The sequence below is a fragment of the Argentina silus genome, assembly GCF_951799395.1.
Source record: "Argentina silus genome assembly, chromosome: 13".
Lineage (NCBI taxonomy): Eukaryota > Metazoa > Chordata > Actinopteri > Argentiniformes > Argentinidae > Argentina > Argentina silus.
Genome location: NC_139667.1, coordinates 14,106,838 through 14,250,082, shown reverse-complemented (window position 1 = coordinate 14,250,082; position 143,245 = coordinate 14,106,838). Strand labels below are relative to the sequence as shown.

Here is a 143,245-nt window from a genome sequence, read left to right as displayed (position 1 = left end):
TGGGCGGCGGGTTTAGCAGGTTTGACGGCTGTGCCGTTGACAGGGGTCTTTGCTGGAGTTGTGACCTTGGTCTGGACGTTGACCTTGGCATGGACACTCGTAACAGAGGTCTGACTCTGTACAGGCAGTTTGTGTACAACAGGAACGAGACTACCGACTACGGGGGTGGAGCTCTGCAGGAGCAGCTGGATAGGCGGTTCCCCAGGGTTCCCCTGTAAGAAGTACTGCTGCTGTCCAACCATTGGTGTGATGTGGATGATCTGCGGGCTGCCCACACTCCCATTGGTGGAGACTTTGACCTGAGGTTGACCCACAGACAAGGTCTTCTGCTGAGGTATCGTAATGGTCGTCATGGGTTTCAGCTCCTGCTTGGGCGGCATCTGGACTTGAATGTGGATGGGCTCCGGCTAGAGGAATGTAAACAGACACATTAATGTGGGTTCATATTGGTTAGGCAATAGTGTCTTACATCTGATCATGATGTCACAGGCAGTGGAGGCAGGTGGAGGTAGAAATTGGAGGGGTGACTCATTGTAATGCATGGAATGGAATGAGGAATGGTATCAAGCCAGTCCTCCGATTTCTACTGAGCTTCTAAGCATACAGACTTTGAAAAGGCTTTTGTGATTTTGTGCAACATATGATTTGACAAGTGTGCATATGCCAGCATTCTCCCTCTGCTACTGATAGTCAACAGTGAACTTCCTATTGCTGCTCACACAATCTATTGTTGCCCATCAGTTAAAGTGGCATAGGTTTGTAAAATAATGTTGATTACCACCAGCAATAAGACACTAACTCAAAGATACTATAACTATTTTGTGTTTACCTTTTTCTGGATCAGCCGGGTTCCATTGTGGGACTGCAATGCCACATGTTTGGCGACATTCTTCAGCTGCTGTGATGCATTCTGCACTGTGGTCAGAGGCTGGGGGCTCATGGTCACCACCTCGGAGTGGCTCACAGCTGTGAACAGGCCACTCGCGTCCACCGTGGCCAAAACCTGGTCCTGGGCTTTGACCGTCTGATTCTGTTGGCTTACCTGGACCAGAGACTGCTGCTGAGATTTGGTGACTTGATCTATCACTTGTTGCAGCTCGTTGGCCCCCAGTGTTGCGCTGGGAACGAACTGAGGAGTAGTAGGGAGTGTTTTGATGACTTGGTTATGTTCAAATAAGCGCGCTGCCTCGCTCTCCGTTACTTGGACAATCTGCTGTTTCGCCAACTGCTCCACGAGCTGTTGCTGCTCCTCCGCAGTGAGACCCGAACCCTCGACGAAACTACCATCCGGCTGCACGTAAATTATGGTGGTGGTTGTTGGTGCGAGAGTGTTTACAAATTCGGCATTCATTGTGGAATACTCTGTGGCCGTTGCAATACCTGAGGTCCCAACAATGGACGTTATTATATTCTGATCTTGTTGTTCGTTGCCTTCAATATGGGCAACAATCTGACCGTCCTTATTCACAAATGTGTCCCCTTGTTTGGTGCAGTTTTGGAGGAATTCTGTCAAGCCCTGCGTTGTCACCTCAGTCGCAGTTTCAACGGTTTTGTCGTCACAACCTTGGCTTACCTGGGTTTCAGTTGTTACCATTTCAGAAACACATTGAATTTGAGATACAGTACCGTGATCTCCGACTGTTATTGTACTTGACATATTGCTTTCATCCTCGTTGTCCGCCATTTTCCCTGTTGTAGCTAGTTAGCTGGCTAGCTATTCATGCAGTCCCCGAACCAATCCAATCGATGGATTAGGTACCCTGAATGTCGATCGATTTTTGCGTTCCAATTAGGTTTTTAATACAATATCTGCAACGAATAATTAAATGCACGAATGTTATCGGAAGATTTGTGAAACGGTGCAGTCAAGCGCTACAGAACGTAACGGTTCACGACGTGAGTTTTCCACTAGCTTGCTTCTAGCATGTTTTTTTTCTCAGGCAAGAGTCCAATGACAGCCTTTCCGTTTCCTGTCAACTAGCATTGACCATAGAAGATGTAGCATCTGTTTTGTGATAGAAATAGAAGCCCATTATAAAAACAGATATTTCGTTACAGATATTTAATATGTATTGAAACAGAGAGCCTCGAAGTCTAAATATATATTTTAACGTGTACAGCTATTTACATATATTTACCCCACGGAGGGTAAATATAGTTATATTTCGTACAATGCTATTTAATTTGTAGTCCTAGCAATAATATTTTATATCAATTGATTGTTGATTGCTTATCAATCAACTATCTGCTGCCCGCTGTGCCTTATTTGCAACTTTGATACAATGAATTTAAAAAAATAACTCGCTCGCATTGCCCACATTGCCCAGTAGGGGGCAGAAAAGCATCATTGCTTACGCGAGACAAGGAAGTGAGGTTTGTTGACATACAGAGCTCAAGACGGGAACATCAGCATGAGAACAGATGTTCTCGTAATAATTATAAAAGTGTGCGAACGCGATGTCGCCAGCCATCTCCTTTACACATGTTTATAAATTAACGTCAATGTCTTCTAAGTGATTACAGCATACTTGAGGCATAACCGAATGTAAGTCTATATTTACTGTCTGTACATCAATGCACAACTGTGTTGTCGCTAGCAGCTAGCTAGCTATGTCTGAAACAAGCTTGCTTTGTCGCAACCTAACAGCCTCCCAGCCATAAACAGCTGTTTTCCTAGCTGCTAACCCAGCTAGCGTGCTTGATGATTTAGGTAGCAGGTGTATGAATTTACCAAAAAGAGTTGACACTGCGCTAGCTAGAAATGTGACAAGGCCACTGACTACCCACGTTGTCCGCTAGCTGGACACACTCCTACTAGCTGCATGGCCCTCGATGTTATCTAGTAGTTGAGTCATCAACGTGTGTGTTCTGTGTTGTGGAGTACACAGTTTGTATAATTAGTAGTTATTCAGCTGGTTGTTTGAGCTATCATAATGATGTCAGCCAGGCTCCATCGTTGCTGTTACACCTGACAGGTGGCTGGGCGTGTTCTTCTGGTTGAGACCAACATGGAGGTGTTTTAGGAAATCTGACACAACATAAGCAGAATTACCTTCCTACAATTCTATTTTATACCATTCACAGATGCCTACACTGACTACACTCCATCATAAACTGCTTGCGAAGAGTTTAATATTTTGTGAATAATAGACTGATTACCAAGTAATGTATGTAGCTTTTGCTGTCCAGTGCAGAGCATTGCCTGACTAGCATCCACCCCCCCCCCCCCCCCCTCCATCCCCAGTTATGATGGCGGCCCAGACCCCCTCCCAGTCCAGTCTGAGAGAGTTCTGCCCCCTGTACTACCTGCTCAATGCCATCCCAGCCAAGGTCCAGAAGGGCTTCCGCTCTGTTCTGGTGTACCTGACGGCTCTGGACACCAGTAGTGATTACATCGCTGTGGGCAGCAGCATCGGCATGCTCTACCTCTACTGCCGGCGGGTCAGTCAGATGAATAAGTACAACCTGGAGGTGAGTCATTGTAGCGGAGGGGATTTGGAATCACACTCTTGTGATGAGAGAGGCCTGCCTGAGGATGTCCTCTTGGCCTAATGGTAAACACTTGGGTTACTGCCATGTTGGAGACCCAGGTTTGAACCTTGTCTGTTAATAGATAATGTGATGAGACAGTTTCATGTGTCATTTTGAAATAGTTTTTTGTCATCGTCCTCCAAAGTCTGTTTTGACTACAGTATACTGCTAATCTGTAAACCTTGATCAAAGTGTTTGTTTGTTTGTGTTCCTTAATGTTGTCACCATAAACTCTAATCAAGAACTACTGTTTTTCCAGGGCAAATGTGAGGCAATCACCGCTGTGAAACTGCTCAGCTGTTTTGATGATTTGGTTGCCGTGGGTACAGCGTCTGGACGGGTGGCACTCTTTCAATTGGTGTCCCAACTTCCTGGTAGGAATAAGCAGGTAAGCCAATCAATGAACAATCTGTTGATGCTTCTATCTGATCCCAACCATTGCAATCCCAAATGACTACTTGTAGACTTGCTTGCTTACATAATCGCTCAGGAAAATGAGTGACATACCCTGGGCAGTAGGCATGCACTTTTAGTCGCTATTGCATGGCAGGATCGGATATTACGTGTAAATCACTAAGGTCCAGATTGAAGAGCATTCATTTGTGCCTGACTGACAATTTTCGATTGAAGAACCGAGACGAATATAGAACAAAATGTCCTCCCCTCTGTATGAAATGGAGAAGGTGAAACTAAAGCATTAGTTCATGTAGTTAGTGATTGTTCCTCCAGCAGCATAACACTGTTTGAGGTCTGTCTGTCTCTGTTTTGGTAGCTGAGGCGGTTCGATGTGGTGGGTTTACACAAGAGCACAGTGACAGCGTTGGCTTGGAGTGCCAACGGGATGAAGCTGTTCTCAGGAGACGACAAAGGGAAGGTTGTCTACTCTGCTGTGGACTTGGATCAGGTACAGTAGGACTATACCCAAAGAGCTTGATCTACACATTTCATCTGAGATTATATTACAGGCTGCGAGATTTTATGGATTATGGAGACAATAGGTTAACCCCCTACTCTTTTCTTCTTTGCTTGTGTGTGTGTGTGTGTGTGTGTGTGTGTGTGTGTGTGTGTGTGTGTGTGTGTGTGTGTGTGTGTGTGTGTGTCCATATCCTGTCCTCTCAGGGTGTGTGTAACCCAGTGCTGCTGTTTGAGGAGGCCTCAGCTATCGTCCAGCTGGAGTACAGTCAGAAGGTGCTTCTGATCTCGTCCCACCAGAGGTCTCTGCTCTTCTACACTCAGGAGCAGGCTCTGCAGCAGCTGGGCACCAAGCCAAGGAAGAGGTACAGCTACAGCCTCTTATTCATCTGTTCAAACTGTCTGTTCAGCAACCGTGTCATCAGAGGTCAAATAGTATTATAAATCATTTCAAATTCTTATCTGTGCTTGTTTGTGTTTGCCTGGTGCAGTTGAACCATTGCCAAAAGCAAGGCTAAAGAAAACATTTCAAGTATTTGAAATACTATTTGACACAGGCCTGCCTCTGAACTAGTGTATTCTAAAATACCAGGAAGTATCAGACAGTGTCATTCTGTGGAACATCAATGATGTCATGTCCTCTTCAGATTGTTCTTGCTGCCATGTCCTGTCCTCATAACAGTCTCTTTACAAGCGTGCATATTATTGTTGTGTTATAATGTGTTAACAGTGTAGTAGTAGACTTGTTATAAGCATGTATGACAATAACTTATAATGCTTACATGTTTGTGCCTCATAGAAGGTGTTACTGCTACATCTGAGATCCCCCCTTTGCTCTGTTCTTGTGTGTCAAGCAACGGGAAGTTTGGTGCGTGTTTCCAGCCGGGCCTGTGTAAACAGAGTGACCTGCTGGTCTACGCGGCGCGCCCGGGCCTGAGACTGTGGCGTACGGATGTACGAGGCACGGTGGAGGACACGCGCGTGCTGAAGCCCCTGTTCAGCCAGGAGGTCCCCCAGTTTGAGCTGTTCCCCCGGCCGGGCCCTTCGGGGGGGTACCGCCCACAGGAGAGACAGCTGGGTCTGGTCTGCTGCTTCTTCAGGGAGGGCTGGGTCCTCAGCTGGAACGAGTACAGTGTCTACGTAGTGGACTGTCTCAACCAGGTAATATCACGTCTCATAGTACAGAGCTTATGTAATGTCATGTCTCATAGTACAGAGCTTATGTAATGTCATGTCTCATAGTACAGAGCTTATGTAATGTCATGTCTCATAGTACAGTGTCCATGTCATGTCTCATAGCACAGTGTCTATGTAATGTCATGTCTCATAGTACAGTGTCCATGTAATATCATGTCTCATAGTACAGTGTCTATGTAGTGTCATGTGTCGTAGTACAGTGTTTACGGACTGGACTCACCCAGGTAATGTCTTCTATGATTTCCCTCTGGATAGAGTTTGATCAGAGATCTATTGATCAGAGATCTGTGCTGTATCTGTATTGGGCGACAATAAAGTTTTGTGAATGTGAATGTGAATCGTGTTGTTCCTAGGTGATCGTTGGTGCGTTGGAGAGCTGTGGAGACATCGTCTCGGTGTCCTGCACTGAGAATGAGATCTTCATCCTGAAAGGAGACCGAGACATCGTCCGCATCTCCAATGCTCCCGAGGGCCTGGTGTCCAGCAGTAAGATGTTTATAAAGGCTCTGTGTTCCATTGCATGAATACATTGTCAACATTTGGCACAGCATATCAAACCAGTAGACAGAGGGCGAACAGAGAAACTCACAATACTTTCAAATTTCAATTCAACGTACTTTATTTCCCTCCCTGAGTCTACTCCTATTAGGGTTCCAACGGTGCTTTAAACGCTTCCGGACAGACAGGCACGGAGACATTAAATAGACAAGATGATGAGAGACAATGCTCTCTTCTCTCTGTGCATTTTATAAAGAAGACAACCGTCCATTATTCTTGTTCTTCATGCTGCCTGGTACCTCAGATAAAACCTTCTCTTAACTCATCCCCCTCTTTTCCCCTAGCTTCTGAGCTGTCATTCCGTCTGACCTCACCTCAGACCACACCCACCGTCCTCCCACCAACCGGCTCGGTGGAGATGGCCCAGCCAATCAGGACCATGGCCATCATCGCAGAGGCGGAGCAGGCGGACAGGCTGAGGGAGGGGGAGGAGGAGGGGGAGGAAGGGGAGGTGGATGAGGAGGTTCAGGAGGTGCTGGAGCAGGACCAGTTGGTTGAAGACACCCTAGAGGGGGGGCTGGAGTCTGGAGAGGCTGGGGGGCCTGGGGGTCTGGAGAGGCCTGAGGTGAGAACAATATTGCCTTGGGAGAGGAAATTATTGTTCACTGACTCGTACATTTTACATAAACAAACAAACAAACCAATATCCATCACAGCTGCCCTAACCATCCCCATGTGTTCCCAGACATGTAAAAAATTCCTGAGTTTTTTTTAACATTCACCTTCTATTGATACACCAGTGAATTTGACCTTGCCCCCAAACCAATCACCTGCTTCTCCTGATTGTCTTTGTTGTCACGGTCATATCTATGATCCCCGTGTAGGTTTGTGAGAGGCTGGGCCAGAGAGAGAGCGTTGGCACCTGGGAGTCTCGTAGTCGCAGTAGTTCCATCACGTCCTGGGACAGCGCCCAGGGCACCCTCACCACCACAGAGCAGTCATCCTCAGAGCTGTCGTCCAGCCGCTACAGCGCCCCCTTGGCCCAGGAGGACCTACAGCAGGAGCTGGTGGTCAAGGCCATCAAGGTGAAGAAGAAGGGCAAGCGGAGGAGACATGGTGGGTTTGGATGCAGCTTGACTCACGACAGGGTTGACCCCAACCATGATCCCAACCATACCACGCTGACTCAGTTACACACTGCAGGGTTGAGTTTCATGAACTTCTTTTATGCTTTCTTAGTAAACCTCTCTCTCTTCTCTCTCTCCCCCTCCCTCCCCCTCTCTCTCTCCCTGTAGAGAGTGGTAGTGGTAACCGTGTGTGTGAGCGTAGCAGCTGGTCAGAGAGCATGTACAGCCAGGACGGAGGGGGGTTCAGTGACGGGGGGGGCAGCACCCCCCTGAGCGAGCCCCAGTCGGACCACACCAGCCTCCTCTGCAGCAGCCTGGACCTCCAGAGCAACGACTCCCCAGACCAGGATCGGGAGGGATCCCTCAGCGGAGACTCCCACACCTCCAACCCCCCCACCCTGCTGCACCACAGCCCACCACCCCCCACAGCGACAGCCCCCCTGGGCACCCAGGACCCTCTCCCCCAGCCCCAGGCCTCTGCCCAGCCCACTCCTTCTGCCTGCCCCAGCTCCCTACCCCTCCAAGACATGGAGGTCCAGTCGTACCCAGAGGAGGGGGGCTCTGGTCCGGACGGCCCCAGCGTGGTGGAGGCCCCCACCCCGGACGTGGACCTGCTCCTGGAGTGTAGCTTCTCCTACATGCAGGCCTCCGAGGACCAGGGGGAGCAGGACCCCATGGAGGAGCAGGACGAGGACGACGACTACCTCAGCCCCCTCATCAACCCTCAGGACTCTGACGATGAGGTGCTTTATTCACCCCTACACACACACACACACACACACACACACACACACACACACACACACACACAAAGCCATGCACATGGCACTAGACACAGACAAGCACTCTAAACAAACTGGATTACAGGCTAGTTTCCTGCACCCAGATTAGGCCTAATCCTGCATTTAAAAACATCTTAAGTGGTTTGTTGTAATCTGTAGTCTAGAAAGTAATTTCCTCCTGATGATTTCCTATTCCATTTTATATAATTCTATTCAATACCCTTCTCCTCTCCTCTCCTCTCCTCTCCTCTCCTCTCCTCTCCTCTCCTACCCTGCCCTCCCTTCCCCTTCCCTCCCCTCCCCTCCCCTCCCCTCCGCAGGACTACCCAGAGGACCTGGAGCCTCCTAGCTGCGTTGTGGAGCCCATGCAACAGATGTGTTACCGGGACCAATGTCCCTCCAGTGACGATGAGGACATCTATGCCCCGGGAGTGCCCTCTAGTGCCAGCCTCGGGGACGGCCTAAACGCCCTCCACCTCCAGGGCTCCAACACAGGCCAGCAGGACCAGGACAAGGCCAGGCTCAAATCTGACCAGGTAGAACGGAAGGCAGAGAAAACTAGAACTTTATTGTCCGCAATTAGTTAGTGTCAATTATTCCCATGTCAGCAACGCTGTATGTACTATTATACAATGGGTGGTTTGGAATTCCCATTGTTGTTAGATAACATACACACGGCCATGTCCATTCATAAAATGCCATTGTTTACGTCGTTACCTAGCTGGACAGCGTCCCTAGAAACCAGTTCTGGAACTATCAACCAGCGCTTGGGTAGTTTTGATTGACATGGCAGTCGATACGAGTAGAACTAACAACCAGAGAACGCCTTAAAGTGCGCTTGACAACCAGTGTTGGTGAATGACACAAAATCCATGTTTTAGGAATGAATGTTGCTTTTTAATGCTGGTAACCCGTTGTATAATACACTCGAATCCATGTGTTATGACATGTATCATGGCTGTGACGTGGTCATGTATTATTACTTTAGTGTGATCCCTCTCCCCTCCTGCAGAGTCGCGGATGGGTTACACAGGCTGGCCTGTGGCATCATTGTGTGTGTATGCGTGCGTGCGTGCGTGCAGTCTCTGGTCTGACCCCTCTCTCCTCCCGTAGCTGGCTGAGTCGTGGATGGGCTACACAGGGCCGGGCTGTGGCATCCTGAGCCTGGTGGTCACAGACAGGTACATCTGGTGTCTGGACTTCAAAGGAGGCCTGTACTGCTCCGCCCTGCCTGATGGAGGCCTCAGCTGGCAGAGGTTTGAGGACAACGTCCAGCAGGTGGCGCTGTCGCCCTCAGGTGAGAAATTTGATTTTGACTTGGCTCAATTCAGTTGAGTTCAATTTTAATTCAATGTGACTTAATCAATCCCCTTAGCGGCATTTAAGAAGACTTTTTTCAGAGCACATTCACACAATGGCATGAATACGTGTTCACGTACCATGCATGCAACAAGTGTGTTTAGATAGTGGAAATCAACCAAGGGGAGTGGTGGCCAAGCCTTTTTCATTTGCTGGTATAGAGTTTGGCCCAACACCTGAGTGTAACGTGCTGTGCGTTTGACAATGTTACTGTGTAGATAGTGACACTGAGGTGTGCTTCCAGGGTCTCTGCTGTGGAAGGTGGAGCAGAAGACTATGACAGCGTACGCATGTGGTAAAGTCACCATCAAAGGTAAACGCCACTGGTACAAGGCTCTGGACGAGACCGCCTTTGTGGCGCTTAGTGATGACACGGCATGGATCATCCGTACCAACGGAGACCTCTACCTGCAGACAGGTGAGCTGGGACACACACACACACACACACACACACACACACACACACACACACACACACACACCACAGGGTCGCAGGTGGAAAACCTCATAGATTTCTGATCATGTCTTAGCTCTTCTTAGCAACATGTACCACTTGGTGTTGGCGTGTTTATCCTTCTGAGAGGAGATGTATGTCATGCCTTCAGCAGCAGGGGGCCTCAGGGTATTGGCTCGTAGTCTTCTGTCTCTGACACTTGATGTTGACAACGTCTCAACCTCCTCTCACAACAAACCCTCTCAGTCGATCAGTCTGTGATACAACCATCGGCCACTAGATGGTGCTGCTGATGTTGCCCTAGACATGTTGTTGTCAGAAGCCTTGAATCAGTTAGAACTTTGCACAACTTGTAGGTTTATGATTATGCAATAGAAGGAACTGTGTTTTGAGTTGTACTGAGTCATCGCCTTTGTATTAGGACAGATTGAAGCCTGCTGTGTCCAAAAAATATGAACAAAACAGTCTTACGGTGAACACCGTTGGTGGTTGTGTAAGAATGTGTTGTGTCGAGTTACATAACATAAGATCGCGAAGCAGCATGATTAGGAGCAGCTGGTTTGGCAACTAGAGCCAACACACAAAAAACACACACACACACACACACACACACACACACACACATACACACACATATTGTGTTCACACACATACACACACAGAAAACAGTGCATCCTGATGCCTGATTGTAGCTGGAGACTTTAACCAGGCTAACCTGACAAGACTCCTACCTTGGTATCATCAACACATCTCCTGTCCCATGCGTGGCAATAACATTCTAGACCATTTCTACACCCCATGTCGGAGTAGTTACAAAGAACAATAGTTCAACGCTGGAGTGAGCAATCAGACTCTACGCTCCAGGGTTGTTTTGACTCAGGGAATATGTTCAGGGACGCCGTAGATAACAGACATGATTTCACCGACTCTGTCACAGGCTTCATCAGGAAATGTATCGACGACGTTCTTCCCACTGTCACGGTACGGACATTCCCCAACCAAAAACCATGGATTAACGGGGACATCCGTGCTTTGCTAAGAGTGTTTAACTACGGGGATCTGAATGGATACAGGAAATCCAGATCCGACCTTCGCAAAGCCTTTCGAGACACCAAGAGGAATGACAGGGACAACATAGAATCATAATACCGAGGCTCTGACGTCAGAGGTATGTGGCGTGGATTACAAACAAAGCTTGTCAAAATCCGAAAATCAGCCGGCCCAGGCGGCAACCCTGGACGTGTCCTCAGAGCATGCTCTGACCAACTGGCAGGTGTATTCACTGATATATTCAACCTCTCCTTGTCCCAGTCAGTAATCCCCACCTGTTTTAAGGAGACCGCAATCGTTCCAGTGCCCAAAAAGACCAAGGTAACCTGCCTTAATGACTATAGCTCTGTTGCACTCATGTCTGTCATCGTGAAGCGCTTTGAGAGGTTGGTTAAGTCCCACATTAACTCCTTTCTACCTGCAACACTACACCCCTTCCAATTTGCACATCGTCCTAACAGATCCACTGATGACACCATTGGTGGTGTTCACATCACTAAGTGACAGTGATCAAAACGACACGTCTACAGGTGCACCATTGAGAGTGTCCTGTCCGGCTGTATCACCATAACGCCCGGCAGAGAGCGGTGAAAACGGCCGAGTTCATCACGGGCCGTGAGCTCCCAGCCCTCCAGGATATCTACTCCGAAAGATGCAAGAGGAAGGCCGGGAAGATCACCAAGGACAGCAGCCCATCCCAGTCTCATGCTCAGTTTTCTCTGTTGTTACCATCTGGGAAACGGTAACACACACACACACACACACACACACACACAGTGACACTCTTCATTGACATCGCACATTGAACTTTTTACACCCTCTCCTACTGCACAAACGAAACTCCTGCTGCTTTATAACACCTTATGTTATTGTTTTTATGATCTAAGGAACTGTGTTTTGAGTTGTCGCCTTTGTATGAGGACAGATTGAAGCCTGTGTAATGTGTCCAAAACAACATTAACAAACCAGTGTTAAGGTCAACACCATTGGTGGTTGTGTAAGAATGTGTTGTGTAGACTGTGTTGACGCGAAGTAGCATGACTAGGAGCAGCTGCTTTGACAACCAGAGCCAACACACTCAGACACACACATATGGTGAACTAATATGCCTTAGTTTCTTCAGAAAAACTCTCAGAAATGAAAGTGAAAACTAGAACTGGGTGGACATAGCTTTTGTTTTCCTCTCAGACATTTGAGGTGTGTCCTATTCAGCTTGCTTGGTGATTCAGCTTGCTTGGTGATTCAGCTTGCTTGGTGATTCAGCTTGCTTGGTGCACCGGGTGTGTGTGGTTTCCAGGGCTGGGTGTAATCCATAGGTTTCATATCCTGGGCAGCTTGATTCAGAGATGTTGTGGTTGCAGTGAGAACTATTCCCTCTCGAGACAGATGAGACATAAAACATTAGGGATGAGCACACACACACACACACACACACACACACACACACACACACACACACACACACACTGGCTGAGTGTGTGGCACTCAGTTCATTTGACTGAGACATGTAAAACATGGTGGGATCGGTTCTTCCGTCACCTGCCTGTGGCTGTGTGGTGGGGACATTAGGCTTGTACTGTTGCATTGGCATGACAGAGTCAGATTTGCATACAGACAGACTCTCTCTTTCTCTCTCTCCCCCATGGTTGTGTTGTGGTCGTGTGCAGGGTTGAGTGTGGACCGGCCGTGTGCGCGGTCGGTGAAGGTGGACTGCCCGTGCCCCATGTCCCAGATAGCTGCGCGGGGCGGGGTGGTCTGGGCTCTCAGTGAACAGAGGGCCGTGTTCTACAGAGAAGGCCTCAGCAGCTTCTGCTCTGAGGGAGAGATGTGGAAGAACGACAAAGTCAGGTAGGACACTAACAGTCTGATCATCAGTGATGATGATTGTGTGTGTGTGTGTGTGTGTGTGTGTGTGTGTGTGTCTGTTTGTGTGTCTGTGTGTGTGTGTGTGTGTGTCCATAGTGAGTGCCAGGGTCTGGAGCCCATGTGTATAGCCCTGATGATGATGATGATGAAGGTGTGTGTGTGTGTTTGTTTGTTTGTTTGTTTGTGTGTGTCCCCTGTAGTGAGTGCCAGGGTCTGGAGCCCATGTGTATCGCCCTGGGAGAGAACAGCACAGCCTGGGCTCTGGACACCTCTGGCAGCCTGTGGTTCAGGACCGGGGTCACCACCAAGAAGCCCCAGGGGGACGATGACCACTGGTGGCAGGTAATACCCCCCCCCCCACACACACACACCTTCTCTTCTCCTTCTCACTTAAACTACTACTAAATTATCACTAAAGTGCTTTGTTTTATTGTTGGTATTTGCATCCATTGTTTGCATCTCCCTACTTGATATTCACATGTTATTTGTTAGGTAAACCAGTTGAATTCCACATGAATTCCAGAGTTAACCCCACCTCTGCATCCACATCCAGCCACAGAAGTTCAAATTTGTGTCATAAAGGGCCCATCTATCTGTCTACCACACCTGTCCAAACGCTGCCCTCTCCCCTCTCTAGTGTGTATGCCAGACAGGCGAGGCTGGTGGAGGTAGAAATCGGAGGACGGGCTCATTGTAATACATGGAATGGTATTTACCTCCACCAGCCTCTGCTGATGCCAGACCATATAAGGCTCTACCTAATGCCCTCCCCCCTTTCTCTCTTCCCCAGGTGAGTATAACAGACTACGTGGTGTTCGACCAGGGCAGTCTGTTCCAGACGCTGATCCAGGCGACCCAGAATGTGGCGAGCGCCACCAAGGCGCCCGTGGAGCGCGTGGCAGAGTGCCTCCGCGTGGCCTTCCTCTCCCAGCAGTCCCAGTGCCAGCCCAGCCTGGTCAGCGCCAACGCCAGGGGCATCTGGATCGCCTCGGGGAGGAACGACCTCCACGTCGCCAAGGGAAGCCTCATAGGTAACTAGCTAACCTCTCGCTAAACTAACCTTGTATGATTTCTGTTTGATTCTAAATTGTCCTCTAATCCCGGAGTGTGTGTGTGTGTGTGTGTGTGTGTGTGTGTGTGTGTGTGTGTGTGTGTGTGTGTGTGTGTGTGTGTGTGTGTGTGTGTGTGTGTGTGTGTGTGTGTGTGTGTGTGTGTGTGTGATGGATCCTCCAGGTACCTTCTGGCAGAATGTGGTGCCAAGAGGAACAGTCTCTGCCACCAGGTGGGCGTTCGTCTTCTCCTCGGCTGTGCCCAGTAAAGAAGGTAACTAAACACAGACACACACACACACACATACACACACACACACTGCTCTACCCTATGTGAAGAAGTGGTCTCTAATGTGTGTGTGTGTGTACCCCCTGCCTCCCCACAGGGACCTTCCTGTGGTTGGGCCAGAGCAGGAAGGACCTGTTCTGTGTGTGGGATCAGGACGGTCAGCTCCGCCCCACCACGGTCCAGCTGCCTGCAGAGTTGGAGATGATGCAACTCTCTGCCTGCCGCGACGCCCTCTGGGGGCTGGACAACCACGGCCGTGTCCACATCCGCACCCTCTCCCCCACCTGCCCCATGGGAATGCACTGGACACGCCTCGACCTCAGCCAGCTCGGTACGTTAGCAAGGGCGCCCTAACCCTCAGATAGGGCACCATGTTTGCACCCTAACCCTCAGATGGGGCGCCATCTTTGCACCCTAACCCTCAGATGGGGCGCCATCTTTGCACCCTAACCCACACTAGGATGCCATCTTTGTACCCTCCCCTCATAGGTATGCCCTGGTAGATGACCCACTGTAGCGTGGCTGATTTGGTTGCTTCCAATGGTTGATTGCAGTAGTTGTGTTGCAGGCAGTATGACAACACTTGATTGAATGAAATATATGTTGTCTGTAGATATGAATGGAAGCCTTCGTGACGGTATTCCATCCACTCTTCATCCCTGGTACTGCCACGTCCAGTACATTCTTATTGACGGGCTCAGTCGAATGTCACCTGCCCCCCCTCCCGGGTGTCAGGTTCATGTTGCACGTTGATTTCCTTGGTGTCCTCATTGGCTCGGGTATCAGCAGCAGCATGTCCCCACAGGCCTGGTAGTATGCTGTCCTGATGTCCCCACTGACAGAGGCTGGCTCTCTACATTATCCATCCATCTATCCATCCATCTATCCATCCATCTATCCATCCCTCTATCAATCTATCTAGTTCCACCCCTCAGGAATGCAAAAACGATAAACCACCTCTCTCAAGCAGCACCTCTGCAGTAGAAAGGCAACCTGGGCAGAAGTTACGAAATAAACGAATGCCGTTGCTATAGTGACAGAGGGGACGTATATAATTATAAGGAGTCAGTCAGTTGGCTACTGACCAATAAAGGGGCCAGGGGTCTCGGGTGACACTCCTCGAGTTCTATTTTATTCATATTAATAGATGGCATTGCACTTACATAACACTTGTTTTGTAATGTGGTCTGGGAGCTAGGTGTCAAGGTTCAGCACAGGGGGGGGGCAGAGCAGAGTAGAGCTGCAGATCCTGTCATGTGTGTCAAGGCCAGGAGAGGCTGGTGGAGACAGACAGACAGACAGACAGACATCGGAGGACAGGCTCATTGTAATGCAGGGAATGGATGGAATGAGGAATGGTATCAAACACCGTCATTCCATTCCATGGATTACAATGAGCTCGTCCTCCGATTTCTACCTTAACCAGCCTCCCCTGGTCAAGGGTAGCTATTGCTACAATGACAGGAACAGTTGGATACATGCCATGACTTCAGGACTGTCATGACCGTGTGTGCACTATTCCTCAGCATGCTAGATAGGGAGTATGTATGAAGAATGAAGCCTAACTATAAATAGCACTGGAAAACTCTAAAACTGGAAAAAAAACTGTACTTATTGGATGTGCACTTATCAGGAGTCGAATGTCCGCGGCTACTCAGTGTCAGCTGAGTTGCCCTTTTGTCTGCTTGAGTTTACCTTTGTGCTGTTGATATGGCCTTTAAACTCCTCCATCTGTTTGTACACCATCTGCAGAGAGCTGAAATGTCTAATGTGTTGTAATAATGCTGACCATCATTTTCTTGGTAAAGGACCATGAAAGTATCTCATCGTATGGCAGGAAACCTGTTGACAGTGACATCAATGTTTGTTATGCAGTTTGAGGTTGTGTGTGTGTGTGTGTGTGTGTGTGTGTGTGTGTGTCTGTGTGTGTGTGTGTGTGTCTGTGTGTGTGTGTGTGTGTGTGTGTGTGTGTGTGTGTGTTGCTGGAAGTGGGGATGTAAATAGCCAGTCATATGATAAGAGCAGCTGTGTCCGTAATGGGCACGATGTGCATAATGGTGTAACCTGATCTGGGGGGGTGTAGGGCACGGAGGGGGTGGGGGGGGTGGATGGGGGGGTTACAGACACATATTTTTAGCCCCTCTCAGTATCACCACCACATGATGGTGTACCCAGGTTAAATCCTGCACTGCATGGGGACACAGTGTTTTTATCACCTCCCATAGTTCATCATAGGTCAGGAAGGAACCGTGCCAAGTTATGGCTTATTCTGAAATTATATAAGCAGGTTAGCGTCTCATAAAGGAGACATGCATCCGATGAACACTGTTATTAATTACGTAAGATCAGTCCTGCTATGATAACTCATGTTATTGACCAATGGCGTACAGTATATTCATGGTACACATTTTTTATTGTGTAATAACATGACTGTTATTGCGTTCCAGTTAAAGGAGAAGTCCTCTGGTGCAGAGGTAGGCCGTGTTTCAGAACCTTTAATCTGGATCAGAATGATACAGATCATTTTGTGCTATCCAGGATCAGAGCAAGCTGGCTGATTTCCCCTTTTCCTACTCAACATCTGCCAGATAGATCTGATCCTGGATAGCGAAAAAATAATCTGGATAATTTACGATCCCGATTAAAAGTTTTAAAATACTCCTGATGGACTCATGTTTGCACTTAAATCAGGGCTATTCAGTTAATTACTGCCATTGATTGGCCAGTGAGTCCACTCCCCTGGCATCCCAGGTCTGAACCAATCCCTGAGGAGAAGAAAGAAAACCAGCAGTGTTGTGGTCCTCCAGGACCTTTATTAGAGAGGGAGAGAGAATGGTGTTTCACAGGAGGTCCTCAGGGAAGAGAGAAATAAAGCCAGCAGTGTTTCCTCTCCTCCAGGACTGTACTAGGAATAGGCTTGTCCTAGATCTCCACCACCACCGCCGCCACTCTTGGAGCTAGGTGTCATGGTTTAGCACAGGGGGAGAGCAGAGCGGAGTAGAGCTGCAGATCCTGTGCTGTGTGTCAAGGGCAGGGGAGGCCCGTTGAGGTAGAAATCAGAGGACGGGCTCGTTGTTATGCATGGCATGGGCTGAGGAATGGTATCAAACAGATTTCTATCTCCACCAGCCTCCACTGGACCGCTGTGGAATGAGAGGCCCTGGGTCTGAAGGAATGTCTCTGACCCGCGGTTGGTATAAACATGTCTGTGACCATAAACAGGGGTCTGACCACTGGCATATATAGACATACACAGTAGAACTGTGTACATGGTTCTGGGTCTGGGTGTGACCCAGTGCTGGTCAGACAGTCATGTCCATTGTGATTGATCTGACCATCAACATACACATGTCTGACCATAGACATATATCTGACATATATATGTATCTATATACAGTATTTGACCCTGGGTCTGAACATACTGTAGACATATATGTGAGATATATACATGTCTGTATACAGTGTGTGACCCTGGGTCTGAACATACTGTAGACATATATGTGAGATATATACGTCTGTATACAGTGTGTGACCCTGGGTCTGAACATAGACATGGACAGTGTTTGGGTTTGACAGGGCCTGAGAGAGAGCACAACTCCTTGTCATCCACAGCCTGAGAAGACTTCAAATACAGTAAATATGGTTCAAGAAGCCTCATTTTTTCCAGACTTATCGACTGCCTCCGATGGACACAACAGTATTGAAATAAACTGATTTATCAGAAAAGCAGGTAAATTCTGTCGAGTTACGCCGTATATGCAGAAAGATATGAAGACATGTTTAATCTCTTCCTTAGAACAGGCCATGTATTAGTTACCTAAAATGTTGTCCAGATCATAGATAATTTACTGTATATAGAGGTCTATATCGGTACTGAGTTGGAATTTGGAATTTTGGAATTCACCAAGCAGCAATGTCCTGTAGCAGGGTACTACTGCTGAAATGTCTCTGTTGTATACATTATCATTACCCAGACAGGCTGATGTATGTTATTAGCTGAGGTTAGGCCTGTCAGAGATGGGCCCGTACACACACACACACACACACACACACACACACACACACACACACCTTTAGTACTGCATATCAGGACCCTTAATCACATGTTGATAACAACAGGACTAGAGACCAATACTTCACCCCTGGACAGGACTGACCAATAACCCTGTAGACAAGAAAAAGCAACGCTGTGCATTAGCCTACAGGTCGTTGTCCTCCCTCTGTAGACACTAGCCTACCTCAGGAACCGATTCAGCTATAGCCTAGATTTGATGCCTTTGGGAAATACAGCGTAGGCCTGATGTTCAATAAGGTCTTGGTCTGATAACAAAGTCATAGCCTGGTTTCTAGGCCCTTCATTCCAGATTGACAGAGGCTACTGTGTCAGGCTCCTTCGTCAGATAACACATTGACATCATGAACACTCCTCTTGTTATGAGTGATGTGCTTTTCCTCATCAGGTTCAGATTAAAGGCAACGAGCCCCTGGGGGAGAGAGGAACACCGGGGTTGTTATGACAAACCTACCAGCCCTCTTAGGACTTGGTGATGTCATCATTCACTCTCTTTCAAGATTCCACGCTCTGTTCTAATTTTACCATTTGGTAATTGGGTAATCTGTAGATGGCCATGCTATAGAGGACAGAATTGGCTGTGTTGTCAGAGAACTTGTGAGCTGATCTTTTTTGCTAGTTATCTTTGATGGATGGTTAGGGTTAAGGTTAGCCAACGTAGTCTCAGGGTTAAGGTTACGGTGAGGGTTAAGGTTAGGGTTTAGATTTAAATCACATTTGTGAGACCCAGACATACTAACCTTTCCAGCATGGCTATATAGTGTGCGCCACCTCTACAGTGTCATGTCTGTGCATGTGTGCTCGAAACTGGTCTGTAAGGGAACCAACCCTCTATGTGAGGTTGTTTACACCAAGTATGTAGGTTAAGAGAAGAGTCCCCAGGCCTCGGGCGGTGCTGTCTTGCGAGGGTAGTAGTCTAGGATGTTACTGGGGTAGAACCAGTACCAAGGGTAGTCTAGGATGTTACTGGGGTAGAACCAGTACCAAGGGTAGTCTAGGGCAGTACTGGGGTAGAACCAGTACCAAGGGTAGTCTAGGGCGTTACTGGGGTAGAACCAGTACCAAGGGTAGTCTAGGGCGTTACTGGGGTAGAACCAGTAATGGCGCGACCTCCACGTCCAGCAGCAGGACAGTGACAGGACAGGAATGTCCTCCTCCTCATGTTGACATCTCCAGCCCTGCAACGTACGTAGCACGTCCTCTCTGAAGGACTGCTGGTATCAAAGATAGCACTTTAGGACTGACTAAGTGTGTGTGAGAACCGTCTGAGGTCAGCAACAGCTTCAGACGGGGTGTTGTAGTGATGCTCAAACACAAGAGCCTGCTGGTTCTCTCTATTCTCCCTGATGGTTAATTGATTTATCAATGTCACCGATTGGCCAATAGTCTTTGATCAAAGGGTTAGAATGAGAATCATCAATACTATTGGCCTTGGTGGTCAGATTAGATTCAGATTATACTCCCAGGTCACACTGTGGGGTTAGCGTGGACACACACATCAGCAGAGGTCGTCAGTGGCAGCCTGCCTGGTTTGGAGGTCGTCCATGTTTGTGTAGAGGTCAGTCAGTCCAATAACGAGAATGTGTAATCTGACAGAGATTATGCTAGTTGAGTGGTGACATAATAGTGTGTGTGTGTGTGTGTGTGTGTGTGTGTGTGTGTGTGTGTGTGTGTGTGTGTGTGTGTGTGTGTGTGTGTGTGTGTGTGTGTGTGTGTGTGTGTGTGTGTGTGTGTGTGTGTTAATGTTGGTGGGCTCTCCTCTATTCCAGGCCAGGTGAGGCTGGTGGGTTTCTCGTGCGGCAGCCAGAACGTGTGGGCCTGTGACAGCTACGGCATGGTGTACTTCAGGGTGGGCACCCAGCCCCTCAACCCCAGCATGATGCTGCCCGCATGGATCTGTATCGAACCCCCTGAACAGGTACATACAGCTACGCCTGCATAAAACCCCCTGCTACACCACTGTGATCAGGGGGATACACTCATTTTGCCTGTGATCACACAAACATCACCATTCTGTCCGCATTGATACATTGGAAAATAAGAATTTACTATGGACAGATATCGATGATAAAGTAAACATTAAATTAGACCAGTAAAATACTCCATTCTCTGCCAGGCCATCCGAATGATACTGTAGTTCAGGGGAGGCTGGTGGAGGTAGAAATGGGAGGACGGGCTCATTGTAAGGCATGGAATGGACTGAGGAGAGGTATCAAACACGTGCCTCCCATGTTGTTAGTTGTTGTGTTGACCGGGTGCTGTCCGTGTGTCCCTCCAGCCTGCAGGAGTGCATCTAGTGAGCATCCACACCAGTCCCAACGACCGCATGCTGTGGGCCCTGGACAACCGAGCAAACGTTCACGTCAGGACTGGGATCTCTGAGGAGATGCCTGTAGGCACTGACTGGGAACACATACCAGGTACACAGATCTGTTTGTTTCTCTTTCTCTCTTTCTGACTGGGAACACAAACCAGGTACACAGATCTGTTTGTCTCTCTTTCTCTCTTTCTGACTGGGAACACAAACCAGGTACACAGATCTGTTTCTCTTTCTTTCTCTCGTTCTGACTGGGAACACATACCAGGTACACAGCTTTGTTTGTCTTTCTCTCTTTTCTTTCTTTCTTTCTTTCTTTCTTTCTTTCGTTCTGACTGGGAACATACCAGGTACACAGCTTTGTTTGTCTTTCTCTCTTTCTTTCTTTCTTTCTTTCTTTCTTTCTGACTGGGAACACATGCCAGGTACACATATCTACTTTTCTTTCTTTTTTTCTGTCTTTCCTTCCTTCTTTCTTTCTTTTGGAGTGGGAACACATATAAGACAGCTCCAATAACCTCTGTCCTCCACCCTCGTCTCCTGCTGATGATGAGGAAACATCCTCAAAATGAGAAAACCTTTGTCCTATTACTAGCATTTGTATCAGTCAGCAGGGATGTAGTATCGCCTGATTAATTTCTGCTTTTCCTACGTCATCCTCTATTCATAGAGGGATTGTGTGTGTGTGTGTGTGTGTGTGTGTGCTTGTGTGTGTGGGGTGTGTGTTGTCTTCATGGCCCTAACCCTGATCTGTGTGTGTGTGTGTGTGTGTGTGTGTGTGTGTGTGTGTGTGTGTGTGTGTGTGTGTGTGTGTGTGTGTGTGTGTGTGTGTGTGTGTGTGTGTGGGTGTGTGTTGTCTTCATGGCCCTAACCCTGATCTCTGTGTGTGTGTGTTGTCTTCATGGCCCTAATCCTGACCATTGTGTGTGTTCCTATATCCAGGTCTGCATGCCAGCCAGCTGGTGCTGAGTGTGCGTACGGTGTGGGTACGTTGTCCCAACGGTGAGGTCGCACGTCGTTACGGCATCACAGACAAGAACCCTGCAGGAGACTACTGGAAGAAGATCCCTGGCCTGGTCAACTGGCTGACTGGTGAGAGACCTGCTGGACCCTGAGTCCCTAATCACCTCTGTCTGTCTGTGTCTGTGTCTGTGTCTGTGTCTGTGTCTGTGTCTGTGTATGTGTGTGTCTGGAGCTTTTTTTTGGAGCTAACTTTTTTGCTGACATAGAACTAGAAGTGTTGGTTATGGCAGCCATGAAAGCTGATTTCTAGGCCTCTGTACTGGGAAACTGCACTGCCATAGACCCTAGTTTACTTCCTTATGAAATACACACACACACACAGAAGACACCTGTCAATACAATACATTAGCAGTACAGACATACAGTATCACATTTCCGCAAGAGGATTACCTGATCATAGTGTTCTCTCCCAACTACTGTAGGTGTGCTTGATACAGCTCAGCCTTGGCTAATGGAATCAATGGAAAAGTTCCAAAAGGGCAAACCCCGCCTGTCTGGCATCCTTAGTAAGCTAAATCAAGCGTACCTCAAGTCAATGACAGAAAATACATGCTATTTATACCCAGGTCTGACTGGAACACGTTGTAGATGCTGTAGACATAGAATTCACTGGCCATTCTATTTCTGTGGTGAATGCTTCCCTACACTAGAACACTGTGTGCCAATCTCTAGTGTTACTCAGTCTGGTGCTAGACCAGGGAAGCAACAGCGTAACACACAAGCACACACACACACAAAGTCACACACACACACACACAAACACAAAGTCACACATACACACAAAAAGTATTGTTATTATTAACCACAGTATGCTGGCTCCTTCTGCTATCACGTATCCTGACTGACAATCAAAACATGTTCTGTACAGTTCAGTTCAGTTTAATATAACGTCCATTAATCTAGGTATTGTTTGTGCTGGCTGGGTTAAGGTCAGAGCTAATGAACCCAGGCGTGGAACACAGAGTCAGGACAAGAATATGGGTGTCCCCATTAACCCTGACGCTGGCCTGACGCCTCAAACATTCCCCTTTCGCTCCTCCTGAATGTTTGAATAATTGAAAGAAAACTTGAACTCTACTTGTTTGAGTGCGGAGCAGTTGTGATGGTCGGTTGTTGTCTCTGTTGTGTCTGTGTTCAGTTTAGTACAGAGGGTGATTTAGGGGCTTTGCAACCTACGGGGCTGACCCGAACCATACTGTGCTGGCTTGGATATTTTCTTTTCACATGGTCCTTTCCAGCACTGTTTCAGTATCTCTGGTGGATGCATAACCAGGCCACCGCAGTACAGCTCAGCTCGGCTCGGCTCTGTAGTGTGAATAAGGGTATAGAGCGTCCTTCAACCATCCCTGTGGCCTTGTGTTTCTGACTGTCTCTCTATCGTGCCCCACAGTGACGCCCCTGGACGAGCTGTGGGCTGTGTGTGTGTCGGGCGGTCTCACCCACCGCCTCACCAAGACCCTGGTCCACAACGCTGCCAATCCCCACGCCAACACGGGCTCCCTCAGCGGCGAGGACCTGGAGGACGAGTGGGAGGTCATCTAAATACACCATGTCACTTCCCCTCCCCCCACTTCCAAGTGAAACTACTTCCTGTATTATTACTGTTATTCACTTTAATGAAATTGACCCTTTTGTTTTTTTTTGTTGTTAGTGGGCACTTTACTCATGTCTTTATAAAGTTGTAACCTGATGTACTGTACATACTGTAATCTAGGTTGGAGCTAGTATAGCGGATGGCTAAGTTATAGCATCGCGCAGTGACGTCATCGCCCCCCCCGTCCCCCCGGGCCCAGTACTGCCTCGGCTTGTCTGGGTCAGCGGTACTTACGGACGGTGCTTTGAAGAGAGCGTTGAGATGGACTGCTTTAGTTCTACTGGTTCTGTTCTATATGAACCAGTACTGGGTGTACAGAACCTGTGTTGCCAGCGGAAGGTTACTGGGTGTACAGCAGGGGAGGCTGGTGGAGGTAGAAATCGGAGGTCGGGCTCATTGTAATGCATGGAAAGGAATGAGGAATGGTATCAAACTACCTCCACCAGCCTCCCCTGGTGTACAGAGCCTGTGTGGCCAGCCGAGGGTAACAGGGTGTGAGGGAACAGAACAGGGTGTGTGTCTGTGTCAGACTGTTTCTCTGTTGAATCATCATTACTGGACCATTGTTGATATCCAGCCAGTGTTTACTCTCCGCCTCACCTCCTCAACCAACCCCTCCCCTCCTCAACCAACCCCTCCCCTCCTCAACCAACCCCTCAACTCCTCAACCAACCCCTCACCTCAACCCCCTCACCTCAGCCAACGCCTCCCCTCCTTAACCAATCCCTTACCTCCTCAACCAATCCCTCCCCTCCACAACCAATCCCTGTGGAATTTAAATGAGCTTATTTATAATTTTGTATTGTTTGATGTTGTGTAATTCTAGGGAAGTGATTTGTTTTATTTATTTAATTTTAGCTAGTGAGTTTGCACCTTAGTATTTCTGTCTGAGAGGATAACTCCACCAGCCAACACCACTGTTTCAACTTCCTTTTATGTTTTTAGTTGTTTTTTTAAATTTCCGTAGCTAGCATCGTCTTAAAAGGGACACGCCACTGATTATGTTATAAACACAGTGATATGCACTGTAGGATATATCCCACAACACTTCAACTAAAAGATGCTTTAAGAGGTAATAGACAGACAAAACCTCCAAGCTTGTATAGGAGACTCAGCCAGTCAAACCTCTAGTTCAGATTCACTTCAGTTTTAATGCCACATTATATGAAATCATCATGTCCTGTCATTGAGTTATTTGATGTAATCTAAAGGGAACTAGAATGAAAGGACAGGACACACAAGATACATGAAGTCTTTTTAATGTAGATAGTAATACATGTGTAAGACGGGTGTAACATACACAGTAGGTGTACCACATGTCAGTTAACACGGCTGTAACATGTGAATGTAAGTATTGTGAGTGGAGAAGTTGACCGCGACCATGATCATAGCCGTGTGTAAAGCATTGCCTCACATCAGATTCGGTGGAGGCTCCGAGCTCCACGTAGGAATAACGCCACCTGTCACAAGACAATGAGAGTAGAGACCACCCTTGTCTCTCTGTGGTGGTGCTGTACCGTGCACTGATTCAATCAGGGGAGGCTGGCGGAGGTAGAAATCAGAGGACGGGCTCATTGTAAATGAATGGAATGGAAAGAGGAATGGTATCATATATTCCATTCCATGCATTACAATGAGCCTGTCCTCCACCAAGTAGATTTCTACCTCCACCAGCCTCCACTGGATTCAATGATGCTTCCTTTTTTACTGTGGAGTCATGTGTGCTAAGGAAGGGACTCACAGCTCTGCCCTGTAGGGGTTGGAGCTGGTAGATTTCTAACATGAGCGTTTTCTAACAACCAGAAAGGAGAACCGGCAAACTAATACCGCTCTTAATTCACAAACATACAAGAGAATAATGTGTTAAAGTTGGAACAGACAAGTCTTTTTATCAAATACTGTAAAAAGGGAACTAATCAGAAATGGAAACTCAACTTTCATCGACAACAGTACATCTCTGCTTTGTGAAGACGTGTTTGTGAACGTTACTTACGTGTCTTAAGTAGTCCAGAGCTGACCATATTTACCATGCTGACAAACGTTAGAACTCAACCAGGGTTCCACATTAAGCCTCCATGATATCATGTTATTGCTGCTCTATACTCTACAGGGAAGGCTGGTGGAGGTAGACATCGGAGGACGGGCTCATTGTATTGCATGGAACGGAATGGGGAATGGTATCAAACACACCGTTGTCTGTCTCCACCAGCCTCACCTGCTGTGCTCAGCTCCTGGCCTTCTGAACACCAGTCCCCCGGGGGGAGATGTATTATTGGCTCTTCCCAACGTGGGTGTGTCTCGAGGGAAGGCTCTCAAGAACCAATGAGGGCAAGTCTGGGTAGAATTCTATTATTGTTGACTGTAAGCAGGAAATCACCTGTTGTTTACGTTGATGGCATTTAGCTGAGTCGACCATTGAATAAGTGACTTGGTACTGAGGTACACTAGAGTACCCTGGCTGGGACTGGGGCTCAGTAGCCCTCTTGTTTATCTATAGGCCTATTTTATGGGATGCACAATGCTATGTTAAATCCACTGGTTAAATGCTGAATGCTGTTGTAATAATTCCATGCCTTTCCTCAGTATGAACTTCCTTAATAAAGATGTTTACAGAACAGTTAGTCTGTCTGATGATGTGACCTCTTTAGAGCCCTGCTTGGCTAATGCTGCTACTGCATGACCCCCTTAGGGGATAGTTCACCCAATTTGCCACACCAGTTAAGATGGCTGCTTACCATTCAAGCAGGCTATGGACCAGGAGAGAGTGTAAACCCCAGTCCTCCTCAGAGCAGGCTGTGGACCAGGAGAGAGTGTAAACCCCAGTCCAGATTTGTTTCCTTAAGTCACTGCCAGAAACTGCTGACTCGAGCATAAACACAGTTGCCCTGACATCCAAACCATCTCTGGGCACACCACAACTTAACAGCAAGTTTGCATGCACAGTCACACTTAACAGAAGACCAGCATAGATTATGCTTTATATTCAATAGTGTTTATTTACATCACAAACATGATCAACACTGTTCAAGTCACTCATTCACTAAAAAAAATCCATTCTAAAGTGCATTGGTTTTAAACAAAAACCTGTTGAGGTCTTTTCACTATTTACATTAGGTGTAATGTACATGTTCTCAAACTATTCACACAAGCCTTTGTTCAATCTAGGAGTCCTGAGATTATATATCAACCATGAAACTGGTGCAACCTGAAGTCAAGTGTTTTTCCAACCAGAACCTTCTGAGGTACTTGTTGTTTCACTATTTACAGTTACATGTTTATACATTGTATACATTTCTCCAGCTATTCACATATTTGCCAAAACACGCCTTTATTCATTCCGTCAAAGAGTCCTGAGTTTATCAACCATGAAACAGAGTTTATCAATTTTGGTACTGGTGAAGCCTGAAGTCCAGCGGTTTGAGGAAGTCGGGTAGTGAGTCCAGCTGTTCCCCGGGTATAGACTGGGTCAACGTCTGCATGGCCTGGACAAACAGGGAGGGTGGGGACAGTCCTGAGAGCCAATGGAAGGCCTGCTCCCCGATTAGGCTCTGCCACAGCTCAGCATTGTCTTTCAACTGTCTCTTCTTCGCGAAATCAACCTTGGGCATGAACAGGATGAGATAACCCAGACAGACGTGCTTCCTTCGCATGTCAGGCTCGCCCTGACATATTTGATTGAGCAGGCAGTCCAGGGGAGTGTTACCAATGTGGTCAGTAACATAAGGACACGCGCCGTGCCCTAGCAACAGGATCAAACACTCGGGGCGCACCAGGTCGCACGCCAGATGCAGCGCGGCTTTTCCTCCTTCCATGTGAACGCATCCGCGGCTGTTCAGATAGCTGTGGCGCGCACTCTCTGAGAAGTCTTTCACTGAGTCCATGATCATTTTGAGGATACTTACGCGGTTGTAGCGGACAGCGACGGAGAGGTGTGGTGTTGTTGACGCTTGGCAACAGCAGAAACTTCTGCTGGGCATCTCCAGCGCGCCGACGGAGAATCTGTTGAGCAGGTAGCGGGCGTATTGTTGATGGTCGTGCACCAGCGCGTAGAGCAGAGCCTCCGACGGGGAAAAGGCGCACGCCCGCCCGTCGTCCTCCCAGTGAAACACCTCCATAGTTCGCATGTCCTCCAGCACCCATACGGGCAGCAGGTCCCTGACTGCTTGGTAAAAAGCAAAGGACGTTTTTTGGCATTGTTTCTCGGATTTATACTCCGCCTGACTGTCAAACACTTCCACGTTCAGAGGCATTGTCACCCCGTTCAGCCAATCCTTCTTATTCTTGAATCAAGTCCTTCTTGCCAGATATCAACACCTCTGTGTCAGGTCTGTGTTTACATCAAGACAGTAAACAGGGAGTTAGAGGAGAAACTGTGCACTAGACAGTACAGCTTAGAAAGGTTGTATAACACAAAGCAAAAAGTTTTCTCAGGAAAAATGACAATATTGCAGCAGACGACAACTGTTAGGAGTCTTCTGTATGTTGTCAGAGTCGATGTTTCCACCAGTCGAGGTTCTCTGTCTTGTTCCTTATTGTGTTCCTTCAAACCCCCGCTACAAACTCCATCGGCGGTTTAAATACCCCAGCGGTGGCCATGGACTGTGGAACTCCCTCCGCGACCGCCCTCTTTGGTCGCCCTCTTTGCGTCACCAGATATCCCCATTGGCTGATGACGCTTCCAAGGTGAGATCGAATGTGACATCACCAGTACAAAGTGCCCTTAACTTTTCCATATTTGTTGAGTGCGCAATGTGAGCAATTTGTTTGCCCGAAGACGCCGCGCGCTATCGCCCCTATCGAGTGTCTCCCCCACTGCATACAGTACATTCAGAACAAGCCGGTGTAGAGGACGCATGTTTAGTTGGTTGTGGGTCGCATGTTATGTAATTCGCGTCTGGCGCATCGAGAGCGTCCTTGCCAAAAAACCTCACTGCGTAAATGACACTAAAGATTACGCATATCTCCCAACTGTTTCATGAATTCAAGGAATTCGTCTTAAATCTCGTTTAATCGTGTTGTTTCATCAAGGACTTAAGCCTATCAAGCGCAATATAAGACCATATAAAAAACATTGTATAAGCCATCATGCTACCACCACCAATAACATTATAATAATAAGAGATACTGTAGGTCTACAACGTTTGTGAGCGTCTTTTAACGCATGACATATTTTGACATAAATTACTTGCTAATGAGTTCATGCAAAAGTTAAATGGATTGATGTGATACAAAGTATCTTATGATCTGAGAGAGAGAGAGAGAGAGAGAGAGAGAGAGAGAGAGAGAGAGAAAGAAAGAGAGAGAGACTTCAGAATCAAGCATCGTTAGGTGGTAGATCACGCCATCTGTCTGGTGAATGCACGTCATTACATGTCATTAATAACCTTGAATAGACCGACAGAACAGCCTACTGCCATGTAAAGGACTGGAGCAACATTGTGTTTAGTCCATACATCTGCATATGTTTATTTAGATAAGACAATGGGCGTTAAGTGTACATTTAAACCACAATTGTGCCAAAATGACATACAGATTCATGTCAGCATTATCGAGAGATGGACATGGTCAGTGGCCTATCACGAAGACCAACAGACAGAGGTGGTCTCTGATATCTTGTGTTTCAAGGCTGTGAGCGAGACTTTGGGCATCCCTGGCACCATTAGCCTTCAAGGCAAGTTCTTTATGACTCACATGAAGAAATGGATGATGAAATCCATGACAACATCAGTGTGTCTCTAGGGTGATCAGAACAGAACAGAACAAAACAGAACACAACACACCACAGCACAGAGCAGATAGGATATAATTCAATATATTAGCTTTCTTTTCCAGGCATATTTCAGCTGTGGTATTCAGACTCAAAGCAACGATTAATCAATCAAATTTGATTAGCTGTTTACAAGAACAGTTTACACAAAGTGCAGTGCTGCTCTCTAGATCTAAGAGGTCAGAGTTCAATGGAGATGCATTGTTGAGGCCCATAAAGGAATAAATAAAGTAAGTCAAGGACCAGAGAGGTAAAAAGATCTTCATGAACACATAGATGCATAAATATTAGGGGACATCTTCTTCATTAACTTAATCTTATTGGCTGCAGTGACTTTCTAATTCTGGATGGTTTATCAAATCCTACTTCTGCATCCTCAGATCCCTCTATAGCCAGATTCCCCTCCTACCTCTGTCTCCCTCTCCCACCTGTTTCATAATTCATATAGTACCCCCTCTTTCAGACACAGCCCCACAGACACTAGACACTCATCGATCTTCACACACCAGGTTGTGCCCCATGGGCGATTGAGCCCCCAGACTCTGGAAATTCATTCTCGAATGATCCGTTTGACAATTGGGGAATGAGACCCTTATTTTCAGAGTTTTGTTCTTCAGCCAATCAATATGTTGTTCGTATGTAAATGGATGACCCCTCCTCTGGTCATAACTCTCATTAGAAGACTCATCTGATAGAAGAAAGGTGCTCTACACCTACGACCTACTGTAGCCTGCAGGTAGAAAACAGGTAGAAAAGAAAGGTAAGAAATGCTTGCAACACATAGCCTACATATTTGTGAGTGTGTGTTTGTGTTGGGGGGGGGGGGGGGTTATGTCATTATGTTGTAATTAATCATGCAAAATGGTCAATCAATCTAAGTGTCAAAATCCATCATTCTTTATTTGCAGAAAATAAAGACCCACCAATGACAATTTATTTAACTGAATACACTTACACTTAAATAAAACTCATGTTCTTGCAATACCCCTTTATGAGAATAACTCTTGGTTTTTCCATATATTTGAGGTGTTGCCTAGTCTGTTCATTAGCTAGGGAGGCCTCTTCAGGACAAGCCTTGAAATACAGAGTTCCATCTGATGCAGGCACTTCACATCAAGACCCCGTGGAGTGTCAACCAGACATCGACCCACCTGGCAAGATTACCGACTCTGCCCCGGAACGCGATTAATGAACTCAAGTAGCTCGTTAACTATTCAGAAGAATATCGTCGTCAAATGGTTGTGATATAGGCTCGTAGCGATGCTCATGTATTTCATAAATCAAGCTTGCTAGCTGATTGCTACCGCAACTTTTATCCAAGTAGCAGCAGCGAGCCATCAAGCATCCCTCCTCGCTAACTTGTCTTTCTTGGGCATTTGCGATAGATATTCAAAGAATCACACATTAGATGTTTAGTCATCCGTAATAATATTCGAGTCGGGTATTTATTCTACTTTTACGACAGAGCTAGACATCTTTGTTGAGATAGCTAGGTAGCTAATTGCATAGTTCATCAGTTTTCCATCACTGCTTCGTGTAGCGAGCTTAGCTAGCTAACCTGCTAACGTTACTTTGTTCGCTGGGCTAGCCAACTAGCCGCAGCTAGCAAGGTGCTGCTGACATCACCAGCCAGCCAGCAGCAGTGCTAGCCAGCTTACCAACATCGGAGTAGTTTTGTTGCACTCTCTCCGTTCTCAAAATGCCTGCGATGTTAGAGAAAAGCGGTTCGGAAATGACGGGGAAGAGAAGGGGAAGAAATTCAGTCAATAATCCTAATAAAAGTTTTGCTACAAATGGAAATAGCAACAATTCATGGGAGGAAGGAAGTTCGGGCACTTCCAGTGATGATGAGCATGGTAGGTCAACATTACGGTAGTAGCCTCGGTCACCCTAAACTAGTTCTTACTCTGTTTCACAGATTAATAATGCTAATCGTGTGTTTATTATGTTCGTGTAGGTGGTGGGGGAATGCGAGTTGGTACTCAATATCAAGCCATTGTACCGGATTATGATCCTGGTAAGTATTTTGAGTTTTTATTTAGCCGTAAAGATAGAACAGGTTACAAGACGTGGTAGCCTCGAACACCCGTGGTCGCCGATTCCACGAGTTCAGTGTAAACTGTCGATTGATGCATCTTTTGATTAATTTAAATTCCTTTCCGATTACAGCTTCATCATTGTTTTGAGTTTGATATCTGTCAAATACGTATCCACTTTATGATTTATATATTATTGTATTTTTAAAATGTCTCATTAAAAAGTAGATTTTTGTTGATGAATGAATGGTTTATTAATATCATAATTATACTTACATTTCATGCAAATTGTAATTAAGTATGAACATATGTTCTTCCTACTAGATGAAGCTTGCCATTTGTAATTTTGGATTAACTTTAACTTGCACCTGGCTTCATTTATATTAAACTTCTAAAATTTCGGCCATACTCCTCCCGTCACCCAAAATATTTTAAGACCACTGGTCCTTGCCACTGATCTTAATGCCAAATATGACCATACAGCATGCCTTTCTATAGTGTGTATGTACAAACCCCTCTCTTTAACTCAGCCCTTTACTTTCCAGCTTGTCCTCCAACTCCCCTTTATCCCCAACGGTGCCACAAAGTCTGCTAGACTACTCTCATCATTCTAAATGTTTTCAGATTGTTGAAACCACTGCTCCTGACCACTGGTCTGGCTTCCATAATGGTCCTTATGACCATGTATGTATGTGTAGATGTATGTCTATGGTCTCTACCTGATGGTATGGATGGAGGGTTCTGTGTCTATGGTCTATACCTGATGGGATGGATGGATGGATGGATGGATGGATGTGTGGGTATGGTCTATACCTGATTGGATGGATGCATGTGTGTATTGTCTATACCTGATGACTATGGATGGATGAATGGATGGATGTCTGTCTATGGTCTATACCTGATGATCCGTGCTCCTCTGACAGATGTAGCAAAGGGTGCCCAGGAGAGGGACAACCTGGGCATGTTGGTGTGGATCCCTAGCCAGACTCTGGCAGAAACCAAATGTAAGAGAAATATCTGCTATTTTCATCATACTATGCAATATATAGACCCTACTCCATTCTTTTCAAAGTTGGCTCATTGCAATGCATGGAATGAAGAATGGTATCAAGCGTGTACATTCCATTCCGTGCATTACAATGAGTCCGTCCTCTGATTTCTACCTCCACCAGCCTCCCCTGGTACAAAGTGTGGAGCACTAGTTTTACCCCCCCCCCCCCCCCCCCCATATCAAGACTTCTAAAGCTGTTTCTCCTCTCACTGATGGTAGCCATTTTGCTCATGTGTTACAGTGGATGAGTACATTGTCATCGCCAAAGAGAAGCATGGCTACAACATGGAGCAGGTAATGTCATTATGTTGTATTATGATGTCATTGACCTGGGATCTGCTTGATACTGTAAACATGCATCCTGATCCCCTCCCTATCCTGAAGAGGTCACTGATCTGACATGGCTTGATGAGTCAAAGTGGAAGCAATGAAGTCAAAAGGCTTGCTTTGAGCCGTCCGAATCATGTGATCAGTGATTACATAATAGAAGAGGGTTTTGAAGAGGAGCTGCATGAAATAAATAACTTATGTATGTTCGTCGAATAGGCGTGACACTCGGTAAAAAAAAAAACACAGGATTTGTTTTCAATTCAGGGATTACGGAAGGAATAATTACATCAAGGAAAGAAGGATGTATTTGAGTATTAGAGCAGGACCCAGGCCTTTAGGTGTTGTCTGTGTTCAGGCACTGGGCATGCTGTTCTGGCACAAACACAACATAGAGAAGTCCCTGGCGGACCTGCCCAACTTCACGCCCTTCCCCGATGAGTGGACGGTGGAGGACAAGGTGCTGTTTGAACAGGGCTTCAGCTTCCACGGCAAGACCTTCCACCGCATACAGCAGATGGTGAGCGTTTACATCACACACACACACACACACACAAAGAGGGGTTCACCTCATACACACATACATTGATTCAACAGATATCATTTTCTTCTGCTTAATTAGATATTTTCCCACCCATCAGCCTCTATACTTAATTGAAATTGACCTGCAAACCAGTATCTTCATTGTCCTGTTGTGTTTATCACGTCCCTGATGCTAGTGAAGGATGTGAGCTCACTGTCATGTCAAACCTCTGATTCAGGGAACTGATAGAACACAGGGAACAGGTAGTGTTTTACTGGTCATTGATGAGTTGTCCTCCTCCCTGCAGCTGCCAGACAAGTCCATTGCCAGCCTGGTCCGGTTCTACTACTCCTGGAAGAAGACACGCAGCAAAACCAGCGTGATGGACCGCCATGCACGGAAGCAGAAGAGGGAACGAGAGGAGAGGTGAAGTGTTGTCTTTTTAAAGCAAGAAGATGATTCCGTTTTTCTGGAATCTAATACATTCTCCCTGCTGGGTAGCCCTCAACCACCCCAGATCCAAAAGTGATTCCAAGATAACCAGAATGATGTTTCTATGTTTCAAACATGTGCTCCTGTGTGTCTGTAGTGAGGATGAGGCAGAAGAGAACCCTGCGGCCACACCCAGTGACGTAGAGTACCAACCAAATAAGGAGGAGAAGAAGGAGGTACGTTCATATTAAATACCATCGATATCAGGGGAGGCTGGTGGAGGTAGAAATCGGAGGACGGGCTCATTGTAATGCATGGAATGGCATCAAACACGTGACCTAATCCATGCATTACAATGAGCCCACCAGGGGAGGCTGGTGGAGGTAGATGGAATGGAATGAGGAATGTGTTTGATACCGTCCCATGCATTACAATGAGCCCATCCTCCGATTTCTACCTCCACCAGCCTCCCCTGGTTCATACGTGATGGCCTGTTAATAATGATGGAGTTCTCTGTTTCAGTTGGGCGCCAGTGCGGAGAAGCAGGAACCAAAGCCAGTGGCTGTCCAGAAGGTAACAGACTCACCTGCTTCTGATCTCCATCATTTCTCTCTCAACATAAACACCCTGGTTTCATAATCATTTCTCTTCCCTGGCTTTTGACTGTTTGAATCTGGCCATTTCTAACACAAGACACACACACACACACACACCCACCCCATGTCTAGCCAATCCCATTATTCTACAGTCATATGTCCACTAGGGGATGCTAGCGGAGGTAGAAATTGGAGGACGGCCTCCGTGATGCAATTGTGATGCATGGAACGGTATCAAAACACATTCCTCATTCCCTTCCATATTACATTACAGAGTCCGTTCTCCACTTTCTACCTCCACTAGCCTCCCCTGATGTGCACACATGTATTTGTCTGATATTGAATGTCAAACTGCTCTACTTGTGTTCCAGTTGATGAACCATTTCCCATGGCTCATCATTCTAGAGTTCTACCACTGGGCCCAGAACAGACAGAATGTTGACCAGAACCAGATACATTGTTAGAATGCATAATCAGCTCTGACAATAGCATTTTTGAGTGCTGATGTACTGTAAAAAAAACACAAAAAAACATTGCATCACCTAAACAATCCATCCACTTTTTTTCTTGAAGTGGAAGTGATGCTGCCCATGTGATCAATGAGGAAGGAAGGAAGGGTCCATCTCATAGAAAGGGTCCATCCCTAGAAAGGGGTCATTTGTATGGGTGATGAAATGTATACTACACCCACCTGCTCTTTGCATTCTAAGAACTGTTGCCACCATTCTAACCTCTGTGTGTGTCCAGCCGACAGGCGTGGTGGAGAAGGTGGCCCACGTCAAGAAGGAGCTGCCTGTCCTCCCAGGGAAGAACCTCCACCGGGCCAAGAAGAAGCCCCCCAAAGGGATGCACCTGAGCCAGGGGGACGTGGCAGCCATGTCCACTAGCACCCCTACAGCTGTGGGGGTGTTACGACAGATGGACGTGGAGCTGGTCGCCATCAAACGACAGGTTCGTTTTCTTTTTATTCTGCCTTCTTTTTTCTTCACCTTTCTCCTGAAGTGTCCACCTGTGTACTCCCTTACCTGGAGTGTAATAGGAATGGATTGGTGTAACACTAGAGTTTATACATGGAGCCATTCTATGCCTTTAAATCTACATGGGGAAGTGTAATTCTTCCTTATTCTAGCATTGTGACTGCCAACGGTCCCTGGTCCTAGCATAGATTTCTTTTTCTTATGATGACTGATGGATAGATGATTCACTTACTTAGACAAATGTGTTTGTTGTAAGTCGCTTTGGATACAGGCGTCCGCTAGATGTCTCAAATGTAAATGGTGAAGGGTGAATAAATTGAGTGCTCTCTTACATTGATGCTGTCTATAACATCATGATGTGTACTCTCCTCCAGGAGGATTGTGCTGCTGTTGTGTGCATGCTCTGAGTCCGAGTCAGGCTGCAGCCCAGTCATGAGTCTGAGTAAAGCCTTAAATATGAGTTCCCTATCCACACTAGCATACTACAAAGAATGCGGATATAGGAAGTGTGGATATGAGAACACAGCTCTAGAGGTAGAAATCAGAGGACGGGCATGGAATGCGTGGAACACGTATTTGATACCATTCCTCATTTCATTCCGTCCATTACAATGAGCCCGTCCTCAGATGTTCTACCTCCACCAAACCCTTTCCTGGAACAGTCATGTTTACTGATGATTGTCTCCCTCCTAGATCCAGAGCATCAAACAGAACAACAGCTCCCTGAAGGATCAGCTGGACTCTGGAGTGGAGAACTTCAGAGTACCTGAGGTAAGGCTAGAGGGGAGGACTCATAACAACACCCCTGTTACAATCGTTCTCCCTTTAGAATTAGTGTAACTATTCATTCTTTTTGTATAACTAAACATGGAAGGCACCCGAAAAGCCTTGAATGATCTTGTTGTTATCTGATGATGGTGTTCTGTTGATTGGATGTAAGGATTGATATCCAATGATAACATGACGTCTGTTCTCTCAGGTGACCCAGAAGTTTAACACTCGCTGGACCACAGAGGAGCAACTGCTAGCAGTACAAGGTAACTAACTAACTAACTAACTAAGAACAACTACATGGGGAAAGAGTGTAGCGGAGGTGGGAATGAGGAAAAGGGAATGAGGAATCGCTTTTGATACCATTCCTCATTCCGTACCACGCATTGCAATGAGCCCGTCCTCGACCAACCTTCCTTGATTTGGAATCACACCCTCGTAGCCCTGCCTGAGACATGGAAACTCAAGTGTGGCCCATGGACCTTGAGATGCTGGTGTCTTCCAACAGGGGAGAACCAGGTTCGAACTCTGCCCATCACAAGAGCAGGGATAGGATGATACTGTACTAACAAACTCAGGGCTGTGTTTCATGTTAATATTGGTTGGTTGATTATTTTGATTGTCCTGCGTCATTGCTGGTGCCAAGTCCATATGGGTTGATGGACACTAAAGAGAGTGAATTGACAAAAAAGGTTTATAGTTGGAGATTTCAGTTTAAGACTTTTCTAATTTGTTTATTTCTTACTGCAGGGGCACATTCAAATCCAAATGTGTTTGATTGACAACCTAATCATTTGATAACCCAATCCTGTTCCAGCCATTAGAAAATATGGGCGGGACTTCCAGGCGATCTCGGACGTGATTGGCAACAAGTCTGTGGTGCAGGTGAAGAACTTCTTCGTTAACTACCGACGTCGCTTCAACCTGGACGAAGTTCTGCAGGAGTGGGAGGCGGAACACGGGATGGAGGGAGGAGTGAAGGGAGGAGAGGAGGAGAAGATGGATGTTTCTCCATCACCTGAGGAGGGTGGAGCTACTACCCCAGTGCCTCCAGAGGACCAAAAGGAGGTCTAGAAACTATCTTTATTTTATGGTTTCATCATAACATTCAGTTCAAGTAACTATATGTATCCCTAAGAGGCACTTATTGAATCCTTGCTATACATACTTTAACTGAAACCATATGCAAACTTTGCATGATGTAAATGTTTCCAGTTTCACCTCCTATCTGAATTATCCATCTCAGAGTACTTATTCACTCTCTCTTAGAAATCCACTGATGGATACGAGTGATTCTAGGCTTTGATGTGCGGTTTGAGAAGCATCATATCTTACTGTAGTAACGACCGCCCTTTTTGTTGACAGGAATCATCACCGGTGGAGTTACAACAACAACCCCTGGCATCTTGAGTTGTCGGCCATCTTGGATTATTGTGTTTAAGCAACAGGACCCCCCTCCCCCCACCCCCCTCTCGATTTGACTACTGTTGTGAAGGGACACTGAGTCAGCACAGGTTCAGCTTCCTTTGAAGCTGTCTCCTCCTGAAGGTCATTCCTGTTACCCCCCCCCCCCCCACAACCCAAGGACGTCTGCAGCAATGGCCACCAAATACAGACAGCACCAACCTCCAGTCTTCTGAAACCAGACAGTCTAACAACCAGGACTATCAGCAGCACTTTACCCCATCACTGTCACCTTGGTCAGAACAATCTTCTGGATCAACGGAACTGCTTTTCTTTTCTGTTTCGGCCCACTCCACCCTACTCGCTGTCAACATTACAAACGTTCTCTTTTACCCAGCCCACTGTGTTCATTTGAGTCATTTCAGACCTCTCTTTGTTCTCAACAAATGCTTCTCTCCCTTCTCCAAAACTCACCCCTCTCTACCTCCCAAAGACTCCCAAAGTTCTCCCCCACAAAACACTTGTCCTCCGAACCATCTTCTACCCCCCCCCCCCCCCCCCCCCTTAACTCCACCTCTAAGTATTCTCCTCTCCATCTCACCTTGGATCAACATTGGGTGCAAACACTACCTTCTCTCCTGCTTCTTCAGCCCCTCCCCCCCTCTCCACCCCACATGAAATAGTTCTCTTTTTGAATTGTTGTGCCTCTAGTCACAGTCAATGCCAAGAGTGGTTGGTCACCTTACTGAAAACTCTAGAATGCTACAGTATCATAAATGAAGCCATGTAATCTTGGCGTTGAATTGAAACAGCACAATATGTCTCAGTGCTGTACAGATATGAAATCCACATTTGACGTTAAGTTTATTTTAACTGGTGCTTCCATTGACATAATAAAATGGTTTGTGCATTATATAATGTTGGGCACTAAGTAAGTAAGTGTATAAATCTGCTCAAAGAATAAGATAATAGTATTATACAATATGTATTTATTGGATCATATTTATAATACATTAATTGATTTGATCTTGATAATGAACAGGATATAAATTAAAGGTTAAATGGACACAAGCAGATAACCTTGAATATTATGTAAAATATATGATTTGAAGCTGTTCTACATGTTATGCAAAAGACAACATATTTGACGTGAGCGATGTTTTGAACCCTTTGAGGTTTACTAGATAGAGGATGCAGAAAATTCAGGTCAATACGATGATGTTTAGATGTTCAACTGTCAGAGTTGAGTTGAAAGAACACTTTTGAGATGTTCCTGTCACACTTTACATAAGTGTTTAACAGACCTGGGTAAAAACAGTATTTGAAAAATCGTTCCAAATACCTAGCGTTTGCTTGAGTCTGCCTAGAGTGTCAGATGGGCGGGAATTGCACTTTTGGGACGATTTAATTGGTTCTATTGCACCAGACAAACTCAATCAAGCACAGATAAGAATTTGAGATGACAAATACTATTTGAACCCAAGTCTGCTTTGTGTTACTGTATAATTAATCTCTTTACTGTTCCATACCTGTAGGTATAGGTTAGTGGAGGCTGGTGGAGGTAGAAATCGGAGGACGGGCTGATTGTAATGCATGGAACGGAGGAGGAATGGTATCAAACACACTTGTTTGACACCATTCCTGACTCCATTCCATGCATTACAATGAGCCTGGCCTCCTATGTCTACCTCCACCAGTCTCCCCTGGTAGGGTTAGAGCAATGACCATAGTTCTAACAGTAAAGCAATGAGAGTAAATGAACAGTATAATATAAACACTGTCATGTCGAGATTCACAGAAGTTCCTTATGTAGATGAGCGAGAGGGGCTTTAGTTGTGCTATTATGTTTTACAGATTTTTACATTTTAATTTAAACCTTTTGGGGCTGTTTCCTGGACACAGATTGAGCCTAGTCCTTCACTAAATCTCACTTTTAATGGAGATGTTTAGTCTAGGACCAGACTTAATCTAGGTCTGTGAAACCAGCCCAGTTTGTGAGGTGTTTTTAATTTGCTGTCGAACCCTGTCCCTCCTTCCACTGCGACCTGCCTATCCCCTGTTTTTACTGTACTGGTACCATGGTTTCAATTTCAGCATACTGTTTGGAAAACTTTTTTATATATTTGTGAAGAAACAATGTGTGTGTGTGTGAGAGAGAGAGAGTGAAGTTTGTGTGAGTGTGTATATTTTATTGCTGTCATTTTAGCATTATTATGTATCCAATTTGATCTTCATTAATTAACCATACAATAAATTTGAAGGATTTATAGGGACATTTAAGTGCATTGTCTGGATTATTTGTCCTCAATCAAATGGTCTTTTCTTTCTCGACAGTTCACTTAATTTCCAGCTGTTTTAGCTACTTTCAATATGTCTGGTTAAAACTATTATTGCTTTCCTTTTGATATTGATACTGCTACAGGATGTGGAGGCAGAAATTGGAGGACGGGGTCATTGTAATACATGTAATGGAATAAGGTATGGTATCTTTCATAGCCTCTTGACTTTGGCTGGTATTGCACCTACTTTGGTTCCCTCTCTCCTGATTATAGTCTACCAGTAGCCTACAAAATGATCACCCTCAAATATGGTTGAGACAGTAAGTGAACTGTTGTCTCCATTCATTCATTCATTCATTCATTCACCCTATGCCAGTAATGTGTTTTAGCAAGAGGGACATTCTTGCATTATGTGAAGTGATGAGCAGACAGTATATGGTGATGATTGGCAATACAGTAGGAGTCAAGGGGTCACCACTGCCTTATGTACAAGAGGAAATGACTCAACTCTAAATTTAGAACGTGCACATTCCGATGAGTCGTTTACAGAATATGCGAAATGTTCAAGACATCGGATTTCCTAATCGAGTGCATTCTGTACATCTGTTCCCGGAGCAATGCAGTTCCTATGTCATGACTAATTTCGCTGAAACAAGGGTTCACGGTAACACTGCCTACTAGCGGACCGACGCATTACGCATGCACTTCTGGCCTACTCTGACTGACTGGAGTCCTTTTTCATGACGGGGATTTCCTCAGGAAGTGAGAACGAAGGGGGCTTTCCAGCGGAGGCACTCAGACATCAACAGCAGCAACAACCACCAGCCGCGGCTCTTTTTTTTTGCCTTATTCCCCTTAGGATTTTTCTTAAATTTCCTCTCTTATTTTTTCGAATTGGACAATGTCCGCTACGGAGGACAAGGCTTTAGCTGCCTGTTTTCAATCAAGAGGAGTTTGCTCGGTTTCTGTGTAATGCTACGTTACGTTCTTGAACGTGCCATTCACCGAAGCTCCATTTGAAACACCGAAGCTCCTTAGAGAACAGCGTTGCATTGGACAACGTTACCGCGCTGATTCATGTAAGTATTACTGCTAGCTAGCGGATTGTATCGTCCATTTTACTACTGTTACATTGTAGGAACATAATGGATCTGTAAGGCAGAGGGCAACATGTTGAGAAGCCAACCAGCTCAGCCAGGGCATGTGTGTGTGTGTGTGTGTGTGTGTGTGTGTGTGTGTGTGTGTGTGTGTGTGTGTGTGTGTGTGTGTGTGTGTGTGTGTGGGAAGAGAGAGAGAGAGACAGGCTCCGAATTGGGCAAGCAAGGTATGAGGTAATTTAAAAAATCCATTGTGGTGCACTGAACAGACTGCGAGACGAGACAGCCATCGTAAACCGTTGTGAAAATATTCAATAAAGCCAATCTAAGGATGATTCTAGATGCACCTAGCACCTCCTTGTCTTGTCACATTACATGATCTTTGCATTGATGCTTGGTATTACTCCAATGCATGTACAATACATTGATAATGACATACATGTATGAACATGTATTGCATCTTTACTCTGTGCCGACTTCAGTGCATGCTCCATATGGAATGTAATGGACATTTGCATACATGCATGCACTGTTATCATATTTCTATTCTAAGTTGACCAGGTGAACAGACATCTACCTGTCAAAAGGTGCATCTGGTGTCATCCCTAGCTACCAAATACAGTAGAGCTGATTGAACATGTGAAAGTTTCTCAGATTGTATTTCATTACCTAAAGCTGGAGTCATTTCAGTAATTTTGACCTTTTGGTTTGGCCCTGCTAGTGAGCGATATTAGTCATTCAACCTAACTGTTGTAATCATGCCGTCTAAGTAAACCTGCATGCAAAATAGTCTTGAAACATGAAAAGATGGCAAATGGCCAATCGTCAGCTCTAACACAGCCCAGTACTGTTTCATTTTTGATTGGTCTGGCCTTTACAGGAGATTCACAATGTTACTTCTTTGACTGATCATATTTGAATAGAATCATCATCCGTTCTCGGAAACAGTCACCTGTTACTGAATGTGTCGTTTCTCTCACTTCACACACACACACACACACACACACACACACACACGTTATTGTATCTTACATTCTCTCTAGTCTGAGTTGTTAACCACAGCACAGAGAACACAGGGATTTTTTCATTGCTTAGTGGAAAACCAACTATATCAGTTCAATACTGTTGAGTGGGGTTGATGCATGAACCCAGACTGCTTGAATGTCAGGTAAGCAAGAGGAAGGTCAGTCAGTGAATTCCCCTAAGTTGAATTGTTTCATTTTTGTTTTGTGATGTCATGCTGCTCTGGCAACACAAAGGGAGTCTTGGCCTACATCCCTATGGTGGATAGACTGACCTCTGGGCCACCAGTAGGGGGTTTCAGGATTAGAGGAAGAAAGAAAGATGAGCTGGGAACGTAAGAGAGACTGCATCAATACCTGATATGGTAGATCTCACCTGCTTTCCCTCTCGTTTGTGCGCTAGGCCTCGCCTGTGGGAAGGCAGGCCTCGTAGGTGAAGGACCAGCCGTAGACATAAGCCTATAAAATATTATCTTAAAAACTGTTGTTCTTTCTGTTTTAAAGCAAGCATGTTCTTAAAGGGGAAATACCCCTTTATACATATGTTATGCGTCTTAGCAGAAACTCATTTCCCATCGAAGATGATAGACTTGACTAATCTTACCAGCTCAAAATCACCGAAACAGTCAAACACTCACAATATGTGTGCAAAGTGATTTCGAGAATAGCCTGCCAAGGTAAATTTCAGAGGGCAAGGTGTGTGTGTGTGTGTGTGTGTGTGTGTGTGTGTGTGTGTGTGTGTGTGTGTGTGTGTGTGTGTGTGTGTGTGTGTGTGTGTGTGTGTGTGTGTGTGTGTGTGTGTGTGTGTGTGTGTGTGTGTGTGTGTGTGTGTGTGTGTGTGTGTGTGTGTGTGTGTGTGTGTGCGCGCACATGCGTGTGTGATTATTGTGCGTGTGTGTAGTCAGGGATGAGGCAGCAAGTGGAAAAGCCCCTTGCATATCCCAGGAAGTCCCTTGTCAACCACAGGAACTGGTCAGCCAATAGCTGATCCACACACTCATAAAGTGTAAGGAAGGAGAGACTCACGTTGGCTGAACGTTGGATGGTTTAGGGCAGACGTGTAGATTTTTAACATTTATTTATTTATTTTTACATTTAAGTCATTTATCAGACGCTTTTATCCAAAGCGACTTACAATAAGTACATTTGTATAAGTAAATGAATCAACGACACATCAGTCAAGTAAGTGACGCCTTTGATTAGAACTGCCATCAGCAGTCACAGTGCTAGAAGAAAACTGTTTATTTTTCGTTTTTTTTCAGGTAATGTACAGGGGGGGTTGTTAGGGGGTGGAGAGGTCTGAGGAGGAGAAGCCCATGTGTAGCCTAAAGACAGAGGTCTTTAGTCTATGGCAGAAGAGAGGTAGTGACTCTGCCATCCTGACAGTGGTGGGAAGCTCAGTCCAGAGAAGAGCCACTGGTTTTCTGAACGATCCAGTTTCTACAGGAGACCTGGGGTGACCCGGGGTGAATTATTGCCTTCTTTACACTTATTTGAAGCTTGCAACTCAAGGAAGCATTTCATTGCACTGTTTACTTTGATTTGATTTGATTTGATTTGAATGGGAGTTTCTGAGCTTTATGGCCATATGTATCACAGTTGATATCCAGCTTATAGAAACAGTTCTTTCTCCGATTTTTAAGTTCTCATTCATATAGTGGACATAAATTAACCTTAAACCCCAACTCACACTACAATGCTGAGCTGAACCGGGCTGACTTGGTTACACATCCAACATAGTTGCTTAGACAGTGTCCGGGAAGGGAAATATCAGAGGCAGCACAGTATGGTTGGAGTTGGGCCTGTAGTGTGTAAAGCCCCTCAGAGTCCAGTAGGCTAGCCAGGCCCAGCCCCAGTCCCCATGTTGGGCCTTTAGGGTGTAAAGCACCTGAGAGTCCAGTAGGCTACATGTTGTCTTATTATGGGATGGTGATTAGCAACAGTACTGTCTGATTGGTCTGGCTTCAACAGCCAATGAAATACTGTGTTCTACAGCCCTCTCAGAACATGAATCATTATAAAATTGGACCTCTAGACCCCCTCCATTCACCTTAGGATGTGCTGATTCCAACCCTGGCTCCTTGCCCAGAGCTATACCCCATCCCAACGCTAACCTCAGCTCTAGTGCCAACCCCAGCTCCAGCCCTAGCCCTAGCCCCCAGGTTGGGCCTGTAGTGTGTAAACCCTAAGTCCAGTAAGCTAGTCAGCTCCAGTCCCAGCTCCAGTCCCAATCCTGCCCCTCAGCTCCAGCCTGGGCTGCCCACTCAGAGAGGAGATAAAATTAGCCAGAGTTAGCTATGCTTGTTATGAAGGGGTTTCCCAAGCCTGGCCTGGCCTCAGAGGCTAGAGCTGTGGATGTGGCAATGAATGCTCCGTATTAACAGACACACACACACACACACACAGCCACACACACACACACACACACACACACACACACACACACTCATGCATTCTCTCGTTCTCTCGCTATCTCTCTCTCTCTCTCTCTCTCTCTCTCTCTCTCTCTCTAGCTGAAACATTCCTGTAACATAAGATGATTGTATCATTTTATGAAATGTCAGATTGTCCTGTGTGTCACAATGTTGGTGACACCAGGGATGTCTAGGATGGTCTAGACTAAAAAATAGGCCTATTCACACTGGTGCAACTGCAACCGGTGGATGATGGTTTATTGAATATGTCAATGTTCGTGTATCAGTGTTCTTGTGTTTTACTTACCGTTTATCATCTTGTCTGTTCAAACAAATTAACAGAACTCTAACCCTGCCTGTCTTCCTCATGGATACATCTTAACAGCTCTGTGTGTGTGTGTGTGTGTGTGTGTGTGTGTGTGTTGCTCTGTGTGTGTGTGTGTGTGTGTGTGTGTGTTCCCCAGGTCATGTCAGCAGGGCGGAGCGCGGACGGGCGGGAGCTGCAGATCCCCCTCCAGCAGGTGGCTCCCTCCTTGGCAGCTCTCTCCCTGGCACAGCGCCCCTGGCCCAGCGACCCCGACGCTGGCTTCCTGCCCGTGCACGGAGGCTTCAGGGACCACTTCCTGTTGACCCCTGAACCCAAGTACTGCTGCGAGGCGTGTCGCCTGGTTCTGTGTAACCCCCGGCAGACGGAGTGTGGACACCGCTTCTGTGAGAGCTGCATCTCGGACCTGCTCAGGTGGGGACTGGGGAGGGGGATGCTTAGTTTCAGGATGATGACAAGGGTGTGAGTGTGTGTGCGCTTGAGTGTGTGTGCGCTTGAGTGTGTGTGCGCTTGAGTGTGTGTGTGTGTGTGTGTGTGTGTGTGTGTGTGTGTGTGTGTGTGTGTATGTCTGTACTGTGTACTTTGTGTGAGGAAATGTCCCTGAGGAAAGGAGATGTTTGTCTTGTAAGATTGTGATGATTGATTGTGACTGATTGCAACGCATGACTGTGTTGATGAATGACAGGATTGGATGACGATGATGTTGATGATTCAGTCATGATGACATGGTTGGCATAGGTGCGTGTACAAGAGAACTGATAAAACTTTTTCTAAAAAAATGTTTTATTGATTTCCTACGTTTTCTCTTCCAGTAAAGCCAACCCATCATGCCCAGCAGATCTGGAGCCGCTGTTCAAAGACAAGGTGAGAGAACACGGACGTACATATGATTATGTCCATATATACAGTCTCCTCCAATATAAAGATTGTTTCAAAAATGATCTCAGTGCTTTTTCTCATGGTGAGCGTGAGTGTGTGTGTTAGGTCTTATCATGATGAACATGGTGTGTGGGTGTGTGCTTGTGCTAGGTCTTCTCATGGTGAACATGACTGTCCCTGGTGTGTGTGTGTGTGTGTGTGTGTCTGTCTTAGGTTTTCTCATGGTGAACATGTTGTCCTCCTGTGTGTGTGTGTGTGTGTGTGTGTGTGTGTGTGTGTGTGTGTGTGTGTGTGTGTGTGTGTGTGTGTGTGTGTGTGTGTGTGTGCGTACGCGTGCTAGGTCTTCTCATGGTGAACATGACTGTCCCTTGTGCGTGTGTGTGTGTGTCTTAGATTTTCTCATGGTGAACATGTTGTCCTGTGTGTGTGTGTGTGTTAGGTCTTCTCATGGTGAACATGTTGTCCTCCTGTGTTGGGGTGTGTGTGTGTGTGTGTGTGTGTGTGTTAGGTCTTCAGAGACGTGTGCTGTCACAGAGAGATCATGTCTCTGAGAGTCTACTGCAGGAGTGAGAAGAATGGCTGCAAGGAGCAGATGAGTCTACAGCAGGTCATGGTGAGACTCAGCTACCTCTGTGTACTGGCAGTATGTATACCCTAGTCCATCTTACCATAGTCAGGCAGAGGCTCTGTTCTGGTCATGGTGAGGCTCTGAGAGAAAATACATCCAACATCCCCTCTGCATACAGAGCTATTCAATTTAATAAACTTTGACTTATCCCTGAGGGGCCATTATTTCATGATGATTTGGCAAATGATTTCTCCCAAATGATGCTTTTTGTCAACATGGTTGAATATTTCCCACTCTTAGTTGTTTGGAATACCATCCGAATGCCAGCACATTGATAGTTATTATTCACCACTACTGAAGACTACTTTCTCTGGATTGTAGTACAGAACTACATCATGTACAGTACTATTATTAAAGCAACTCTCCTCTTCCTTCCCCAGGAACACCTGAACCAGTGTCCATATTTTGAGGTTCCGTGTCCGCTGGGAAAGTGCAAGGAGAAGATGATGCGTAAAGACATTCCGGACCATTTGAGCTGGAAGTGTAAACACAGGGAGACCACCTGTGAATTCTGCATGCACAAGATGGCTTTGACTGAACTACAGGTGAGCTACCTGGGGCTCAGTCTACACCCTGGCTCTCAGTCTGCACCCTGGGGGAAGTCTACACCCTGGGGCGGTCTCCCAAACCCATAAAAGAACATCCTCTCTTCATCCTCTGGAACAATATGATAGATTTACTGCATATTGGTTTAAGGTTCCAGTAACTGCACTTGCTCTCCAGCACCATCTTCTTCTCTGTATTTGACAGCTGCTGTTTTCTGTTTCAGAAACACAAAGAGACGGTGTGTCCAGCGGTTCCCGTGGCCTGCCCAAATCACTGTACCTCCCCTTCTATCCTGAGGAGTGAGGTAGGAGTCGTCTTCAGGGGAGGCTGCTGGAGGTAGAAATCGGAGGAGGGGCTCCGTAATGCATGCAATGGAATGGATTGAGGACTGGTCAATCCTCATTCCGTTCCATGCATTAAATGAGCCCGTCCTCCGCTTTCTACCTCCAGCAGCCTCCCCTGCTACAGGTATATAGCTCATAGTCGGAGATAGCAGGAGTTTTAGGATGTGCTCATGTTTTAGTGACACCTTAAAGGTCCAGTGTGTAACAATCAAGCTTTCTAAAAAGCTTCCTAATGGTTGTAATAACTATGTTTAATCGGTAGAGATCAGGGAATGAGATCCCTTGAGAGAAATAATATACTTATGAATGCTGTTTTGGTCCGTAAAAAAACCCTTTATAAAAAGAAACATGTTGTTACTGCCGGGGGTGTTCTAGGGGTGTTCCCTTTCTGTCTCTGGTGGCTGCGATGTGTATGCAGAAGCGCGCATGCAGAAACACAACAGATAATATTCGACACTGCCATGTCCATTTCGGGGGGGGGGCGGGTGGGTGGTGGGGGGGGGGGTGCACTTTGTGTTTCTGCATGCACGCTCGATTCGAAGAGGCAGCCACCATGGTTACACTTGTCATTCCTGGTAGATATACAAGTTGTACTCCAGTGGCTGCCCACAACGCTGCTACATTGTAATGCATGGTAGTAGTAACTGCTATATGACTGAAAATGAATCCATCGTGTTGTGTCCTCTCAGCTGTCGAGTCATCAACACGACTGTCCCAAGGCTCAGGTCACCTGCTCCTTCTTCCGCTTCGGCTGCACCTTCAAGGTCAGCCTTCTATGTTTCTGTGGTTGTTTGAATCTTAAAGGTCCAGTATGTAGCATTCAAGGTCCAGTATGTCCCATTAAAGGTCCAGAATGTTGAGGGAAGTGTTGTTGTCATTAGAAAGTGCCATGTGACCTCGTACAGAGCGACAGTGGTGCTAGATTTGGGAGAACATTCTGGTTACTATGCTCTGGTACAGTATGTTACTGATATGGTTTATTATGGGATGTTGCTGATGCTGGATGGGTTGTTGTAGGGTCTGAACCAGGACATGAGGGACCATGAGTCCAGCTTCGCCTCAGAACACCTCCGACTGATGGCTGCCCGGAATACTGCTCTGGAGGCTAAGGTAACCATGATGATGATGATGATGGTGGTGGTGATGGCCAAAGTGATAGTCAGCACTACTCTGTCCCAATAATGATGATGATGATGAAGTCCATAGTGACACATAATCAGCAGTACTCAGTCCTAATAATCACTTTGTGTCAAACATACCTTGGATATAACGATAGCATTGAGAGTATGTGATCAGAACTTCCGAAAACTATATTACCATGCAACAATGGTTGTTACAGTATGAATGTGTCTTGGTGTTACTGTACATACAATAGTACGACAGATTGACTGATACAATGGGGATAGTTCACCATACCCACATTACACAACAACACACACATTCAGCTCTGATGGTTGTGTGGTGATTGAGAGAGCTAATGCGGTTTGTTTGCATCCAGTAGAACTTCTCTTTTCCTAGAGTATGTGTAGAATATGGCTGTGCCCTGCCTGCCGTACCTGTTTAGACGGTGTTGAAGCACACCGTTCAGTATGCGCCCTTACATGTAACCCAGCAGCATGGTCTGTCAATCACTACAGCTATGTGGGGAAGTACCTAAAAGAAGCATGAGAAAGTAAACATGAAACTGAATACTAAGATTCCTGCTAGGGTGTCTAGGTTGTGTAACACATCAACACACACATTCTTTGTCTTATGTTAGAGGAACCAGTGTAGCATAGGAAAGAAACCACCTGCCTTCCCTGACGACAATGCATAAACATTTTTACTGACTCTTCACCCTAAGGCCTTTTTGTGTGTAAAAATTCACTCACAGGAACATGCATGCACAACACAACAAACAAAAATGACAAACTGAAGGTCAATAGGAAGATGATTTTCTCAAATGTAGACTGTGTCTATGTTTTAATATTATTCTTATGTAATATTATAGATGGTCCTAAACAAACAATCTGGGTGCAGGCTTCAAAGGGTTAAAAATAAAACTGGCCGTTGTAACAGTTTAAAAGTAACAGCTTTATAACAGGTGTAATAACAGACGTAGTAACAGCAGTGCTTATGTTTGGTCAGCAGGTGGAGGATGTGAAAGGGGTTATAACAGGTGTACTAACAGCAGTGCTTGTGTTTCTCTACCCCAGGTGGAGGATGTGAAAGGGGAGCTCCAGGAGCGCTACAAGGTCCTCCCTGGCCTCAGCAGCCGTCTGTCTGAGCTGGAGGCCCAGAACGAGGACATCAGGGAGAAGAACCGCCAGCTGGAGCAGAAACTCACCACAATGCAGGTACCAACATGACCTCATAATGTAGTTATAACAGTGTTATAACAGCCCTAGTACAGTAATAACAGCCACCATGCTGGTAACTTGGAACTGGAGTGCTGTAGGACCTCACAGTGAACACATGGGCTGGGCTGCATCTCCAGATTAGACTCCTCTCCTTGTCTCCTTTCCTTCGTTCTCCCTACCTCCTTTTCTTCATTTGGACTGATAGTGGAGAGCTGGACAGGCGAGAGCAACATTGGTACTGTTGGCACCCTCAATATAGCTCTCAACTAGCCTGTGGTTTCAGCTGTCAACAAGCCTGTGGTTTAAGCTCAGTGCAGAGAGAGGAGAGGAGAAGAAGCAACTATGGAAAGAAAGCCAATTATACATAGTTGTGTGTGTGTGTGTGTGTGTGTGTGTGTGTGTGTGTGTGTGTGTGTGTGTGTTCTCGTCCTTCCAGAAGCTGATGAGCTCCCACTCTGAGAAGCTGTTAGAGGTGGAGCTAGAGCTGAGGTCTCTGAGAGCGCTACGAGACGAGGTGGAGGCGCTCCGAGGCACGGTGGAGAACATCCGCTCACGAGTCGTCACGCTGGAGGGAGGCCGCGGCGGGGCCAACTCAGGCACACACACACTAGGTCAGTCACCCTGGATGCTCACACACACACACACACACACACACACTAGGTCAGTCACCCTGGATGCTCTCACACACACACGCACACGCACACCTCTTGGAAATGCTGGTAATCTTTAGCTCCTTACTGTCACTATAACCAGTATATAAAATGGCTTTAGGTGTTGCTGGGGATGAGGGAAGTTAGGTATTGGGCCAATTTGGTTTGTCTAAAACTATGAGTGAATCAGAAAGTGGATGGGCCAGGCAGTTTATTGGATATTGGAGTCTAATGTGATGTGGTTTAATATGCTGGTGACCTGGACCCAGATTAAGCCTAGTCCTGGACTAATGGCCATTTTTAAATGGAGATTCTCCATTGAAGTTGCCTCATGGAGACTTGGTGTGATCTTGGCCCTGGAAACCAGCCCCACTAGAAGCAGTGGTTTCAGAGTGGTCAATCCATCCAGTATTCTCCCTCAAGGGTCCTATCTGGTGAAATAAAGGTCAAATACATATTCTCCTGGTTTTTCTGTCCTTCTCTCTGTCTGTAGGTTCTCTTGAGACTCAGCTCTCACGCCATGACGACATGCTGAGCGTCCACGAGATCCGGCTGGCCGACATGGACCTGCGCTTCCAGGTCCTAGAGACCGCCAGCTTCAACGGGACCCTCATCTGGAAGATCCGCGACTACAAGCGCAGGAAACAGGAAGCGGTAGTCGCCAAGACCCTGTCTCTCTACAGCCAGCCCTTCTACACGGGCTACTTCGGCTACAAGATGTGCGCCCGCGTCTACCTGAACGGGGACGGCATGGGTAAAGGCACCCACCTGTCTCTGTTCTTTGTGGTGATGCGGGGCGAGTATGATGCTCTGCTGCCCTGGCCCTTTAAGCAGAAGGTGACCCTGATGTTGATGGACCAGGGTCCGGCCAGGAAGCATCTGGGGGACGCCTTCAAGCCGGACCCGAACAGCAGCAGCTTCAGACGGCCCATAGCAGAGATGAACATCGCCTCTGGTTGCCCGCTGTTCGTGGCCCAGACCGTACTGGAGAACGGGACGTACATCAAGGACGATACCATCTTCATTAAGGTGACGGTAGACACGTCAGACCTCCCCGACCCCTGATAGCCGCCCACAGTGGTACGGTCCAGTCTAACAAGATGTAGCAGTTTCTACCAGAGGGAGGGAACGAACGCCTGAGAGAGAGAGAGAGAGAGAGAGAGAGAGAGAGAGAGAGAGAGAGAGAGAGAGAGAGAGAGAGAGAGAGAGAGAGAGAGAGAGAGAGAGAGAGAGAGAGAGAGAGAGAGAGAGAGAGAGAGAGAGAGAGAGAGAGAGAGAGAGAGAGAGAGAGAGAGAGAGAGAGAGAGAGAGAGAGAGAGAGAGAGAGAGAGAGAGAGAGAGAGGGGTGGATGAAGAAGGAGAGAAAAGAAAAGGTTGTGGAAAGGAAGCAGACTGAGCTTGCAGGTGTGGATGGCTGGCCCTCTGACGGATCCAGAGTGGACGGCTGCTATTGGTTGCTGGATCTAAATGGCTGCTATTGGCCGGTGGATCTAAACCTGAGCTTCTGTGTCTGTGTTGGTCACCACAGTGATGAGAGAAAGGTTGTCAAGTCACCGGTGGCAAACAGGCTGAACGTTGAAGAGAGTCAGTGGGTACGGAGGATTCAATCTCCAGACTGCCAATAAGGACTGAAAGGCCCCTACAAGGGTCACAACTTTGGCAACGGAGAATGGAACATTCTAGCCTAGTTAGCATGATGTCCCCATCAATAAACTACATGGCCGCAGTGTGTGTGTGTGTGTGTGTGTAGCAATCTACCAAAACTAAAGATGTTATAGAATGGCGTTGATAAACATATTAGACATTAATATCAGCCTCTAAGGAGAGCTCCAGACTTATCTTATCTAAAGAAGAAGAAGTCTGACAGGACCTGTTTGATATTATTGAGCTACAATATGTGGTTGATAATGTATGTTGTATTTGCGTTGCTGGTGAGTCATGGTGGCCGTGTTTTTGCAATGTTAAAGTGCAGAATGTACCGTGTGTTCATATCTGATGTTGTGGTGGTGATGATGATGATGATGATGATGGTGGTGTAATAATGGAACATTGTTGATTGAGTGACAAGCTTTTTATTACCCAGCAGGGCTTTGTGAGTAGAGTGTCTTGTGTGCAGGCTAGCCTACTGTCCGTTAGGTGTTTCTAATCTGGTTGTAGTGGACCTGTTGTAAGCAGATCACAGTGAACACATGTAGATGGCACAGACACCAGTATGGTACAGCAACACCAGGGGAGGCTGGTGGAGGTAGAAATCAGAGGACGGGCTCATTTGTAATGCATGGAACAGAATGAGGAGTGGTATCAAACGTGTGTTTGATACCATTCCTTATTTGGTTCCATGCATTAGAATCAGCCTGTCCTCCGATTTCTACCTCCACCAGCCTCTACTGAGCAACACTGTCTCCATGGATGGACATGACAACAGCCTTCTTCACGTGGAGATCCAAGGGTCTGTGTAACTGACTTCTATACAGCTTTTTGTATCTTTATACATTGTTTTTGTAATGTTCAAAACAGATGCTGTGCATCATAATAATTCATATTTTTTACACCGTTGGGAAGAGATGCTTCATTCAGTCTCTGACCATGTTGAACAAGCTGAGACATACAGATATATACAGTACAATACAATACAGTGAACCTTGGTGTCATGGTGGAGAAGATGTTATTTGCACAATTATTGTTTAAATGTGTAATATTAAAACTATTAAAACAAATGTTTAATTTGTCTCAATTGTTTTATTGTTTAGGTTTATGTGGGCCACCTAGAGGAGTCAATAGGTCAGAGGAGTCTATGCCAGTTGATAATGGTATGAAAGTATGAAATTGAAAGCCAAATAGAGATATATACAGATATTTGCTGCTGAATGTTCTGTGTGTTTGAAGGGAAAATCTCTTAAATACTGTGCTAGAGATGCCACGCCTTTTCTTTGTGGTTTATCTTTGTCTAATTAAAAATTCATTATCTCATTATCTAGAGTCAGTATTGCATGACTATTTGAATCAGGTGTGTTAGTGTCTAACTAGAACAAGAGCCTGCACACACCCTGTGGCTCTCTGGGACCAGAGCTGGTGACCTCCCTGCTCCATAGCAACAGACATAGCAACACAACATGGGAAATCCCCATGATGAAGCCTGTAATGTTCTCTAGTATCCACTAGATGGCAGAGTCGCACAGAGGGATTTCACCATAGGATTCATTGTCCACATGTTATTATTACACCAGTGCTACCATTGGCAGAGGAGGAGGCTATGTGCTCGAACTTCAGGTTAGCTGAAGCTTTAGAGAATTCGGATTTATTTTCTGGAATAGCCCCTTGGTGAAAACATCATCTATGTTTGTAGGCCTAAATTAAGCTGTATTATGATACATATGTAAATGTTTTTTGTCTGTCTTCGTGTGAATAATCATACCATATTAAAAGGTTACGCACCATCAGGTCAATAAAGTGCATTGCACTCGTAGATTTATTACGTTTCATGACTTTCCATTCACACTCAACAATAACGCATGGTATAAAACTGGACTGGTATACATGGGAAAAGTTACATTCAGTCTCATCACCATTGGGGAAAAGTCGGAAAGTGTCAAGTGTATTGACAGTGCGCTGTACGACACAGCGGGCTACAGTATTTTTCCCTGCTGAATATTCAGCCCTGCCGCTACAACGTCAGAGAGAGGAAGGGCGGTGTCGTTCAGGTAAGCACTACGCCGCACAGAGGACGCGCTGTGCGCACACAGCTACCACTGTGAAGACAACCGTGGAGATCCAGGTGCCACGTTCTGTTGCCAAAGGGATACATGTGATTGATACAAAGTAGCAATTGTGGAGTTTAAATAGACAATCGGATACAAAGCATCCTCACACTCGCTCCGCCAAACCCTTAAAAGCAGAAGGAAATAAGGAAGTCAACCGTTAGTTCTGTTTTTCTGGAAGTTAGCGGAGCATCGTCACTATGTTCAGTTGGGTAAACAAAGAACAAGGTGGCAGAAATAAGGACGGCGAGATGTATCAAACTGTAACGGAGGGTCTTCAAACTCTCTATTCTAAGAAATTATTGCCGTTGGAGGAAACATATCTTTTCCATGATTTCCACTCCCCAGCGTTGGAGTCTGCGGATTTCCAGAGCAAGCCCATGGTTCTTCTGGTTGGGCAGTATTCCACGGGGAAGACAACCTTCATAAGGTAGGCCTATGTTGTGTAATTCAGCCACAGTTACCAAATCCATCTACATTCTGTGAACTTTTTCCTACAGCATTCACTGATCCCTCAGGAATGACTTAGCAGTCAAGGTTATTGTTGTGGTAAAATAAACAGCCTCCTATTCACCTGGCGGGGGGGTTAAGGTTAGGGTTTGGGTGGGGGCATGTCAGCTGTCAAATAAAGTTAATCTGCTGTCAAATGTTAAAATATTATGATACCGTTTAAATGACTTAACAATAAGCAAATATAGCATTTGATAAGGTGGTGGTTTAGTTATAGCCTATAATGCATTAGTGCATATCAATATTCTGCAGCGGGGGGGATCGAACCCTCTTTTGGCGCGACTCCCGAGGCGCGGTCGCACAATCCATTATTAGACCACCGGGATGTTAGCCTTCATTTGGGTAGGCTGCCATGACGGGCTTACATGTACATAGGCCAAGATCTCTACAGTTCCATTGTTTGATTTACTCTGAATCCTGTGTGATACTTCCCCTTTCCCCTCTGATCTGCCGGGGAGGCGCCATGGGGAGTGTACCACCACTACTTAGATGGAGGTTTCATGTCACGAGTTAAAAGCTGCGAATAAACGCTTTCTTCTCATACCCCTCCTCCTCCAGGGCAAACAAGAGCTAATGCACCAGCATTGTCCCGGTTGTGTGTTTTCTGCACACAATATCGAGATCATGTTTCACTACCACTGTAGTTTATACTCTGTACTGTTTCTGGGTATGGTAGTCTACAAGCCCTTATAAAAACCAACACACCATCATCAAGCCAAGGATACATTTGGGAAACTCAGTGAGTCACCATGCAAACCAACAAAGAGTCATAACCTACATGAATTTCTCTGAATTTATGGCAACGACAAGCATGATCTTTAATCTATTAGACTAGCAGACAGCACCCATGTCAGTTCAATAATGAATGCCTCTGAGAGTCTGCAGCAAGACAGGATATGCACCCTGAGTCCCTATCTCTAGAGAAGATGCCTCTGGTCGAGTAGTGTGACTGCCAGGCTTGGCAGCTGTGGAAAGGAGATACACAATTCTGAGAACTAGGTCAATAACACGCCCCTTTGTGTAACACGAAGGGGATCTACTCTGGCTCACCTTACAGGTTATGTGTTGGGACTCTTGAACATTGTGGCTTCAATTGAGCAACTTTGTTGTTGTGTTACTTCAAATGTGCTCATCACCTCTGGAGACATCATGATCGCAGAGTGACGTGTGTTCACTGCCACTGAGGCCTGTTGGGGTTTTTGCAGATGCATAACTGCCAGGGGAGAGGTAGCCTGGTGGAAGTGAAAGTTGAAGTGAAATGAAACGTGAAGGTGTCTGCTTAGGGTGAGGTGCAATGCAATGCAGTGAAACAGAAGGTTGCAGATAGAAATGCAATGGCTAGAGCTGACACAGTTCTCCCTATTTCTGACAGACAATCATATCTGTTCTAGTTTAGTCCATTTCTATCTGAGTGTTCTGGAACGTTGCACCTCCTGGACAAGCCCCAAGTACTTCAAGCTGGACCTTCTAACTCTACTACAGAGCTGCTCCAGGGTCCTACTGCAGGGTTTAGGGGCTGGGGGAGGGGGTGGGGTGCTGGGGGAGGGGGGTGGGTGGGGTAGACTGGGCTATGGTCTGCTCTTCGTGGAAGAGGTGGCATGCCTAGGGTGTAGGGGCTAGGGCATGTTTTGAGAATGTGTGTCTAAGGATGGCATTCCTCTCCTGCTGCTCTGTTTGCAGACCTTTGACATGCTGTTATCCTCTCACAGGAAGAAGGGAAGAGCTATAACATGGCAGGGAGGGCAGGAAAACAACACCATGACAGCAGGCTAGGCAGGAATAACAACACCATGACAGCAGAGCAGTGTTCCTGGTCTTGGGGGGGCATATATCAACCTCTCTACATGTCTTTGATGTTGTTCTACTGCTGGCAGAGGATGACTGAGAATCATCAGTCACCCAGTGAAGGGATGCTTTGAACTCACATTGTTTTTCTCTGGGATGGAGGGTAGTGTTTACAATGTTTCCAGAAGTACCTTTCTTACACACACACACACACACACACACACACACACAGACACACACATAAAACCGGTGTCTCTGTGCTGTGCTGCAGATACAGTACATACTGTTATAAACCCAGTGTCTATGTGCTGTGTCCTGCAGCTACCGGTGGTAGCATATGTCATGTCTTACAATGCTTTATAATCAAACCAGTGTCTCTGTGCTGTGTGCTGCAGGTACCTGCTGGAGCAGGACTTCCCAGGCATGCGGATTGGCCCAGAGCCCACCACGGACGGCTTCATCGCTGTGATGTACGGAGAGAACGAGGGGGTTATCCCTGGCAATGCTCTGGTAGTCGACCCCAGGAAACCCTTCCGCAAACTCAACGCCTTCGGAAACTCTTTCCTCAACAGGTAACAGGGTTGTGTGGTTGCCATGGCGATTTTTTTTTGTGTGACCTCTCTGTGAACCTGGGGTTTGCGGGTTTGTTTGAATAGCCCTCTACGTTTACTAGAGAGAGATGGCCGCAGCAGCTCCAGTGGGTTTATGTAATCGTGTTAGAAACAGCCGAGGTGAAGAGATTGTTGTGGTAGTTCTGTCCCATTGCTTCCTGACAAGCCAGACCTCCTGACATAGCTGTCATTCTGTTCCACAAACAGTAAGAGACGGGATGTGACTCTGTCACCTCATATTGATTGAAGCAGGAGTTTTTGGCTGGTGTTGGCTTCATCAGTTTTAATTTTAGCCAAACAACATTCATGTCCGAAGCGTGCTTCCTCTTTCCAGATATTTCTGTGCAGTTAGGGGAAGCGGGTAAGTAGCGAAGTGACAGTGGCCCAAGGTAAGGTCAAAGACATTCCTGACAGACTGAAGTCCAGCGGAACCCGTCACAATACACATTGTTCCTGTGGAAGTCTCTGTGCGTCACTACATGTCACCTAGAATATGTTTTTTAACTCCACCCAACACTCGTTATTCTACATGGATGAATTTATGGTTCCTAGATTGGAGCCACGGTTGGAGAGCGTACTTCAGTTTGTTAGTTCAACAGCTGAATCCTTCCTGCTAAGAACAATAGCCTAGGAAGGTGTGGTTGTTGCCAGTAGGCCCGAGATGGAGATCTGACCATATGCTACACTTTATTAGGCAGGGTGAAGAGTAGGGGGGAGAGAGAGTAAATTAGCTGAATATATTTATGATATGAGTGTTCCTAGGTGTTTTGAAGTCGGTACTGTATTCATATGTGAAACGTTGTCTTCTTCTTTCTCCCGTGTGTGCAGGTTCATCTGCTCCCAGATGCCCAACCAGGTCCTCCAGAGCATCAGTGTGATCGACACCCCAGGGATCCTGTCTGGAGAGAAGCAGCGCATCAGCAGAGGTCAGTAGCAATGGAACCCAGGGCTCAGGGCTGCGTTCAACAGGCCACAATGCTGTGGAGCGATCAGATATAACCATACAACATGTGGAACAGACATGAGGATGCCTCTCTGACATGTAGAACAAGGGATCTATCTGCAATGAGTGTTGCAACCTCCTGAACATGACTCTTAGGCAAAGCATGATGGAATCTCTCCGGTGGAGACTGGTAGAGGTAGAAATCAGAGGACAGGTTCATTGTGTGTGTTTGACACGATTCCTCATTCCATGCATTACAATGAGCCGATGGGCTCATTGTAATGCATGTAATGAGGATGTTTTCTACCTCCACCAGCCTCTTAATCTCTCCGGTGCTCTCGGTGTTTTCTAGGATGTAAATCCAGTGTGAGCTGGTTGAGCCTATGTTATATTCCCCTCAGGTATGAAGTAATACAGTAGGAGAGGCCTTATAGGCCTTAGTAATGTCTTCATACAGTAAGAGAGGCCTTATAGGCCATAGTAACAATCTCATACAGGAGAATAGGCCTTATAGGGCATAGTAATGTCTTCGTACAGTAGGTTGAGGCCTTACAGGGCGTAGTAATCTCCTCATACAGTACTATGAGGCCTTACAGGGAATAGTAATGTTCTCGTAGGAGAGTCCTCATAGGCTGTAGTAACGACCTCATACAGAAGGAAGCCTTGGTAATGACCTTGTTACTAATGGCTTCGTTAGTCGCACCAGCCCCACCATCAGTTTCCTCCATCTTGAGGTAACAATGAGAACGTCAACTCTGGTTTCAATATCAGTCATTCACGATCTCCCAGAAGGTTCTCGCTTTCCTTTCCTTGTTTTGACAGGAAAATTGTTTCTGCTGATGCAGATAACCCACTAGGTTTCTATCTGAGACATTTTCTAGAGAGAAACAGAGTTTTGATATGTCCATAAAGAGGAAGTCCTAGGTCTGGTCTAATAGTCCTAGGCCTAGTCTAATAGTCCTAGGTCTGGTCTAATAGTCCTAGGCCTAGTCTAATAGTCCTAGGTCTAGTCTAATAGCCATCTGGGAAGTGCAAGGCAGCAGAAAAAGACAGGTTGAGGACGGCCTCATGGTAATGCATGGAGAGCTCAAACACACACGTTTGATACCACTCTCATTCCATTTCCAGCACGACAATGAGCCCGTCCTCCGATTTCTACCTCCACCAGCCTCCCCTGCTGTCTGTATGTAATGCAATGCTGGTATAATATAATGGAGTATGGAGTATAGAGAGAGTGTAGTATGGGGAATAGAGAGAGTGGAGTGTGTGGAGTGTGTGGAGTATGGAGAGTATATGGAGGATATGGAGCATAGAGCATAGAGTATAGAGTGTAGAGCGTGGAGCGTGGAGCGTGGAACATGGAACATGGAACATGGAGTGTGGAACATGGAGCGTGGAGTGTGGAGGGCATGGAGTATGCAGAGTATGGATGGGCGTTCTAACATCTGGTCCTGCTTTTGTTGAGCTGACTTGCATTCCTCAAACCCCAGCCTTGAACATTCTTCTCCTGACTCATCATGACGTCAGTTAGGTTTCACCATCGGAAAATATTCAGACTACTTCACTTTTTCCACATTTTGTTATGTTATAGAATTTAAAATGGATTAAATTAAAAGAATTAATACTTTCCGAAGGCACTGTATATTGAATTTATTTATATGAAAAATAAAACGACAAACCAAAGATGTCATCATTCAGGACCACTGCACTTATATAGCCGTCATCTAGAAGGAAATGAGTATTAAAGGATATTTCCAAGATCTCACTTTTTAGATCAATCCGACAAATTAAAGTTAGTTTTATTAGCGTCCTTCAGGCTATTATAATCCTTGTCAGCGTTGACCTTTTCCATGCCGATGACATCATCGCCTGTTCCCACAGTCAGTCGTGTGGTTCTCAGAGCTCCGTGACTCCGCCCTGACTCTGGGTGCCTTGGCCCGGCCCGGCCTGCCACATTCCTCCCAGTGCTGTAAGCCCCTCCAGTGTTTGTTCTAGCAACATGTGTGCTCATTAAAGAGCAGGTCTCCCGCGCTGCTCAAACCTTCTCTTTTCCTCCGGTAATCAAAAAGGAGGAAATCTCCAAGGCCATCAGTTGCCTACTCATTCAAGGGTATAACAACAATGATGCAGTTAGAACACAGCAGTAGAATAGTAGTAGTAGTAGTATTATTATTAGTACTTCATTTCATCAGTCAAGTGTATACATACTTACTTCTACCTTTGACACCCTCCTCCATTACCTCTGACATTCCCCTTCAATACTTGTTCAATGTGCCAACATACGCTTACTGAAATCTATCTGCAGATCCGGGGCGGGTCTGACGCCTTCTGTGTCTGGATACAAGCTGCCATGGTTTATTTATGAAGGGAGTGTGTGTGTGTGGTGTGTGTGTGTGTGGTGTGTGTGTGTGTGTGTGTGCTTGTGTGTGTGTGCGTGTGTGTGTGTGTGTGTGTGTGTGTGTGTGTGTGTGTGTGTGTGTGTGTGTGTGTGTGTGTGTGTGTGTGTGTGTTCCACAGGACAGTTAGCCTATCACGGGACGTGCTGCTTGTTTAACCTGCACAGGTAGTGTTTTGTCGACACGCATAGATAAAGACTGTTTGTCATTGGGTTAGGGTTAACTTCATATACCTACCTACCTGTACCCTCACTCCATTTCAGGAGGCCTAGAGTATAGTCATATTTAAAGGTGATGTTTGGATGTTATGTATAAACATTAAAGAGAATGGCGAGGTGTCCCCTTTAAGAGTGCTGTCACGGGGGATGTCTTATTTAGAGGGCATGTAAGAACAGAACCGGCCTGTTCATGAAATCAGCTGGGCTGCAGGCAGTATGCTGGCTAAGGCAGCACAATGGTGACACTGTAGTCTTTACTGTAGGCCTACTCCTTCAATGTTCGATACGGAATGTGAGGTGATTTAGTGTGACATGGAGATATGTATTTGTCCATATCCAGGTTACGACTTCTCTGAGGTGCTGAGGTGGTTCGGGGAGCGGGTCGACCGGATCATCCTGCTGTTCGACGCCCACAAGCTCGACATCTCAGACGAGTTCTCAGAGGCCATCAAGGCCTTCAGAGGTCAAGACGACAAGATCAGAGTGGTGCTCAACAAGGCAGACCAGGTACAAGGTCTTTCTTCCTTTTCTCTCTCTATCTCTCTCTCTCTTTCTCTTTCCCTCTCTTTCTTCTCTTTCTACATCTCTCTATCTATGTTTATCAGTCTATCTTTTTAGTATCAGTCTTTCTATCAGTCTATGCATCTTCTGTCCCTCCTTCCATATAATATCCCCCCCCCCCCCACCAGGTGGACACCCAGCAGCTGATGCGTGTCTACGGCGCCCTCATGTGGTCACTGGGGAAGGTGATCAACACCCCGGAGGTGGTGCGTGTGTACCTGGGCTCGTTCTGGGCCAAACCCCTGCAGAACACAGACAACCGTCGGCTGTTTGAGGCCGAGACCCAGGACCTGTTCAAAGACATCCAGGGGCTGCCACGCAACGCTGCACTACGCAAGCTCAACGACCTCATCAAACGAGCCCGTCTGGCCAAGGTGAGACGGTAGTCCCCCTACTCTTCACCCTGCCTGTCCATCCTGACTCTGAACTTGAATTGACACTACAGAGCCGAACTAAGCTGAGCCGAGCTGGACTGAGCTAGCCAGCTCATCATATCAATTCCATTCCATGCATTACAATGAGCCTGTCCTCCGATTTCTACCTCCATTAGCCTCCCCTGATATGTCAGAGGGTGGTCATGTGTTATTCTAACACCTCGTGCCTGTGTTGTCTTAGGACTGACCCTGGCTGACGACTGTTGTTTTTAGCCTGTTGTTCCAAAGTAGACATTTCCTCTGGGCCCCTTCACCCCTGAGTCCCAGTCAGACCAGGGTCAACTTCGTGTAGGGGACTGGTGCTTGGGTCTGCTCACCCAGGCCAGTTTACACTCAGCAGGGCCGCGCCTGAGAAGCAGACCTTATCTCTTCCGTAATATTTTCCAACTGGTCAGACAAACAGGAATCTATCAGCTCTCTGCATTCCTTCCTGCCAGGCTATGTCTGGGCTGGGTATGGGTATGGGGCAGGCTCTGGAGTTGGGGCTATGCCAGGGGCTGGGTATGGGTATGGGGCTAGAGCTATGTCTGGGTATGGGTATAGGGTTGTGGTTATGGCTGAGGCTGTAGCTGGGTATGGGGCTTGGACCAGGACCAGGACAGGGTTTGGAGCTGGGTATGGGGTTGGGGCTGGGGTGGCTGGGACCAGGACAGGAGCTGGAGCTGGAGCTGGGGCAGGGGCTGGGGCTGGGGCCGGGGCCAGGGTTGGGGCTTGGACTGGGGCTGGGGTGGCTGGGACTACATGTGGCAAGTATTGTATGGAGCGTGTGAAACCATGTGAAGTAGTGGTGCAGTGCTCTGTAACCCCAGGTTGGCCCTGTCGACCCTTCTTCCTAGGATGAGGAATGCATGACGTACGTAGCACACACTGACACACACACATTCTAGTACACACACACACACACACACACACACACACACACACACACACACACACACAGAGACATGTTCACACACATGCACCATGCAACGCCCCCCCCCAACCACCAAGGCCTGCCTGTCAGTCTATAAGCAGTGCCGTTCCTGTTCCAGCAGTGGCGTTCCCCTGTGCCCACTTCCCCACATCCCCTCACCCACACTACCTCTGCTTCCAGCAGGAGTAAACACTCAGGCAGGGACAGACTCAACCTGCCCGTCCCCTGGAGCTGCCTTCCTGTCCACACAGCTTTATTGAGGAAACTGTTGTATAAACACGGTGTTGTTGAATGTTCCCCTGGCAAGGACACGCTGAAGGTGGAGCTGGAAACACCAGAGAGAGAGAGAGAGATTGATAACCCTGCTGGTACACAGTACACAGTGCGCCTAGACACACACACACACACACGCACACGCGCGCGCGTGCGTACAACACACACACACACACATGTGTACAACACGCACACACACACACACCCTTCAACTAACAGAGGTGTGAGAACGCTACGCTGATAAATATGTTTGCTATGTGTTTGAATGTGTCGTGATGTAACCCATCTCCCCCTATCCCACCACACCGTCATCCCAGTGCTTCTCACTATGAAACCAGAGGAACAATGTCTGTTTGAAAGTATTTTCATATTGCTTTAATCATTTAAAATAAAAAATAAAAAAAAGCTAAAATCTTGCCATGAAATCAGAACCCAGATGTCTTGCTCCTGCTGATGCCCTCCTGACCCCCTCCCCCCTGCAGGTGCATGCTTACATCATCAGCTACTTGAAGAAGGAGATGCCGTCTCTGTTCGGGAAGGAGAAGAAGAAGGAGGAGCTGATTATGCGTCTCCCTGAGATCTACACCATACTGCAGAGGGAGCACCACATCTCCCCCGGAGACTTCCCCAACGTAGTCAAGATGCAGGTAGGATGAAGGGATGGATGGATGGATGGATGGATGGATGGATGGATGGATTATAGTATTTAGAATTCTGAATGTTTGCCCATATTCTGATCATCTTGCATATCTTATTCAAATAATGTAAAAAAAAATATATATAGTTGTTGAGATGAGGAATAGAACTGGTGAGAACATGGTTTTATTTGAGAGAATTTCCCGATGTGAGCATGTCTGTGTCTGGGCCGCCTCCACCCTTCTCTTTAATATCAACACTTCATTAAAACGTCATTAAGCACTATATTAGCACTGCAAAACCATCACCATCTAGTCTATAGCAGGACACGGCCACACCTTTGTCCTGCTCCACATCTGTGTGTGTGTGTCTCTGTGTGTGTGTGTCTGTGTGTGTCTGTCTGTGTGTGAGAGCAGCTGGTTCAGCTATAGAGAGCTTAGCTGTAGTCCCTTCCTCTGCCCTTCTCCCCCTGAAGTATGCACTTGTTCACTCCCCCTCAGGGCTTTCATAGGAAAGCACTGATGGAACACATACAGGGGAAACGCCCTCTAGCCAGTAGTCTGTTGCTTAAACTAAGCACATGCTTTCAAATCTGTGAGGGGAGGGTTGAATGAATGCACACTCGGAGGGAAGAGAGATAATCGGACCACAGCCCTTGTCCACACAATGCAGGCTGTCCCTGGAGGGGAGAAGGCAACTCGTTGAACCTGCATACACACACACACACACACACACACACACACACACACACACACACACACACACACACTTGGAAGTGAGCGCAGTGCAGCTGGGTGGGAGACATTGTCTAGAGAACAGTTCCAGTGAACAGAGAGAGAATGTTATGGTGTGTATCGTTCCCCCTACGGGGAAGTGTATCCCCCCAGCTTGTTGTTGTGTATCTGAGCACAGGGACCACCAACTCCAGTCTCAGATTCCTCTGCAGTTAGTAATGCATGTTGTTTACTCAAACACACTCTTCGACACTACACCCCACACCTGGTGTGTGTGTGTGTGTGTGTGTGTGTGTGTGTGTGTGTGTGTGTGTGTGTGTGTGTGTGTGTGTGTGTGTGTGTGTGTGTGTGTGTGTGTGTGTGCGTGCGTGCTCTGTTCCCTACCATGTGTTTGTCAATCAGGGACAGTCAAATAGTGAAGTGGATCCATTACATACCCTCAGGGTATTCTAGTTTATCCTAGCCCACAGCTATGGGCCACATGTTGCCTTATGATATCATTCTAAACAATTGTCAGCTCATTGTCAATATTTACATTGCCGACATTGTTAGTAGTTTAAATTCCTTTGTTTGTGGATGAGGGACGGCCCGGCCCACTGTGTGACATTGTAACAGTTGTATTTTTCTTCCAAAAAATATGACACCATTTCCCCTACTGATTGGCTGCATGTAGAGGATCCTTGCTGTGTTGATGTACGCTGCTGTGCAGGATTACATAGGATTAAGGAAGTGTAATCTGATTATGTTTGCAATGAGCAGAACTCTCACATGAATGTTGGCCCTAAGTATTTCTGGCGTGTATCCCTCTTCTCTAACGTCATGATAGCCAATGTTAAAAACAAGCTATAAACACACACACACACACACACACACACACACACATGAAATACATTAGATAATTGCTTATTGAACAAGTTAATGTGTTTCCATCTGTCCCTATTCAAATAAATCATAGCTGAATAGATAATCAAATCATCTTGTTTTGTCTTTGTGTTCTGTGTCTTTAGGAGCAGCTGCAGCACTACGACTTCAGCAAGTTCCCGTCCCTGAAGATGAAGCTGATCGAGTCAGTGGACAAGATGCTGGCCAATAAGATCTCTGGCCTGATGGCCATGATCAGGGACGAGGAGAGCAGGGCGCCGGTGCAGCAGGTGTCAGGCGGAGCCTTCGAGGGCTCCCAGGACGGGCCGTTCGGACACGGCTACGGCGAGGGCATCGACGCCGGCTCCGACACCGAGGACTGGATCGTCTACCGTGACAAACACAAGTACGACGAGATCTTCTACACGCTGATGCCCGTCAACGGCAAGATCACCGGCGTCAACGCCAAGAAGGAGATGATGAACTCCCGCCTGCCCAACACGGTCCTCGGAAAGATCTGGAAGCTGTCGGACTGTGACAAAGACGGCATGCTGGACGACGAGGAGTTCGCCCTGGCGCAGCACCTGATCAAGGTGAAGCTGGAGGGGTACGAGCTGCCCACCGAGCTGCCCCAACACCTGGTGCCCCCCATCCACAGGAAGAACCCTGTCGCTGACATCCTCTACAACCACGAGGAGGACTAGAACACCAACGAAGAAGACACACCGATCCTTAACAATGAGGAGGACTAAGGTCTAAACACCAACGAAGAAAGGGTCTAAGGCCTAAATACCAACGAAGAAGTCACACTGACCCTGTAAGGGGACAACATGGGGACAACTCTACAGTACCTTTTTAAATGAACAGTGACCCAGAAGTTGGAATTAAACACTTATTTTTTTGACACTTACATGTAACATATTTTGCCTTACTTTTTGACATGCTTGGTGGAGTTCTATCTGTATCCGAAATGTTGTTTATGTCTTGACTGCTAGTAGATTTGACAGCCAGACAACTTGCTCAGACAGTTGGTAGGGAAAGTCCATATCTAAATCAGTCTAGATATGATACGAAACGATGTTCACATGGATGAAAATCCACTATTCAGTAGCCTTCTTGTTTCAGTTCTTGAAACAAACATAATTACAAACATAACAAACATAGGAAATCTATGAATCCTGCCTTTTAGATGTGTGTGACTTTAACCTTTTCATTGTCACCATGTTTTATGGGAGAGTTTGGAATACATCAGATGACGGGCTCATTGGTTTGATTCCATTCCTCATTCCATTCCATGCATTAAAATGAGCCCATCCTCCGATTTCTACCTCCACCAGCCTCCCCTGGTTCATATGTTTCTCAAGTTTAGATTAGTGTTAATGAAGGTTAACTGATAGTATAGTGGGGCAACTACAAAACTTGGGTCAAATGTATATTTTGGGAGTAGTTTAAAAAACAAAACAAAAATTCTATGTAGACGTAAGTGCGAACAAACCTTCTTCTGAACCATCCTTGGGGAGGTTTCTGTCTGAGAGGCGGAGGAAGTGTGGGGTGATGGAATGGCCACAGGTTAGAGAGCATCTCCTCTTGTTTTAACAGACGATGACAATGGAAACTGCTTTGCTATTTTACTTGCTAGAAATAGAACACACCCTGGTCTGGCCTGGGCTGAACGACTGGTGTCTCAAGCCTTAATGATACACTTCACAATGTGAAACAGTCCCTTGCATTTTGGAGATTAGACAAATTTGAACATCTAGATAACAACATATATTTCCTCTATGTTTGTGTGCCTATGATGGGAGTGAGGGCCTTGAGGCCTTTGTGGCGACGCTCACAACCAGCTATTATGATTGTGCCTTTGAGAAATGACTGTCCATTGTATCTAGTCAGCAGTCTAATGTTGCGAATTAAAAGTATGTCTATGTGCGCTTCATCTTTCCTCTAACAAAGGGAGAACTGTCGTTGTTCTCTTTCTGTCCAGGAACTGGATGAGATAGAATATCAAATGTTGAAAATTATCTGAATGTAAAAGTTAGAATTCTATATTTTTTGAATCTGTTATGTTTTGTAATATTGTGATTTTGAAGGGTGATATTAAAGGTCAAAGTTGTGTTCCTCTCTTTACAATTTTTTGTTTTTATATAATGCATCCATCACGCAAATCCTGTTTATTTTACAGTTGATCAATCGATGATCATGAGTCAAAGACATTTAGTGAACCACATCTCCTGTCTATATTGTACACAAATTAAATCAATAATGTCTGCAACTCTATTATGCTCCCCAGTGACTTATTTTAGACATGCTTTTCAGAGTTGTGGACGTTACTTTTCTCATTTGTTATTTTTGTTCTGTGCCACTTAGCATTTACCTTGAGTGTACTCTTGCCTGTCAATAGCCACTCTACAATAGAACAAACAATTGAAACTTCTTGCATCATTTCCTGTTTTGGGAGGGAGGGAGGGGTTGTGTGGAGACTTTTCTGGTTGTATTGCATAATATGCTTCATTAGTCAATGATGAACATTGTGTTGGGAGACTTCTTTCTTTCTCTGTCCAAATGTAAACGGTTAATGTTAACACCCCCTTCATGTACAGCCTCGTTATTGTACAGTTTGTGAATAATCATACTGCAGTATACAGGCTCTATGTATGGATTATCAGGGAATGTATATATTATTAAACAATGTGTAAAACATGTCAGTCTTCATGTTCGTGTTTATTCTGAATGTATAAGAATCAGACTTGGGTCAAGTATCAAATTATTTTAAATACTTGGCCTGTGCTTGGTTCAGTTGCCTGGTACAATGGAACCAATGGAATGGTCCCAAAAGTGGAAACACCACTTAAAATGACACTCTTACTTAACCAAGTGCCATTGCATAATGTTATAGACAACGCTTTTTTTTTTTTTTATAGTCAAAACTCTTTTTATATTTCCTCATTCTTATAATTTTAGTATTTTCATGAGAAATGAGACTTGAAATGGGAAGTGAGATGAGTTGTGGATTCACCCAGAGTTTTATTTCCGTATCTATATTATGTACACCAGGAAAGGCTGGTGGAGGAGAAATCGGAGGATGGGCTCAATGTAATGGATGGAATAGAATGAGGAATGCTACCAAACACACCTCCACTGGTGTATATTATGTCCATCTGGCTATGATCTCCCCCATCCTCCCCTAGGTTCTGTAAAGTGCTGAGTTGTCATGAAATGTAGACATGAAATGAAATCATGTAGCATGTGCTGCAATCAAGATTTACAACTTGTATGTAATGATGTCCAGAGAAATGTCTGATTCCTGGCTGGTTGGAGTACTCAGAGTCACAGTATCTACAGCAGGGGAGGCTGGTGGAGGTAGAAATCGGAAGACGGACTCATTGTAACGCATGGAATGAAATGTGGAATTTGATACCAATTCCATGCATTACAATGAGCCCATCTACCTCCACCATCTTCCACTGCATCTACAGTATGGCTCTGGGTTCACTCTACCTTGTATACAACACGATTATGTTCTGACTTACTTTTATAGCATTGTTCACCTAACCTATAGAGGAAATGACAGTCCTCACCTAACTACTCCTCAATTAAAAACCCTGCCCTATCATAAATTGCCTATTCAGCACCTTTGGTTTGTGTGCCAAATTGCCCTGTGTAACGCTAGCCGACAGGTTAACCGTTGCCCCCTGCCTCCCATGCAGTAAGCCATGTCAGGAGAGACAACTGCCCATGTTGTAAATGCCTGACTGCCAATGGCTTCAAAGTTCATTCTCACATTCTCTGCATCGGAGTAAAGAAGCTCCATGCAGAATGAATAAGGAAGAGATGAGAATCTAGATAAGAATCTCTGTGGTGTTTTCACTCTGTGTATCACAGTATCACTGGATAAGGATATTTTGACTGGAAGGTAAGCACTAAGCAAGGCAACCATGTATGACTTCTGTCTATGGCCTATTGACCTTGTGTTTCTCAGTCAATTTGCTTTCTGTGAATTCGTCGGTCATGATTTCTTTGTGTGATTATTCTCGAGGTTGTGCTTATTATCTGTATTTCAATATAGAATGAGGTCTCTGCGTATTGTCAGAAAAACTAATTTGTAGACTCTTAATGTTACTTACAAGGGTGCTGGTCCTCAATTTGGATCAATAACGTCATGAAAGAAAACAGGACGCACTCTAAAATAAGTGGAACTTGTAGTTATTTTGATGTAATTGTTTGATTTAATTGATTGTAATCTGTATTGACATGTTCTCCAGTACATGGTACATATGTGTTATTCATTGCCACTTTTATTAGAAATCTAAGTACCTGAGTTTCCATTTGAAGAAACACTTAAAACAGCCAAAAGAAGTTAAAGATGACAGCATGTCCTGTACTGTGCTACATCTATGGATCTGAACATAACAAGCACCTTTAGTTGCCTGAAGAAACAGTGCAAGACCATTCTGTCAGCTGTTGTATCACAGTTAGATAATGAACTCTTGATATGACGGTTTCCAGTACTGTATGCTGCAGGGGAGTCTAGTGGAGGTAGAAATCTGAGGATGTGTTTTTCTATACCATTCCTCATTCCATTCCATGCATTACAATGAGCCCGTCCTCCGATTTCTACCTCCACCAGCCTCCCCTTGTATGTTGTATGACTGTGTTTCCTGCTGTTAGTGGAGTATGGCTGGTGTCTTAGCTAATAATTGAGTTATTATGTTTAATAGTTTCCTCATTGCGTTGAAAAGGCTGTCATCTGATGAAGGGGGAGGAGGGCGTTGTAGTGTCCAGTTGAAATGCTCTGAAACCTGTAGTTCATCTAACCAGTGTTCAGTTCAGCACCATACACAGAAGCACCAAATTCATTCCCCTATTACTGTAGAAAGGTGTAATCTCTCTGTTGGTCCCAAAAGACTCAATGAACAGTAAAACACTGTGCCCAGTATCAGGTTCCAAAGAGCATGACAGGTTATGATATAAACTAGGAATATAAAATGCCAAGAATGTTTACAGTGGTTTTGAATGGGCCAGTAAAGAGAGGTGAGGAGGTTTAAAACTCTACCATCAGCAGATAACTGTGATCTTGTCAAACTCACCACCTTGAGTATTGACCCAAACAACCATCACCTTTCGACTCACAGCTACTGTAACCTCACCTCAAAGGTCAAGTCAAAACTCTTTTTCTATTTCCTCATTCTTATCATTTTAGTATGAGATGAGTTGTCAATACATATCACCCAGAGTTATATTTCTGTATCTATATTATGTACACCAGGAAAGGCTGGTGGAGGCAGAAATCAGAGGATGGGCTCATTGTAATGCATGATATAGAATGAGGAATGGTACCAAACACACCAAATGACAATCCTCACCTAACTACTCCTCAATTAAAAACCCTGCTCTATCATAAGTTGCCCATTCATCCCCTTTGGTTTGTGTGCCAAATTGCCCTGTGTAACGCTAGCCGACAGATTAATCTTTGCCCCCTGCCTCCCATGCAGTAAGCCTACTATAACCTTACCTCACTTAGGATAGGGACAACCTTGTGGTTTTGCAACTAGACCATCTTCTGTTCTAGACATTGATAAACAGTAGTAGTTTAGTACTAGTAGTACTAGTAGTTCTGTATGTGTATAGACTGCAAAACATCAATTTGTGACGTGCAGTGATGGTTGTACAATGTATGGTTGCACAATGTATGATGTAGAGAATAACCAACAGTTTGATGTGGGGTGATTTGATCAGTGATTTTAGGCAATTTGGGATGATTTTAGGTGATTTGACCAGTGGTATAAGGTGATTTGGGATGATTTGAGTTGATTTGACCAGTGCAGTGATTCTGTTGTCTGTTCCCAGGTGAGCAGCCCGACCTGTCGTCAGGATGGACGATGAGGAATTTGGGAAGGGCCGTATCCGAGAGCTGCAGGAGCAGCGAATGGCGGTGCAGAAGAAGACCTACACCAAGTGGATGAACAGTGTCTTCACCAAGAACGGGGTGAGAAGAAAGACAAACTCTGTGTCTGTCACTCTGATGTGAAAATCAACCCCTAACCCCTAACATTTCCTGTAGATTTGAGAGGATTGGATAGGTGTAAGTAATGGTTATGATGGTTATCACCATCATGCTCATGCATCTACATGAGTGGGTAGGGGTTAGGAACTAGGGGGCAGGAACTACGAGGCAAGTTTGAATTCAGCTAAAATATACTGCACTGAAAAACTCTGTTTTGAGGACACAATTGTTAGATGTACCTTTTTATGATTTCTTGGAGTGGATGTCAAAACCTGTTTAAACACGCCTATTGCCACGCCTATTGCCTGGGCATGGGCCTGGTCCTGTTCTATACTAGAGCAGGTGTTGCTGGGTAAATATGTGTCTTTCTATGATGATGTCATGCTCATGACACAATGCTTATCATCATGACCTTTTCTCTCTGACCTCACCCTGGTGCTAGCTAGCTCACTGCTCTCCGACCTCACCTTGGTGCTAGCTAGCTCACTGCTCTCCGACCTCACCCTGGTGCTAGCTAGCTAGCTCACTGCTGTCTGACCTCACCTTGGTGCTAGCTAGCTAGCTCACTGCTGTCTGACCTCACCCTGGTGCTAGCTAGCTCACTGCTCTCTGACCTCACCCTGGTGCTAGCTAGCTCACTGCTGTCTGACCTCACCCTGGTGCTAGCTAGCTAGCTCACTGCTGTCTGACCTCACCCTGGTGCTAGCTAGCTAGCTCACTGCTCTCTGACCTCACCCTGGTGCTAGCTAGCTCACTGCTGTCTGACCTCACCCTGGTGCTAGCTAGCTCACTGCTCTCTGACCTCACCCTGGTGCTAGCTAGCTAGCTCACTGCTGTCTGACCTCACCCCGGTGCTAGCTAGCTCACTGCTCTCTGACCTCACCCTGGTGCTAGCTAGCTCACTGCTGTCTGACCTCACCCTGGTGCTAGCTAGCTCACTGCTCTCTGACCTCACCCTGGTGCTAGCTAGCTCACTGCTGTCTGACCTCACCCTGGTGCTAGCTAGCTCACTGCTGTCTGACCTCACCCTGGTGCTAGCTAGCTAGCTCACTGCTGTCTGACCTCACCGATTAATAAGAGTGATAAGCTGTAATTAAGAGTGATAAGCTGTAATTATTACCCCCATCATAGTGATAGCGTCCTACTTCCTCTGCAGGCAAGAATGTACAAGTAACAGCTAAGAACACATTTATTTTCTGACACTTATCAGTAATTCTACAGTATGAGATCATGTGGGTCAATGCTTATGCAACAAATGAAAACACAGAGAGGAGGACCTGGCATGGTACAGCCAGCACCAACAACATGGGAGGAATTCTCATGATTTCTGGTTTGATTTATGGAATGTGTTCCATTCTGTGCATTCCATTCCATGGGGATTTGAACATGATGTTGGGTGCACTCTGTTGGAGGCAGGGGTGGAATTCACAGAAAAGGACATCTGTATTCTTAGAAATGAGGAGGCCTGATGCCTGTTATCTACATACATACATGCTTTAGCCAACACTTCTACCTATCCCTGTTATGCCATGTACATACTGCACACATACATCTGAGTTGTATCAGAGGCCAGGCTTCTTATGCTAAAGGCGATGAGGCAGTTAGTGGAGATGTAGGCTATAAGATATCTATCTAGATATCTAATTTAGCTGACGCTTTTATCCAAAGCAACTTACATTGCAGTGAGTGCATACATTTCAGTATATATGGTCCCAGCAGGAATCAAACCACGGCCTAAGCGTTGTTAGTGCCATGCTCTACCAACTGAGCCACAGAGGACCATGAGGTCCACGAGACCTGGGACCAGGCTACCTGTGTTACAGCTTCAGGGCAGAACCAGGCCATAGTCATGTAAGAACTGTATGTACCTGGCTACTGGTGTTACAGCTGAGGCCTGAGCTTCCCCAGAGGGCTGGTTATGCTCTATCAGGGCTGAAGAGACAGACAGGCAGCCAGACATACAGGGCTGTAGAGACAGACAGACACACAGGGCTGTAGAGACAGACAGACACAGGGCTGTAGAAACAAACAGACAGACAGGGCTGTAGAGACAGACAGACAGACAGACAGGGCTGTAGACAGACAGACAGACAGACAGACAGACAGACAGACTGGGCTGTAGAGACAGACACAGACAGACAGACAGACAGACAGACAGACAGACAGACAGACAGACAGACAGGGTTGCAGAGACAGAGAGAGAGAGAGAGAGAGAGAGAGAGAGAGAGAGAGAGGGAGGGAGGGAGCGAGAAGTGCTGACACCTGGTCAATATGTAACTGTCTCTGTCTCTCAGCCAAGCAGGAAGGACACACCAGCATCCAGGGAGAGGATAGGAACTAAACTCCAGCATCCAGATAGAGAATAGGAACGAACACAATGTCCAGGCAGAGAAAAGAAACTAACCCAAGGTCTATCTCTGGCAGGGACATTACACCAATCAGACACACAGGAAAGAGAAAAGCCTGTTTATAGAATTACCTTTGTTTAATGCTACTTTGGTAGGGAAGATAACATTGTTACATTCAGATCTCATCACATCCCAGGGAGAAACATTCTCTCTCTGTGTGTCTCTGGTTTCCTCCTGTAGAACGCAGGCGTGTTAATGGTTGTTCACACCATCCACATGTAATCCTCTGTCAACCCCCCCCCCCCCCCTCCTTCTCCCCCATCTCTTTCTCTTGTTCGCTCTCTAACACACACACACACTCTCCCCTCTCTCTCTCCCTCTCTCCCCCTCTGCTCTCTCTCTCTCTATCTCTCCCCCATCTCTCTCTCCCCTGAGTGCAGTTCTGCTCCTTGTAAATCCGACCATACCCAACATACGTCTTGAATGTCATGCTAGTGGAAATGTTACAGAGGAACATAGAGAACCTTCTGAAGCTTGCAGACATGCCCCTGATGCAGCCTACACCATGTGATTACAGGGCAAACTGATTACACACTCAAACATTTATCCAGTATTTATAGTAGACTTACAGCATTATGTACACTGTGTGTGTGTGTGTGTGTGTGTGTGTGTGTGTGTGTGTGTGTGTGTGTGTGTGTGTGTGTGTGTGTGTGTGTGTGTGTGTGTGTGCAGAGAGAGAGAGAGGGGATACAGAAGGAGAGCTAGTCAGAGAAAGAGAGAGAGAGAGAGAGAGAGAGACAGAGGCCTGCTTATGCTCTCCTATAATGGCCCGGTAGAAGGCTGTCAGGAGGTAAAGTGATCTGTTCAGGGACAGACGACGCCCCTGGCGTCTGGGTTCGGGTGTGGTTGCTAGGCTGCCACAGTTTGCCACAAATACAGTCATACGGTCTTTATTGTAAAAAAATAATGTGTGGGCCTAAGATAGAATGTATATAGTATGTATACTGCTGAGCTGAGATGATTGCCTGTTCAAGAAAAAGCTAAGCCCATCTGGGCTTACCTAAAAGGGTGAGAAAAACATTCACAATGCCGCAGATAGAAATGTAATATACAGAGCTGATGTGATTGCCTTCTCTCTGTGTGATGAAGGGGTGTTGATTCTATGGGATCTATTTCTATGTGAGGGTTCTGTGAGGTTCCGCCCTCCCTGAACAAGCCCCAAGTCACAGGGTGGGGCGTCTTAGTCACTGTGTAATGAACCTGGCCAGACACACACACACACACACACACACACACACACACACACACACACACACACACACACACACACACACACACACACACACACACACACACACACACTCACACACACACACACACGGACCAGATGAGTAGATAGATGTCCAAACCTCTTTATTGCACTGCCACTGCATGCAATAGACCAACAAATCTCACAATGTCTGCAGAACAGTTTTTAACATCTTAGTAACCGTATCCATATGATATAGAGATCTGCTGATCTACGCCAGGCGACTCCTATAAAAACGAGACCAATGTCAACCGCAGCTTGAATGTGCAGCTGCTTGGGGGGCTCCCAGCGTTTCCTGCCCCTCCTAGCCCAGGCAATGTCACCAAACTACACCGGTCAGGGGAAAGAGACACCCAGCGTCACAGAATACATTTCATTTCGCTGAAGCAACAAAAGTGGCAGATTTGTCATAGTCTCCCGACTTAGACGTATTGTTATAATGTGACCCCTTTTGACTGTTTTTCAATGACATTGCACATCACATGCATTTGTTCATCACATGCAGGAATAGAGATACCTTCCGAGGAAAGAAATAAGCGATAGCTTTACTGTCGCTAGCCCTGTTGGCTGGGGTTATCAGATGACATCATTGAGGTTTGATGACAACCAGGAAGTGTTCATCAGATAATCTTCTATACAGCTAGTGTCATTGAACAAATGACTGAATGGGTATTTATTTAACCCCTATTTTACCAGGTAAATGGTTGAGAATATTTTCTCGTTTACAGCTACAGTCTGGGGAAGAGTTGCAGGGGAAAGGAGGAGAGGGGATGAAGGAGCCAACTGAAAGCTTGGGGTGTTAGATAACATTTAACCTACACATCACAGGAGGCTGGTGGAGGTATAAATCGGAGGACGGGCTCATTGTAATGCATGGAATGGAATGAGGTATGGTATCAAATACGTCCGTTCCATGCATTACAATGAGCCCGTCCTCTGATGTATACCTCCAACAGTCTCCCCTGCTACACACATTTACTCAACATGTCTCTGTGTTGATTCCTGTCCAGGAGAAGCTAGCCCTCAGTGACGTGTACACAGAGCTGAAGCCGGGGTTCCCTCTGGTCCGCCTGCTGGAGCTGATCTCCGGCGAGGTTCTCCCCACCCCAACCAGACGCACGCTGAGAGTCCACTGTCTGGAGAACAACAGCATCGCCATCAACTTCCTCAAGACCAAGGTAGATAGTATACTCCAGAGGAACAAGGTAGCTAGTATACTCCACAGGAACAGTGTATGGTCAAGGGTTGGATTTCTGAGATGTTTGGTTATTTTCTTGAATTGAATTGAAAATGAAAAATAACCACAAATCTGCGGTATCACATTACCACAGTAGAGGTCACTCGTAACACAGGGATAATAGCAATAGCAAGCATGATCATTTTGGTGAAGGTCACTCAATACAGTAAGGGCACTTCTAACTCTGTAAAAGCAGCACTCCTGCCAAGAAGACACGTTAACCAATCCCTCTCCTCTCTCAGATCCGTGTGGATCTGATTGCTCCAGAGAACGTGGTGGATGGAGACAAGACGTTGATCTTGGGCCTCCTCTGGATCATCATTCTCCGCTTCCAGATCGGAGCCATCAACTTGGACGAGGTAGTTAATTACTACTAGACATGGCATGGGCGTGGAATACTCCTCAGTAAAAGCAGATACGTCATATTGCATAGTATATCTATGAATCTGATTGACCCTGTCCTGCAGACCAGTGGAGGTGGCAGCACTGCCCGTCGCTCTGCCAAGGAGGCCCTGCTGATCTGGTGCCAAATGAAGACCGCCGGTTACGCTAACGTTAACGTGACAGACTTCTCTAGCAGCTGGAGGGACGGCCTGGCCTTTAATGCTTTAATCCACGCACACAGGTACTGAGACACACACGCACACACACACACACACACACACACACAAACACACACATGCGCACACACGCACACACACGCACACACACACACACACACACGCACACACACACACACACACACACACACGCGCACACACACACACACACACACACACACACACACACACGGACCAGATGAGTAGATAGATGTGTTAGTGCTGGGCTTGAACAAAAGAACAAAAGCCTGCACACCCAGTAGCTCTCCAAGACCGGAGTTGGAAACCTCTCATGTAGCTCAGTTTGTTTATATGTTTGTATGCAGATGCACATGAATTGGCCACTCTATGCATCTCATGTCTAAACTGACCAACCTGCTGTATCTCCCACGAAGGCTGTGATTAGTTGACTGAAACACATATTAAAGGCTAAACTAAAGGCTGCACACCTAGTAGCTTTTCAGGACCGGAGTTGGACAACCATTAATCTAGCTACTTCATTAATCTCATGTCTAAACTGACCATCTATCCCCTCCCAGGCCAGACCTGTTTGACTACCAGCGTCTGCGGGAGGACGACCCCAAGAGGAACCTTGGCCATGCCTTCTCCCTGGCGGAGGCGGAGTTTGGGATCATGCAGCTGCTGGACGTGGAGGACATGGTGGTTCCTCACCCTGATGAGAAGTCCATCATGACCTACGTGTCCCTCTACTACCACTACTTCTCCAAGATGAAGCAGGGCCAGACTATCCAGAAGAGGCTGCACAAGGTCAGTGGACAGAGTACAGCAGTGGAGGTTGGTGAAGGTAGAAATTGGAGGACGGGCTCATTGTAATGCATGGTACCAAACACACAATTTCCACCTCCACCAGGCTCCACTGCAGTAGACCTGTTTCAAATAGTATCTGAAATCCTTTTAAATACTTTAGCACTTTTGGGACTATTCCATTGGTTCAGTTCCACCAGACAAACACAGTCAAGCACAGATAAGTGTTTGAAATCATTTCAAATACTATTTGAGGTCTGGTAAATAGAGTAGATTAATCCATTTGGACCCCCTCCATAATAACTTCTCCCAACTGACAAATCTATGAAAAGAGTTTTTAAAAGGTCCGTATATAGTCTACAGCTTAACAACAACGTTTTCCCTAAGTGTACTCTGGCACTTATTCTGGATCTATTGAACCGATTGGCTATATATATTTCCAGTCGGCTTTTATCTGACTCAGCATGATGGTAAGCTGTGTGAGAGAACTCTGTCTATGTGTGTAGATCAGAGAGTACAGAGATGGGCTTGGATGCTACTTTGTGATGATAGTTGATAATAGTATACGCATTCTCCTTTTATTGTTGACCAAACAAACATACCGTGTGTATGTGGATGTGGAAGGCGAGGGAAGGTTAGATTACTCTGTATAATGTACACACACACACGCACGCACGCACGCACGCACGCACACACACACACACACACACACAAATAAACGTCAGCATTCAATACCCAGACCTGGGCTCTAGGCCCCCTCTGCTGGCCGTAGTGTGAACTGCACCTGCCTTATCTTGAATTGGGTTTGTAGACCAGGGGTCAGTGCGCCACTCCTCCTACCTTTCTAGACCTGTAGCTTGCAGGATTAAGGGATTTCAGTGTGGAGGAGAAGGGCAGCACTGGGAGCATGGGGGTGGAGCTACGGCTAATCAGATCAGTCCTAACTAACTGACACAGATCCGGTAATGCACAGCTGAAGTGTGTGTGTGTGTGTGTGTGTGTGTGTGTGTGTGTGTGTGTGTGTGTGTGTGTGTGTGTGTGTGTGTGTGTGTGTGTGTGTGTGTGTGTGTGTGTGTGTGTGTGTGTGTGTGTGTGTGTGTGTGTGTGCATGTGTGCATGTGTGTGAGTGTGTCTGTCGGTGCTAGTCTAGCTGAGGACAAGAGACACTGTCTGAGACTTATTGTTGCCCGGAAGCTCTGTGCATTTCACCGAGGAATCTACTCACTGACAACTAGTGGATTTGAGCACACGGGTGGATTTATCAGACTGTCAGCCTGATATAGAGTCTGATTAACAGTGCTTTACAGGTAGAGATCAGTGAAGGCTATTGGCTATCGTTAGGGTTAGGGTTAGACCCTGTGACACATGCAGAGCTGCTGCAGGACTGAGAGGAGCCTGTGTCTGTTATGGACAGAGCCAAGCCACCGGATGACACGATGACACACCCAGTCTACTCTATGAGGACACGTGGGCACAGAGACAAATATATGTAATTGAGCTGAGGGGCTAGAGGAGGGGAAGGAAGGAGAGGAGGGGAGACCATCCAGGTGTATTACAGGATGACTGTCACAAAGAGCTGTAGACATTGACAACGAGGAGCTGGTTGTTTTTAAAGCAGCGGAGGTCCCAGGTGTGACGTTGAAGGGACGTTGTGAGGAGGTTGTGAGGAAGTTGTTAGGACACTAGTGGCCATGTCCTTCGGTGGGAGGCTGAGTACTCAGTGGTTCAGGTCGCAACACAGGAGAGAGTCGACTGTTGGATCTCCGATCCTGAAACTGAGCAAGGTGTGTATCTGTACCTGTGTGTAGTGTATATGGTGTGTAGCTGTTGTGTGGACCTGAACCTGTCTTGTATCATGTGTATATGTATCTGTGTAGTGTGTATGTGAGGGCTTTGAGGGCTATCTGTGTTGAGCACAACATCCACATGGATTTGTGTGTAGTTTTTGTAACAGTGTAAAGCTCCCTCTATCCGTCCTGTAGATTGTCGGCCTTCTGGCCTTTAACAGTGTAAATCTCCCTCTGTCCTGTAGATCGTAGATCTTCTGGCCTGTAACAGTGTAAATCTCCCTCTGTCCTGTAGATCGTAGATCTTCTGGCCTTTAACAGTGTAAATCTCCCTCTGTCCTGTAGATCATAGGTCGTCTGGCCTTTAACAGTGTAAACCTCTGTCCTGTCCTGTAGATCGTAGGTCTTCTGAAGGAGCTGGATGATCAGAAGGTCCAGTATGAGAGCATGGTGTCTGACCTGCTCCAGTGGATCAAGACCAAAGTAGTCGATCTGAACGACCGAACCTTCCCCAACTCCCTCAGAGACATGCAGCTGCTGGTGACCTCCTTCAAGACCTACCGCACCGTGGAGAAGCCTCCCAAATACCAGGTAATGCCTCTTTTCTCTCATCCCTCTTTCCTTCCTCCATTACTTTGACTCTGTCTTAACTTTCTTTTTCTCTCTTTATCTTTCATTTTCTCTCATTCATTCATTTTCTGACTCACTCACTCACTCACTCACTCAATCCCTCCCTTCCCCTCCCTCCTCTGTTCATCCCCCTCCTTCTAGGAGCGCGGGGCGATGGAGGCCCACCTGTTCAGCCTGCGTACCAAGCTGAATGCCAACAACCAGTGGGCGTACGTCCCCCCGGAGGGTAAGACCCTGGGGGACATTGAGAGGCACTGGGCCCTGCTGGAGCGGGCTGAGCATGAGAGGGAGAGTGCCCTACAGGGGGCGCTGCTGAGGCTGGAGCAGCTGGAACAACTGGCACAGAAGTTTGGGAGGAAGGTAAGATGTGGCACTATTTGTCTATGAAGCTATAAACAGTCTACTACCCTGCTGTAACATCAACTAGGTTTCCTATGCTAATGAATTACTCAACAAGACAATATCAGCCTCCAGGTCTTGAATTGTATTGATATTGTCTGATCACACTTGACAAGTCCATGTTGTTGTTTAGTTATCACCTCCAGCACATTCTGTTTTTAACTTTCTACTGAGTTCTGTGCATTTCTGTCTGTCCTAATAAATACACCCCAGGCAGCATTTGGAGAGGGCCAGACTACCATTGTCTGCCTACTAACCACTTGACAAGCCCATGTTGTTATTTCTGGCTCTCCCTGCACATTCAGTTTTTACATTTGTATTGAATATTGTGTTTATCTAAACTCACTTGACCTGTCTTGATAACTAACCTGTAACCTATTAGTTTCTACCAGTCCTAATACATACTCTAACCTCCAGGCTGCACTGAGAGAGGGGTACCTGGAGGACACACTGGGCCTGGTGAGGAGACAGGACCTGAGGGGTTTTCGGGTCCTGGAGGAGGCCCAGGCTGCAGCCCGGCGCCTGGAAGCCCTACAGACAGACGCCCTGGCCAGGGAACCACGCTTCAGAGCCCTCAGTGACATGGCAGCTGTCATAGAGAGAGGAGACTACCACAGCAAGGCCCATGTAACCAGAAGGTAGGACTCAGGTGGGGTGTGGTGGGGTGGGGCCCAGGTCACCAGAAGGTAGGGCTCAGGAGGGGTGAGGTGGGGTAGGGGGTGTGTGGGGGGCATGGGATGGCAGCATAGAATCATAATAGATGATGCAATACCTTCATGGTTGTTTTTCTTCCTGCATTTCAGAGAGGTGTCCATCACCAAGCGTTGGAAGGACCTCCTCCAGCAGCTGCAGCAGCAGAGAGAACACCTAAGTGACATCATGGTCACACTGAGTGTGCTCAGAGACATAGAGCTGGTCTCTCAGGAGCTGAAGGACTTACAGGTACAAGACACACACAGAAAACAATGAATTGATGCATTGTGAGGTTTAAATGTTTACACAGATTCAAAGTGCGGTTTACACTGTATAATTCAAACTAAGGTTGAATGTTTATACAGCTACTGTAAATGGCACTCTCTCTCTCTCTCTCTCTCTCTCTCTCTCTCGCTCTCACACACACACACACACACACACACACACACACACACACACACACACACACACACACACACACACACACACACACACACACACACACACACACACACACACACACTCTAGCTCCTAGCAGGCTCATCAGAGCTGGGTAAACAGCTGCCAGAGGTGGTGTCTCTGCTGCAGAAGCAGGACCTGCTGGAGACCCAGATCTCGTCCCAGGGCGAGAGCCTCAGTGCCATCAGCAGCAGTGCCTTACAGGGGACACACAGGGACACCCAGCAGGTCCAGACCCGGGTCAAAGCCCTCAACGCTCAGTACAACTCTCTGCTCGCCCTGAGTAAGAACAGGTGAGGAGATCAAAGATGTAGATATAATATTGTGATATTGGAAAATGTTTGTAAATAAAAGGCATTAATTGATTTGACTGATTTTATTTGATGATGATGAAAATACTGCTGGAGTTGGAGGAGAGATAACATGAGCTACATTTTGGGCCTTTATTTAAGCAGTCATATATTTAACAAGGGGACCCTGCATACACAATTTACAGTTATACATCATACAAAGTGACAACATTATAAAACACAATCAAAGTTGATGTATTTGGTTGTTATCGTGTGTGTCTCCAGGAGGAAAGCCCTGGAGGGCCAGCTGAAGCTGTTTGAGTTCTTCCATGACTGTGAGGAAGTGGAGGCCTGGATCTATGAGCGCTGGCTTCTTCTACAGACAGCAGCCCTGGGCAGAGACCTCAGCCAGATCACACTGGCCGTCCAGAAACACAAGGTGATGATTAACTGAACGAATCAATGAATGACAGATATTGTAATTTATTATCGTTTCTATACCAAGCTGCCGCCTTGAACTGTCATGCTGTAGAATACATAGCAGTAATGTTGCAACAGTTACTCTGAATGCTTAATAACCGGGTAATATTAACAGAGAATACATACTTATACCATTTTTTTTAACCTTGTGTTTATTAGGGCCGGGCGTTTATTTGCTTCAGTATCATTAGTGACCCTGCTATTGTTGTAGACCGGTGTTTGTTGGAGGCTTTGTACTGATTGGAAGTTTTACTGTATGTAGTTGTATATGTACATGTGTTAACCCAGCGTTGCTCTCTCAGGTTCTGGAGGCAGAGGTCCAGTCCCATGAGCCTCTGTGTTGGGGGGTGGTGAGTCGTGGCCAGGAGCTGTGCAGCAGGAAACAACCCAGTGACCAGGACATCCAGAAGTGGGTCAGAACCCTGAAGAAGCAGTGGACACACTTGAAGGACGAAGTAGCCAACCGCAAGAACAGACTACATGCAGCTACCGTCATCAAACAGGTTACACATTTTAAACTTTGAGCTGAGGCTGGGTTCCCAGACACAGATTAAGCCAAATCTTGGTCACTTTCAAAGAGGAATCTCCATTGAATATATTTTACTGGAAGTAGGCTTTGTGTCAGGGACAAAGCTCTCAATGTTCTGAAATGTCATACAAATAGATAGGATGACAGAGGAATGATAGGGGCTATAGAACATGTCAGAGGACGATATGAATATCAGAGAAACAGCACAATGACACACTCTTCTTCTCCTCCTCAGTACTTTGCAGACGTAACGGAGGCCAACTCCTGGCTGAGCGACAGGAAGCCCTTCCTCACCAGTGAGGATTATGGAAAGGATGAGTCCAGCACCAGCGCTCTGCTACAGCGCCACCTGCGGGTGGAGAAAGAGATGGGCGCCTACGTCTCAGAGATCAAACGACTGGGGGAACAGGCCAAGGGCGCCTCCCAGCTGGCCCCTCTGACAGTGAGTTATTTTAGTTACACACACACATACACGCATGCACACACACATGCATGCACAGACAGACACACACACACACACACACACACACACACACACACAGAGACACACAGACACACACACACACACACACGCACACACGCACGCACAGACATACATGCACGCACGCACACATGCACTCACACACACACACACACACACACACACACACACACACACACTCTCTCTCTCTGAGTGAAAGCGGTAATGCTGACTACCACCCTCTCTTCATGCAGGCGGAGCTGCAGCATAACAAGATGGCTCAGTACAGTGACTCCTCTGATGAGGAGGAGGGAGGAGTGACCTCCCACAGGGGAGGGGAGGGAGGAGGGAAACTCACTCTGACCTCTGCTACCAAGTCCCAGACACAGAAACATACACAGGAGAACAAGGCCAAGATCAGGTTCAAATACAGAGGTACACATTCTCTCTTTCAGACAAATCGTGGTCAGCTGCATATTCCAAAACATCCCATCAAATGCCATTAACTGTATTATATGCTCCTACTTATTTAATATGGCCATAAAAGTGAGTTGTGTGTGTCTATCGTTCAGGTGTGGTGACTTTGGACCGAGGTGAGATCGTGACGATCCTCAAGAGAGACCAAGATGACAAGTGTCTAGTGAGGGACAGTAAAGGCAACGAACAGCTGGTCCCGAAGACGTACCTCACAGAGCTGCCCTCTGCAGTAAGGATCACTGTTATCTGTCTTATAAATGTCGACTAAGCACTGTATCAGTATCTGCTACTATGCATCCCAACAGTAGTCAGAGCAGTATATATTTGCTTTATAGGATAAAATGTAGCAGTTGATAGTTAGTTCAAGTTATCATGACTTTGAGATAGACAGAAACATATCCTGCTCAGAGTACAAGGACCGTGTCCCTCATTCTTACTTCCTTCTGAAATAGACCACACCCCTTTCACCTGTTCCGTCCACCAACGGGGTGTCTGAGAGCCCGTCCAGGAAGGCAAACCGGGCACGGCGTAGGCGCTCCATGCGTCGTGGAACGGCGGAGATCCAGACAGCGGGGATTCCTGACCCCCACTACCAGGGGACCACCATAGAGGACACACAGAGCAGCCTGGATAGAGACTTCCACAGCCTCTACAACCTGGCCAAGGTGAGACAGATAGAGACTTCCACAGCCTCTACAACCTGACCAAGGTGAGACAGACAGAGACTTCCTCTTCAACCTGGCCATGGTGAGATAGACAGAGACTTCCACAGCCTCTATAGCCTGACCAAGGTGAGACAGATAGAGACTTCCACAGCCTCTACAGCCTGACCTAGGTGAGACAGATAGAGACTTCCACAGCCTCTACAGCCTGACCAAGGTGAGACAGATAGAGACTTCCACAGCCTCTATAGCCTGACCAAGGTGAGACAGATAGAGACTTCCACAGCCTCTATAGCCTGACCAAGGTGAGACAGATAGAGACTTCCATAGCCTCTGCTACCTGGCCAAGGTGAGACAGATAGAGACTTCCATAGCCTCTGCTACCTGGCCAAGGTGAGACAGATAGAGACTTCCATAGCCTCTGCTACCTGGCCAAGGTGAGACAGATAGAGACTTCCACAGCCCAAGGTGAAGGGACAATCTTACAGCTGGGTTGGTTTGAAATGAGTGTGTGTGGAGTGTGTATTGTGCACTGTGATAAAGATAATGATTTCACACAATGATTTTCCATAGAAATGCACAATGGAAGTATCCTGTCATATCATGTTGTATCATGAACATGTGTGTGTGTGTTATATCATTTCCCCTCCACAGTCACGTAGGAAGGTTCTAGAAGAGACGGTCCGCCTGCACCGGTTTTACCACACCTGTGAGGAGTTTGAGTCGTGGATGGAGGACAAGGAGAACATTCTCAACACCTTCACCACCAGCTCTGACAACGTGGGGGTCATACAGGCCAAATACGAGGTAGGAGCTGCCTCAACTAACTACCTGCCCAGGGACTACAGATGGGATTTAACCTTTTGCAATATCAAACACATTCACTGAAATGTTGATTAATGTGTCCCTGTGAAATTAATCAAAAATACAGTAAAGCAACCAGCTTAGTCCCCATCTAAATTAATCTTCCTCTTACGGTAGCTGTTACTGTATAGATCCATCACTTGGACTCAACCTTGTCTTTAACTTTGTCTTCCAGAACTTTGTGACTGAGCTGGCGAGTGGGAAGAGCCAGCTGGATGACATCACCAGACTAGGAGAAGAGCTGGTGAAGAGCAGACACCCTAAACACAGAGAGGTCCAAGCCAGGCAGGGGCAGGTCACACGCAGGTAGGTGGGGAAGAGATATCTAATGGGAAGCTTAAATACATTTCTATATGATTTGGGCTGTGTCTCAATCGGGAAGACCTCTGTCTTTTAAGGCAGAGTTTGAAAGCAGGTTAAAATCTGCATTTTAAGGTATGTCTGCTAAGATTTGCGTTTATATCAACTGTTTTCACATTCCCCTGCCTTCCAGTGTAAAAAGCTGTTATGCATCGCACCAGCACTACAGTATATGTTTGTAATGTGTGTGGTGTGTAATCCTGTTACATTTCAACATTCAATGGCACTAACATCTAATAATAAAAATATGCTGGACTCAAGAGATGTAAATCTCAATGTGACTTCTCATGTTAAATAAAGGATTTTAAAAATCTCTATATATTGTTCTCCTCCTCCATGTCTTCAGGTGGGAGCGTGTCCAGAGGCTGAAGGAGGAGAAGGGTCATGAGTTGCTGAGCACGGCGGACGTGAGGTCCTTCCTCCAGAGCTGTGAGGAGGCCCGTGCCCAGCTCTGTGACCAGCTGAGCCAGCTGGATGAGGTGGACATGGGCTGTACCCCTGCCACCCTGCAGGCTGAGGAGAGGGCACAGACCCAGGCACTCTGGGACATACAGACACTGGAGAGGAAGATAGCCTACCTCAAGAGTGTGGCCAGAATGTAAGGAGGAGTTACGTTATCCTCTCTACCTGGTTCTCTTCTCACATTTGCATATTAATAATCTTGTCTCAGACATGGACTGTAGTGCACACCCGCTAGATAGTCATCTTTAAAGATACCATTCAGTTTTAGAATGAATTCCTGTGCATTTCAAAAACGTCAATTGCATTGCCATACTGAGTGGTCTTTAAAATATCATGTGTTGATTATCTTACACTCATACACCATTCATCCTGAGACACCTATGCTCTCTATTGCCCCCTGCCCCCAGGAAGCAGGACTGCAGCCCTGCAGAGAGCACAGCCATCATGGAGGAGGTTGGAGGTCTAGAGACTCTGCTGAAGCAGGTGAGGACCCAGGCTACACACAGACAGAGACAGCTGGAGGAGGCTCGCAGGCTGCAGATGTTCCTCCACGAGACCAGGGACCTGACCATGTGGGCCGGGGCTGTCGAGGACCGTCTGCTGCAGGAGGACACGGCCGTGGACGTAGCCTCAGCTCTGGCCCTGCTGGAGGACAACCAAGACTTGAAGCTGGAGATAGACCACCACAGAGACAGGTGAGACCACCACAGGGATAGGGACAGGTGAGACCCCCACAGGGACAGGGACAGGTGAGACAACCACAGGGACAGGGACAGGTGAGATCACCACAGGAACAGGGACAGGTGAGACCACCACAGGGATAGGGACAGGTGAGACCACCACAGGGACAGGGACAGGGACAGGTGAGACCACCACAGGGATAGGTAAGACCACAGGGAAGAGAGGTGGAGGAGATAGGTTGAGTTGTGGGGGGGGGACAACCCTGATTGATTACAGGGTACACCAGAGGGAGGTTTTGAGTTTTTGTGCTGAACTTTCTATGTTTCCTTAAAAAATGTTCAAGATACCGTACTGTTAGTGTTTGTTGAATATAATAGCTTAATATTTATGCATGTATTTAACATGTATAATGTCTCTAAATCTAAGGCTGAAAGACATGGAGAAACTAGGAAAGTCCCTCCAGCAAAACCTGAAGGGAAACAGAGGTGCAGCGGACATCCATAAGACACTGGAGAAGCTGAATCGTGATTGGACCAAGCTGGACAGGCTGTGGTCCAGTAGGAACAGGAGACTGGAGCAGGGGGTGGAGCTCCAGAAGCTGAACCAGGAAGCAGAAAGGATAGAAGCAGGCCTCTCTGGTCATGAGGCCAGGCTGAGGGTCAAAGACCTGGGGGTGAGTGGGGGTGAGGGGGGAGACCTGGGGGTGAGAGATGGAGGTGAGGGGGTATACCTGGGTGTATGTCTTCACCCTTGTTACTTTATTGGGTGGTTACCTGGACACAGATTAAACCTACTCCTGCTCCAGGACACTTTCAACTGAGACTGTCCAGATGCTTTTTAATACTGGACAAGGCTTAATTTGGGTTTGGGAAACTAGCTCTCATGGGTTCAATAAGAAAGGCATAATAAGAGGCAAAGAGGAGGACCCCACACTCTGTATGTGAAGTGGCCGCTGTGCGACATTAAGCTCTGTCTGACATTAAGCTCAGATCTGCTTAAAACCCTTTATTTATAAAGCCCCTGATGTTAATAATCTTAGGATGATACCTGTAGGCTTAAATGTAAATAGAATAGAATCTCTGTGTTGGTAAGGTCTGCTGTTAGGGCTTCTGTGTTGTGACTCTGTAGTTTGTGTCTATGTTGTGACTGTCTGTGGTATGTCTCTGTGTGTTGTGACTGTGTGTCTGTGTGTTGTCTCTGTGTGTTCAGGACTCGGTAGACAACGTCCACAGCCTCCTGAGCAGACAGGAGGAGCTGGAGGGGCTGCTGAAGGCTCTGGACCAACAGATCAGCCTCTTCCAGGACAAGAGCAATGAACTTGTTGACAAACGACACTTCGCTGCCACTCAGTAAGACCTTTGTTAACCATTTGAAGATCCTGCAACATAGTGATAATAATCAAATCAAGTCAAGCTTTATTTAAAGTGCATTATTACACTCTATCAGTGCACAATAGTGAGATCTCATGTATTTTTGTATGTATGACTTCTTAGGATACAGGAGAGGTCTGGGGGTATTCAGGAGCGCAATAGGAAGCTTAGGGAGAACAGCAGACAGAGAAGGAGTCAACTGCTGGCCTCTAAGAAGTATCAGGTACATCTGATGTTGAATGACACAGTTCAATGGCATCATATAATGACATTCATATGTACCATAACATACTGGTTTTGGAATATGGGCAATGTTGCAACAAACACTTCCTAGATTAAATCTAATAATATAAATAGCGATGATCATAATGATCATAGTTGTCACGGTACATCATGACATAGTAGATGGTTTGTCTGCTATCACACTGGCATCAAAGCACTCCAGAACCATGTCGTTGTTCTCCCTGTGACCAGGAGTTCCAGAGAGAGGCGGAGGAGATGCTTCTGTGGATGGAGGAGAAGTTCAAGATCGCAGAGGACGAGTCGTACCGTGACCCGACCAACGTCCTGCGCAAGCTGAAGAGACACGAGGCAGCCGAGAAGGAGATGCAGGCCAACCAGGTGTGGCTGGACAGACTCACACAGGTATGTGTATGATTGTGTGCATATTTAAAAACAGGTGCTACCCAAGTCATTTGCTTCATTAGATTTAAGTGCAGGCTTCCTCTATAGGTATTTAATCCGATTTCAGCCTTCACTGATTTCATCCTATACTGAGCATACACAGCTCAAAATGACATTATCTTCTTCAAATTACGACCAATTAAAATGACATAAAACTCAACCTGCTGTCTCTGTGTACCAGCTAGGGGAGCAGATGCTAGCGGAGGACCATTGCAACAGCCAGAGCATCCGTAAGAAGTCGTCCCAGGTGAGCAGTTGCTGGTCCAGACTCCAGGGGAAGATGACGGAGAGAGGAGACAAGCTGAGGCAGGCGGGGCAGCAGGAGCAGCTGATGGAGCTGCTGCAGGTAAGACACTGAAACACTGGAGCTACTACACACACCCTGTATACTGAAAACAATATGGATATAATAATGATATTCTGGAATTCTTCTAGGCATATTCTAATGAGCCCGACTCCTAGCTTGATAGCAGGGGAGGCAGGCGGAGGTAGAAATCAGAGGACGGGCTAATTGTAATGCATGGAAAGGAATGAGGAATGGTATTAAACATGAATGGTATTAAACTAGCCTCCACTGCTTGAGATTTAGCCTAATGACTTGAATTTTCATGCAATACAGTAGGATGCAAATGGAAAATGCCTGTGTCTGCAGTATGTAACTGGCAGGGTTTGAACTGGGGACCTCTCGCATAATTGACCCACTTAAACCGTGATACAAAGAGGACATGCTCATGGTAGGAGGGCTGCATTTGAGAAGTTGCAGGCAGGGCTACTTATCGTGAGAGTGTGATTCCAAATCACCTATGCTACACATACAGTACATCAACTTAGAATTCATCCCACTGTAACCAAATATTTCTTCTTCTCTCCTCCCAGGATGCTAAGCTGAAGATCGAGGCCATCCAGAGGATGCTGCTGAATGCAGCCAAAGGTCACGACCTCCGCTCCAGCCGTCAGCTGTTGAAGGAGCACCAGCAGTTGGAGCAGGAAGCTCAGGAGCTGGCTGACAAGATCAACTCCATCGTGACGCGAGCCCAGCACCTCGCCACCAACCACTTCGACTCCCAGAGGATCCTGCAGGAGACGGACACCTACCTCAAACTGTACGTGAGGAGATGAATACTGATATGAACTGTTAACACATTCACGATTATTATGATTATATGATCATATTACTTGTTGAGTCATAGCTGAGAGGTGTTTTTTGTTAGTGGAAATAAGACTAGACTCAAAATCGAATCGAATCTGAGAAGGGTAGAGAATTGGAACTAAACCAAGGTTTGTACCTTGCCTTTCAGGTTCAAGTCCCTTCAGAAGCCTCTGGACCGGCGTCGGGCCCAGCTGGAGGCGTCTGTGGCCCTGTACGGGTTCTACCACGACGTTGATCTAGAACTCTCCTGGATCACAGAACACTACCCCTCCTCTGGGTCTACCAACTATGACAAGAGCCTGGCCGGAGCCATCAGCCTGATGCAGAAGCATAAGGTACTATCAGTGCACAATGTCAGAATAAGAATGGAGTCAATGGTTTATACAGTACAGGGGAGGCTGGTGGAGGTAGAAATCAGAGGACAGGCTCATGGTAATGCATGGAATAGAATGAGGAATGGTATTAATCATGCATGTTTGATAACATTCCTTATTCCGTTCCATGCATTATAATGAGCCCATCCTCTGATTTCTGCCTCCACTAGCCTCTCCTGCTGTGAACCTATCGACTCTCTGTCTCTATAATATTAATCATAGTGTGTCGTGTCCTCAGGAGTTGCAGGCGGAGGTGAACGGTCACCGTAAACACCTGACCAGTGTCCTAGAAAAGGGGCGGGCCCTGGGGAAGTCCCACCTATACGACGGAGAGGAGGTGCCGCAGAGGTGTGGTCACCTAAGCGCGGAGTGGGAGGACCTGGAGGGGGCATGTGAGAAGAGGGCCACCCACCTGAACAAGGCTGTCACTCGGGAACAGGTAGTGTGAAAGTGATGATATGGATGAAATAGGGCAGTGGTTCTAACCTGGCTCTGATCTGGATCTAAACTGGTTCTGATCTGTTTCTAAACTGGTTCTGATCTGTTTCTAAACTGGTTCTGATGAATCCCAACACATTGCAGTAGCAGGTACTGGGAAAACATCCTTATAAAAAGCAGAGGGTGGTTCCACTTTGTACTAGAGGCTTGTTTTAGTCATCAGAATGACAACTCTGAAGACAAAAGCAATAACGACCTGACTTGCTTACCATGCCTCATTGCTGTACTTCATATCTGATATCTAATATCTTCATATATCTGATCACTTCTTTCCTTCCAGATCTTGCTGGACTGTGCAGAGCTGGAGACGCGTCTGTCTGAGATCCTAGCTCTGGTCAGCACTGATGAGTATGGCAAGAACGAGCTGGCTACCCAGAGGCTCATCAAACAGCATCAGGTAGAGGATCCCTGTGTGTGTGTGTGTGTGTGTGTGTGTGTGTGTGTGTGTGTGTGTGTGTGTGTGTGTGTGTGTGTGTGTGTGTGTGTGTGTGTGTGTGTGTGTGTGTGTGTGTGTGTGTGTGTGTGTGTGTGTGTGTGTGTGTGTGTGTGTGTGTGTGTGTGTGTGTGTGTGTGTGTGTGTGTGTGTGTGTGTGTGTGTTTCCACAGGGTGTAGAAGGTCAAATGAGGTGTTGAAGGCCCAGGTGGAGGAGCTAGGGGACAGTGTGGAGCAGGCTGTCCATGACGTGTGTGTGTGTATCTCCACCCAGGCTGTAGAGGGTCAAATGGAGGTGTTGGAGGCCCAGGTGGAGGAGCTAGGGGACAGTGTAGAGCAGGCGGTCCATGACTGGGGCTTGGAGGAGATCAACAGGCCGTACAGCCGCATCAGCAGCCAGCTGAATCAGCTACAACACCAGGGAGCCCTCAGGTAGGACACACACTCTACTGCAGGGGAGGCGGGTGGAGGTAGAAATCGGAATGGTAGCAAACACGTGTGACTTGCAATATGAGAGATCTGAAAGTTGCCTTATACATGTCTATGGGTTTAATGTATTTGGTTGTGTTTCATTCCAGAACATTCTCTCTCCCTTCCGCCCTCATTCAATACCCTCAGTACCCTGTCTTGATCTGAGGCGACTGCATCAGTGTGCGCAACAGCTCCATCTAGTGTCCTTTATAGTACTTACACCAACCCAGTCCAGTCAGGCCCATGAAGTGGAGTGAGCGATGGCAGAGAGGAGGGAGAAACCGTCTGGAATTTAACTTAGATTTTACACAGTGGTTGGAACCAGAAGCCACTACAATATATGTTGGATAAAGGTTGTGTTGTAGAAATCTATGAGTTGTATCTTGTTTGTAACCATGGGTTGGTTTTATTTGCCCCCCCTCCCTCAGGGGCCAGAGGCTGAGGGAGGTGCTGCATCTCCATGAGTTCAGACGAGAGTCGTCAGAGCTGGATGACTGGATCACACAGCAGAGGCTGACCGCCTGCTCTGAGGATTATGGAAACGACTACGAACATGTGCTGGTGAGAAATACCACTAACCACTATCCATATTCAATTCACTGGTTTCCAAAGGGTTTCAGTTGGCATGATATGACTTTTTAAACTTCAATTTCAATTGAGCAGGGGGGTCATTTCAGTTGACAGGATGCAAACAGTAGTATATACAGTGTAATATGCCTATACAATGTTCATACAATGTTCACATTTGGACATTTGGAAGTGAGTAGTAACTGTTTTGTCTTGATTGACAGCTGCTGGGTGGAAAGTTTGAGGCTTTCCTGAAGCAGCTGGATGTGGGGCGGGACAGGATGTTGAGCTGCAGAGAGCTCGCTGATAGGCTGGTCCAACACAAGCATCCGCAGACCTCCACCATCAGAGACACCCAACTACAACTCAAGTATGTCCTGTAGTGTACACTCTTCTGAAGTGCACTTTAACAATACTAGTACACCAGGGGAGGCTAGTGGAGGTAGAGATTGGAGGACAGGCTCATTGTAATGCATGGAATGGAACGAGGAATGGTATTAAACGTGTGTTTGATACCATTCCTTATTCCATTCCATTCCATTCATTACAATGAGCCCATCCTCTGATTCCTACCCCCTCTGCCTCCTCTGCCATCATGATGTATTTTTCTCAAAACTAAGGTTGATTACTTGTTATTCCTTTCTGTTTGGCAGAGCATCATGGGAGGAGCTGAAGGATCTGGCCAGAGATCGTAAAGAGCGGTTGTTGAAAGCAGAGAAGTGTCACAAGCTCTACCGAGACCTCACCGATGCCTTGACACATATTAAGGTATTTAGTTTAAAGGTCCAGTATGTAGATTTTAGCTTTAAAAGAGTGGTAAATGGCCATGATAAATTTGTAGCCATCAAGGAATGAGATCACATGATGAAGAACATTCAGTGAAAACCTCACCGATGCCTTGGTACATATTGAGGTATTTAGTTTAGCACAAACAAAAGGAGATATACAGTAACAGTGCATTACTCTAAGTGCTGACTAAATCTCAAGGGTACATGTTCCCATTTCCTTACTAGTTTGTTTACACTCTTCCAGTCTAGCACACATGTTAGAGCTACACACTTGAACAGCAAGAACAACAAGAACAAGAACAAGAGCAATAACAACAACAACCAGCCTTGATTGAAGCAGTTCTAGGAATGTGTTTTGAGATGAATTGTAAAGTGCTTGGCGAGCAGCAAATACAAGCTCAGGTCCCAGAGCGCATCAACCAGTCATGCAACCTGAAGTGGTTTCTACAGCTTGACAACTCGCTCCCAGCGACGACTCACTTCCAGTGCCTGTGGCTCCCAGCTCAGAGATCTTCAGGGTTCAGACAGGGTTCATCTCTATACACTCACTGGTTGTAACCTAAAACTAGTGTGACACTTAAACCAGGAATTATCATCCAGTCAGTTTTGTTTGAGACTCACACCCACAACCAGTCAGCTGTGTGAAACGCAATGTGAAACCACCATGGGAATTAAGTAAAATTATACCTTAGGTGAAATTATATTTTTTACATTATGAGTCACTAATGTGAAGGGAATGTTTGTCGTTTTGTTACACTTATTGTGCAATGATTCATATTCTCCATCCCGCCCCCCCCCTCCCTCCTTCCCTTCCTCTCTCTCTCCTTCTCCTCTCCCTCCCTCTCTCCTCCCCTCCCTCCCTCCTTCCCTTCCCTTCTCCCTCCTTTCCCCCTCCCCCCTCCCTCTCTCCATCCTTCCCTCCCTCCCTCTCTCCTCCCCTCCCTCCCTCCTTCCCTTCCCTTCTCCCTCCTTCCCCCCTCCCCCCTCCCCCCTCCCTCTCTCCATCCTTCCCTCCCGCCCTTCCTCTCCTACCCCCCCCCCCCCCCCCCCCCCCGCCTCCCTCTCTCCCACCCCCAGGAGCGCTTCAAGAGCATCCCAGATGACATAGCCAGGGACCTGAGAGGTGTGATGTCACAGCTCCGTAAACACGAGGGTCTGGTCAACGAGCTGGCAGGGACTGAACAGCAGGTACTGAGGGGAACTACAATACCCACCATTCACACCGAGCAAGGCTTCTGTAAGCCTGTTTGGGCTGTGTTCAAGCAGCAGGTAGTGAAGAGAACAACCACCAGACACATCATTCATCTAGACTAGAGCAAGACTCTACAGCAGTGGAGGCTGGTGGAGGTAGAAATTGGAGGATGGGCTCTTTGTATTGCATGGAATGAAATGAGTGTTTAATACCATTCCTCATTCCATCCCATGCATTACAATGAACCCGTCCTCCAATTTCTACCTCCACCAGCCCCCCCTGGATTGTACCCAGTGCTGGGTATCTTTGACTGGACCCAGTATTGAGTGTACCTGCTGTTTGTCTCTCAGCTGCAGGAACTGCTGGACGCTGCAGACTCCAACCTGGAGGTGTGTAACCCAGACATGAAGCTCCGCCTCCAGGACCAACAACAGGAAGTGGTGGAGAACTGGGAGAAGCTGCGTGTCCACACCGACCAGAGAGAGACAGAGCTTCAACTAGCCTGCCAGCGATACCTCTTCCTCAACACGGTACATTCCTGAAGAGGCTAAGTGAACAGGAGAGTCACTGTTTCAATGTGCATCGAGGAGATTTTCAGGCTTTGATACACAACGATGGATTTGTGTATTCATATATAAGTACTTTATTTGTCCATTGATATGATAACAATGGAAATGTGTGCTATGCTCTAGGTTCTAGGTGCAGGACTATGCTCTGTGGTGTGTAACATCTATCTATGTTGATGTTCTAGGTGCAGGACTATGCTCTGTGGTGCGGCCAGGTGCTGAGTGGGATGGCTGCGGAGGAGACCATCAGAGACGTGGTGACCTGTGACCTCCAGCTGGCCCAGCATCAGCAGCTGTGGGCCGAGATCGTAGCGCGGGAGGAGACCTACGACCAGGCGGTGGCCATGGGCCAGGAACTACAGGAACAGGACAGGAACAATACCAGAGAGGTGGGTGGCTGGAGGATGTGGGTTGGGAGCTTAAAGTTGCAATCTGTAACTTTCATTTATAGACAAAGGTGCTGGGGCAGTTACAAATTGCGCCTTTAACTACAGGGGGAGTGGTTTGTGTTATTGAACTAGGCTGGTGATTGATAATGTGTGTGTGTGTGTGTGTGTGCATGTGTGTGCGTGTGCGTGTGTGTGTGCTTGTGCGTGTGTGTGTGTGTGTGTGTGTGTGTCACTCCCAGGTGTGTGACAAACTGAGCAGTCTGCAGGAGGAGAGGGCCAAGCTGCACGGCCACTGGGACAGGAAGAAGAGGTGGCTGGAGGGGACTCACCTGGAGCAGGTCTTCTACAGGGACACTGAGAGCATGGAGAAGACCACCAACTCACAGGAGGTCAGAGGTCAACCTGCGACACCTGAGACAGCACCATATCATCTTCTATATGTAGATGATGAGAGATACAGTGGATTAACAAACCGCTTTTGCAGGAGACATCGTGTGTCTTGTCAGTAGGAGAGGATTCTGCCGTTTTCTGCAGGATTTTGTGACTGTGGTTGTCCTGTATGTTTGAGCCATTATTGCAACACCTTCTCGTTCATCCTGTCAGATCCTGCTGAAGAACAGTGACTTGGGGACATCTGTGGATGAGACGGAGGGTCTGATCAAACGTCACGAGGCCTTCGAGAAGCTGCTCAGCACCCAGGAGGACAAGGTCTGGTTCCCCTACTGTCTGTAGTTGTTCTCTCTGAGGTCTAATTAAATCATATTCTTTCTGAAAGCTCCTAATGCATACAGTATATTCTCCGGTTTATTGCACTCTGTCATGACAGTCCCAATTTGTAGTGGACTGTATATCAATCTATGATTATTACATTTACATTGTAATAATTCCTTATTACTGTTAGACCAAACAGTACAGTACCACCCTCCTGTCTCTGTAGGTCTTGTCTCTGAAGGAGCTAGCTGAGAGGCTGAAGGAGGAGGACTTTAGCCGCGAGAAGGCGGGTCGTATCCACAGCAAGCTGAAGGCCCTCCTGAAGAGACGCAGTAGGATCAAAGAGCTGTCAATCAAACGCAGAGAGGAGCTGGCCCTCTCCAGACTGCTGTGTATCTTCAACTGCAACGTTGCGGAGGTATGGAACAGGGGAGGCTGGTGGAGGTAGAAATTGGAGGTCGGGCTTATTGTAATGCATGGAATGGAATGAGGAATGGTATCAAACAGGTGTTTGATACCATTCCTCATTGTGTTTAATACCATTCCTCATTCCATTTCATGCATTACAATGAGCCCGAGCTCCGATTTCTACCTCCACCGGCCTCGACTGGTGGCTACTACATTTACCTTCCCCTGTCAGTTGAATATGTGTTATGCTTCCTTTGTCTGACTAACTGGCTGCAACCAAATTGCTATTCTAGTCCATTGGTTATTCCCGCTGGCACTTATGGAATGTTAACTATGGGCTAATATGATAGTTCGATCCCAAACACTGACTATTTTAAAACATTTATTTTATACAGAGTGAAAATTGATAAATCTGTCTAAGTGCTTTATGCTAAATGAACTGATCTCTGTGACCTAGGCTGAGGAGTGGGTGTCAGAGCGCATGCAGAAGATGCAGGAGGATGCTAAGATGGACCTGAGCAACCTGCAGACCAAGATGAAGCTGCTGCTGAAACACCAGGTGTTCGAGGCTGAGATCCTGGCCCACAGCAAGATCATCGACTGTGTGCAGCTGGTATGAACTACACACTGGTTAGGCTGGGTAGAGGGCAGGGGAGGCTGGGGGAGGTGGAAACCGGAGGACAGGGTCATTGTAATCCATGCGATGGTATGAGGAATGGTATCAAACACGTGAGTTCCTCATTCCATTCCATGTATTACAATGAGCCCGTCTCTCGATTTCTAGCTTCACCAGCTTCCCCTGATAACTACATACTGGGAGGTAGTTCAGTTTCAATTGAACTGAAAGGTATACATATTATGAAGATAATATTTAAATTATGAATGATGAAGAAAATACACTAATCATCATTAATAACTGCTTATTGGACATTGTACTTCTTGTTTGTTTGACATCTGCCACCTGTGCTGTGATAGGCTGGGGAGGAGCTAGTGTCACTGCATCACCCCAAGTCCCAGGGTGTACGACGCAGTGCGGCGGCGTTGATGAAATGCTGGGAGGAGCTAAAGCTGGCGGTGGCAGCCAGGGGGCGGGTCCTAGAGGACAACAGAGACTTCCTGGAGTTCCTGCAGAAGGTGGACCAGGTGGAGGTGTGGATTAGACAGAAGGTAAGGGTTTAGCTCAATGGGCTAACACAGTTAGGACCCCAATTTTCATATACAACATTTTTTTAAATTGTGGCAAAGTCAGCTATCTTTACCGTAATATTTCTAATAGTCGAAATGAGGAATCATCCAATGGGAGTTTTGGATACTGCGTTTCCATGAGTATTCTGAGTTGCTCTGCTCAGCACTATTTGCTGAATCAAATTGGGGCCCTCAGGCTTGTGCCACACTTGAGCTGCGTTCGAACCCAGACAATAGCTTCTAGAGCTCAGCTCAAGGTATGCTGTAGGCTCATCTGAAGGATTTTTTCACTTGTGTCCCTCAGGAGGTGATGGTCAACGTGGGGGATGTGGGCGTTGACTATGAACACGGCCTCCAGCTGCTGAAGAAACTCAACGAGTTCAGGGGCTCAGGCTCTGGGGTGAGTATGGCAAGGGAGGCTGGTGAAGGTAGAAATCGGAGGATGGGGTCATTGTAATTCATTCCATTGCATGTATTACAATGAACCTGTCCTCTGATTTCTACCTCCATCTGCCTCCCCTGCTAGAAATCACTTCTAGTGGAAACTCCATTGAACAGTGTGTGGGAAAGACTTTAGTCTTCACTTTAGTCTTCTCTTCATATTGAACTCATTAGAGAGTTGTTGTGTGGTTCCAGGAGGTGACGGTGGACGATGCTCACATCAAGGCCATTAACAACCTGGCAGCTCGCCTGGAGAGGCAGGACAGTGATGAACTGGCTACGGTCAAACAAAGGAGACAACAGCTCAATGACAAGTACCCACAAACTTTTACTGAAACTTTTTCATATTTCTATAATTTTCTTTCTATAGCACATAATGATTGTATGTTGCTGCATATCATGTTGCCAATATTGACATGAAAAAGTCTGAAATATGTAAACCACTGTATTTCCATTTAAACTCATGTATTGACCCTTTTGCCATGATCTTTGTGTCACTCTGTATTCCAGATGGAGTAAGTTCCATGGCAACTTGAGCAGTTACAAGAAGAAGCTGGAGGGGGCACTAGTGATCCACTCTCTCATCAGGGAGTTGGATGAGGTCCGGGAGAGAGCCAATGAGAAGGTCGGGACGGCTTCCTCTCAACCTATCAGATACATATAATGATATATAATGATAATGATATACTATAATAGATGTCTTTACTGAGTTGTGGAGTAAAAGCACTCAAAAGGTTTTGGAGTTGCCAGGCACCTAAGAGACACATTTTTGAGTAACAGAGTATGTCTTGATGCAGATGCACAGATTATTCTGGACTGTGGCTGAGGTGTAGAGAATGTTGGGAATTTACTGTATATATGTATCTATAACTTCATATACAGTATGTATAATCCAGTGAAGACTGGTGGAGGTAGAAATCAGAGGACGAGCTCATTGTAATGCATGGAATGGAATGAGGAATGATATCAAACACACCATTCCTCATTCTGTACCATGCATTACAATGAGCCCATCCTCCAATTTCTACCTCCATCAGCCTCCCCTGGTATAGTCTTGTATTCATACTCTTGGGGTGTTGTAGATGCACCTGCTGCAGGGTCAGGACTGTGGCTGGGACGTGGAGAGTGTAGAGAACCTGATACGACGCCACGGGGAGACGGAGCGAGAGGCCGGCGTTATACAAGAGAGAAGCAATGTGAGTCCAGGGTTCAAACCTGGGACGTCTGTGTGCCACACGACTGTGTTAGCACGCTGAGCTGAAGCCTCTGCATTAGCTCGGGGAGCAAATGCAAGTCTTCAGGTCTCAGGCAAGCTCATCATGTTAGGGTGGTTCACAAAACACTTCAGCTAGAATGATCTAGAAAAGGATGTTCCTGAAGAAACTTTGTGGGCTTGCAAAGTCTTATTTTGGTAGTTGAAGTTAAAAGATGGTTTGAACTATAGATAGTCTGATGGAAGGAAAGATGGATAGATAGATAGATAGAGAGAGAGAGAGAGAGAGAGAGAGAGAGAGAGTGTAAATGTTAGGGTTAGGCTTAATGTTTAAAAAGTCTAAATAGTATCAAACATCTGTATCGAAGTTCTTTTAAGTAGGGTCAGTCAGTAAACAGTTTTTACATCAGCGAATGTGTGAGAGACATAGTTACATCACCCTTGTCTTGTGTTTGTTAACCAGGAGCTGGACAAGGATGCCTCAGATCATCTGAAGGCCAAGACTGTCATGGCTGACACACTCAGCAAGAAGCAGAAGGAGGTCAAGACTGCCCTGGGGAAGCTGGAGAAGGAGGTCAAACTCAGGTGTGTTGACATTTGTCGAAGAAACACGCCCACACACACACACACACACACACACACACACACACACACACACACACACACACACACACACACACACACACACACACACACACACACACCTGTTATGGGAGATTAAGTTGCCCCTAGATGCTGATCTTTGTCCCGGTTAAGTGATGTTGTGATGTTACAGGAAAGAGAAGCTGCAGGAGTCTCACCAGCTGCAGCTGTTCAAGGCTAACCAGCGCCTCCTGCTGGACTGGAGCCTGAAGCAGAGCTCAGAGATGGGGGAGAAGGGCCTGCCCAAGAGCAAGACAGAGGCCGAGAGACTCATAGTGGAACATCGGGACTGGAAGGTGAAGGAGCTCAAACATGATTAGGATATATAACATTCAGGGGAGGCTGGTGGAGGTAGACACGTTTTTGTTACCATTCCTCATTCCATTCCATGCATTACAATGAGCCCATCCTCTGATTTCTACCTCCCCCAGCCTCCCCTGGATTACTCCTGGACTAGAGAGTGCTTTCAATGGTGATTCATCATAGAGGCGCTCTTAAATCCAGGAGTAGGGTTAATCTTCTTATATGTAAGCTTCAGACAGAGACAGAGTGTGACAGGGGTTTTGATGTGTTTGGTTGCAGACAGAGATCGATGCCCGTGCCGAGCGTATCGACTCTGTGAGAGACTTTGGCCTGAGTCTGGTGAAGTCTGGCCACGGAGCGTCCTCAGAGGTCAAGAAGTCCCTAGCCAAGTTGGAGGAGGCTAAGACTGGCCTGAACAACGCCTGGACACAGAGGAAGAAGACCCTAGACCAGGCTCTGGGGCTGCAGGTATCTATTATTATCATGGAAGGAAGGAGGGAAGAGAGGGAAGGAAGGAAGGAAGGGAGGAAGGAGTGTTATATTTTACTCAAATCTGCTCATTGGCAGTTACATCACATTCATCTAACCCTCCCCCCCCCCCACCCTCTCTCTCTCTCTCTCTCTAGTTGTTCCTGGGTTACATGGAGCAGAGTGATCGCTGGCTGAGCAACAAGGAAGCCTTCCTGGCCAATGAGGACCTTGGGGTAGGAGTCTGACATCTAAATGACAGATAGGCATCACAAAGGAGACTTATCTGTCAAAGCAAGATATCACTGTTCATTTGGCTGCAAAGTTCACTGTCTGACATGGAGACCAGGGGAGGCTGGTGGAGGCAGAAATTGGAGGACGGGCTCACGATTTCTACCTCCACTAGCCTCCACTGATGGAGATCCAGTTTGAGAACATGCTGGACACTCAAGACTGTTTTAGTCTGCTGAGCTAAAGCCGAGGCCAGGTTACTCATCACCACCTCCTTTACACTTCCAGAGCTCCCTTCCTGATGTGGAGACCCTGCAGAGGAAGCATGCCCAGTTTGAGAGCACGCTGGAGGCTCAGATGGAGCAGGTGGAGGGGGTGGAGAGGCTGGCCCAGCAGCTCATCAAACAGAAACACTACGACTCTGACAACATCAGGAGCAAGAGCAAGGCTGTACTGCACAGGTAAGGGACAATGATGAACCTCATAAGCCTAATATTTCAATGTTTAGTGTGTTGAAATGCTGTATGATATGAGATTGTATACACATTTCTACGGTCTGTAATATGCTGCATGTTTCTTTAAAGGAGCTACACATGAAATGTTCACTGTATTACAGCATATTATGGCTTTGAAAAATCTGCAGGGATTGTGGAGCGATAGTGCTTAAGAGTAATAGCTTCCCACCAAAGTTTCATGATGGATGCTAGCTAGTACCAATGGCTATGTAATGTAAACAAAGCTCTGGAATTGCAATTTCCACTCTGGGCCATAGAGGAGCCAGATTTCATGTGTGGCTCCTTTAACACCGCTAAAGAAATGTGGTCTTTCCAGAAAAGGGAAATTGTTGGAGATGAGCAAAGTTCGCAGGAAGGCTCTGGAGGAATCACTCCAGCTCCATAAGTTCCTGAGTAGCAGCTACGAGGTACAGTGTTAGTGGTTAGGCTTGACTCAGCTTACTGTAGATCTCTTGGACCAGGTCTCTCTTGTCTCTCAAAGAGATGTTATCTCAAAGATATAACCATGTTTCTGTCAGTGGAGGCTGGTGGAGGTAGAAATCGGAGGACGGGCTGATTGTATTGCATGGAATGGAATACCATTCCTCATTCCATTCCATGCATTACAATGAGCCTGTCCTCCGATTTCTACCTCCACCAGCCTCCCATTGTTTTTGTTTTCGTATAATAACTGTAACTGTAACCCATACAGGTGTGCTCCTGGCTGAACGAGAGGAACGCTGTGGCTCTAGATGAAAACTGGAGGGACCCCGTCAACCTGCAGGCCAAACTAGTCAAACACCAGAGCTTCGAGGCTGAGATCCTGGCCAACCGCAACAGAGTGGACGCTCTCACCAAGGTAGGCTACAGTGTGTGTGTGTGTGTGTGTGTGTGTGTGTGTGTGTGTGTGTGTGTGTGTGTGTGTGTGTGTGTGTGTGTGTGGCACTTAAGCTGCTCTCACCATAGCACTGTATGTGCCAGAGATAGAGGAAGAATCTAATTACTATAATAGAGAAATTCTATTTTTATGCAGTAGACATCATCACTTTCCCATGACATGAGCGGTCCAGTCATGTGTTACATGTTGTTCTATAGGAGGGGGAGAAGTTGATTGCCGCCGGCCACTCAGCTCCAGGGAAGATCAAACCTTGGCTGAAGGACCTGAGAGACACCTGGGAACAGCTCCTGCACAACTGCAAGGAGAAAAAATCACGTCTGCAGCAAGCCTACCAGGTAAAACACACACACACACACACACACACACACACACACACACACACACACACACACACACACACACACACACACACACACACACCACACACACACACACACACACACACACACACACACACACACACACACACACACTTACATAACTTTCTTCCCCCAGGCGTTACAGTTCCAGCGGTCCCTGGACGACATGGAGCAGTGGGTGGGGTCTGTGGAGGTGGAGCTGACCAGTCAGGACTGTGGGTCAGACCTGGTGTCGGTCAGCCGACTGCTGAAGGCCCTGCAGGGTCAGGAGGAGGTGGTGGACGGACACCTGGAGAGGATCCAGGGGCTGGTGGACACGGCCAAGACCTTCTGCTCCCAGGGCAACTTCCTGGCTGAGGAGATACAGCACAGGGTCGGTGAGACTGTGAAGAGGTAGGCCTGTGTTATTATTCTTGTTGCTTTATTATTATTATTACTTCTTTTTTTTTAAAGCTTTATTTAGGCATGGTGTCCTATCGAGATGGAGGTCTCTTTTGCGAAGGAGCCGCGCTTACAGACATGAAACAGATCATAAATGTATTTTGAAAATGACTGACATAATACAGTTCATTAATTACATATCAATTACTCCATACATTTACACAATATAATCACTTAAAACATGTACATTCCTTGGATGCCAGATCCTTTATCAAGGTTTTAAACTGACTAAGTGACACTAGATAATTTAATTGTAGTTTTGTCACACACATAGAGATGATTCTAACCTGTGTACTGTTCTCATGTTCAAGTGCATTTTTATTGTCCCACAGGGAATTAGTTTTGAAGGCAGAATGACACACAACCCTACATACACTACAGCAGTGGTTCCCAAACTCTTTCAGTCAGGCCCCCCTTTGGTAATTGAAAATAATTCAGCCCCCCCCCAACACAACACCGTCCCCATCTTTCTTGGTAAAATGAATTGTATTTGTTGCATAGTTGTACAAACGGGCATTTTCTCTCTATAAATAACAATACAAAGATGCAATCTCTTTAAAACGTTTTTATAGTTAAAAGTAGTTAAATTGTGAGAAAATTAACATAACAAGTAACAACAAATAACACCATATTCCTGTCTTACACATTCCTATCCTTCTTGTTGAAATCATGGATTGAAAAAAGCCTACACAGAACTTATTGATCTTCCCTGCACCATATTACTGTTCTACACATTCAGTGGCTTAGGTGTGCTTGTTTTCCTTTGCAAATCTTTTCAAAGCGGGGTTGTTGTTTTGAGATTGCCACTCACAGTGCGTCCACTCGGTGCAACGCGCTTGATCAGAGTCCGCAGCCCTCCTCGTCTCCCTGACGTGGCCTGACCCCCGTCCATGCAAGTCCCCACACAGTCCCCCCATTTTAAACCCGCTTCTCTCACGTAGCTGTCAATGACTTTGAACAGTTGATCAGCTGTTGTCCACGTTGGAACATAGTTACAAAACATGTATCTCACGTAGGCTATTAAAAGGCAGTCCTTATTGCTGTCAGTGGCCTCATCCACTTGAAGAGCAAAGCGTTTATCCTTCATCTTATCGATAAGCTGCTCTTTCATATCCTCGGATATATCGGTGATGCGTCTCGCTATTGTGTTGTTGGACAGGGGGATAGATCTCAGCTTTTGGTTACTTGCCTCGTCTATCATGGTAGAGACCATATCTATAGCAGCAGGGAGTCGTCTATAGTCGCTATAGTGTGTGGCTTCTTGCATTGGGCAACTCTGTAGGCCACTTTATAGGAGGCGAGCTGGGCATTGCTGTGTACAGATGCAGTTTTAAGAACGTGACTCTGCTGACCTCGGTATTCATTGAGCTTTCTCTTGAAGAAGTCAAGGGGCTTGTCAGCATCATTGGGTGTGTTGCGTCAAGGTGACGCCTCAGTTTACAGGGCTTCATGCTGTCAGAGTTTTGAGACAGTACACACACTGGTCGCTCCTCCGCACCGACCTCAGTAGATGTGAACCCGAAGGAGAGATATGCCTCGTCATAATTTCTGATCTTCTTCTTCACTTTGTGGCTTTACCTGGAACATATGTATCATATAATAATATATTTTCCCTGTAACAGATATAACGGCCTGGCTGAGCCCCTGCAGAACCGACGGGAGACCCTGGAGTCGTGGCAGCTGTTGTTCCAGTTCTACAGGGACATGGATGATGAAGTGGTCTGGATGCAGGACAAGCTGCCTTCCGCCTCCTCCAAGGACTGGGGCACCTCCCTACACAGCACCCAGACCATGGTCAAAAAACACCAGGTCAGAGACTAGCGCACACCCAGGCCATTGTTCTCATTGACCTCTCTTACCAACATAATTGGTAATACTTTATTTGGATAAGCCTAACCCTAACCCTAGCAAAGTAGACGGCATCCCGTCCCCGTCCTCCGATTTCTACTTCCACCAGCCACCCCTTCGGTAGACAATCGATAGGACAGCATGTAGATAAAGCATGGCCCTATCTTTTTAAACTAATATTGGCTCCTCTCCTCTGTGTCTTCAGGTTGTGATGCAGGAGATAGTGAGCCGCACCCCATTGGTACAGGCGGTGCAGGAGGCGGGGCAGAACCTGGTGAGGGGGCGGCACTTTGCGTCCCATGAGATCAGTGAGAGGCTGGCGGAGCTGAAGAAGATCTTCGGGGAGCTGAGGAGGGAGTCGGAGAACAAGGGTCGACTGCTGCAGGAGGCTCTCAAGATCCAGACCTTCCTCTCAGAGGTAACTGTCTGACCGTTTAGTTGTGACCCTGTTAACATGTCTGTGTGACCGTCTGGTTTAGTTGTGACCACTACATTGGTAAATCCAAAAAACAGTGTTAGAGGCAGTGTTTGCAGTGCTATAATCCCAAAATTAATTAATTAAATTAATCTCTCCATTCATTCCATTGAGAGACTACTCTGTACTTTCTCTCTCTCTCTCTCTCTCTCTCCCCCCCCCCCCCTCTCTCTCTCTCTCTCTCTCTCTGCAGGTGTCAGAACTGGAGCTGTGGATGTCTGAGCAGAGACCCATGCTCGAGTCCAGAGACTTTGGGAAGAGTGAGGAGGTGACGGAGGTGCTGCTGAGGAAGCTGGACCCTGTGGGTCTGGAGCTGGAGAATCAGAGAGGGAAGGTAGAGGCACTACAGGAGACTGGAGCCAAGCTGGAGCACTGTGGACATCCCAACAGGTACACACACACACACACACACACACACACACACTTCAAACAAACACACCCCACCAGATACACACACCTCACCTACACAGCTTTACACTGTGGACATCCTGGTATCCTCACGTCATAAAATACCCCTTTTCAGATTTCGATGTATCATTTATCACAGCTGGAAATGAAGTTCTGTGATTTTAGTTGCTTCCAATTGCTTACTAAGTTAATCGACATTGATGATGATTATCCACAATGTATATAGTACATTTACAGTACATCAAAGAATTAGGCCACTTTTTTTTACTGATTTCATTCAAATTCAAGATGCTAATGGGCGCGTTATTCCATGAACATGTAAGACTTCTCTCTCCTTCTATCTCAGCCATCTAGTGAGTAAGAGTCTGCCAGAGGTGCTGGATGAGTACGAGAACTTGCTGCGTCTGTCTGCGTCGCGGCGAGCAGCTCTGGAGGACCAGCTGAACCTCTATGTGTTTGAGAGAGAGGCCAGGGACCTGCAGAGCTGGCTCACCTCACGCAAGACCGTGGCCGAGTCAAAAGACTACGGGCAAGACCTGGAGGATGTGGAGGTAGGGAGGATGGAGGGATGGGGATGTGAAGGTAGGAAGAAAAGAGGGATGTGGATAAGACCTGGAGGATGTAGAGGCAGGGAGGGAAGAGGGGTGGGGATGTGGAGGTAGGGAGGATGGAGGGATGTGGATAAGACCTGGAGGATGTAGAGGCAGGGAGGGAGGAGGGGTGGGGATGTGGAGGTAGGGAGGATGGAGGGATGTGGATAAGACCTGGAGGATGTAGAGGCAGGGAGGGAGGAGGGGTGGGGATGTGGAGGTAGGGAGGGAGGAGGGGTGGGGATGTGGAGGCAGGGAGGGAGGAGGGGTGGGGATGTGGAGGTAGGGAGGGAGGAGGGGTGGGGATGTGGAGGTAGGGAGGATGAGCCACATACTGATTAGACAGTATCAGGTGTTTGCTGCATCAGAAGTTTGCTAGTAGTTGTTAATGGAAAGTTAGTACCACCACTGCATTGATGTCTTGGCTATAGTGTTTTATTATATCATGTAATTAATTAATTATTCATTCATTCATTCATTCATAACTAGCTGTGAGATCATAATGTTGATCTACCTACACCTTTATTAATAAACTCTCTTTCCTCTAGGTCCTGCAAAAGAAGTTTGAGGACTTTGTGGTTGAGGTGAACACCCTGGGCCAGAGCAAACTGACCTCCATCCAACAGCTGGGCCAGGAGGCCCGGTCCACTGACAGTCAGCAGAGAGAGACGGTGCTGCTCACACTCTGGGAGGACCTGGCCCATTCTGTCAAATCACGAGCTGAGGTGAGAGTCAAAGATCAGTTTGTCTGTCAATAACATTCTGTAATGACATGACATAACAGAATACAGTTCCCTACATAAGTAATGGGACAGCGAAAGTTTCTTCTTTCGTCTCTACACAAGTTAGAATTTTGGGTACCCTAAAATAGGGGGACTATGCATAAAAAGTGTTGTAATTTCTGAATGGTGAAACCAATATGTATACAAATACCATCAAATAAAAGCTGACAATGTCTACTTTAACCTCATAGAAATTGTTTGATTTAAACAATTTAAACAACAAACTTTTGGATTGTGGAGCCAAAAGAAGAAAACATTGTAACACTGTATGTCTATAGGAACAGGAGTAGGCATCTAATGATGATTCGTTTTGGTGTTTGGATTATTGAATAGAATACAATAGAACTTTATCATCCATCCCAAAGGTGGCCGATTGTTTTTAGTTTCAGCTCAGATAATGATGCAGGATCATTCTAGGTTTATGTAGCTGTGCTAACAACAGATATGGTGTGTGATAGAGTCTGAGGTCGGCCCGCGAGGTGCACCAGTTTGACCACGACGTGGACGAGCTGAAGGGCTGGATGAGTGAGAAGGAGGTGGTGCTGGACTCTGAGGACCACGACCACGATCTGCTCAGCATACTGGCCCTGATACGACAACACGAAGGACTGGAGGTACAGGACACTCTGGAGGAGTGTGTGTGTGTGTGTGTGTGTGTGTGTGTGTGTGTGTGTGTGTGTGTGTGTGTGTGTGTGTGTGTGTGTGTGTGTGTGTGTGTGTGTGTGTGTGTGTGTGTGTGTGTGTGTGTGTGTGTGTGTGTGTGTGTGTGTGTGTGTGTGTGTGTGTGTGTGTGTGTGTGCGTGTGTGCGTGCGTGTGTATCTGTGTGTGTGTGTCTGTGAGTCCCAACGATACACCACATAGCCACGTATCTATCTCAAATATACTATCAAATGTCCTAGTGAACTCATTCCACTGAACGAATGAATAATGAATGTGTGTGCGTTCTCAGAGAGACCTAGCGGTCATAGAGGAGGAGGTGTCTCGGACCAAGGAGGAGGGGCTTGGCCTAAGCAGGAAGTACCCTCAGGTGCGGGCCAGTCTGAGTGAGAGACTACAGGAAGTGGAAGCGAGTTGGGCCAGCCTGCAGGGGATGGCCAGCCAGCGCAGCAGGAGGCTGGGCCAGGTGGAGGCTGTACAGAGATACCTGACTGAGTGGACGGAACTCATGTAGGTGGCGTTCTATTATTATTTTTTAGACCTTATTGAGTCTATGTAGGTGTGAAGATCTAGAGCTGGTTCCCCGGAACCCAAATTCTAGACTAAAAAGCCACTTCAATTAAGATTCTCCATTAAAAGTAGAATTTAGTCTAGGAGGAGTTTCTTCATTGACATAATTGCACTTCCATGTTAATCAAAGTGCTATCATGAATCGAAATCATGATTTTTAATTCATAAAGAATGAAATTGTGACAGAAGGAGTGATTTGCCCCTTTGTCTCCCAGGGCGTGGCTGAAGGAGACCCTCTCCCTGGTCCGAGGGGAGGGGCTAGGAGGGGAGGGGACTGACCTGGAGCAGCTAATTAAAAAGCACGATGAGTACCGTGTTCAGATTGACAAGCAGCTCAACAAATCACAGATGGTGAAACAGGAGGGCAGACGCCTGGTGGAGCAGAGCAACTTCATGTGCCAAGAGGTAATAGTGATAGTATACCAGGGGAGGCTGGTGGAGGTAGAAACCGGAGGACGGGGTCATTGTAATGCATGGAATGGAATGAGGAATGGTATCAAACACGTGTGAAAATACATTTACGAGTGATACGTTGATGTTGACTGGGTTAAAAGATTATCAAGAGTCAAATAACCTGCCAGATTGTTTGTCTCTGTGTGTGTGTGTGTGTGTGTGTGTTGTGGGTGTTGTATGTTTTGGCTGGTGCAATCAGATTTCCCCTCAGGGGATTATAAAGTAATATCTTATCTTATCTTAATGTTTGAAAACTACACTAGTTCCTACACCATACCAGGGCTAGATATCATCATTCTCAAAGGAGAGTCTTTATTGAACATGGGTCGTTAGTGCTTAATCTGTGTCTAGTCAACCAGGGCCATTAAATGGAGCCGTAATATTAAGGTCTATAGCATGCTACGAAGAGGAAATGAGTCATGTTGGAACCCGAACGTGTTAGATGTGTGTATCTTTGCATTTCCATAAGCTATGGAAGCTGCAGTTGTTTTTGTTTTGTTTTTTATCATCAAATGTATTGCTAACACTTGTCTTTTATGTGTATTTGTATTGTATGTACATGCTAGTACGTCCCTGTTTTGCCATCTATCCAGGTCGCCCTTGCAAAAGAGGTTTCTAACGTCTGGGGTCTTACCTGGTTAAATGAAAGGTTAAAGATAAGCTATGAAAAGGTGACATAAGGTGACTTAATTACATGTGATTAACTGAGCGACTGTGTTTCTGCTTCTTCTCCCAGTTGGAGGAGCGTCTGCTGGAGCTGCAGGACCTGGAGGTGCGGGTCCAGGAGAGCTGGGAGGAGCGCAGGGTCCTGTACCAGGAGGAGCTGGACATCCTACAGCTGCAGAGAGAGCTGGAGCAGGCTGAACACTGGCTCACCACCTACGAGGCTACACTCAGAGCTGAGGAGTACGGGGTTAGTAGAGGTGTACAAGGGGGGAGGGAAGGGAGGGAAGGGAGGGAGGGGGGATGGAAGGGGAAGGAGGGAGGGGTAGGTGGGAGCAGGCTGAACACTGGCTCACCATCTACGAGGCTACGCTCAGAGTATGGGCTAGGTCTTCTCAGTCCATTAGCTTTGTTGATTGGTTTGATGATTTGTGTTTGTGGTCTAGGGTGGAAATGAGATGTTTACTTTATGTTGTAAGCTGAGGAATATGGGGTAAGTAGAGGTTTACAAGGAGGAGGAGGGAGCAAAAATCCTTGTCATACAGAAAGATCATATGAAAGATGTTGAACAACGAAGTGAAATTGAGTTGTTAGTTCATACTTGCTTAGGTTTGAACCAGAGTTAAACATGACGTTAACGTGATGTTGATTTTCCCTCTCAGGACTCGGTGTCAGATGTTCTAGAGCTGATGAAGAAGCAGGAGGACCTGGAGGCCATGATCCAGGCTCAGAGCGTCCGCTTCACCGCCTTGCAGAAGAAGAGGACACAAGTAAGAGGGAGATATGAAACGATACGATAGCTTTATTGTCTATTTGCATGGAAATTCATGTTGTGAAGTCAGCCGTTTTAAATACACAAAATCACAAAATCAATACACAAAATCACTGGAAAGTAAGCTCAGATGTGGCTGCTCACCTTCCCTAAGAAACACAACTGAGAGATTAAATCTTAATGTTATAACCCCACTAAATCACACAATAATGTTGTAATATTCAATTAACAATATATCTCACGTTATTATCTCATGTTCAATCTCGTTTTGATATCTCACGTGATCTTACATCTCACAGAGAGAACAAAGACTGCTGGGTCTCCATGGTAATGAGGAGGGTTCCAGGAACACGCCAGCTAGAGTGACCTCTCTGAAGAGGAAACCGTCGGACGCCAAGACCCCTCCCCGCGGAACCACAACACCTAGAACCTTAGACCGCAGAACCAGCGGTGGCAGGAGACCCAATAGAACCGACAGAACCGATACCATGAGTCCCCCTCCCACTCTGACTCCCACTCTCAGCCCCGCCCCTACACCCCTGGTACGCAGGACCAGCAGTGGCAGGACACCCAATAGATTAGATCCTCCCCCTACCACCCCCAGTAGCCCCCCTCCCAGCCCCGCCCCTAAACCCCTGGTACGCACATCAAGAACCAGCAGTGGCAAAAGAACATGGAGAGCAGAAACCACTCCCTCTGTCCCCAGTAGCCCCCCTCCCAGCCCCAACCCCACCCCCACCCCGAGGGCCCGGACCGCCCTGAGCCCAGCCTCAGTGACCCCCCTCCTCTCCCCCAGACCCCCCAGCTATGCCTCTAAACCCCCTCCAGTTCCAGCGTCAGACACCCACGACAGTTATGATAGTAATGATAGTCACGATAGTCATGATAGTCGAGGTAGACACACTAGTCACGATAGTCACGATAGTCACGATAGTCACGATAGTCACGATAGTCACGATAGTCACGATAGTCTCTCCCCAGATCAAGACCTGTGCCCCACTGATAAACCCCCCGTCGCCCCCAAAACCAGAGTGTCCATCAGAGAGAGGAGGCTAGCCCGCCCTGCAGAGACAGCCCCACCCCCACCTGGCTCACCTGTGTCTGGCCCCCCAACTGACCCTCCAAGGCAGCCGGAGGAGGATATGACCTCCCCTTACCTCCCTCACCCATCCAGGGAGCAACCACCCTCCCCTGACCTCTCTTCACCTACTGTGAGGAAACACGCCTCTCCTCCTGACTCCCCTCCCTCACCAAGAGAGCTAGGGCTCTCACCTGACGTCCCCCCTCCAACCAGTGAGCTAGGGCTCTCCCCTGACCCCTCTCCTCCATCGAGGGAGCTTACTTCCTCCCCTGACCCCTCTCCTCCATTGAGGGAGCTCACTTCCTCTCCTGACATCTCTCCTTCAAACAGAGAACTCCCGCCCTCCCCTCCACGCCTACAGAGGACGCTAGAATCTGCCTCTCTGTCAGCCTCAACCGATGTAAGGATCAATTAATAAAGTTGAACTCTGAGTTTGAGTGGGTTCTAGATTTGACTACATTTGACACTGTGTTGCTGTCTGTCCTGAATCCTGTGTTGTGTTGTGTACATCTTCATAGATCAGAGGTCAAACGTCTGTCAAAATGGACGGGATGCTGGAGATAAAGCTGAAACAAAAAGTAAGACCTTGATTGAATACCTCAGTACTGAATGAACAGTTATGTACAAAACAGACATGACATATTCTGATATATTATAGAGGCATTATAAGGCATCATACATGCCCATAATGGGTTATAATGTGTTACATGTGTGTGCCACATAGATAGTGTTACCTAAATGTTGATGCTAAGCCCAGGTGTGTTGGTGTGTCCCAGGGTTTGGACCACTGGGAGGTAATCTATGCAGCGCTGGAGGGAGAGACCCTCAACCTGTTCAAAGACAGGGACGCAGCCCTAGAGGTACGTCACTTAAGTTTGTTGTGTTTTTTTTTTTTATGTACTCTTCCTGTAAAGTGCATTGTATTGCATCTGTGTATGAAATTTGCTATATCAATAAAGTTTGATTTGACTACACATTCATCATCAATCCATGCTACAGACAGAGAGACATGATGAATAACAGTTTTCTTGTTGTACTGACCAGCTAGCTCTAGGGTTGAGATGAAGCTCTTCTCTTATAAGATTTATTATTTTGCAGAGGTCTTCCCGGTGGCCGCCCATCAGTATGTCTGGAGCAGTGTGTAAGGAGAACACCTTCTACAAGAGGAAGGACCACACCTTCAAACTCATGTGAGTGGATGGATGACTAGTTTAGATCATAAAGTTGTTGATACTGAGTTGTGTTGTTTTTGTAATCAAACACCCATGGTTGACTGTGTTGCTGTGTGCCTCCCTCAGCCTGGGGGATGGTAGCCAGTACCTTTTCGCTGCCTCCAGCAGAGGGCTCCAGTTGAGGTGGGTGGAGGAGCTGCAGCGCTGTGCCCAGTCTGGCAGCTCCTCCGAAGAGTCTGGGTAAGAGAACTGTCAAGACTCGGGGCATCCCATATCTGTGTTTCATGTTAGCCAACAGTAATAGTCAGAGGAGTTGGCTGAGGTACAAACTGATCTGGGACCAGGCTAGTTTCTCCTGATCAAAGGCAGTGTACTTCATGCTTTATATTTACCATTTGAATCGTGATGTTTTCAAGTGTTCTTTCTGACTTGTTTAAATAAATGTGTTGATATCTGAAACCCCGGCCAATCCCCCCCGCCTTGTTTAGAAAACCCTCTTCATTTAAACTGAGAGATGTGGAATCAACGAAGACACCAGTAGAACACCTGACCTCCAGCCAGCTGGACAAGCCTGAGAGGAGGGAGTCCCTCAATGTGGGGAGAGGGAGAGGCAAGTTGAACAGTGTGTGTGTGTGTGCGTGCGTGCGTGCGTGCGTGCGTGCGTGCGTGCGTGCGTGCGTGCGTGCGTGCGTGCGCGCGCGCGGAGAGGAGAGGAGGGTTCATGGCTACATGTGGAAGCCCACATTACTGGCGATTGTGGACAGTACATGTGATGTGCATTGTGTCAGTGTATGTAGAAATGTCTATTTTTGAGGTATTTTGTGTCTGGTTTATTCCTGGCTTCATAAGGAATTTCCCTATTGGGATGATAAAGTGATTGATTGGTTGATTGATCGATTGATTGACATTATAGCCCACAAGGGTATGGAAATACAAATACAATTTGTATGGAAATACATTTCTGAGGGGAGAATCATCAGAAATGAGAGAATGTCAGGTGTAAATGTAAGTCAGCATGAACATGTTTAATTGCAGGTGAGGTGCGTGACTCCAGGGACAGTTTAGAGGCTGAGAGAGGCCCCCCTCCAAAGCCTCCCCACACATACTACGACAAGCACCGCTACCCAGAGGGAGGGACCACAGAACAAGGTGAGGGATAACTCACTCTAACTCACAATCTCTCTCTTTCTCTCTCTCTCTCTCTCTCTCTGTCTCTCTGTCTCACTCTGTCTGTCTCTCTGTTCTGTCTTTCTCTGTCTCTCTGTCTCTGTCTCTGTCTCTCTCTCTCTCTGTCTCACTCTGTCTCTGTCTCTCTCTGTCTGTCTCTCTGTCTCACTCTTTGCATTCCCTTTGTATTTCCTTCCCTTTGTATTTCCTTTAACTGTATATGTTACACAACCTGTTTTGAAACAGCAATCATTTTCATGTTGCATTATTTGAGATTGAAATAATGTATATATCCTGTAAATAAATTCTGTAATTGTTCTATTCTGTAGGATCAATTATAACATAGTGTGTTTTTTCTTGTTCCAGTGAGTGTAACCACTAGCTGGAGAAGCCTCCTGAAGAACCAGCCCCCCTCCACCCCACCTCCCCCGCCCCCCCAGGGCCTGGACGAGACTGCAACCAAAGACAAACCCAAGAAGAGCGTCTTCAAGAAACTCTTCAAAAAGTGATCATCTCTCATGAGTTTATCCCTGTGCCTATGTGAAATCTTTATGTGAATTTATTTATTTTCTAATGTTAATGTTGAAAATAATCACACCCAGTCGGCTCGTTTCATTTTGCACGCATTTAAATCCACAATAATGATTTAGATTAACTTGAATCACAATTTATTGTAGGCCTAGTTGAGATAATTGCGCAGGCATATTCTGGCTGGGATGGAGTCATTTACTTAACATTAGCGTAAATCAAGCATTGGTGTCAAGATTTGCGCACAAATTCGATATCTTCTAAATATTATTTGTTAATGATATTCCTTTGTTATTAATCAGTGCAAAGATTTTCAAGAGACAGTGTCATTTTGTAATGCAATTCAATGCCATATTATATTTTCATTTTACGAATCAGATATGTTTCAGTGAATCTTTCTCCACTCATTTCAGCACCGACAACTTCTTTCAAAGACAATTGTTAATATTTGTAAATCAACTCCAGGCATTTATAGGTTGTAATGTGAGGTTCAAAAGACGTCAATGCCTTTCGGAAAAATCTATTTCATGATCGATTTATTCTTCTTCAATGTGTGATATATTGATTGTACGGTTGTACATGTTTGTGTTGATGCTGTGAATTAAACGTTTCATGAAGATATGATATGATGTCTGGGAATCTTATAATTATTATGGCAGGATCGGGGGGAGGAGTGTTAAGTTAGGATCCTTCTCCGTGCTTCATTGACGAGGGGGGTAGACTATAGTGTGTCTTTTTTAAACAACATCTTCGGCCACACGATGGCGTCGGATACACAGCAATGAGCACATTCGTTCACTTTCTTCTTGTTTTTAAAGAGACTGTTTGTAAGGTTCAAAAGTTCATTAAATCAGTCGCCTGCAATGACGCCTTAAGCCATAGTAATAGGTTATATGTGATTACCTTTTTCACAATTGCGCACGTGGCTTGGCTATGTTTTTCAGAATGATAAAGCTTAGGCACAGACAACCGTTTTGATGAATTAGGTTTGTAGGCCTCGTTACAAGATTTGAGTAGGCCTAATATTGCTCAAGAAATCAGAGACACTTTGTCAGACATTTTTGCAAATGTAACTTTTTAAAAATGGAATTGGCTAATTATATGTAAGCCTTATGTTGTTGGTGCTTTGTCGAGAATGGGTGATTGCCTAGCATTTCTCTGCTAGTGTAATTACATGCTGGCTATTCTGATATTTGTAATGGCATTATCAAGGCTGATAAAAGCAATATTGAAGGCCATTTACAATTACGATATGGCCTACAGTTATAGAGATTAGATGTAACATATTCATCTAATCTAATAAAACCCTATATCCCTTTTGTAGTTATTTAGGCCTATTATTTTCTGCATTGTAGTTGTCATTATAATTATTTAAACAATAATAATAATAATAATTATTGTTGTTGTTGTTGTTGTTGTTGTTGTTATGTGTTCATTATCAGTACTACCATAACATCGGAATAATAGGCTATTTATACATGTACACGTGTGGCTCAGTTGGTAGAGCATGGCTCTAACAACGCTTACGTTGTGGGTTTGATTCCCGCTGGGACCATAGATACTGAAATGTATGCACTCACTGCAATGTAAGTCGCTTTGGATAAAAGCGTCAGCTAAATGGCATATATTATTATTATACATGTATGTGATTTATTCATAACAACCCTGGATTTTTTGGTATTTTCTTTGTATTCTACACAATCTCTTCATTTCGCTTGCGATAGATTATTCGATAATGTTGTTTTCAAATGATTTCGATTTTGGTAAGCCTCATGGCAGAATCGCTGATTTCGTTTGTTATTCCGATCACGCCTCGCCGAGCGGCTGCTTATATTGTAAGAATCACCACACAGCTCAAAAGAGCCAGACATCTGTTTTAGCCCCTACTCTGCACGCCGCTTTCACCACCGGTAAAATAGAAAAAAAATACGGAAATATATATATATAGGCTGTTCATTATGGAAGTCTTTGTCTTTGTTAAGGAAGTCTCTATAATGGTGCTTTCATTGGCCTTGGTCAAGCGTATTTATAATCTTGATCAATTGCAATTTGCCTAGGCCTACCGAAGATGTCATACTTCAATATTTTTCATTATCAGTTGTTGGCTATTTAGCGAAACAGACCTACATTTTCCAACGTTTATCGAGGTACGTTTGATAGACCTCTTTTAATTTAATTTGAAAAACATAGGCCTATTCAACATGGAATGAACCAACAGCAACTCTCTTCGATCAATCAAATTGGCTTGAAATGTGCCCGTCTTCGGTTTGATGCCATATGGTGAGGAACATACAAACATGGCATTTAGGGAACGAAGAAGAGCACACAAATATTTACAGCAGGTTGTGCTGCATCTCTCCGTCTCCGTGGGCTTGACAGAGAACATGACCATGTAAGACGCCGTCGTACTGCCTTGGAGTTCTGTCCGTTAGGCCAATATTCTGTCCTCTTTCTTTGAAGCATCTCTATCCTCACAGAACCATACGAATATGAGTCACCATAAATAGTCCAACAGTAATACTCATGTGATCTTCGATAACATGTTTGATAAAGCCAATGGGCCTCTACCAAATCATGATTATTAAAGAACAATATCGACGGTTTGAAAAACAGTTACAATTGTTCTACCTCATTGATAACCTTCTAAGTTGTTGAATACTAAATCGAGTCGTGTTAATTATTTGCCATAATATCGCCCAAAAAAATGTGACATCTTATTAATCTCGACCAGGCATTTGTTTTTGCTGAATTAATTGAATTGTGTCTCCTGCTGTCTCCATCCTGTCAAGTTATCCCCCTGTAATATACCTATTCACTGTTGTATAGGGCCTGTTGTTCTATTGTACCGCTAGGGGGCTCCCTACTCGCACAGATGTGCAACAGACTTCACTCGATAACGGAAAGCTGCGCCTACTTCCCTCTTGCCTATCGTCTTATTTCCACACAACACTATTTGTGGCCTAAAGTGAATAATAACGGTGTTTACATGAACGCAGTGTTTATAAATATTTTGCGGCGCGTGTTGAGCAGCTCCGTCACTGTGTTCAAACAAATCCAGGCCTAAACTAAATGTTATTATAAGGATTAAGGTATTCTTTATGTTTGTCAGCCTATACGACATTAAAACGTCAGCTTTCAGCTTTCTGGTTTTAGAGAATTGTTTGGTAAAATGCAGTACTACACGCCTAGAACGTATACAATTACGTTTAATTTCGAAGTTTTCTTCATGAAGCGGTTCCTCTATGTATTGTAGGCTATTACCGTTTAGTAATTTAAAGTATTGATAGGTAATCAGCTACAATTATGAAATTAATGTATAGGCCTATCCACGTTAACGAACAGAAATTTACAATTGTATTCTAATATTGTATACATATTTATAAATATATTGTGTTTATAATCGATTGTTAGCATTTGAGAATGAGTCTATGGAATTCTAACAAATTTTGAGGCCCTTTCCAATTGCATTTCCACCATCACCATCACCATCATCATCATCACCATCATCAACAGCAGCAGCAGCATTTCCAGCTCCATGGCATGTTTATCAAAGCATATTTACAAACACACACACACAACACACACACACACACACGCACACACGCACACACACACACACGCACACACACACACACACACACACACACACACACACACACACACACGCAACCAATTTCACGCAGTATTTGCTTAAAGCTATTAGGCATAGCCTAATTTGTCATGTCGGTGCGTCCACGTCCGCATTCACACCGTAGCACACACAACTGGAATATACCTGACTGGTAATTAGCTGTAGGCCTTATTGCTTAAGAATTATATATATTGTTTAGTATTGTTCTTGTAAAGCACTTTGAGGCATTGTTCTATGTAAAAGCACTGTACAATTACATCTGATCGATTGATTGGTAAAATACTAGCCTATATACTGGCTTTATGCTGAGATTTCTGCCTCAAACTTTTGAAAAGGCCAATCCTGAACATATTTGTTTACTTGTGCTGCAGGTTTGCAGAGCTGAGAGACGGCGTTGACAAGCGGCCTTTCCCACTAAGTGATGCGGTAGGGCTGCTGCTCCGAGGTATCACATTCTCTCCCTGGGAAAGTTGGACTCATCGCCGCCATGAGAGCAGTCTCTCCCGCCGCGCATACAGACATAGGAGCCCGGCCACTTATACGCACATATAGACATACAGTCATACATACATGGCCATGTCTATTTTATTTTATTTTATTATTCTATTGTCACTTTATTTTGTTGTTGTTGTTTGTGATGTGAGCTGCTGTAACGCCTTAATTTCCCCTCGGGGATCAATAAAGTACCTATCTATCTATCTATCTATCTATCTATCTATCTATCTATCTATCTGCATACATACATACATACATACATACATACATACATACATACATACATACATACATACATACATAGATAGATAGATAGATACATACATACATACATACATACATATATAAGCCTACACAATGCATGTTCACTTATCCTTGCATGAAATTACATGACTGGGGGTAATTATTTGCAACATGACAACACCGAAATCGTTGATTTGATAAAACTTACCAAACATGTTTAGAAAAGTACTCTCATATAGGCCATAGCAATAGCTCCATAACTTTGACCATCGACGTCATATATCTCAATTTATAAACTTGCCCCTGGAAAGAATTGGGTAAAATTGGAGACAGCGTTGAAAAAATGTATGAATACAAACAAATTATGATTATTATGATTATTATTATGTTATTATTTAGATCAATAAAGTTGCTGCTGTTGTTCTTACAATTTATGTTATGATTGAGTGATAATGAAGGTATTATTTTTAAATCTGAACGGTTTGTGTCGTATCCATATCATCGCCACATCAATGACTATCGTGATGTGTAATGTTATTGTTGTCTATATATAATCATATTACAATAACATCACTAAACGAGTAAAATAACATTGTGTAATTCGGATTCCGTTATGTTATCTATCTAGCGCAACTTCTCCCTGTTTGGGTAATCGTCAAAATGAGTCAGGTCTTTCATTTGGAATATCCTTGTAATCAGCATTTCTACATATCCTTAAAATACAGGATGCTGGTTTGACATCTATATCGAATGCCACTAATATTTACATGTAAGCGCATCAACAGCAGATTGAGCCAAAAAAGTCACCTAGTGGGAATTCGACGGCTCTCTCTCTCTCCGTGTGTGTGTGTGTGTGTGTGTGTGTGTGTGTGTGTGTGTGTGTGAGTGTGTGCGTGTGTGTGTGTGTGTGTGTGTGTTCGTGCGCTCGCGCGCTCTCTCTCCCCCATCCTGTTTGTGAATGTGTCTATGCGTACATGCGTGCGTGCGTACGTGCGTGCGTGTGTTTGTGTGTGTGTGCGTATCTCGCAGATCCAAGTTTACCTAAACAGACACATACTACAAACCGAAACAGACACAAACAGAAAAGCTTAAATATAATGCTGGCCTGACATAGAGCTAGTTTGGAGTTTAATTAGGAGACGGTGTTGCAAAAGCCACTTTGATAACCAACGTGAACACGTTTTATATATAGCCTACCAAGATAATATTTTTATAACGAGTTAACAAGTTAATAATTCAGGGAATGAGTGGGCTGAATGATGACATTATTACAGATCCTGTTTTGACTTGAGGGTCGTGTAACTCTTGTTTCCCAGAGCGTTATGACCCTGGCTTGGGGGCAAATATCTTCAACAACAAGTGTCGGCTACAGTGCCGTCAGGAATGAGAAACCTCGTTCGACAGATAAAAAAATGGAAAAGCAAAAGCAGAAACATCTTTTAATTAATCTCTTGATAAGTGTAGCCTGATTGAGTTTTACACTGAAACCTAATGGTGACCCTAGTCACCCCTCATCATTATTCTCAAAGGCCTTTCACTATGATGTTGATAGTTACTGTTAGCCGTGGCAGTGGTATTGTAATACAGTGGTAATAATACTACTAATCATACTACTATTGCAGCTGCTACAATCTATAGGCCTATTGACTACTACTACTACTACTACTACTACTACTACTGTTACTACTACTACTACTAGTAATACTATATCATACAGGTATACATATTAATAATCATAATAAAACTATTATTATTATCATCATTGCAGTATAAACAATTGCAGTAATTAAACAATATGTTTTTGTGATTTAGGCAATTATAGAATTAAATAAGGGGATACTTCTCGTACAATACGCACGTGCGTAAAAGGAGGACTCGCGCTCAGAGGTGCCGTGCGGAATGGACTAACTTCAACTCTGAAAAAGGAGGGAAAGAAACATGTATCCAGGTGAATTAAATCTTGAGATGCAGCCCCGAACGACTGAATAATGTCCAAAAGCATAGAGGCATAGATTTCATGCTATTATGACACCTGGAGATAACTCCTTCAATATGGATAAAAACGTCACATTTCTGTCAGTGTAGATTTACGTTTATAAATAAGTAATCAATTATGGCTGCTTTAATACTTCTTAATATGCTTGATACATAAAGTAGTACCTCTCCTCGGCGGCTACATTTCTGTGTCCCTCTCGTGTTTATTTCCCCATGGAACGTAAACAAACTTAAAAGACGCAGAGAAATGTTGAATCAGCAGTCTGAAAATATCACAGGCAGTGAAATGGATTTAGGTGATGTGATCTATTTTCTTGGTATGATTTTGGTCCGAGTAAACGAGGCTTTGTTGATGGGGTGAGTGGATGCTACATTGCATTGCAGGGATGTGTGTGTGTGTGTGTGTGTGTGTGTGTGTGTGTGTGTGTGTGTGTGTGTGTATGTGTGTGTGTATCCTTGCGCACTTGAGCAACTGCTAAGAACTGCTCCATGATTGGCTGGAAGGAGGGAGGACGCGTTAATACTTATGGTGCTGTGGTTGGCTGTTAGTCTGTAAAGGTTCAACCAATTTTTTTACAGCTTAGTGTCTGTGGCTCCCGTAATTAATTGTAGCTATCCGTCTCCTATCGATGTGTTTTTAGAGGAACATGAAATAGTTGTGTTTTTTTATTTGCAGAGTTGCCGGCATACACGAGATTGAGACCCAACTGTGCCGCTGGTTGTTGCCATTCTACCTTGCGTGTGATGTTGGATATGGGAGAACGGAAAGAAGTGAAAATGATTCCTAAATCATCGTTCAGTATAAACAGTTTAGTGCCCGAAGCCTGTCTGAACGACAACCACCACAGAACAGTCCCGGAGGAAGAGGAGAAGATTCCTCCACCGACCCTGGCACAGGACGCAAAGTCGGACAACATTTGCACTAAAAGTGACAATTCCTCCTCGCAAGAGTCGAGCTGCACGGAGGAGAAAGAGAAACAGGAAGAGAAGAAGGATAGCAAAGAGGGGGACAGTGGGAAAGACGGGGAAAAGAAAAACGGCAAGTATGAGAAGCCACCGTTCAGCTATAACGCTTTAATAATGATGGCCATCCGGCAGAGCCCGGAAAAACGGCTCACCCTGAACGGTATCTACGAGTTCATAATGAAAAATTTCCCCTATTACCGGGAGAACAAGCAGGGCTGGCAGAATTCCATCAGGCACAACCTGAGCCTGAACAAATGTTTTGTCAAAGTCCCGCGGCATTACGATGACCCGGGCAAGGGAAACTACTGGATGCTTGACCCCTCGAGTGACGACGTGTTTATCGGTGGGACCACGGGGAAACTCCGCAGGAGATCCACCACATCCCGGGCCAAGCTGGCGTTTAAGCGGGGAGCTCGTCTCACTTCCACTGGGTTGACCTTTATGGATAGGGCTGGCTCTTTGTATTGGCCCATGTCACCGTTTCTATCGCTGCACCACCCCAGGGCCAGCAGCGCACTGAGCTACAATGGGACATCATCGCCTTACCCTAGCCACCCAATGTCTTACAGTACAATGTTGACTCAAAACAGTTTGGGGAACAACCATTCTTTCCCTAGTTCCAACGGCCTGAGTGTTGACAGACTAGTGAATGGAGACATCCCCTACGCCACTCATCACCTCACGGCAGCGGCGCTCGCGGCCTCTGTGCCATGTGGTCTATCAGTGCCTTGCTCCGGGACGTACTCCCTGAACCCTTGTTCTGTTAACCTTCTATCCGGACAGGCAAGTTACTTTTTCCCCCACGTCCCCCATCCGTCCATGACGTCCCATAGCAGCACTTCCATGGCGGCCCGGGCCGCTTCATCCTCGTCCCCGCAGGCGCCCACGTCCCTCCCCTGTGAGTCCTTAAGGCCCTCTCTACCCGCTTTCTCATCAGGACTTTCTGGAGGACTTTCTGGAGGACTTTCTGACTACTTCACACATCAAAATCAAGGGTCAACTTCAAACCCCCTTATACACTAACAAAACACCCTCACAGGAACAAGACTGTAAGTGAACATTTTACAAACCATTTACATTGTAAGATATATAAACAAGAGAAACTAAAACAAAGAGAAAAACACAAATGAAAAGCAGCCGAAGTTCCAGGTATTTTTTATTAATATTCTGCATTTATTTCTGTGTACATATGTCAAGTGTCGGGGGGTCGTTATTATTCCACTGTCAGCAACGTGCAATGTGATAAGAAGAAAAAAAACGAAGATAAATCGTAGTTCTTTGGAGAGGCATTACCTTTAGAATGTGTATTTAAATAGTTTCTGCAGATTTGCCTAATTTTAATATTAAGAATATCTAATACCATCACATCTACCAGTCCCCATGACTGCAGTATTATCACGTATCATGCGTGCGCTGGTGGAATATGATTTTTATTTTGCAAAAAAATTAAACACTAATTTCTATTTTAATTTTCAAATAAATGTGTTTTTTTTAATGCAGAGAATACCCATACCCAACCCATGGCTCTTGTTATTTTGTCCTCTCCCATAATGAAGAAACAAATTAGTAGGCCTACTTTATACATAACTTACCTTCATTTATATTTTCATCACCTTACTGTTACTTTAAAGACCAAAGAATGGGTTTAGAAAAACTCTCTTGTGAGAGTTCAGTATTCAGTCACCATATGACAGGACAGATTAGGAAGGGGACAAAATGAATGAACGCCTCTAGCCTATTTTGTGCATATTTTACTGTAAATGTGGTCGCCATCCGGGTCACATTCTTTTTGTAATTAGTGAAATGTCAATACCAATTGTAATTATAGGTTAACTTTGCGAACGTGTAACCCGTGTTGAGCAAATGCCTCATAAAAGATGGAGTGATTGTTTATGTCGTCTTTAAATGGTTGTGATATTGTGGTCTTTTATTCCCGTGTTTGTCGCTTAAACTGTTAATCGAACAAAATAAAATAATAGGTTACGTCCATATTTCATGGAAACCCTTGTCTTTATTGCCATATTTGTATATATCATAGAGGGAGGTTTTGGCCTGTGTTGCATGCCGTGGTTAATTGAGCTGTTGTGAAGGCGGCACTGTGCGGGTAGGACCTAGGCCTTGCCCCTGAGCTGTCAGAGGCCGCCTCGGTTCAGCGTCTGGCTTTCAGAAACTAAACTGTCACTAAAATATCTCGCCTGGACTCTGCTTTATTTTGACTGCTTAGTAGCCTATTGTGTGTTGTTGAAAATCCAGACACAGAAGTTAGATAAGCTACAGTCATAAATGTGTTCTTCAAAAGTGGTGCGCTAAACTTGAGACAATGCCTGCAGCTGAATGCCCGTGGGTAAAAGGCTCCTGCAGGCTGTTTTAACGTTCTAAACATGGGTTTGATGCTTTTTGCACTTATTCATGTAAACAGTGTTTGTGTTGCTTTTGTGTTTGTCCTCCTTGTTCCTTCTAATATCATCTTTTTTATGGTTATTGATTGATTGGCTTTGGGTCATAAATTGTTCATGCACGTTATTGGTTGCAGAGAAGACCGCGTGTTCGCCAAGCATTGCTAGCCTATTTATTTCATACACTGTAGGGTCCAAATGAATAACAAGGAAATGCATTTCTTCGTTTACTGCCTTTGCTGACCTGTGGAATACTTTTTACTGCCTTTTCCTTCTCATTACAAATGCTAGTAGGCTAAGGCCTTTAAATACAATAACATACAACAAAGGTAACTTTCAGCTCTGTGCGGCCAGCAATTTGTTCATTTCCTAAAGAGGCATCGTGTTAAATGAGTCTAACTGTAATGCAATAACCTTACTGCTTTTCACAATGGACAGGTGCAACTCAATATCTCCTCGCTAGATGTTATCGTTCAAATGTTAAATGGGGTGACCACTCAAAAGACAAAGACTGAAAGGAGTAGGGTTAAATCAAGAAGGAATATATCTCATAGCCATAGAAATATAATCCGATGTGCACCCACTACAAACCTATATTTGTTACAGAAAATAGGCCGCTGTTTCTCACTCAAAATGTACCTTTTACAACATGTAAATTGACCATAGTTTGATAACGACCTCAAGAAATTGAAAACCACAGATTGTAGGCCATAAAGAGCATGTATTCCATACTGACTATGCAAAATAAATAATAATTATAATATAGTTCTTTACAAAAAAGTATATGTCTGTTATTATTAGGCTGTTATTATTATTATTATTATTATTATTATTATTATTACTACTAGTATTATTATTGTTATGATTACTACTACTAATACTACTAGTGTAATAACATTGTCATAGCCTAATGATAATAAGAACAACAGTCTAGTGTTGGTAGGGTAAATCGACATTAAACGCGATACGGATTCTTATATAGCCCATGAATTAAGTACACTTTTCAAATATACCCAATCATCGGCGAAAAGATGATCCAATACAACCATGTTTATTTTTCAATGAACGGGTTATTAGCTTGCTACCTCTCTGCAGTCTGCCACCCGAGTTTCAGCCACAACAATTAGCAATCAATATACCTGAACCACAAAGACGGCTCTGTATCATATTAAGAACAAAGCATCAATTGAAGGATTGCGTGCAAGCTGAGGCCCTTCCGTCTGGGTTGCTCTCCAGGCCTCCTTCAAGGCGGTGTGTGGTGTCTTTGGGGATCTAACACCTCACCAAGCTGGAAACCTAGCAGTGTCTGTCACTGGAATAAGTGCATAGTTCAAAGCTTAATTCGCTGCAAAGCAATTTCCCAAGTTTAAGGTGTTTTGAGGTGTCTCGTGTCAACCTACAATCTGTGCTGTGTCCCATTTTAGGAAGGGATTGGGAGGAAAGGGCGTGGTGCCGTCCTCATAGCGATGGCAGAGCGATTTAAGGACATCCTCCCGGTTCATAATCTCTCAATAGGCGAGGATTCAATCCACCGACCGGCTACTGTAGCGGCCTCATGTGTCGCCAGGAGTGAGAAAACACATTAAACCTGATCATATCTATACGCTTAACTTCAATATTATGGAATGGAAATCCCAAATCAAAACCCACAGCTTAGGCCCCCACCAAACCTAAAAACATACCACTCCACAAGTCAGTTTCTGAATAAATTATAAAGTCGATTTCGGAAGCGCCATTCTAGTCAACGCGATGGGAATAGGTTAGGTTAGCACAATGACCGACACACGCTGGGCCTAGCATTATGCTACATTGTGACATTAGGTTATACGTAGTCAAACTATGTTCAAGTGATATATTGAGAATGTATGGCGACACATGTCCCTAAACTTTGCGCAGTACCATTATAGAGCATTTTACGCACAGAGGGGATAGTACATACATTATCCTGTGTCTGGAGTTCAATGATGGCGTTGCTTGCACAAATTCATTCTCCCTTAAAGGCTACGAACAGCGGTAAGACAGAGCACGTGCAGGGCATACACTTGATCTAAACCGGCCACGGTAGCCTATAGGAAGTAGAGCGCGCTGAGCGCACGGGCCAACACACAAAATATGACCTCAAACATGAACGTCATCAACAGGAACAGCAACAGCAATAGCCATTGATAAAACAGGCCAATCAGAATGACGATAATAATAACAACAATAATAATAATAGGCTGATATTATTATTATTATTATTATTATTATTATTATAACAATAACAACAACAATAATAATAGTAATAATAATAAATGTAATAATACGATTTTGGGGGAAAAAATCGATAGGCCTACATTGTTATCTACAGTTAACGATCGATATTAACTAGCCTATTCTTTATGCATTTATGATCAAGAATGCGGAAGTATTCCGCAAAACATTTTATATCATCCTGCTGGTGACTGTGACGGTCTATCGCCTCGCCTTTGTCCCCAATCTGTACTACTGTAGTGTAGATCTGAGACTCGCAGACTGAGGGCGCTAGAATGTTGTCGGTTGTCGAGGATGGGGTGTCACACACGTACAGTATCATGCTTTGAGTCTCTTTTTGATACCCACCTTGCCTTGATGAAATGTTTGAGGGGAGATGGAGATTATAAGATTGGACGAAGTCCATTATTTCAGTTTTCACTGATGTGGTCAGTGGCGCTGAATCAATAAAACAGGGTATAAAAGCCCTAGTATTATATTATTAGTACTATTGTCGTAATATAATAATAATAATAATAATAATAACAATAACAATAACAATAATGGTTATGTTTCCATAACTGTATGTCTCATAATTAAATGCTATACTTTTATGTCTAATTATTTATCTATAAATCATTTGAAGCGATATCATGCGTACAGTACTGTGTTTCTGTGTGTGTGTGTGTGTGTGTGTGTGTTAAGTGTTCAGGTCGCCATTATTTTGTTCAAGCATGTCAGATCTCGGACTATCAACAGAGATTAAATGTGGCGGAATTCAGGTTCAACACAGTTATGCAGCAGCTCCTATATTCTGGCCAACTTCTCCCTAGTTTGTCCGAAGCAACAGGCTGCTATCAAACAACTGCAAGCATTAAAAGATTTGTTGTAGTCCGACTGCATTGCTCTGCAAAGGGGTTCGTGTGAACGAACAAGAAAACATTCGACAGATCGTGAATAATCGTTTTAATGAGTGAGTCTAAAGCGTGCGACTTGGTACACCGAGCTGTCGGGTTAAACAAACAAGCCGAAGCCTGACGAAATCGGATTGTTTAAGTGCGTCACTTCAATTTGCTCCTTCTTTCCGTAAAACTACAGATCCCATACACTGGAGTCCATTCCCTCGAATTATATGATTTAAGAACATTTTCTTAAATCGAGCGTAATCTCTATTTTTTTGTTATTAGAATAGGCCAACAATTATGCTCGAGCGCTTTGTGTCAATAACCTTCTCGATAAAGAAACTATTACTCAGTGTAACTGGCACTATAGGCCAATTTATACGCATTTATCCTCATACCTTATAGATAAGGTATCACTGCAATAATATATAAATATAGATATATATTTCAGTTACAGGTAATGAAATATATATTTGCTATAGGCAATCTCCTAATACGGGTCTAACCTACTCACCAATAGGCTTTTATGGGTTCTAACTTAGATAATGCTTAGGCCGAGTTTTACGCATGCATCATGAACAGATAGGTGTATAGATTATTGCTCACTACAACCGCTAATATTTTATAACAAGGAAACATTTGCGTGTAGTATAGGCTAGCCGGATACACTTATTTTGATCTGTGAGAATCATGAAACCTGATCACGGATATTGACAGGTAGCAAGAAGCTGTCATCGATGACAAGAGCTCGGTACAACCACATTGACATAGGCCTCTACACTATAGGGCCTGTATAATTTGCCCTAAAGACAATGACAATATAAGACAAACACACAGTCCATGTGGATCTGGCTGTGTGTGTGTGTGTGTGTGTGTGTGTGTGTGTGTGTGTGTGTGTGTGTGTGTGTGCGTGCGTGCGTGCGTGTGTGTGTGTGTGAGTGTAATTGCCGCCGGTAGTATCCTGTGACCAGTATGTTTGAGTACACGCCTATGTGGGTATGCCCGTGTTGGAGAACATAACGCCATCGCATACAACCAATTTGTCAACAAGCAGACTCATCCACAAACAAATAAGGATTGGTTCACTTCTGTTGAGAGAAACTTGGAGGAGGGAAGTGTCCATATTTAGGCTATTACTTTGACCAGTAGTGTGACCGATAGACTCGGTGATATATGATTAATATGAAGAACTGTACCATTATGTGTTTAATCAAGGCCTAATCTAGCCGGATCTACTTTACGGTTCCATTGCATGTTGGGGGTTCTGTTTGGTGAGCCGTTGATGAGGTTGTTTAGAGTTATAGCTTTTCAGTTCCGGTTGTTATTCTGTGAGAGATCAAGCCGCACACCTGAGCCCGCTGCTTGTGCATGACTGCATGGCGCTGGTGGACTGATGCTCCGAAAAACGTCGACTTTTGGCCCAAATTATGTTGTAACAGGTGCATCCGAGCAACGTTAGATAACTGTCCTCTATTCTCAATTAGTATATCTCTATTAATAAACTCAAACATTTGGCAATGCAAACTCACCACAGGTTTCTATATATTAAACGTACAGGCTAGTGTAACATATAGAAACCGGTGGTTAGTTTGCATTGCCAAATGTTTGAGTTTATTAATAGATTATCCTACATGAGTGTCGAGCCACAGCCAACACTCAGTGACTGACATAAGTAACCCTAGTCAATGTATGTGAGTGAGTAATGGCTGTTTCTGAGAAGTGAGAACTTCTCGGTTTGCTTCAGGCGCATTACCCATTGATAGCGCCATATACTTTTAGGCCCTATTCATTCAAGAGAGGCCCAGAAGACATTTTGAGTGGTTCTCAGCTACACATAGACGGCATCCCTTGCACCAATATGTTAGTGTGAAGGAGATAGTCAACAGAAGGGGACACCACCTGGGTTGGGGGGAACCCGATCTGTTTCTCGTTATTTTGCATACATTTAATCTATTTCCAAGCTGATGATGCGTTATATTTATTATAAGTGTATTACTAAAATAATAATGATTAGGTCTATTATAATAATAATAACAATAATAACAACAATAATAATAATAATAATAATAATTATTATTATTATTATTATTATTATTATTATTATTATTATTTTAGTTAGATATTATTTTAGGTTATTATCTTATCATTGAGCTACGATGAATAAGGCCTAAATGTAATCTTGTTTTATTTTATTTTGGTTTAACCCGTGCAATATAGCCTATACGATTTAATTTGTAGTCTACAGTTGATTTGAAGACACCTCTCTTTGACAATAGACTTACTCACAAGTGTACTAAAACCACGGCTTAAAAACACACCTCTTTAGGTTTATCATAAAAGTATCCTTCGAACCAAAAGGCATTGTGAGGAACATATTCATCCAGAAATGTACAGATAAATATTTCCTCTGGATATTGTGGATATATTACGGTCGTAATAAAAGGCCTATTGGTAAAGACAGGCCTATGCATCCGTATAATTCACAACGCATCTTTCAGGTTTTATAGACTTTAGCCGTTGAGCCGTAATAGAGATATTATTTTACTTTTATTATACTTATCAAAATGTCATTTTCTTTAATAATTGGAAGTGGAATGTTCAATTGTGCCTTCGACTGGTAAGTTTAAGTCTGTTACTGAATTCAACATTTCAACAAATATCTCAACATGTTAGGCGCACTGTATAAATAATATGCAATTTGTATTGTTATTGTTTTTACAATTATTATTATTATTAGCAGTAGTAGTTGTAGTAGTATTACTAATAGGCTACTATTGTGATCATATGATTCGATTATAATTATGTATTTCTGCTGCTGTTGTTGTTGTGTTTGTTTTTTTGGTTGTTGTTAGTATTGTGATTATGGTGGGGCTAGTTTGTAGCCTAGTAGGCTGATGATGTGCAGGTTTGAGGCGTTTGATGCCTGGCTGAATCTGAGGCTCTCTGTCTCTCCGCTGTGTTGGTCACTCACAGGCTGTAAGATGATATTTGGAAATGAACCGCAACTAAACCGGTCTACCTCCGCTTAACACACAATACACCCAGGGATGCATCATACAAATAGGCCTAAGTGCATTTTGATATAGATACTGTGTACGACATATAAATGTCAGCATTAAGACTATTTTCTCAGCCAAAGTAACCCACAAAACGATTGAACATTGTTATAGCCTACGTTTTACCTTTTAAAATCCAGAGAATTAAAAGACCCATAGCGTATACAGCAGGTGGATGCTCTCACTGAAGGCGAACCTACACCTTGAAAAGGGAAAATACTTTTAAGAATTGTTGATTCTTCTCTGGGGCTACATGCGATAGGCCTAGAGCCATTTTCTTGTGGAAAGTTTACGGAATGGACCTTTAAGGGGGTAGAGGGTCACGCTCCCTGGTGCTGAGGAAAGAAATAAAATCATTACAGTTTGGGGCTTGTTCTTCTCTACTCTTTAAAGATACAGGCATATCCATATCAATTATCATTAATCTTGACAGATTAATGCTGCTAGCACTTGTAAACCACAGTTTATGACCATGAAAATAACTTCAGCAACAACACGAATACATTGGAATAAGCCTACAACGACACTAAGGCCTAATATTGCCTCTAGCTCTATATGTCGGTTTTGCTACCATAACTTCTAAACAAGCTTTTACCTAATTTTGAGTGGCTGCTTGTAGGCCTACACCTCACGCATTTCAACGAGCTTCAACAGAGTTAAAATACCTCATGAGGGGACACGGGCAAGGAAGACGGGATATTTGCTCTCCTATTATCAATATATACTGAATCGATACATTCGATTGAATTACATCCTGCATAATGTGTTCATAGATGTAATTTCACTTCCATGAATTATTGGACATTTAAACACTGTCATATGAATCTACAGGAATTTAGAGACGGCGTTCACACGTTTTTGTTCAGGTGTAGATTGTGTTAATTAGTATGAAATAATAGCACAGATAATTATTAATATAGTTCTCCGTGTATGTTCACCGCTACCGCATCTCCTCCCTGGTTGCGTGTAGATAATGGAATGGATTATTCTCAGATGACAAAACATACTGAGCGCAATGTCATGGATTAACTTCGCAAACAAACGTCGTCAGATTGCTTTAGGCCTTATTAGACATTGCTCTAGAATATTCTATAGACTACAGATAGACCTATAGGACTATCCCCATCCACTTTCTTTTCCTCCTGAAAAAGAATGAAGACATATTTTTTTCTATTCCGTCTTTTGGGGTGAGGCGGGTTGTCTGTCAGTGAAGAGTAGGCGACAGTCTGTCTACAAGCCGTAAGCTGATCTGTAGAGTGCTGGAGGAAAACGGGCAAGATTCCGGGCTTGCAAGCCGAGATATCGATCTACCTCAACCACCTAGACAAAGCCTCACCTGTTTCCCTTGTCCATACTTTATTTTATGCAGTCTAATGCTTGTTTTGTTTGACTTTTCTTTTATTTCCGTGGATCTGAGCTTTGATACACTTTTGGGAGTACATAAACACGGTGTACCTGGACATCCCCGTCTCCCGTCGAGCTCCGGTGGTTGAGAGAGAGAGAGCGAGACCACACTTCTCTCCTCTCCCGCCTCTCTGCGTGCACTCTCAGATCGGAACAGAAAATTACTCTTCGTTGTATTTCGAATCAGGCATCAGGCCAGACATAAAAGTTTTCATTCAGGGGACCCGTGTCCAGTAACATCCGACGTGAGATACAACTAATTACTCCATTATGGCCCCCAGTTAATGTTTCATAAATTGGATCCACTAAAAGGTCGTTTATTATTTATCAGCCCTTCTCCTTGTGCTGCTTGTTAAACATATCAAGATTAGTTTCTGGGCTTGTATGACTGTTCGGCCCCGTAGTGGCTCGCGGATCCTCTGGCCTGCACTGCACCTTCACAATGATATTCTGACAGCGTTGTCGGTGTTGTGTTGGTGTTGTTGTTGTTGTTGTTGTTGTTTATGGTTGCTCTGTATCATCTTTTGTAAATAAATCCTCATCAAAAGCACAACAGTGGCACTCCACAATCCAAGACGAGAATATTGCGTTTCTGATCATTCAGAGATTTTCTCAATGAGTACGTCTACAAGCCATCTGACAGATGAACATAATTCTACATTTCTATTAGAAACAATAGAAAAAATCGTTACAACTGTTTGATAGAGATTTGGATATGCATTCTCTTGTTGTTTTACATTTGGACGCATAACATGACGTGTTGAGTCGCTGCTACATTTTGATTGCTTATTTACTGTATCATACATTGCAATTATATGTCACAAATCAGTGGAAGAATGATCATATTTTGATTTCATCTGTAAGTGTAGGACAGATGTGAGGTGCGCCTCTATTTCCAGGGGGACCACGCGTCACCAAAGTTCAACACTTATTATTGCGCGCGGCTCTCAAATCTGGTTCCATAATTCTATTCTTATTCAACCCTATTATTTGCATGGCAGTTTGTGTTAAAGTGAGGCGTGTCAGACGCATACATTAGGCAATGCTGATATTTCACATTTTATTTTACACCAATGCGAAATAATGGTACACTCGTGAATTTAGGCACTGCGTAACAGGTGCAAACGCAGTTTTTTGTTCGTTTTAACAGTACAAATCGTGTTCCGTTTAATTTAAATCGTGTTCCATTTAAATGCGTGTTATTTTTTGCAGATCACCTAGATTTACCTGCTGTGTATTTCCATGTAGTGCATTTAAACACTTACAGCGATATCGAGGAACACTTCATTTTAGTGTCAACACAAATGTGGATACCTTGTCTTTCAGCATTGGGAATATCCATATATGTGTAGAAACTTTCCTAAGTTTCAGTGATTATAAAATGAGCTCCTTGTGATCCATGCTTGATGATCTGGGCGGACAGATCCTTAAAGTGAATAATTATTGTCCCATGTATTAATGCACAAGGTGAGGAGATGGAAGACAACTCTCTCTAAACACTCACAATAAATCACATAATTTTCATAAATCAGATAAACCTCTGATCATAAATACTGTGATTCCGTCACAAGCTAAAAGAGTAGGCCTATGTATTGTGTCTGTGTCTATCTTACCTTAACGGTTCCCTCGTACGACAAGGTTTAGAAACACAGTTCTAGAGAATGTATATATAGAGAGAGAGGAGTGGATGGATGGAGGGGAGGCAGTATTGGGCTCACTGGAGGTTGAATGAGGTGTGTTAGTGCTGTGCTGGAACAAAAGCTTACACAGTTAGCTCACCAGGACTGACCGAGTTGAAGACCCCCTATTATAGAGAGTGTTGGTGGTGTGGGGATGGAGGGGGATTGAGAGAGAGAGAGAGAGAGAGTGTGTGTGTGTGTGTGTGTGTGTGTGTGTGTGTGTGTGTGTGTGTGTGTGTGTGTGTGTGTGTGTGTGTGTGTGTGTGTGTGTGTGTGTGTGTGTGTGTGTGTGTGTGTGTGTGTGTGTGTGTAGGGAGGGGGGGGGGGGGGGGGGGCATGAGAGAGTGTGAGGCAGAGGTGGGCATGGGTTGAGGTGTTGTGGTGGGTGAAGTTATGTGGAAACAGGGGTGTTTTGGGTGCCCTTGTCCTGACCTAAGCCCCTCTCTCTCTCTAATGGCCTGTGCACAAGCCCGTAACACTCTACTCTCTCCCTTCTTTCTCTGCCCCTCTCTCTCTCCCCCTCTCCCCCCCCCCCCCTCGCTCTCTGCGTGGCTCTCTCTCTCCCTCTCTCTCTTGCTCACACACACACACACACACACACACACACACACACACACACACACACACACACACACACACACACACACACACACACACACACACTCTCTCTCTCTCTCTGTATGTATGTGTCTGTTGTTATGTTATCTTTAAAGAGCTGGACTACATTCCCATAATGTGACAGTCATCAGCAAACAAACATCTCAGATGGTGCACACTATCTGACCCTTTGTATCCTCAACATATCCAATCTCCAAGAATGTATTCCTCATGAATGCCTTGGCCTAAATGTATTTATGTTTGTGTGTATATGGGTTAGTTGGCCATGTTAAAGGGAATTGTGTTTTGGGTGATTGCACAAACAGTGAGCAGCTTGTAGTTCTAGCCCAGTTATGACAATAATGTTGACAGAAGAATACCTTGGAGCACAAACACATGAATGACTCACAAAGAACAAATTACTGTCATATGCATATTACAAGGGAGACTGGTGGAGGTAGAAATCAGAGGACGGGTTCAGTGTAAAGCATGGAGTGGAACGAGGAATAGTGTCAAACGTGTGTTTGATACCATTCATCATTCTGTTCCATGCATTACAATGAGCCCGTCCTCCGATTTCTACCTCCACCAGCCTTCCCTGTAATATGCATATGACAGTAATTTGTTCTTTGTGAGTCATTCATGTGCTTGGAGGCTGGTGGATTTCTACCTCCACTAGCCTCCACTGGAGCACAAACACACTCATATATATACATATTAATGCCAAGTTGTACAACACACATCCTATGGGTAGAATAGCTTCCTTCTCCTTTCAAGCCTTTGTGTATATTGTGTTTTTCTTTGCCTCTATCTACTGTCTTAAGAATGTTCTGGTTCTGGCACCTTCCGCATCTCCCCAGCAATCCAATCTGGTGATTAGCCAATAGTAGTAATCCAACAAAAAAGCTTCCTCTTGCTAGCCACGACACACACTTATCCACAACAACAAACTCTCTCTGCCTGCAGATGACGACAAAGTAGGTTTGTGTGTCACCACTTAGCCAGTAGCATATTAGCATACATGTTAGTGCACTAATGGGAGTGTACTGTATGCTGTGCGATATGCTAACACACTTGTACCCTCTGTGCTTGAAGACAATGGTGTTCTCCAGAGACTACTGAGGATTCAGCCCAATCTTATTGCTGTGCAAACTAGACCTTATTTACACTGTTTGGCAAGCCAAGACAAATGGCTTTGCTTGCCTAATGGCTTTGTACAGTTTAAACAAACAATTTAGCTCTTTCTTGTGCAAGACCATCCATTGCAATGGTAGTGTTTTGAGGATATTGTCAACATTCAATGTATATATTTTTTTTTATCCCTTAATTTTCCTGTCTAGGTTATTATGATTAGTTTGCTGAATTAGAAAGCGGAGGACGGGCTCATTGTAATGCATAGAATGGAATGATGAATGGTGTCAATGATTAAATTAGATTAGATTCAACTTTATTGTCATTGTGCAGAGTACAAGTACAGAGACAACGAAATGCAGTTAGCGTCTAACCAGAAGTGCAAAATAGCAGAAAGTGCAATGAACAGTATTTACAGGTAGTGCATATGCATATGATCAGTAGTAGTGCAGTATAATATAAGCAGTGCAGTATAGCAGTATATGAGTAGCATAGCATGAATGGTGTTTCTACCTCCACAAGCCTCCACTGCTATATGCTGCTCCGCACGTGTATTTGATACCATTCATCAATCCATTCAACCCATTAAAATAAGCCCTTCCTCCGATTCTACCTTCTCCTACCTCCACCAGCCTCCCCTGATATCACCATAACATTGTGCCCTTCCTTAACAATGTGTTACTTCAACATCATCATCCTGTGTTTCCCGTACCTTCTTCTGACAGTCTCTGACTCTTAGAGAGAGAGAGAATAGAAGAGAGGAGAGAGGCTGGGAGATTTGTCATTGTCTTCTCCCCCAGCTCTCTCTCTCTCTCTCTCTCTCTCTCTCTCTCTCTCCATCTCTCTCTCTCTCTGGCAGTAGGAGCCTGCAGTCGCCTGGTTCCCGCCCCGTTATGTGTTGCTCACCCATGCTGAGTATGTTTATGGTTGTAATCAAGGTCCATGTAACTTGTTTGTGAAATGTTGTGCCTTTATGCTTTAGAGGTGCTATATAATTGGCAAATAGTCGGGCATGAAGTCACAGTTTGATTAAATTGGTGTCTGCAAAAAAAATGAAAACAAAAGAAGCGTTCGTTCTACGAAGAGGAGGGAGATGTTTATTTACTTCTGTGTTTTGAACATAAGTGAATTTCTGCTTCCAAGACAAACATATCATTCAGCAAATGTGAGAATATTCATTTGTGTTCTCATAGGTGTCACATGTAGCTGGTGAGAGAAACATGAAGGAAACATTATAGGAAAAACAAAAGGATTGTTTATTGTTTAATACATACATAGTTTCTCTATTTTTTATTGTTGTTTATTTACAAAAAACAATGACCTTTTTACTTGCAATAACACAACATCGAAATTCCTCAAAATGTTGCGGCCTCTACCTTTAACATCATACGGAACCACCAGACCTGTTCTTCACTGCCGTATTGTTTTAGATGATGTCATACCAGAGAGACATTGTGCAGCGCCGAGCTCCTGGGTTACTGGTTCTGTTTGCCCAACATCTCCCCAAGTTTGCTGACAGAGAGGCTCCAAACACTCTCTGCTGTGAGCTCTCTCTCTCTCTCTCTCTCTCTCTCTCTCTCTCTCTCTCTCTCACTCTCTCTCTCTCTCTCTCTCTCAGCTCAGCTCAGCAGCCCCTGCCCTGGGGACTAGGCAATAAGGGAGTTCAACTGTCTGAGACACGGATCAAGGGATTCATCATTATGATACAAACAGGATTAGGCATGACTGTTACTGCTGCTGTTGTCATAAACATTATGCATGTTTCTGCTGCTTTTGTGATAGATCACTGTCCGACCAGATGTGAATGTGATTTCGGGAGATGCAGATTCAGTTTCAATTCAATAAATGCAGGTGACGAATTTCAATTATGTTTTTGAATTGATTTCCTTTCTATATAGACTTATATCCATTCATGAATTGAATTTGGAGTCATCCGCAGAATTTTCTGAATTTAAACTGAATTGACCCCCAACCTGATATGTATAGTAAGGTCACGTGGGGGTCAGCAGAGGTTAAATAGGGTCATCAGACAGAGAGACTCATTCCAACTCCGGTTCCAGCTCATTGTTAGTGATGGACGATGTGTCAGTGTTTTTAGGGTTGTAATCCTCCGTCATCCTGACGTTATGAAGTCTCTAAAAATACAACATTGCTGCATCTGTTTAGTTTTTTTTTAGTTTTTTTTTTTTCTATTTTCACCTGCTGAAAACAGAGTCAATTTATACTTTGATTGAATGCATATTTTATTTTGTTTTTGCAGTGAAACACACATCATATTGTTTGCCTTTTGTTTTTGTATTGTGAGCGACCTGCACTGTATATTATACAGCATTATCGTTTTAATGTTTCTATATCCATATGTATATATATATATATATACTGTACATATCCAATCGTATATTCATAATTTCAATTTGATTGATTTATAAACATGGTGAATGTACTATGTCTCCAGGGTATTAACCAATGGCAGGCCTAGAGGAGGGCAGGTGGTGTTGGTTAAGGGTGTGGCCCAGGGTGATACCTCCTGATAGGGGGTTGGTGAACGGGTAGCAGACAGGAAGAGTCTAGTCACATGGGAGAGCATTTGTTGTGTTCCTGCAATACCCAGAGCTACATATTAAACCTTGTCACTGTAGTCAGGTCTTTTAGGTCTCTACGGACACTCACATGGAACTCTCCTGTCAATAATCAGCTTTGTGGACTCCCACCCCTAGTCTCCCCCCCTCCCTCTCACCCCTAGTCCCCCATCCTCACTCCCACCCCTTGTCCCCCCCCTCCTCACTCCCACCCTTAGTCCCCCCCCTCCTCACTCCCACCCCTAGTCCCCCCTTCCCCTCCCACCCCTTGTCCCCCCCCTCCTCACTCCCACCCTTAGTCCCCCCCCTCCTCACTCCCACCCCTAGTCCCCCCTTCCCCTCTCACCCTTAGTCCCCCCCCTCCTCACTCCCATCCTTAGTCCCCCCTTCCCCTCTCACCCCTAGTCCCCCCCTCTCACTCCCATCCTCACTCCCACCCCTTGTCCCCCCCCTCCTCACTCCCACCCTTAGTCCCCCCTCCTCACTCCCACCCCTAGTCCCCCCTTCCCCTCTCACCCCTAGTCCCCCCCTCTCACTCCCATCCTTAGTCCCCCCCTTCCCCTCTCACCCCTAGTCCCACCCTCTCATTCCCACCCTTAGTCGCCCCCCTCACTCCCACCCTGAGTCCCCCTCCTCACTCCTATCCTTAGTCCCCCCCCTCACTCTCACCCCTAGTCCCCCCCTCCCTCTCACCCCTAGTCCAGCCCCCACTCCCACCCCTAATCCCCCCTCACTCCCATCCTTAGTCGTCCCCCCTCACTCCCACGCTTAGTCCACCCCCTCACTCCCACCCTTAGTCACACCCCTCATTCCCACCCATAGTCCCCACCCAACCCCCCACTCCCCCCCCCCAACCCCAGTCACCCCTCTTTCCCCCGCCCCCCTCCACCCTGACTTCCCCCCCCTAACCCCAGTCCCCAACCTACTCCACCCCCCCACCCCCATCTCCCCCCCAGCCGCCCTCTCCCTCCCACTCCCCTCTCCACCACTCTCACTCTCCCTCCCCCTCCACCTCCCCTGACTCCCTCCCACCCCCAGTCCCCCCCTTCTCTTCTCTGACTCTGTCCCCCCCCCCCCCCCCGCCCCCCAGAACGTGGCACTCGTGTCGCCCCTGCCACCTATTTCACCAACCAATTATCTACTTGGAATAGTGGGAGTTGACTCAACAGTCTCCGTGCTGTGCAGCCTCCGAGGTCTGCAGCCAGGGGAGGCCCTGCTCAGAAGTCTGCAGCTCACCGCCTCACCAAGGCTTTTACTAGAGAGAGAGATCAATGCTGCCATCACAAAGAGCCAACCATAACCCCCCATGTCCCCCTGCCCCGCCACACCCTCTGCCCCCTGCCCCCCCCCCACTCCCCCTGTCCCCCCCCCACCCCTCTCCCCACTCAACCACCTCCATCACATCGATCACCTCTCGTGTCCACGAAAGGAAATCCATACATGTATTTATATACAATTGCGACTGATTTTTTAATTGTTCACCACAAACTGTTTTTGTACAGCCTCTGAATCCTTTTTTTCAAAAAAAAATTTTTTATAATGCTCATCCTTTAAATGAATTCTTTCTTTTTGTCGTATTTGTTGATTGTAAAGACTCCAGTCCATCCATCCATCATCAGTAGAGTCTGGCTGTGGTAGTGGTTGTAGGGCTGTCTCTGTCTGACACTCTGGGTCAATGGTACCAGCCCTGCCATTACCTCCACCTCTCCCTGGCTGGAAATCAATGTCCCACTGATTAGACTGATGACAGCAGATTCACAGCTTTCTGCTGCCAGTGTCCAGACACTGGGAGAGGTGTACAGCAAATAAGCTCCACTTGTCTGCACACAAAGACAGCCCGCCCATCTTTGTTTATCAGGTGCAGAGATGTGGAATGATTGCAGCCGGTGACCAGGGACGTCAGGGAGAGTGGAGTCCTTATCTTCGCCCCAGCCAGACTTCATCAACACTGCTGTTTCTGCTGCAGCCACTTTAATACACTGGTACCCCATATGGACCGGACCATGCCACAATACTCATTATTATCTGAACTACACTCATTATTATCTGAACACAATAGGCTGAGAGACATTTTCCCGCATTTAACGCGCTCCCCCCCCCCCCCCCCCCACACACACACACACATTTTCATTTTCATCACACATAAATAGGGGTAGATCCCCGACTAAGATATGAGCGACAGGACAGAAGGATGAATGATAATGGGATGGGGAGATGGGAGAGGAGAAATGTGTTGATGCACATTGATTATGGAGTTGTTGACTGTGCCCAGACAAAGTGTTGGATCTCTGTTGAAATATCTGAATGCTAATGATGTTTCCTGTGTATCGTTCAATAAAACATGAACTAAATCATCATTTCTTTCTCTGTGACTCTCTGTCTCTAACTCTGGTGATGTACTTTAGTAGTGTGGCTGTATTCCTAATGCCTTAGCGTGAGGTTTGGACGCATGTTAGACACTTGCGCACTTGCGTACTTCTCCATCATCCACACCACCTAGTGAGCCTCCAAACTAAAGTTGAGATGTTTACTTCGCTGCTGTTCCGTTTGTTTCCAAACTTCCACACTGCAAAGGTCCTACAGTGACAGGCCCCTCCCACCACTGCCACCCGCCTGCTCTCAGCAACATTTATATCCCAGAGACGCTGTTGCCTTTGTGCAGAAATTGCAGCAGTTAGGTTTGTTGTGAGAAGTTGGGGGAGAAAAGGGAAAGAAAAGGAGAATGTTCCAGAACGTTGTTGTATTTTTTTCTTGTCCTCGACTGCCACATCTCCAGATCAATCGGTTAATGGATATTATTAAACAGCATGGGGGCTACGCTCAGGCAAGGCATGGGGCCACACGCAGAGAGGGGGGGGGGGGGGGGGGGGCGATAGAGAGAGAGAGAGAGATGAAGAGAGAGAGAGAGAGAGACAGAGAGAGAGAGAGAGAGAGAGAGAGAGTGTGGTGCAGTTCGGGGCGACAAAGAGGCTTGTCTCCCTCTCGTGCTCTCTCACACTGCAACAGGGCAATTGTTGACACGCTTTTTCCTGCCAATCTAAAGCTCTCCTCTGGCCGCGGCTGCCATGGTAACGTCCTCTTACCCGCCATGGCGCGCGGCTGGCAGAGTTGTGTTCTTCCGTGATTGGAGAGAGGGGGGGGGGGGGGGGGGGGAGAAGAGGGAGAAATAGATAGAGATAGAGAGAGAATGAGAAAGAGAAGGAGAGAGAGAGAAGGAGAAAGACGCTGCCCCGATGATTGACCTTGGGTTGGCTGGAATAGAAATAGCCTCCACAAACGCCATGGTGATTTGATTCCTTATATCCCATACAAAGAGGATGAGAGCATACATTTCTACGGTCTATCAGTGTGTGTGTGTGTGTGTGTGTGTGTGTGTGTGTGTACACTACAATGTGGAGTGCTGTTATGAAAGCTTTGTCTCTCTTCATCTCACCAGCCGAGTGACAGTGTCACTAAGACTAGTCCTGTCCAAACCTGGTCCCTTCTACTGAGCCCAGACCAGCCCTGTCAAAACCTTCTTCCTGATTATCCACTGCGACCTTTATGTGACAAGCACAGCTTTCCCCTGTCTTTCACTGTCTAATGTTAAACAGGGTCTCATGTCACAAACTATAAGACACATTGCCCTGTAATGCAGCTATCTCCCTCACATCAAAGCCACAGTATCTCAGTATCTTGTTCAGATGAAATTCTATCAATTTCCTGATAACAACTTTTCCATGATAACACCAGACATGATTCGTCTTGTAAGGCGGTGATAAATGACTCACGTCCTCAACAAATCAATGGACACTACAGTATGAAGCTAAGACAATGTCAACTGCATTTCAAATTGGACGTGGTTTCTTGATCCACCAAAATAATCATCACACATTTGTATTGTGTAACACTGGGAACCGGCTTTATTTCGTACATCTGCAATGATTGAATTGAGATCATATTCTATTTTGTCATTCACTTGTAACACACCGTAGTCACACATACGCACACACATAAGCACACATACGCACACACTCACACAAACACACACACACACACAGACACACACACACACACACACACACACACACACACACACACACACACACACAGTCCTCCTCCTAATCTGTTCCTTTCACTAGCAGCGAGCAAAGCCTGGAATGTTCTCATGTGTCAGGCTGCTGGCTGTATTGAGCTATCTCTTCAACACTCAGCACAGTAACGCATACGTATTTGTGTGTGGGCGCGCGCGTGTGTGTGTTGGCGCACATGTGTGTATGTGTGGTGTGTGTGTGTGTGTGTGTGTGTGTGTGTGTGTGTGTGTGTGTGTGTGTGTGTGTGTGTGTGTGCTATCTCTCTAACACAGCACAGTAACCCATACCTCAGGGTGTTGGGCTGAAATGGGACTGGGGCTATGACAGGGTAAAGCTTCACACTTTTAGAGAGAGAGACACACACACAAACACACATGCACACATGCACACACACCACACACACACAGACACACACACACACACACACACACATACACACACACACACACACACTGAGAACAAGAGAGAGCTTTATCTGGACCAGATGTGATTGGATATACAGCACTGCCATACGTGTGTGTGTGTGTGCGTGCGCGTGCGTGCATGCGTGCATGTATGTGTGTTTAAAGACTAATCTGTGTATAAAGGACAGCTCAACATGGTCCACCTTGGAGGTCATGGAGAAGTCATTGCGGATCACACATGTTCTCCAATGATACTCTCCTCACTATGACTTAATGCAGTGACTCCCCCTTCATTCCAATGTTTGACTTTGTTTAATTCTGGGGAGGTGAGGATCTTTCATTGTAAGCCATGTTTACTGATGAAACATAACCAATGCTGAGTGTATAATGATAACGATAACAGCTTTAATTTGTAAGACACCTTTTGTGTTAGCATAACAATGAATAAAATTTAAAAAAAAAAAATGTTTCCATATCTATTTTCACTTTGTTCCCTCTTTCCTCTTCATGGTGTGTACAGAACATCATTTCACCATACTGTTACATGGAATTGTTAGCATAAGCAAGTACAAAATATTACCATAGGACTACATAGGATTTTTAGCATAATCAAGTATGTAATATTACCATGAAACTACATTGGATTGTCAGCATAAGCAAGTACATAATATTACAATAGGACAACATGGGATTGTCAGCATAAGCAAGTATGTAATATTACCATAGAACTACATGGGATTGTTAGCATAAGCAAGACCATAATATATAGTACTATTACCATAGGACTGCATGGGATTGTATGGACGCATAAGCAGGTACTAAGCAGGTACTGTTTAATAATAATATCATATCACCATAGGAATGTGGAGACTTGTTTAAGATGCACTTGAGGGGTTTAAAATGTCACTTTAGTCTCGTCTGAACGCCAGCTCTAGTCTGGCACCCATTCCCTGAGTGCCGCTCCTCTTCGGAAGGCTCTGACACCTACCGAGACTGAGCCCAACGGAAGATCTTTCACACAGAATATCTTTTGTGAGATAAATATGTTGTGCTATTTCCATGCGCCCATTAGAGACATTTTGCATTGTTAGGCGTCGTTTCCTAACGTTCCACCGCGAGTGAGGAGGGCAGAGTGGAGCGCACATTAACATCCTTCCAGACTCTATCAACTGTCAGAGAAATTGCTGCGGGAATATTTTCTGCTCTATGGCATTGTTGAAAAGCTGTCATTTTATCGTGTTCCAGGAGTTATCTATCTCGTGGAAATTGTTAACTGGTGCTAAAATTGGCTTGTAAGTATTAGGACAATAGCAATCCGTGAACAAGTGCTACTTTGTCAAGGCAAGTTAGGTAGATATTTCTCTCTATCTCTGATTCTTTTTCCAAGTTCTTTTGGACTGTTTATTACCAAAGGAGAGGAACATTCCCCCCTCTAACATAACCAATATTATAGCACAGATAAATGTTTTACAGCTGTCAGGTAAAAATGCAAATAACCCCCATCTGTGGAATATTACAACCGTATAAATATGTCTAAGTGGAACTTCATTACAGTGTGTTTGTATGACAGCATGCGGTCGCTGTACATTTGCACACACAGTCTGTGGGATCCGGTTACCGTACCTCACAGGTAAGGGCTCAGCTTTACTGCCATAAGAGGCTTTGGTGACCGAGAGATTGACCTACTGAACCATCCCATCTCCTGTGGTGGTGCTCTTCCCTCCTCTTCCCTCCTCTTCCTCTCCTCCCTTCTTCTCACAAATCCCTCTCTCTCTTGGACTAGCCACACATCCTGAGGGGCGTGAGATTGAGAGATCTGAAATGCCTTGACCCTTGACCCTACACAAAACACTGCAAAAGGTTTTATTGAATTGAAAGTGTTTCCACTTAATTGTTTTATCCATGTTGTTTATGGTGGAAAACTGTTCTGTTGTACAGTAATTCACAATCTGTGAATACAAGATAAGCATAAGCCTCTCTGAGCTTCTGGGGGATAACTGGGGTTCATAGTTCATACATCGGTCATCCTGAGGGCATTAGGTCACACTTTTTACATAACAGGTTGTGTACTTCTTAGAATTAAGCAAATGTATTGGGCCATGTATACTAGATAGCATGCTACTGTGCTAGTGTGGATGGAATGTAGCCTATAATAGTCAGGCCAAGTCAGGCACAGGATATAGAGAGTTAGCTACAGAGCTATAAGCAGTTAGCTACAGAGCTATAGGGAATTAGCTACAGAGCTATACGCAGTTAGCTACAGAGCTATAGGGAATTAGCTACAGAGCTATAAGCAGTTAGCTACAGAGCTATAGGGAATTAGCTACATAGCTATAAGCAGTTAGCTACAGAGCTATAGGGAAT

The 143,245-nt window shown here is 45.6% G+C and overlaps 8 protein-coding genes across 8 annotated transcripts in view; 6 read left to right on the top strand and 2 right to left on the bottom strand.

Moving 5' to 3' along the window:
• znf839 (zinc finger protein 839) overlaps positions 1-1,927 on the bottom strand; it is a 5,710-nt gene extending 3,783 nt beyond the window's left edge. Inside the window, exons 1-2 of the mRNA XM_083683936.1 lie at positions 830-1,927; positions 1-407 (exon numbers count right to left, since the gene is read on the bottom strand). The exon at positions 1-407 is cut by the window's left edge and continues 523 nt beyond it. Of these exons, the coding sequence (XP_083540062.1) occupies positions 1-407; positions 830-1,684 (1,262 nt within the window). The 5' untranslated portion in view covers positions 1,685-1,927. The remainder of the gene's footprint in view (positions 408-829) is intronic.
• A 511-nt stretch (positions 1,928-2,438) lies between these two features.
• Positions 2,439-25,727, top strand: tecpr2 (tectonin beta-propeller repeat containing 2). Its single transcript, XM_083683094.1, has 22 exons — positions 2,439-2,545; positions 3,245-3,471; positions 3,791-3,919; positions 4,304-4,435; positions 4,651-4,808; positions 5,298-5,604; positions 5,994-6,126; positions 6,483-6,763; positions 7,023-7,254; positions 7,434-8,008; positions 8,368-8,583; positions 9,161-9,344; positions 9,651-9,824; positions 12,578-12,758; positions 12,977-13,118; positions 13,567-13,807; positions 14,010-14,099; positions 14,212-14,445; positions 19,956-20,104; positions 20,465-20,606; positions 21,446-21,595; positions 22,917-25,727. Exons 2-22 carry the CDS (start codon positions 3,247-3,249, stop codon positions 23,066-23,068), a joined length of 4,227 nt encoding a protein of 1,408 aa, XP_083539220.1. The 5' UTR covers positions 2,439-2,545; positions 3,245-3,246; the 3' UTR covers positions 23,069-25,727.
• Positions 25,728-26,117: 390 nt separating this feature from the next.
• Positions 26,118-27,655, bottom strand: ankrd9 (ankyrin repeat domain 9). The gene has a single exon (XM_083683867.1). The coding sequence runs from the start codon at positions 27,368-27,370 to the stop codon at positions 26,501-26,503; it is 870 nt and encodes a 289-aa protein (XP_083539993.1). The 5' UTR covers positions 27,371-27,655; the 3' UTR covers positions 26,118-26,500.
• Positions 27,656-29,987: 2,332 nt separating this feature from the next.
• rcor1 (REST corepressor 1) lies at positions 29,988-39,277 on the top strand. The gene is made up of 13 exons (XM_083683761.1): positions 29,988-30,743; positions 30,845-30,904; positions 31,847-31,927; positions 32,216-32,268; positions 32,660-32,821; positions 33,132-33,250; positions 33,414-33,492; positions 33,779-33,829; positions 34,600-34,803; positions 35,523-35,600; positions 35,809-35,866; positions 36,418-36,668; positions 36,966-39,277. The coding sequence occupies exons 1-13, from the start codon at positions 30,587-30,589 to the stop codon at positions 37,008-37,010; spliced, it is 1,398 nt and encodes a 465-aa protein (XP_083539887.1). The 5' UTR covers positions 29,988-30,586; the 3' UTR covers positions 37,011-39,277.
• An 830-nt stretch (positions 39,278-40,107) lies between these two features.
• On the top strand, positions 40,108-50,804 carry traf3 (TNF receptor-associated factor 3). Its single transcript, XM_083683790.1, has 11 exons — positions 40,108-40,362; positions 44,281-44,555; positions 44,954-45,005; positions 45,529-45,633; positions 46,029-46,193; positions 46,418-46,498; positions 47,228-47,302; positions 47,556-47,648; positions 48,734-48,874; positions 49,314-49,488; positions 50,021-50,804. The coding sequence occupies exons 2-11, from the start codon at positions 44,284-44,286 to the stop codon at positions 50,590-50,592; spliced, it is 1,731 nt and encodes a 576-aa protein (XP_083539916.1). The 5' UTR covers positions 40,108-40,362; positions 44,281-44,283; the 3' UTR covers positions 50,593-50,804.
• Positions 50,805-53,284: 2,480 nt separating this feature from the next.
• ehd4 (EH-domain containing 4) lies at positions 53,285-66,607 on the top strand. The gene is made up of 7 exons (XM_083683072.1): positions 53,285-53,715; positions 55,976-56,152; positions 57,020-57,117; positions 60,089-60,255; positions 60,438-60,683; positions 62,412-62,576; positions 64,307-66,607. The coding sequence occupies exons 1-7, from the start codon at positions 53,486-53,488 to the stop codon at positions 64,862-64,864; spliced, it is 1,641 nt and encodes a 546-aa protein (XP_083539198.1). The 5' UTR covers positions 53,285-53,485; the 3' UTR covers positions 64,865-66,607.
• A 3,425-nt stretch (positions 66,608-70,032) lies between these two features.
• sptbn5 (spectrin, beta, non-erythrocytic 5) lies at positions 70,033-113,557 on the top strand (the record flags this gene model as incomplete). Its single annotated transcript, XM_083684096.1, has 73 exons — positions 70,033-70,146; positions 74,832-74,999; positions 75,301-75,417; positions 75,526-75,683; positions 76,197-76,425; positions 78,606-78,800; positions 78,981-79,199; positions 79,656-79,876; positions 80,042-80,180; positions 80,460-80,683; positions 80,966-81,119; positions 81,463-81,663; positions 81,925-82,131; positions 82,404-82,584; positions 82,722-82,855; positions 83,079-83,291; positions 83,943-84,095; positions 84,328-84,458; positions 84,859-85,110; positions 85,382-85,669; positions 86,082-86,328; positions 86,865-87,004; positions 87,149-87,248; positions 87,500-87,670; positions 87,891-88,055; positions 88,586-88,812; positions 89,008-89,194; positions 89,472-89,672; positions 90,012-90,128; positions 90,439-90,596; positions 91,064-91,196; positions 91,427-91,572; positions 91,856-91,970; positions 93,068-93,178; positions 93,533-93,712; positions 93,934-94,137; positions 94,377-94,526; positions 94,741-94,845; positions 95,075-95,266; positions 95,714-95,869; positions 96,232-96,423; positions 96,746-96,841; positions 97,078-97,196; positions 97,393-97,507; positions 97,965-98,078; positions 98,559-98,680; positions 98,871-99,033; positions 99,320-99,508; positions 99,667-99,744; positions 100,028-100,200; positions 100,571-100,661; positions 100,946-101,092; positions 101,329-101,466; positions 101,627-101,883; positions 103,554-103,740; positions 103,985-104,197; positions 104,448-104,644; positions 105,009-105,213; positions 105,801-105,977; positions 106,493-106,648; positions 106,985-107,202; positions 107,478-107,667; positions 108,452-108,628; positions 109,041-109,148; positions 109,450-109,985; positions 110,445-110,631; positions 110,750-110,809; positions 111,008-111,091; positions 111,330-111,421; positions 111,530-111,643; positions 111,892-112,013; positions 112,439-112,552; positions 112,937-113,557. The coding sequence occupies 73 exons, from the start codon at positions 70,033-70,035 to the stop codon at positions 113,077-113,079; spliced, it is 12,177 nt and encodes a 4,058-aa protein (XP_083540222.1). The 3' UTR covers positions 113,080-113,557.
• A 6,512-nt stretch (positions 113,558-120,069) lies between these two features.
• foxg1a (forkhead box G1a) lies at positions 120,070-122,359 on the top strand. The gene has a single exon (XM_083683859.1). The coding sequence runs from the start codon at positions 120,207-120,209 to the stop codon at positions 121,449-121,451; it is 1,245 nt and encodes a 414-aa protein (XP_083539985.1). The 5' UTR covers positions 120,070-120,206; the 3' UTR covers positions 121,452-122,359.
• The last annotated feature ends 20,886 nt before the right edge of the window (positions 122,360-143,245 follow it).

Bases quoted from the DNA above. Each gene is read 5' to 3' on its own strand.
- ehd4 (XM_083683072.1), top strand. From the start codon at position 53,486: ATGTTCAGTTGGGTAAACAAAGAACAAGGTGGCAGAAATAAGGACGGC. The intron at 53,716-55,975 runs GTAGGCCTATGT...TGTGTGCTGCAG, and splicing joins GGGAAGACAACCTTCATAAG to GTACCTGCTGGAGCAGGACT. The intron at 57,118-60,088 runs GTCAGTAGCAAT...GTCCATATCCAG, and splicing joins GAAGCAGCGCATCAGCAGAG to GTTACGACTTCTCTGAGGTG.
- foxg1a (XM_083683859.1), top strand. From the start codon at position 120,207: ATGTTGGATATGGGAGAACGGAAAGAAGTGAAAATGATTCCTAAATCA.
- rcor1 (XM_083683761.1), top strand. From the start codon at position 30,587: ATGCCTGCGATGTTAGAGAAAAGCGGTTCGGAAATGACGGGGAAGAGA. The intron at 33,493-33,778 runs GTACGTTCATAT...TCTCTGTTTCAG, and splicing joins ATAAGGAGGAGAAGAAGGAG to TTGGGCGCCAGTGCGGAGAA. The intron at 35,601-35,808 runs GTAAGGCTAGAG...CTGTTCTCTCAG, and splicing joins AGAACTTCAGAGTACCTGAG to GTGACCCAGAAGTTTAACAC.
- tecpr2 (XM_083683094.1), top strand. From the start codon at position 3,247: ATGATGGCGGCCCAGACCCCCTCCCAGTCCAGTCTGAGAGAGTTCTGC. The intron at 6,127-6,482 runs GTAAGATGTTTA...CTTTTCCCCTAG, and splicing joins CGAGGGCCTGGTGTCCAGCA to CTTCTGAGCTGTCATTCCGT. The intron at 13,119-13,566 runs GTAATACCCCCC...TCTCTTCCCCAG, and splicing joins ACGATGACCACTGGTGGCAG to GTGAGTATAACAGACTACGT.
- traf3 (XM_083683790.1), top strand. From the start codon at position 44,284: ATGTCAGCAGGGCGGAGCGCGGACGGGCGGGAGCTGCAGATCCCCCTC. The intron at 47,303-47,555 runs GTCAGCCTTCTA...GGGTTGTTGTAG, and splicing joins GCTTCGGCTGCACCTTCAAG to GGTCTGAACCAGGACATGAG. The intron at 48,875-49,313 runs GTACCAACATGA...TCGTCCTTCCAG, and splicing joins AGAAACTCACCACAATGCAG to AAGCTGATGAGCTCCCACTC.
- ankrd9 (XM_083683867.1), bottom strand. From the start codon at position 27,370: ATGCCTCTGAACGTGGAAGTGTTTGACAGTCAGGCGGAGTATAAATCC.